Source organism: Mytilus edulis, chromosome 3, assembly GCF_963676685.1.
Source record: "Mytilus edulis chromosome 3, xbMytEdul2.2, whole genome shotgun sequence".
In the NCBI taxonomy this organism is placed as follows: domain Eukaryota; kingdom Metazoa; phylum Mollusca; class Bivalvia; order Mytilida; family Mytilidae; genus Mytilus; species Mytilus edulis.
This window is the reverse complement of record NC_092346.1, coordinates 72,675,888-72,820,066: the sequence shown is the minus strand read 5'-3', so window position 1 is coordinate 72,820,066 and position 144,179 is coordinate 72,675,888. Positions and strand designations below refer to the sequence as shown.

Here is a 144,179-nt window from a genome sequence, read left to right as displayed (position 1 = left end):
TTCAGTTATTGTAAGAAACGCGCATGATCTTGTTTTCTGATATTTATAAAAAGAGTTATATAATTCTATGCTCTTTATTATACTTCGGTAATATGATAAACAATTTTTTTGGGGAAAGTAATATATTGGAGACTATTAGAATATTCTTTTAGCATGTTCACCCTGTAAAGAGTAGAACTTGAAACCATGGCATTATATATCAAATAAACCTTCCCTTTTGAAACTAATCCATAAAACAAGACACTTAAAACGGTACTGGAAATATATGAGTTAGCAATACAGTCATTTGGTAAATTGTCAAAATTAAGTTACTGCTTTTTGCTGGAGTTGTCTGTAGCTGCGTGCAATGATTTTTGTAATTAAAGAAAGAAGAAAAAAATGCTAAACATTCATTAAAAATTCCAGAAACATTTTATTATTTTAACGATTGATTATGAATGGTTTATGACGATATTCGTCCTCAAATTATTTGCATCATTTTTCAACAATGACTGCAGTGATTAAAGTTGTAAAATGTGCAAGGAACAAATATTTTTTTATTAATATTCCCTCTTTACTATCTTTTATTCTTTATATGTTTTCCATAATTTATAATGAACAATTTACTATGAAATTACGTATATATTTTTGAAAACATATATGTCCGCATTGTGGTTTAAAATAGTGAACATCTTATGTTTCATGGGATTAATACATATGCATTAGTATGACATGATAAAACTTTGGTGAAAAAAGTCATCATTATATTTTTTACTTCTGTGTCTGAAATATTATATACCACAATGTTCTTTTTCCGAAAACGCAAGAAAGCGGTACAAATGAATTAAAATAAAAAGCAAATTATAAAACATGTTTTCCAATGTAAGAACTTATGCCATGGAGATTATTTAAAAGGCAGATAAAACAGGAAAATGTTCGCTATGGTCAACATGGTATCAACACGGACAAGTATGGAATGTAACACAAATATACATTTTTTTATTATTATAATTGTCAAGCTTCATAAAAAGTTACTGTAATTTCGCACACCTATGAAATATATACCCGACTTTATTAAAAAAAAAAATCAACATAATCAAAAAGTTTGCTGACATTTTTGAATAAACGTAGATATCAATGAAGAAAAAGAAAAAAATAATATTTGAAAAAACTTGCAGAATTTACATACTGGCTGAGATTACTATAAATTATATTTACAATATCTCAGACATTAAAAACGTTAAAAACGAACCAAATTTTCACATTACAAGATTTAAATTACGCTTAACAAATGATATGATATATAACTTTCTGTAATTTGGAAGCATGATAAATAATGCACACCAGCATAACCTTTTAAAATAATTATTTGTAAAAATATGATATTTCATTAAAATCAATAAATATTGTATGATTAAATAAGTGTGACAAATTTCCTGACAGTATTTGTATGAGGAGTTTTATTAGATTATATTCGTGGCTGTGAGGTAGAGAATTATCAGGGTTATTTATTGACACAGTTTATAATGTAATTGATGGTTCTATTGTTGAACTAACGAACAAAATTGCTACCTATTAAGGCGATAATAACAGGGGAATATAACAGTATTTAAACCGTTAGTGGAATGCAATACCTAATTAGTAGTTGCTGAATCAGTTGCTCTATTTATTGTCGGTTTTAACATCAATTTAAATTCTCATGGGTTCATTTCGATTAATTAATCGGATTACAGACAAAAGTGTTTTGTCGAATCAGCGCAGACTCTAATTGACAATATATTGTCTTCATAAAAAAACGTGCCAGAATGCTGTTTAAGATCAAATTACAGATGTCATTGTACAACTTGTAAATAAAAAAATATACTAGGAAATTTATTGATATATTTGACACATTTTTAAAGGACAATTAACAAAGTGTAAATGTAATTAAAATTATTCGACAAATATTTATGAAAGGGGAAAATGATTCAAATAGCATGGCTACCTTTTATTCACTTGTGGAATAAATATGCGTGTTATAGTTTGAAAACACTTATTGAGGAACTTTTTATTCTAGTTCTAAAATAGATTTATCTAGTGTCATATTTCAGATTGCCCCAAATACATAAGGTTATCTTGTTTGACTACTAAACAAATACCCTTGAAGAATACTGCGTTGTCCTCTAAAAGATATAAACGTAATCTGCCGGACGCTGCATCATATTTAAAAGTTTTCAAGGCAAAAATGTAACCGAACCTTCCTAATTTTGACATCATGATGATGTATATGTAGCTAAATTAACCATTCTTTATTGTTAGTCTTGTTTTATACTTAAACTTTTTATGTTTGTATTTTTTAGTTTCAAGACTAATGGGAGGACCAAGTTCATGTGCTATGTCACCAATGTCTTCAGGAATGAATCATATGAATATGTCAGCTTTAGGCGGATATGATCACACAAAAGCTGGAATGCAGTTTCCCATTACACAGAGGAGGAAGCGTAGAGTTCTATTTTCTCAAGCGCAGGTTTATGAACTAGAAAGGCGTTTTAAACAACAAAAATACCTGTCCGCACCTGAAAGGGAACATTTAGCTAGTATGATAAATCTTACGCCAACTCAAGTGAAGATATGGTTCCAGAATCATCGTTACAAGTACAAAAGAGCATCAAAAGACAAAATTAAAAGTGAACCCGGTTCTCCAGAAAGTTCTCAGGAAGATTCTGCGCCCTCGGAACATTCATCACCTAGTCAAAGTTCTCAACAAAGCCAACACTCTCCGAGGCGAGTTGCTGTACCTGTGCTTGTAAAAGATGGGAAACCATGTTCTAATTCTGGAGATACGCAAACTTCCCACGTGCAACACAATTCTCAATCAAGAATGAGTGCTGGTCACGCCGGTTCCTCGGGATCACACGTTTCACCACAGGTTCCAAATTCTAAAATATTGTCTCAACCGAACTCTTTAGGCTCTGGGACGATGCCTACGCACTGTGTTACAAACTCTTATTCTAGTAGCCATAGTGGACTTAGTCAGGGAATTCATTATCCATCTTCCATTAATGGGAACAGCATGACGTCATCACCGTATATGTTAAATGGCAGAACATGGTAATAAAATACCAAAATTACATTTAATTTGCATTTATTGTTCTGAAAAAGACATGATCAGAGTTAGTTCAGACATAAAATCCATAATCATACATAGTGCATACAGTATGGGACCTACATCTGGAAGTTTTGGAGTGCCGTCATCTGCAATAAAACTACAGTCATAAAACAATATAACGAACCTGTCTCTCTTAAAACAAATTTATCTTACCGCCATAAATTATAAAGGATTTTATAAACATTGTAAATACAGTTGTAAATATTGACCGATGGTTCGGTGAGAATGGGACATATTTCAACATTTCAAATTTTTACCGGAAGTGTGAAGTGACCCACTACATGCTGGCGCCGTCATCGCGCCCAAAATGTTTACTGTGACAGTTTTAACTGAGTATTAAAATATTCAATTTCAGTGCTATTATTTGTGTTGCATTATCTAACATATATAACGTTGTTTCGTTTGGGTAATATATATACTGGTCAAAATCATTTAAAATGTGGTTTCAACTGTAAACCCCCAAGAAGAATAGTACCCGTTTAGTAGTTGTATTTCCTCAATGACAGGCAATTTTTCAACGATAAAATTTTGTCAGTAGGAAATAGTATTACTTCTGGAGTTTTTTCGAATGAAAAGTGTTGTCATTCTGAAACTTTGCCATTTTTTCAGAAAATTGTTTCTTTCAATTCTAAAAGAAAACTTGACTACAACAAAATAAAAGTGGTTGATACCTCTCGTCAATACTAGGCTAAACTTGAGTGTTATAAGTTGATATCTATATTTTGTCTGTAAAGTCTTTACTTGCAGACTTGAAACAAAATTAAGATTTTACATCTGAAGAACATAGGATAAGCTTTAATATTTAAGCGTCTTTTATAATATTATATTGTGTATTTTATTAACAATAATTTGTTTTTATCCATTCGATTGATGTTTTTTGAGCTTTTTATTTTGCTATTTGATAAGGGACTTTCCGTTTTGAATTTTCCTCCGAGTTCAGTATTTTTGTAATTTAACTTTTTATATGATTTTTTTTTCATTCTATTTGCAAAAAATTGTAATATTTAAATGGCAAAATAATGAATTTAAAAAAGTTAAATAAAAGTCTCGTTAAACTCGTAGACTTAGTGTCTTTTAGAATTTCTGTGTTGTTTAACTGCTTATTCAGTTAACCTTTCAACGCATGTCCTTTTAATAATAATAATAATAATAATAATAATAATAATAATAATAATAATAATAATAATAATAATAATAATAAAGATTATTACGAGCAAAATTTGGCTTTAAATTTAAACTAATATGACAAAAAATATAACATTAGCACTAGCAATTTTATTATAATAATTTTTTAATATTATGGGTTTAATTATTACTTATATAATTATTTTCATAAATATAGATAAATAGTAATGATTATCAGCAGAGTAACGGGTTACCTAAACTTAATTTCATTTTATAAATAAAAAACAGTAAAATATTTCCGATTTTTAAAATAAACATTGTGTTGTGTGTACACGAGTCAATATAATAGTATACATTTATGAAAAAGGACTGACGCTTTAATACTATGAATGCTTAATTCATGGTCTTTATTGTTTTTATCCCTACAGAATTCTTTCTTTCAGATCAGAATTTTACCTCCTTTCTCTCCTCCGTTTACGATTTCATTTAACATTTTTTTTTTATATGCTTTATTTAAAAAAAAATCTTTATATATTTCACACCACAGTACAAATGAGTTTTTAACATGTAAATAGCAGTTCGTAATGTAGAAATAGACCGAAAGTCGAATATTTGAAGGGCAACTAAAAAAAACTAAAGCATTTTAGTGTTTAATGACGATGGCGGAAAATTTTGTGTAAAGCTCCTACCTTGTCAAATTTACATACACGACTTACCGGTAACAAAAAATAACCCATGCTTAAAAAGCAATGTATTGTTTTACTATCTCCTTTTAATGTTGTTGAATTTTCATCATCATAACAAAATTAGAAACTTACTTTTAAGTTATATAAATTTTACATTTTGATAAATTTTATTTAGTTGAAAAAATGAATTAAGTACTGGTTTTGATTGGCTAGCGTAGCTTATGAGAAGGAGACACATATACTAATATGAAATTAGAGAAATATAATAATGTCTCTGATAAAATTAAGAGGATGTTATTTGACAATGAGATATTTACCCACCAAAGACCATATTTCGAGAGTGCAAACGACTATAGGGTACTGTACGGCTCCGGTATTCCAAAATATAAAACAATTCTTTAAGTTTGAATTTTTCATGCATATTCCGAACGACTGATATTTGCATATTTGTTTACATCTCATGTCGTCTGTCGGGATTCTTCTTCAAGAACTTTATGTACGTGTAACACAAAATAATTATAATAATTTTAGCATTCCGAGATAAAAACACACTGATATAAACTGAGCAGTAAAGCGTTTATATATTTACGTGTTCTGAAGCATCTGCAACGGCATATTGTAGATTGTATCCAATTTTTGGGAATATGGTATTATTTATGTATATATTTCGGAATTTTCTTCTTTCTGATGATGAAATGCGAATGTTGAAGCAAGGAAGGGGTAGAATAGGAAGCGTGTCAAAAGTCTGAATCTAGACTTATAGGTATTCTGTTTCATTTTACTTCTATGATAATAGACAATGAGATTAGCGACTCTCAACCAAAAAAAAAAAAAAGCTCTAACCAAACAGAATAAGCAAAACTAAAAAATAGAAAGGAAACGAAAATAAAATGAGCAAAAAAAAAAGGTAAAAAAAGAACAGAAAAGACTCGAATAAAACAAGAAATGAAATAAAGACAAAATAAAGTAAAAATAATTAAAAATTTACTCCGAAAAGTCGAAAGGAAAAATAGCCTTCTATAGTAAAATAACTTCGTGCATTAACCGATCAATTGGCTCACTGATGGTTTCAGAGAAATGTAGAAAAATCACTGAACTTAACACCAAATGTTAAATAATGACAATTACATTTTGCCCTACCTAAACAAAACAAAACAAAAGCAAACAAAGTAGGCAGAAAATAATAACAAATAATACTACACATAAAGGACAACAGGAAAACCAAATTATTATAAGGTAAGCAGAAGTTATCAGCAATTAACTCCATTACAACAAAAATAGACGCAGAAAGAAAACAAAAGACGAACAAAAACTAAATCTGATTTTCACTTTTGAGAGAAATATTTAATCCGAAACTGTTTTCTAGAAATGATCATCCTCGGGTATAATATAAGTATTTTTTATTTATCTGAAGTTTAATTTGCTCAGATAAATAAAAAAATACTTATAGATTTCTCGAAAAAGAAATACACAAACACACGATGGGAGAACTCACTTAGACAAACACACTTTTAAGTGCAATTAAGAGAAGGAAAAGTGTGATTTGGGAGAAAGTCATCCTGTAGATAAAAAAAAGATAAGGATTTTAAAACAGAATGAGCTCGCAAAGAATTACTGCAAAAAAAAAAAAAAATTCTATGAAGTACAAATATGTATATATTTGTTTAATTCAATTACTATAGCTAAATTCTAGAACAGGACCACTAAAAGTGTCATGTTTGTACTTTTAATGTGTAATATGTTAATATAATAACGGACAGAGTGCAAACACACATTTAAAAAGTGTTGATGTATTCTATGTAAACAGAACCCTTAAAGGCAGGTTTGATGGTAATTGCACAGACACCTGACTTACTTGGCTAAAATGGCAATACACAGCTTATAACCGACCGCGCGAGGACTGAAAAGCCAGTCAAGGTCGTTAAACACTTCCATCATCACAGCTACAGATTATTAAATAATAACCCAATAATGAATTATTAAGGAGAAAACATACAGGGCAGGGAGGAAAATCCCTTTAGGTCCAAAAGTAGAGGCTTGAGTTGCAAAATGACTCTGATAGGGGAACAAATGAAATTTTAATTATAGCAAAGGAGTAGGTCCGGTAAGGACCGATTATGGCCTCAAATTTCAGGTTCATCTGACAAAAGATTTTGACCACTTTTTAAACACTTAGTGTCTATATCATTTAAATCAATCAGTTTATGTGAAAGATTTTAACTGATTTAGTCATTAAAAACGATCCGATTCAAGCTCAAATGTGAAAAATCTATCAAATACGCAGAAAAATGTCACTTTTAAGTTGGTTTTTGTCAAAAATGAACGTGGCCGCATTCGTGTTCATCCTCAACCTTTATATATGTTATGTATTATAATAAAATGCAACTTACATTTCAATATTAAGGATGAAAACGAACGCGGCCACTTTCGTTTTACACGAAAACCGTCTAGAATTTAACTAAAATGCTAGAATTGTGAAGATTTCAGTAATTTGGCATGACTTTATGGTGCTAGTACCCGATATATGTGCATTGTATTGTCAAAAACAGCCCATATTTATGTAGCAGTAGCATTCTACTGTCCAATAAGTAACTAAAAGTTTACATTTGAACATTTTTGTAAAACTGCTATATTTTGGGGCCAAAAAGGGGTCTTACTGGACCTACTCCTTTTAGACTACCATTGCGGTATTGTATATGATATAAATTTTAGTCATCATTTGACCATTGAAAATAATATATGTAAATTGTCAATAAAACATATTTCAATTCTAATATTTTCAAAAGTCAACAGTTTTAGGTTTCAACAGCATTACTTACTAAAACAAAACATGCATGAAAAACCATGTGTATACCGAACTCGACTGTGGCAAAACAAATAGCATTTTTCTATAACTTTCAGATGAATGCGTGCCTTAACAACGACTGTAAATAAAGAAGCTTTCATATCATAAATATAATTATGACACATTTGTATTTTTCAAGATCATATATATAGATACATTATGAACATTTATATATTTTAGGTCCGTTATCTATATTTTGATATTTTCGGAAATACGTTGAAATCAGAGGTTATATAACCCCCTTGGGCAAAATTTACTACATGCAATTTAAAAAAGATGTGGTTTGATTGCCAATGAGACAACTCTCAACAAGAAACCAAATGACTCGCACAGAAATTAAAAGCTATAGGTCAGCGTACGGCCTTCAACAACATGCAAAGCCTAAACCGTATAATCAGCTATAAAAGGCACCGAAATCACAAATGTAAAACAATTCAAACGATAAAAATAATGGTCTAATTAATGTACAAACAATAAGCGAAAAACAAATATGTAACACAACAAACGACAACCACAGAATTAAAGGCTCCTGACTTTGGACAGGCCCGTACATACAGACTGTGGCTGGGTTAGAAGTTAGCGGTATCCCAACCCTCCACATAACCTGGGACAATGGTGTAACACTTCATCAACAACACCAAAAGCCCGAAAATAAGTACACACAAACAAACAATAATGAATAATATTAGAAAACATAGAAAACCAAATATCAGAAAATTATACTAAATATGCAAATATAAGGCGATGAGACAGCTATCCACCAAAAATCAAATGTGGTTGCTGAAAGCAATTAAAGGCAACCGTGCGGTCTCCAACGATGATAAAAACCCATACCGTATAGTCGGCTATGAAAGGCCTCGATATTAAATTGAATATGGAAAAGCATGTATAGCTATCGTGAATTTTTTAATACTATCGTATTCTTGAATGATGCGTTTGAATATATAGAGATGAAATTGAAAAGAAAAAAAAAAGTATTTTTATTTGGAAAATTATCCGAATGCGGCACACGTATATAACGGACATTGTTTTTTTTGTTATCTAAAATTATTTAACAAGACATATATTTATTGTCAAATAGTTAGTAGTCATTATCATATACCTTTTCGATTGTAAAATACAAAAAGACCAGCTTTAAAAATAAGGAGAATCACATCAGAACCATAATCTATATTGTTAAGGGGAGGACCATCGTATGTATCATTCATGTTACTTTGTATGACAACACAAGTCTGTCACAGATACAGTTTTTATCGGAAGAAATGGACTGAACACATATGCATCATGGTCATTTGTTAACATTATTCTGTAAAGAAGATCACGTTTAACTCCAGATCGTCGCCACAGTCGCTTATTTTAAAATGAACAAACAGTATAATAATACTCCAGTCTGTATTCCCGGAAAAAGCTCACGATTTACTGCCAGAGACAAAACTATGTTCGCACTGGCGTCTCATATATATAATTTCAAATTAACATTGAACTGTTGAGATCACGTGTAATATGAATACAATTAGGGGAATGGTTTCCAATAAGAAGCAGTCTAAACTTTTTTAACCAAATGAACCTCTTTTTAATAGTGTTCCACTGTGGCTGCCATTTTGGATTTCAAAACCTCTGTGTTGGTAAACCCTGCCTCTGTGACACCGTTGAACCTTTGCATGCACTGTGTTCAGCGCCCCAAACAACTCGAGCAACTCGGCTATATTAACAAATAACATTCATATAGTCAAGTATTAAAGGAAGAACAACAATTGGCAAACGCAAATTTACAGATGTAACTTTGTTAGGCTAAATTCGAGATAAAGCATTTATAAATTATAGTGTCATCACTGTTTAACCATAGCTTATTCGATGGGAAACGTTTATCATAAAGTTGTCGCAAATTTATAATATATTGCACGAAGTATCAAAACAAAAGACAGGCAGCTTACGAATTTCTACATTTTGCAAACACTTCTGTACAGTGAGAGATAATTATACTTTTATTTCTGCGCTCTTGCTTTGTTACAATTAAAAGAAATTTCTTAGAAACCTCAAAGTTGGAATGTGGTAAAATATAACAGCAAGGTGTAATTGTTTGGTGTTTGTATTTTAGGGAGAATAAATAATATAGACCTTCTTGCCCTGTAGATACCTCTAATGATCTGACTCTGTTGTTTAATCACAGGTGTTCTTACTTCTAATGATGTTTAAGCAGTGACAATCTGAAATATCTTTAATTATAAGTAAGTTTGTCACCTGTAAATAAAATAATCATTTGATGACACCCAGGTAAATACACCTGCAATTACAATGAAACCCTGTACCCAATAGTTGAGTCTTTACCCACTTTTGTATGTATAATGTTTCTAATTTCTTTATATTCAAGGACTATTTAAATCTGTATAAAATATAACTGCTGGTTTTCAGTGGGTTTCTTTTTAATATAAAATCTCTTTGGTGCTATGTTAAAAGTAAATGATATAATGAAACCACGAAGACAATCTGGACGTGTAAATATTGAATTTTAATTGCTGGGGATTATTCGACTCCTCCTACCATATCGTCACATTATTAAGTCTTTTTTGATATATCTGACGAAAGGATGGACCCGTGAAGTAGCTATTTCAATAAAGTCACGAATACAGTTAATGGAATACTTTTTTCGAATAAGGCCAATATTTACTCAAAATTATAGTTGATACAAATAAATACAGCCAAAGTTTGTACTGAACAGCTTCAGTGGATTACAACAAAAATAATTCAATTTAAGAAACATATTCTGTTTTGAACGGTAAAAAAATAAAAATTAATTTACTATGAATCAAGAAAGTTTTTTTTTTTTATTTCTTTGCAAACAGAAGTTTTTACTTTAAACCACCCGAATTTTAAAAGTAAAAATAAACCGTTGGTATCAAAACAATAAAGTATATAAAACACGTATTCAGTGGCATATATAAAATTTGATTTTTTTTTTGCAGTAAATTAAGAAACGATTTCTTATGTTAACAACATATCAACACTCGGAAGTTTCTCTGTCTGGTCATTACCCTTTCACACAAAACTGTAATCTGGGGGATTCCATTCAGTTTCTATCCCTTTACACATCTCATATTAAAATTCTTTGTAATTTTTGAACAATAATAATCTATAATAATTTGGAATTGAGAAGCTGTTTTTTTTCCCCCGATACTAAAACCACATAATGTTTGTCATCGGAAAAAATGTTTTGTGCTTCAAATGCTTATTATTATATCAATTGTAAAAAAATATCATAAATAAAGCAATTTTCACATGTTGGAATAATAGATGAGTATATGCCAAAACACACACCCAAAAATAGAAAAGAATTTTGTTTAAAGATTGCACAATGTGCTCAAAGGTATCTTTATTCAGATTCGCGCACCTGCTAACAATATATAGCAGCAGGTAACCACCATCTTTGTATGGTCATACTGGTTTCTTTAACAAGGTGTGAAATGTACATACTGTTACCCTTGTTGTTAATACTCTCACTTATTTCTTTTCTCAATTAGCAAATAAAAGCTCTGTTCAATACCACTTAATGCTGTAAGTTGTGCTAAAGTTGGGTTTGAAGTTGCCGTGGAATAGTTCCAAGTAGAAGTGTATACAGTCATCCAAACTCTTGAAACAAGTGATTTCGTTTGAATAATTCTTGCTAAGAGGATATTTATTAAATTGTTGTCATATGAACTATAGTCCAATAGAATATACCGTCCTTAAAAGACTAACATTATATAACTTGAATTTTCATTGTGTACTCTATATTCATACACAATATTTCGTGAGATATATTTATTACTCAAGTTAAAACTGAGGGTCATCCTAAAATCAAATCGTGTGCATTCTAGTACATTTTCAACAATCAAGAAAAATGGTACAGCACATATCTTCTTACAAATATAAATGGCACCGATTTCAGTAAGAACAACAGGAATAAGTTTCAACAAGGACACTCGAGACCAAAAGTGTATGAAGTTAACTCATCATAAATACCAGCTAGGATTGAAATTTTGTATTATCGCCAGACGCACGTTTAGTTTACAAAAGACTTACCAGCGACGCTCGAATAAAAAAAGTTAAAGGAACAAATAAAGTATGATAAAACTTTTAAATAGCAAGAGCATAAAACAAAAAAGGACATAAATAACTGTCAAAATTGTACTATGGCAACATTTTACCAGATGCAGTTCCAACCTAAATCTAATACATTTATATTCTTTTAAACTGGTTTGAAATGTTCAATTATTTTGTCCTGGTATGACATTCTAGATCACTGTGTGAATGAGACCTGAAACAGTGAATTATCTTAATAAAAGATGGTAAGACTTATAGACCTTCTACCATGGTCGGATTAATAAAATAAATTTATGCTTCTTCCAATCAAAGCATTGTTTGAGGTTTCCATTGAAGGCTTACCAAATTGAAGAAAAAAATACACAAACAAACAAAAGGAACCGAATAGGAACGAGAAACAAAATCGTTAAATCAATTTTTGTATATTAGTAAACAATTCTTGAATTTTCTATAGAAATTTAAAATTTGATAAAATTTGATTTAAAGAAACATATACACACACCATCGGTTAAAGAAAAAAATATATCATTTGGTCGTTTGATAATTTTCGGGTCCTTTTTTCAGAAACGAAACATATTACAGTATACGGAAGACCTGTTATATGTATAACACACCAATCCAAACTTAAAATGAAGAAAATCGAATGTTTAATGATAAATCTAAAGAGAACAGAACAAAGAAAGGAATAATTAAAATAAAAAAAATACTGCGAGTTAAATATCGAAGACCCCGGTTGAAATTGAACTTATTCCCTTTCCCCGAATAAAAAAAACAACAAATGAAATATAAATTACAATTCATACATTCATAAATTTCAACAAACTTCCTATGTATACACAATTAATAGGAAGAAAAGATTAAACATTATTACTATATATACTACATTATTGCAGCATTGATTGTATCGAATTAACAAGCAAACTTTTTATATTAATACTTTTTTCTGTAACAAACAGATGGAATTTGTACAAAACGTATGAACGAATGTCCTATTGTGAACATAAAATGCAATTATTAAATAACTGTAAAGAGAATATTATGAAAATCTGTTTAATTTCAAGAGCCCCTATCTATGCCTTTGTCGTTTTCATATATTTATGAATGTATACAATTTCAAGGAGCGCAGAATCATCGATACCATGTTTACATTTCTCGCCATAGAATTTCGACAACAAAAGAGTTTTTGACATAAATTCAATTTATATGTACTGCAATCTGTAGGGAGATTGAAACAGGATAGAAAAAGTAAACAAAATTGGAAATATCCCCCGAACTCTGCACGTCCTTCGATCGATCTCAATATCGACACTTTAATTGTTCCTTGGGTTAGTTCAATGTTTCTTCATGTCTGTAACTCCCTTAATTTAAATGAAATATGTTTTATATATATTGGTAAAATCAATCAGATATTGTCAATTATATACTGTATTCAGTACAAAAATTCACACAATTACAAAGCATTTTGACAAAGACATACTTGTTCTAAAAAGCAATATTTAAGGATCTATTTTACGTCCATGGTATAAAAGTATAATTTTTCACACAATGTAGAATATGAACATACAATAACCATGAATAGGAAGAAAAAAAACAACCAAAAAACACGGCACGTCACGAAAAGTAACCGTTCTGAAAAAAACCAATATGCAACACAACATGTAAAAGTGCCTCCATCAAACTTTCTTGTAACTATCTACACGTAAAGAGCATCATGTACACACATATTTTATAAAAGGTTGAGTAAATAGATTGTTGCTTGAGGTATATTCGTCAAGTATATAATCATGCTCTCTTTCTGTGAGGACTGTGAATCGGCAGAAACGGTAAGCCGTATTAACAGAAAAATTAAATAAGTTTCATATAAAAGAAGACAACCACAATCAAACACAGAAACCGAAAGTTACAACAGATGATCATACAGTTACTAGTTCATATTTTCCTGGACAATTAGAACATTATAATTTCATATTTTCCGATTTTGTTGGGCACATATCATTGAACCTAATGTGTGAATATTTTGGAAATAAAATAAAATTTTTGTCCAATTGAATGGTTCCTTCGTGTATTGTTATCGCATTTGAACGAAGGAACTATTCCTTAGTTAAAGTATTATGAATATCCAATTGACACAAAAGAAACACAACCACTATAAGATATACACGAAAAGCAATTTCTTACTAAATATGAAGTACTAAGGATGGGATGATTGAAATGGTTGATCAGTGGATCCCATTTTAGGCAATTGAAGCCTTAATGAACATTCATCAAGACCAATTTAGGTTGCGGCATAGTCATGTAAACAGTTTATCAAGACCAATTTAGGTTGCGGCATAGTCATGTAAACAGTTCATCAAGACCAATTTAGGTTGCGGTATAGGAATGTAAACAGTTCATCAAGACCAATTTAGGTTGCGGTATAGGAATGTTAACAATATTGCTTCACCTCGATTTATTTTTTGATACCCTCCTAGTTTAGGTATCTCTATTAGATGTAAGGTTTAACAGACAAAAAATGGAATCTTTATTTGAATTTCAATATCTGGCTGCACCCAACCATGTAGTACTATACAGGAGCTTTACTACATTATTGCAGTTCTTCTAACTGAAATCAATATTAAAACTAAACACGCAGAACTATTTTTTTTTATGGTTTTGATCTCTTTGAATAAACATATATGTCTGACGTTTTGACACATGCGACAACAAATTTTGGTCAACAGAGAATATGTTTGATTTTCATGTACATGTAGGACTCACCTTATCATATTCGTATTTTAATTATTATTTAGTCGAAGTGGTGGTTACCAGATGCAGCATTTTGACTTTCATTATCCCCCATAAGGTATGAAAGAAGGTGTATGGTAATACTTGGAGTCTTAAAAATACTATGTATCCCAATTGTTATTATTTTTCTGTTGAAGAAATCACATTTCTCTGTTGCATTTATGAGTTCATGACTGATTTACTGGATTTTACTCGATATAACCTAGAACCAATAGATAATGTGTTACTCCCAGTTATATCAATCACACTCTTGCTCACAGAAGTAGCGAAATAAATGGTTTTACTTGATGTGTCTGTGTTGTTTGCATTCCAAGATCAACCTTTGTCAAATTTCCTTCCTTTCCAGTCTGAAAGTAAAATCCCAAAAGTACCGAACTCTGAGGAAAATTCAAAACGAAAAGTCAATAATCAAATGGCAAAATCAAAAGCTCAAACGCATCAAAGGGATGGTTAACAAATGTCATATTCCTGACTTTGTACAGACATTTTCGTTTGTAGAAAAAGAATGGATCAAACCTGGTTTTATAGCTAGCTGAACTCTTATAACTAATTATATTGACAACAATGTGTAAAAAACAAACAGACGTAAAAGGTAAAATGTCAAAAATAGGTGTACAACAGTCGACATTGTGTTTTAATCTTATTCACTACAAAAACAAACACATATGTCAAAATGATCAACAAAAAGGCATAAACACAAACCACATTAGCATAAACGAAAAACAAGAACACAGAAATTACCATAGCACAATAACACAATGACGGGATGTAAAAGTATCGAGCCACGTAAAATGGATATCAATAAAAATAGACTGAACATTAAAAGAAATAATTTACATAGACAAATAAAAAGTAATATAACAAAAATACCTTACTCCTAGAAAAATCCCAAACGAAAAGTCTGTTATCAAATGGCAAACACATCAAACGAATGGATAACAGCTGCCATATTCATGACTTGTTACAGAAATTTTCTTAAGTAGAAAATGGTAGGTTTAAGATCTAGCTAAACCTCTCAATTATATGACAGTTGCATAAAATTCCATTATATTGACATCGATGTGTGGACGAAACAAACAGACATAAAAGGTAAGAATGTCCATAATAGGGGTACATCAGTCAAGTTCGTTATTATCAAAAAAAATATGTAACAAAGAAACACAAAAAGGCATATATACAGAGCACATTAGCAAAGGTGAAATACAAGAATACAAAAAATTTACCATATCACAACTCAATGACCCGATGTATAGTACAATGCCACGTCCAATGGATATCACCAAAAAATACCAAACAGTCAAAGTAATAATCATAAAGACACATAAAAAAATATATTATAACGCGTTATTAAGATGATAGTTTACCGCAGCACAATACAGAATGACGGGATGTATAAGTACCGAGCCACATCAAATGGATATCAATAAAAAATAGACTGAACATTAAAAGAACTAATTTACATAGACAAATAAAAAGTAATATAACAAAAATGCCTTACTCCTAGAAAAATCCCAAACGGAAAGTCAGTTATCAAATGGCATACACATCAAACGAATAGATAACAGCTGCCATATTCCTGACTTGGTACAGGCATTTTCTTATGTAGAAAATGGTAGGTTAAATCTGGTTTAAAGTCTAGCTAAACCTCTCAATTATGTAACAGTTGCATAAAATTCCATTATCTTGACATCGATGTGGTGACTAAACAAAAAGACATAATAGGTAAAAATGTCCATAACAGGGATACAGCAGTCAACAGTGTGTTATTATCGTAATCACTATAAAACAAAAAAATATGTAACAAAGAAACAGAAAAAGGCATGTATACAGAGCACATGAGCAATAATGTATGGAAGACAAGAATACAAATAATTACCATAGCTCAATACAATGGCAGAATATATAAGAACAGTGCCATATCCAATCGATATTACCAAAAGAAAAAGACCAAACAGTTAAAGTAATAATCATAAAGACACATAAAAAATATATTATAACACGTTATTAAGATGATAGTTTACCACAGCACAATACACAATGACGGGATGCATACAGAGCCACGCCAAATGGATATCACCAATAATGGCAATATAGACTAAACAGTAAAAGTAATATTCATAAAGACAAACAAAAGAACACTATAGCACGTTATTAATATGATAAACAACGACAGTACCTACAATCTACATTTCAAGACCATCGTGTATTATTTGTGAAGTTGATACGTCGGAATATTTATTAACAAGATCATTCGATTAACTTTTTTTAGAAAGAGTTTGGAATAGATTTTCTCCTGAAATTTAAAAGCAAACACAAATATCCGTTAAAAGATAGATAACCAAATTTCATTCAGCAATTGAGGTAACGTTTTTCTGCATTACAGTAGTCATGCTGCAAGTTGTTCAGTGGCAATTCTCGTTGTTTGCTAATCCAAACTGCATCACGAAAAAAAGTAAAATGATGATTCTTCTTTTGCTACTTAATAGTTCTGTGAAGGTCGTTATGGGGGTACCATCATGACGAATAACGGTCAAATTCTTGCCAAATAACGTTAACGGTAATTTTTGGTTTTTGACGGTACCATTATGACGAATAACGGTAAAATTCTTGTAAAATAACATTAACGGTAATTTTTGGTGTATGGCGGTACCATCATGATGAATAACGGTAAAATTTTTGCCAAATAACGTTAACGGTAATTTTTGGTGTATGACGATAGAATGAAAACTTTCTCGATAAAAACATATACTGATTTTGACGAATCGCGTTAATTTTTTCCAAAAATGACGGTAACGATAATTATTTGAGTACTCTGACGAATCACGATAAGGATATTTTGACGAATCACGGTAAAATATTAGCCTATTTGATGCTAACGGTAGTCGAAAATGACTGTTTGACGCCTGACGTTGAAGGGCATTAATACCCTCTTCTGTGTGTGCCAAGGCTCAGCCGCCGTGTTGAAAGCATATATGCTTGCCTTATTATGTTAGTTCTTAATAAATTTTTTTATAAAGGCGAACTGATGGTTACCGGATGCAGCATTATAACTGGTTTCCTTTATCCTCCATAAGGTAAAGAAGGTGTATGGTAATACTTGGAGTCTTAACTACTATGACGTTGCGTACGGTGTTGGTGATAATGCGGGTTTTGCTTTCCAGTTCGCCTTTATTGCATTCGTTTGAAGTTTCGGAATTGATAACTATATAAATGTATATAAAACTATATATCAAAATGTGCGTAATTAAAAGTAGAAATGGAATATGCCTTAAAATCAATACTTTTATTCATTTTGTTACTCGAATGATCCCTCATAACACTGATTTTGAGCGTGTAGACAAGTAACACCGGGACATATGATCAGCGTTGCTTTGAAGTTATTCTTGTAATTTTTCACACTTATTAAAAAAAAGTTGTACTCCTAGCAAGAGTAGTTTTTGGTGTTAATGGTGTATGTTTTATTTATGACGTCATCGTTAACTGGACGCGTCTGACCAGTTCGAAAAGTTCACTTTGTTTTGTGGTCAAGCCGAAAATAGAAAAAAAAATATTGATAGGGGTGAAGTTAAGAGTGATTTTAAAAAGTAATTCAAATAGATTATTCCGAAAATGATATATCTTTTTATTCCGTATATAATGAGGAAAAAAAATTAAAAAAATTTTGTTACAACATTTCAAAAGATCGTGGCAGAATTTATGATTTTTTGAAATTTGTGTTTCTGTCACAAAACCCGAATCTCGCATTTTTTTTGGAGCTCTTCAAAATTCGAACGAATGCTGCAGATCCAAACCACAATTTACACATCCACCCTTCCTGTGTCAAAGTTATACAATAAATATACAACTTTCAATGTTTTCAATAAGTAAGTATTGTTTAAATTATGTCCTAAATAGTTCATTTTATTAAATCCGTTGAAATGTCACACTCGCCGTTTTCTGACGTTTTGGCGTATTTGTTAAGCGTCTTATGAAAAGTAATAGGCAGTTGCAGTCTTTTCTACGATATGAAATTTTGTTCAAACGTGAAAACATATTTTTTAAGTGTATGAAAAAAAAATTGTGTCGAAGTTTTGAGAAAAAATATTGAAAAAAAAATAAACGCGATCATTTTGTTTTTGTCTAGTCAAAATGTCACAAAACGCCGTTTTTTACATTTTTGTTACAAGTATGATAAGTCATATTATACAGTTTTGGAGGGGGGAAGATTTGAAATTATAATAGCACAAAAAAATACTATATAACCTTAAAATCTACTGTTCAAGGATTTTTTTAACCCATTTTCGATCACATGTCGGAAGTATTAACGACACAGTCAGCGACTACTTTTGTCTAGTCATAATGTCACACCATGCTTTTTTACTTGTTTTGACGTTACGTTCTGTAAAACTTGACATGTAGTGCCTAACGTCGCAAATTACGGAAGCCTTTACGTGCCATGCTAATTAACTTTTTCCAATTTGATATAACGGATTATGAATTTGATATAACAGATTATGAATTTGATATAACAAATTATCAATTTGGTATAACAAATTATGAATTCGATATAACAGATTATCAATTTGATATAACAAATTATCAATTTGATATAACAAATTATCAATTTGATATAACAAATTATCAATTAGAAATAACAAATTGTCAATTTGATATAACAAACTGTGAATTTCTCTACCAATAGTATGATTTAATCATAATAATGAGATTGATTGAAACCGATTGCGTAACCCAAATTGGCGCATTTATTTGTGTATTCATTCATTGTTTATCTGACGTCAAGCGACAAATATGTAATTGAATGCTTATTCAAAACTTTCTTAACATGTTTAATGTTTCTGAAACCCTCTCCCTCCCCTTTAATCTATTATTTGAGGCAGTTTGGGGGACTATTTTGAACGTTCTCTATTCAGTACATGGGACCTGGCGTCTTAGAAGGATACAAGGATACAAAATGCTTCCCCTTCCTCAAAATCCCAGCATGCTTCTTTATCAATTTCGATGGGCACATACAAGGATTTATGAAACATCCTTAAGTTCACCCTTGCATTTTTCTTTATATATTTGTTTCAACATTTATTTTGTTTGCACACTTTTTATTAAAAATAAAGACCCATGCGCGAGATCTAGAAGAGAAAACCAATGCACAATCAGTGCAAAAGGGATCTGATATATCAAATTTATAAATTTTTATTTCAAATTATCATAATTTGTTATATCAAATTGATAATCTGTTACATTACAATTTATTTGTTATATCAAACTGAAAAAAAGTAAATTTGCATGGCCCTCAAAGACTTCTGTAGCAAATATCTTGTCATGCAAAACCATAACTTTTTTTATAATTTTTTTTTTTGATACAATATCTTAACAGATTCTTATCGAATCTAATTAAAATTAATATCTATATCTGTTTCGGCGGAGGACATTTGTGCGCATTGGTAGGACATTTTAGAGAAAAAAATCTAACGTTTTATCGCCAAAGTAAAGCCCATTTTAGCCCAAGATTTTTTAACCCATTCGAGCGAAAATGGAAATTCTCAATGCCCATTTTAGAGTAATGCTTTAATCCATTTGATGATTAATGATTTATGATCAACATTTTTTTTAAATAGAAGCAAGACAGCACAATTTAAAAAATATCATGTCCATTAAAATATAACACTAAAATTTTAAAATCAAATTTTAAAACGGTCCGTTCTAGCCTGGAACCCCCTGTACAATACTGTTCATAAAGTTGCAGTAGGAACGGGTGTTTCTCTTTATCATGTCTAGATTGTGGTGCACATTCGTCTATACATTGTATTTTTTATATGCGTTGTTGTTTGCAATTTGATGATAGTATCAAGACAAACGTAAATAGCTGAGTGACAACTATAGAATTACTTTTATTTCCATGATGAACCAAAGTGAACATATATATATATATATATATATATATATACATACAACTTAAATATTAAGCCAGCATAAATTAATGCTCGTGGTTTTAGTATTATTCAACTAGGAAAGTTTTCGCTAAAATGGGCTATCGAAAATACAGCTGAACGGATTAATCCTGCGCTAAAATGGACTCTAATGTCTGCGCTAAAATGTCCCCTAGTAGTTTTTGTTTATGAAATTAGCAAATTTGATTAAATTAATTTTATTGTGGTTAATTTTGCATTTGCTTTCAACTGTTGATTCTTTTAACATTTATTAAATAGCGATGAAACAAACGATTCAACTAATAAAATTTTTATTCGGAAATTATCAAAAGCGGATAAAAGAATAAGCCCTTGACACCATTTGCGAGTATGATGGTCTTGTGAAACAATGATAGTCCTTCGGAAGGGGGTGATAAATGACTGACCCGTGTTAAGAGAGAGCAATATCTCTTGCACGTAAAAGTCACCCTTTTAGATTTTGAAAAGAGCAGGCTAAGGCTTCAAGGAAGCACTCGCACCCTAAAAGTGGAAACGGATTAATATAAGTTGTAATAACTTGTTTCCCAATCCACAATAAATAAATATGTTTAAACTAAAAGAAAAAGCAACAGAAAAGACAGTGGTTTAAACTTTTTTTTTAAATATCCTGTTTCAATCAAAAGATTGAGAAAATATCTTTGCTCCAAGGGGATACTAATTTAAATGAATATTATGTTTCTGTTTTAATTTAACTGTACTTAAAAAATATGTGCCGCTTTTGCAGTTCAGTTCTATACGTAGCAAGTCAAGCAAACCGCTTATATAAATTATGCTGTATGATTGAGCTGCACGAAATGAAAAAAGTACGACGTTATATATACAATGCATGAAAAATAACGTCAAACTAACGTTACCAAAACTAACACCAACACCGTACGCGACGTCTATGAATTCCAATCGTTCTTATTGTTCGGATGAAGAACTCAAATTTCTCGGTTGCTTGTATGGGTTCATGACTGACTTATTGGATGTTACTCGTTATAACCTAGAACTGATTGATAATGTGTAACTCCCAATTACAACAATCATATTCTTGTTCACAGAAGTAGCTAAAGTAATGGTTTTACTCGATGTGCCTGTGTTGTTGCATGCCAGGATTAATCTTCGTTGAATGTCTTCATTTTCTATCTAAGTTCAAAATCAATCTTCGTCTAATTTCCAACTTTCCAATCTAAAAGTAAAATGACAAAAATACTGAACTCCGAAGAAAATTCGAAACGCAAAATCCATAATTAAAAGGCAAAATCCAAGGCTCAAACACATCAAACGAATGGATAACAACTGTCATATTTCTGACTTTTAACTGGCATTTTCTTGTGTAGAAAATTGTGAATTAAATCTAATTTTATAACTAGCTAAACCTCTCACTTGTATGACAGTCGTATAAACTTCAACTATACTGACAACAATGTGTGAACAAAACAAACAGAGGTAATAGGTAAACATGTCAAAAAGGGTACAGCAGTCAACGTTTTGTTTTAATCTTATTCACTATAAAAACGAACAAATATGTAAAAAAAAGAAAAAAAACAAGGCATGTACACAAAGCACATTAGCAAAATCGAAAGACAAAACACCAAAATTTACCATAGCACAAAAGCACAATGACGGGATGTAAATTACCGAGCCACGTTAAATTGATATTACAAAAATAGAATAAACAGTAAAAGTTATAATTTACAAACACAAATAAAAAGTAAAATAACAAAAAATACCGAACTCCCAGGAAAATCCAAAACGGAAAGTCCGAAATAAAATGGCGAACACATCAAACGAATAGATAGCAACTGCCATATTCCTGACTTGGTACAGGCATTTCCTTTTGTCAAAAATAGGGGAAGAGCACTCAAAAAGGTATATACAATGCACGTTTGCAAAAATAAAAGACAAGAATACAAAAATTTACCATAGCACAACACAATGACGGGATGTATAAGTACAGAGCCACGTCAAATGGATATCACTAAAAATAGACCAAACAGTAAAAGTAATATTCATAAAGACACATTAAAGAATATTATAACACGTTTATAAGATGATAATTTACCATAGTACAATAACACAATAACGGGATGTATAAGTGCAGAGCCATGTCAAATGGATCTCACCAAAAATAGACTAAACAATAAAAGTACTATTCATAAAGACACATAATAGAACACCATAACACGTAATTAAGATTATAAACAACGTCAGTACCTATAATCTATACTTAAAGACAATCGAGTATTATTTTTGAAGTTGGTACGGATTATTTATCAACAAGGTCTTGGTATCATCCGATGAACTTTTTTTTAGAAAGAGTTTGGAATAGTTTTTTCTTAAATATCAAAACAAACACAAATATCCGTTAAAAGAAAGATAACCAAATTTCATTAATCAATTGAGGTAAAGTTTTTCTGTTTTAATGTGTTATATAAATTGTTCGATGACATTTCCCGTTAATTGCTGATTCAAACTGCAACTCGAAAAAGGTAAAATGATGATCCTTCATTTGCTACATATAAAAATCCTTACTTTGCAAATAATAAGGTCACGTTTTTAGGTTATTCTATGGTGTAGTTTATGCTTTATTGCAGAAAACTGGGTTTTCCATGCATAATCTATACAAAATCTGCCAATTTTGAACACTGTGTAGCGTGGAAATAAGCCCAGTGACCCTTTCTTTTTTTTTTATTTAAAAAGCATGATATAAACTACATTTTGGCAAATTATTAAAAAATTCTATGAATAATAATTTAGACCTATCTAAAATCTACCTTAACAAAACTTTTAGGAATGTTTGGTCTTCATTGCTCTTCAGCTACGTATTTTTTTTGGCTTTTTAAACTTTTTTTTTATTCAAGCGTCACTCATGAGTCTTTTGTAGACGAAACGCTCATAGGCCGCAAATACAACATTTCAATCCTGGTATCTATGATGAGTTTATTCACAAGACTCATCATTGACATTCGAATTAAAAAGGCCACATAAAGTTCAAAGTTGAAGAGGATTGAACATGTGTTGCCAAATACAGCCCAGGTAATGTATTCATAGGGTAGACAATTAATTTTACGAAGTTTCAGGACGATATTAATGGCTACATGACCAATGTTTCAAAGGTACTAATTCTATTAACACAGGTACCGACAAAGCGACCAAGCGGTAGTTATATAAATATATGGCACTGACTTACTTTGGCTGTGATAAAATGAAAACAAAAATAACAAATATCTATAATCAAAAATACCAAAATGGGTCTGGGAACAGCATTATATTAACGTTGTTTGAGCAAGTTCCTCAAACACTTCAACATTAGAGCACTTTATAAGCTCAAAACAGGAATGAATATGTTTGACAGACAACAATCAAGTGCTTACCGACAACTGGTATCCAGATAAAAAATGTCAATAAGGACCGATGCAGTTGTTACATGCCGATTAATCTTATTTTTCTTTTTGGTTAGACACCTTCAGTATAAAATTAAACTGCACAGTGCTGGAGTCTGTACACTTCATGAAAGTCTTGGTATTTTCGATCGGTTTCCTTTACACGTATCACCCTGTTCAGCAAACTCTTAAATCCTATATAATAACTTTATGATGTTATCTGTAGAATGATACTGACATCAGTTTGTTAGAACCCCATATTTTTCTCTCGAACCTATCATCAGATCTTTTATTGGTTAGTTAAAATAACTTTGAATAAGCAAACCTTGGTGGTTTGTTACTTCAGTATTATATGAGCACTAACATCCAAATTTGCCAATCTAGTCATTTTCAATTTTAGTTTCTTGTGAAGAATTAAGGGTTTAGTATGACCATGGAAGTAATATTCAAATTTCAATATTACTTCCATGGTATGACGTTCATTATCACTGAACTATTATATCTATTTGTTTAGAGGCCAGCTGAAGGACGCCTCCGGGTGCGGGAATTTCTCCCTGCATTGAAGACCTGCTGGTGACATTCGGCTGTTGTCTGCTCTATGATCGGGTTGTTGTCTCTTTAACACATTCCCCGTTTTCATTCTCAATTTTATTTGTTATATAACTAAAACACACAATAAATACGAATGCACACACTAATACGTACCACATGCTTTACTGATGATAATTTAGGTTTATGTTAAAAAAAAAAAAAAATGAAAACAACACGTTATAATTTCATCAGGAACGCTCAAAACCGAATATTTGATATTTGAAAGCCTATGATTTATAAGGATCGAAAACGTTGAAATGCTTTAAACCAAAAAGGACATATAAAATCATAGCCAAATCTACATAAGGCCAACTTTGCATTAGGGAGTTTCTGTATAATTTCAAAATTTATTAAAGGGCAATTTGGGATGTTTTGTTATGAATAAAGGCAACAGTAGTTTAGCGGTGTTGAAAGGCCATACATCGATTGAGAGAAGCTTTGGTTTTTGGTATAAAGACACGGATATTGTGCTATAAAAATTTGCCAAGCAATATATTTGTCACATGCAACAAGACAGTCAAGACATGTGTACGTATAGCCTAGTACTTTGTAAAGTAAATGAAACACGACCAATATTAAATGTATTAATCCTAGTTAAAAGATCTTAAAACGATAACATTATTGCCTGCAGAAGTATATAAATGTGTTGTTCATCGGTTCAATGTTTTATTTTAGCTGTTTCTGATCTCAAGCATGTCAAGATCCTTCTTTTTAAAAATGTCTCCCTATCCAGTCTTAGATTGAAGTGTTTTCCCCAATTTTACCAACAATAAAAAAAATAAAGACGCGAATACCCGTTGAAAGATAGATAACCATATTTCATTTCTGTAAAGTCATGGAAAAAATTATCTATTTTAAAATTGAATGCTTCTTCTTGTAAAATTATTTGGTTGTACAAACGTTGACCGAAGTACTTTTTGTATGAATCGCGGAAGTGCTTCGTTATAAAAATGTGCGCACGTTTAGCGCTTTTGCAACCTTAGAAAATTACTAAAAGAAGCATTCAATACTTCTAATTACATTTTTTTTGCTAAGGATCATGAATACACGATTTCTGTCAAGTTTTCTTTTATTATTCTGTGTACTTTATTGTGGAAGTTCGTGTGATCATGAATGTTACATTTCATTTTGAAATGAAGGTTAATTTCAGAATGACACCAGATTGCTGTTAGCCAATCAGAATAACGTATGATTACGAAGCATGCATGTAATGTAATGTAAGGAAATTAAAGTAAACTTGCTTTCTGTTCAGTTTACCAACAGAGGAATTGATTGTTTAGTTAAATAGTTTAAACATATTTATTTATAGTGGACTGGGAAACAAGTTTTGCAACTTATATTAATCCCTTTCCACTTTGCGGGTGCGAGTGTTGCCTATTAGCGGCATAAGCCTGCTCTTTTTCGAAATCTACAAGGGTGTCTTTAACGTGCAAGAGATATGGCTCTCTCTTAACATGGGTCAGCCATTTATCGTCCCCTTCCGACGGACTATCATAGTTTCCTCGAGCCCATACTCGCAAATGGTGTCAAGGGAGAGCCGAAAATTCAGTTCCTGAAATTTTCATCCCAGACGGGAATCGAACCAGAAACTTTTGTGTTAGTAGTTCGATGCACTAACCACTACACCAGAGGAATTGATGCAACCAACATCAGCAAAGTTCTACATCACAAGGAGGTAACATAAAAAAAAATCCACTTTATTTTCAAAATCAATCTGTACCTATTGTATCCTACAGCTACATCAAAACCATTGCACCTAACATACTTAACTATATACAAGCACTGCAGGACTTTGATTTAGATCAATGCCTAAAATAATTCGTAAGGGTTACGCGGAACCTAGCGTCTCGTCTATTTTTGCTGTTAATCGCAGCCTCAACAACTAGAGGCTCTTAAGAGCCCGTGTTGCTCATCTTGGTCTATGTGCATATCAAACAAAGGACTCATGACAAAATAGTGTTTTGGTGATGGTGATGTGTTTGTACATCTTATTTTATTGAACATTCTTGTGGTTTCAAATTATCTCTTTCTATAATGAACTTGGCTCAGTAGTTACAGAGGAAAATATTTTGTAAAAATGTACATAAATTTACAAAACTATGAAAATTGACTATAAAGGGCAATAACTCCTTAAGGGGTCAATTGACCATTTTGGTCATGTTGACTTTTTTGTAGGTCATACTTTGCTGTACATATTGCTGTTACAGTTTATCTCTATCTATAGCAATATTGGAGATAATAACCAAAAGCTGAACATTTTTCTTGAAATTACCAATTCAGGGGTAGCAACCCAACAACAGTTTGTTTGATTTATCTGTAGATTTCAGAGTAGATAGATCTTGACCTAATGAACAATTTTAACCATGTCGGCCATCTTTGTTGGTATACCGGGTCACCAGACACATTTTTTAAACAAGATACCCCAATGATGATTGTGGACAATTCTGGTTAAATTTGGCTCAGTAGTTTCAGAGGAGAAGATTTTTGTAAAAGATTACAAAAATTTACGAAAAATTGTTAAAAATTGACTATAAAGGGCAATAACTCCTTAAGGGGTCAACTGACCATTTTGGTCATTTGAATTATTAGTAAACCTTATTTTTCTGAACATTATTGCTGTTTACAGTTTATCTCTGTCTATTACAATATTCAAGATAATAACCCAAAACGGCAAAAATACCTTAAAAAAATTACCATTAAGGGGTAGCAACCCAACAGCCAGTTGTCCGATTTATCTGAAAATTTCAGGGCAGATAGATCTTGACTTGATAAACAATTTTAACCATGTCAGATTTGCTCTAAATGCTTTGATTTCAGAGTTATAAGCCAACATCTACATTTTACCCCTATGTTCTTTTTAAAGCCATGGCGGCCATGTTGGTTGGCTGGCAGGGTCACCGAACACATTTTTAAAACAAGATACCCAATGATGATTGTGGCCAAGTTTGATTTAATTTGGTCCAGTAGTTTCACAGGAGAAGATTTTTGTAAAAGATTACATAAATTAAAGAAAAACTGGTAAAATTGACTATAAGGGGCAATAACTCCTGAAGGGGTCAACTGACCATTTTGGTCATGTTGACTTATTTGTAGATCTTACTTTGCTGAACATTATTGCTGTTACAGTTTGTCTCTATCTATAATAATACTCAAGATAATAAACAAAAAATAAGGCCAAAATTTCATTAAAATTACCAATTTAGGGGTAGCAACCCAACAACCGGTTGTCCGATTCACAAAATTTCAGGGCGGATAGATCTTGAATAAATAAATAAATTTAAGACATATCAAATTTGCTCTAAATGCTTTGGTTGCAGAGTTATAAGCCAAAATCTACATTTTACCCCTATGTTCTATTTTTAGCCCTTCGGGCCAGGTGAGCTAAAATTGAGGAAAAAAGTAATAAAAATAATCCTCTCAATACTATCTTTTCATTGTAAAAAGCTTCTGTCCGAGTTTGGAAAAAATCCAAGATAGTTTATGAATCTAATAAATGTTTTAAAAACTGCAGACTGAATGTAAGGTTCAGTGGCGGATCCAGAACTTTTCCTAAGGGGGGCCCGCTGACTGACCTAAAGGGGGGGCCGCTCCAGTCATGCTTTAATGATTCCCTATATAATCAACCAAATTTTTCCCACGAAAGGGGGGCCCAGGCCCGCCAGGCCTTGGATCCGCCTATGAGGTTAATTGGAAGAAAAAATTAAGTCCATTTACAAGTAATATACGAAAAAACAGAAACAAAATTTTAATTAAATTTCCTTCTGGATACTATCTTATGATTACAAACAAGCTTCTGTCAAAGTTTTGTACAATTCCATGATAGTTTAAGAAAGTTATTAAAATTTAAAAACTTTAACCAGAGTGAATGTAATGTTTCCTGGCAGAAAAACTTAGTCCATTTATAAGTAAAATACGGAAAACCAGGAATTTGTTTTTACAAAATTTACATAAATGATTGTAAACAAGCTTCTGTCTAAGTTTTGTACAATTCCATGATAGTTTAAGAAAGTTATTAAAATAAAAAAAAAACTTTAACCACAGAGTAAATATTTGTGGACGCCGCCGACGACGATATGTAGGATCGCTATGTTTCGATTTTTCGACAAATATATCCCCAGAACTAGAAATTAAAGAAACAACAGACACTGCTTCCTCGGCCTCATTTTTAGACTTATACCTCAAATTTGACATACGCGGTCATCTCAGTAGCAGAGTCTATGACAAACGAGTCGATTTAAATTTTGAAATTATTATTTTCCCAAACATAAGTATCAACTTCACCTGCATATGGTATATACCTCTCCCAACATATGCTTTTCAATAGCTTGTAACTTCTTCTCATATTTTGTAAAACGTCACCAGTTTCTGATTAGAAAGTCGACGAGCCAGGGATGTCAAAGAACGTCTCGTTCTTTTTTCTAAATAAGTTTATCGGAAGGTACCAAGACCTACTGATAAATATTTCGTATCAACTTCACAAATAATACACGATGGTCTTGAAGTATAGATTCTGGGTAATGACGTTGTTTGTCATCTTAATAACGTGTTATAGTATTTTTTAATATGTCTTAATGCGTATTACTTTTACTTTTAAGTCTGATTTGGTGATATCCATTTGGCGTGGTTCTGAAATCATATACCCCGTCATTGTGGTATTGTGCTATGGTAAATTCCTGTATTCTTTGTATTCTTCAGTGTCTTTTAATTATACTAATGTACTTTTTCTATATGCCCTTTTGTGTTTCTCTGTTAAAATATTTATTTGTTGTAACAATGATTCAGATTATAATACAATGATAACTGCTGTACCAGTATTTTTGACATGTGTACCTACTAGTATGCCATCTGTTTGTTTTTTCACACATCTTTGTCAATATAACGGAATTTTATGTAACTGGCATACAAGTGAGAGGTTTAGCTAGCTATAAAACAAGGTTCAATCCACCATTTTCTACATAAGAAAATGCATGTAGCAAGTCGGGAATATGACAGCTATTATCCATTCTTTGGTGTGTTTGAGCTTTTGAATTTGTCATTTGATTAGGGACTTTCCGTTTGGAATTTTCCTCGGCGTTGGGTATTTTTGTGATTTTACTTTTTACTGCAAGTTATAATTGCATCTCTCCTTTAATTGTTATATAAGCTATAAAGGTAAAAGATCAAGTGATGATTCCTGGTTTTAATATCACAAATTTATTATTAAAAACTGACTTTAAGCAAGTTATACGCTATTACAAATTTATAGAATAACTTGCTGAAGGCATATTTAATGTGTAACTATATTTAAGTGTTGTCTTTACTTTATCACAATATTTTCCTCCGATCTTTTAAGCTTCAAAAAAAGTCTTGGTATTCATTAACCAGCCTTCTCTTCAAATTGATCATACTGCTCAGCCATTCCTATAATCCTATTATTGTATCATGAAATTGAACAATGAATCTCTCAAATGAGTTTATTGGGATGAAAAAATGACAGACTGACAAACATGTACATAGTAAAAGAAGAGGGACGAAAGATACCAGAGGGACAGTCTAACTCATAAATCGAAAATAAACTGACAACGCCAAGGCTAAAAATGAAAAGGACAAGCAAACAAACAATAGTACACATGACATAACAATAGTAAACTTTACAATCTTACAATTCATGAATGAACTTGACGTATTGCTTGTAGCATTTGCCAAAAAAGGACTAGGCAAAACAAGCTTGTAAATGACCCTATACAATGAAACAGACCAAAAATAAAAACCCACACCACATGTTAACTGATCAATAAACAAGAAGGTTTCCTTAGTACACGGATGCCCAATCCGTTTTATCATTTTCTATGTTCACTGGACGGTAAAAATGGGAGGAAATCTCTAATTTGGCAATAAAATTAGAAAGATCATATCATAGGTAGCATGTGTACTAAGTTTCAAGTTGATTGGATTGCAACTTCACCAAAAACTACATCGACCAAAAGCGACCTGAAGCGGGACAGACGGACGGACGTACATACCAGAAAGCATAATGCCCATAAATGGGCCATACAAATAAGGTAACAACTAAAGACATGTGTAAGTAGAAGCAAGTACGATATAAAGACAAATCAAATGCAACTCGTTAAGTGTTCGATAAAGGCAACAGTAGTATACCGCTGTTCGAAACTCATAAATCGATAGAAAAAACCAAATCCGGGATACAAACTAAAACTGAGGAAAACGCATTAAATATAAGAGGAGAAAAACGACACAACATTAAAATGTAACACACACAGAAACGAACTAAGCTTTAGACAAACTCCGATGAGAATAACAAATATAACATCAAAACTAAATACATGAATTTGGGATAGAAAAGTACCGTGACGCGTCTTATAGCAATGCAAATTCATACTCAAATATAAGAGGAAACAAATGACACAACAGAAACACAACGTTAAAATGTAACACACACAGAAACAAACTATATGACAATGGCCATATTCCTGACTTGGCACAGGACATATTTTAAAGAAAAAAATGGTGGGTTGAACCTGGTTTTGTGGCATGCAAAACCTCCCGCTTTAAAGGCAATGTTAAATATAACACCAAAATGACAACATAACATTCGAGACTACAATAAAAATAAATAGAACATATTGTACAAAGAAAAACACGAATAATAACTAACAAAAGGCACCAGGTTTAAAATTTAACACGCAAGAAGTGCGTTTCGTCCACACAAGACTAACGAGTGACGCCCACATACAAAAAGTTTGAAGCCAAAACAAGTACAAAGTTGAACAGCACTGAGAGACAATTATTTTGTACAGACAAATCATCAGCAACAAGACAAGTGTATGGAGAGACATTTACTTTGTAAATACAAATCATATATTACAGTACAAGTGTTCGAATCAATAGATAATGTATTAGACCCAGTTATAACGATCACATTCTTGTTGGTAGAAGAAACTAAATTGTTTTTTTCGTGATATTGTTTTAATGTTCTAATTGATGTGTATGTGGTATTTTGAATACCAAGATACTACTACGTTAAAGTCTTTCTCATCAAAGGTTGGTAAATCTCTATGCATTCACTTTGAAACCAATACACACATATCTGTTGAAAGAAAGATAACTATCTTTCATTTTGTACAGCCAATGATAGAAAACATTTGGTATAAAAGTATACTTGCTATCAAATTACATTTATTGTTTCTTGAATGGTCTACTTAAATTCTTATTAAAGGGGGAACCCAAAACTTTGGCCAAAAATAAACTTTGCTCGTTTAGTTTACATTAAAAATACTATCTTTGACCTGTGGACAAAATTACAAAAATTTCAAGAAATTTGAACCATTCAATTTACCAGAATCGATTCATTGGATACATATAGCAGTTTGACAAAGGTAAAAAAAATATAGAGCTACATAGAAGAACAAGTGATCAGTTTGCAGGAGTTTTTTTGAAATTGTAAACTTCCCCCATCTTAGTAGCAATACACCAACTTCACCTGCATAGGGATGTACATTTCCTAACTCATTCAGTGTTCAAGAGCTTGCAGTTTTATTAAAAGTCTACCGTGTCTAAGTAGAAAGTTGATAAGTCAGGGTTATATCAGAGAACATCTAGTCCTTTAAAAAAAACGCATAGGAAGATACCAAGACCTTGTTGATAAATACTCGATATCAACTTCAAAACTAATACATGATGGTCTTGAAATATAGATTCTAGGTACTGACTTTGTTTATCATCTTAATTATGTGTAATGATGTGGTTTTTTTTTTTGTCTTTGTAAATTATTAACCTTTGCTGTTTAGTCCAATTTTGGTTAAATCCTTTTGGCTTAGCTTGGCACTTGTGAATCCTGCAGCCCTGTGTTGATGTGCTGTTGTCTTTTTGTATAATAGTTTTTCATTCTTGCTTATGTGATTCGTCTGTATGCAATTTAATTTTTTCTTTGTTAGCATATTTGTTGGTCTTTATAATGACTAATATTATAGCACAATGCTGACTGCTGTACGCCTATTTTTGACATTTTTACCAATTATGTTTTTTTTTTTTTTACAAATTGTTGTCAATATAAGGGAATTTTATGCGTCTGTTATACAAGTGAGAGTGTTTGCTAGCTATAAAACCAGGTTTCATCCACCATTTTCTACTTAGGCAAAGTCTGTATCAAGTCAGAAATATGACAGTTGTTATCCATTCGTTTGATGTGTTTGAGTTTTTAAATTTGCCATTTGATAAGGCATTTGCCTGTTTGGAGTTCGGTATTTTTGCAATTTACTTATTCCCTTAGATGTTATGTACCCTCTTATCTTCCAGCAAAAAAATGAAATGATAATTCCTGCTTGCCTAACTCAAATATTCACTATGTTGTGTCTTTTGTACTATTATTTGTCTCTTTAAGCCATGGCATTGTCAGTTTATTTTCGATCTAGGAGTATGACTGTTCCGCTGGTATCTTTCGCCCCTCTTTTAATCGAATTTAAAGCTTTGCCAATTTTTAAAAATATCACCCTGAAGATGTTCACAGGGCATCCTGTATGAACCAGTCCTACAGGAATGTACACGGAATCTAGTAGGAATTTGTTAAGAATTCCTACCAGGAAAGTGCGCATATTCCTACTTGATTGTAGCAGGAATCTGCAAGGAAAAACAGCCGAAAAATTTAATTAGCAGAATTTTTTAGTAGGAGTAATGTGATTTCTACCAGGAATATTCAAATTAGCAGGAATAATTTGGTAGGGAAGTAAAATTCCTACCTGGATATTTGTCAATTTTCCTGCTAATTTGAATATTTCTGGTAGGATTTTTTTTCATAAATTCCTATTAGGAAAATATATATTCTAGCAGGAATTTAAATTTATACATTACAAACTGAGGTGTATACACATCTGGGTCTTTCATTTAGTTTGAATCTTAGCCACAAAGAACAAAGAAAACACATGTAAAACTTGTTGTAAAATTTGACTCTTTAATTCATGAAGTAGCTACCACATATGAAAGTTGTGTTATAGACCTCGTTTGTAATCTGTTTTTTAATTTGATTATGATCGACATATATGAAACAGCTTTTTGTTCACTCTCAAAAACATTTGTTTTATAAGTATTGGTATATAATTATGTATAAAATAAAATGTAGCTCAAACCCATAGCTTAAGAAAGCCCAAAATATAAAATAATCTAAAATCCAAAGTACCAAAAAGGCTATAAAACAGTCTTAAATCAAGTTTATTGGAGCAAGTTGCTTAAACTAAATATAAGAACATTTCCACTTACTAAATGAGCGATAAGATGTTTCACAACACTCAAAGCAAGCTATTAACAAAGCATTGCCAACAAGAATGTGTCAAAAGTACATGGATGCCCCACTCGCACTACCCTTTTCAATGTTCAATGGACCGTGATATTAGGTAATAATCTAATTTGGCATTAAAGTTAGCAATATTATACTATATGAATGAATGAATAAATAATTTATTAAAGTGCAACCTGAATTGCCATTATATAATACATATGATATGAACATTGTTATTTTCAGCCAGCCTTATAGGCTTACGAAGCACTGTCATTTTAAAACATTATTATACATGTATAGCTACATTTGATTTGATATAAAATATTAAGTTTTACAGTTTTTACGTCGTGTAGTTTTGTTAAAGTAAAAATGTTTATATAACATCTTGTCTTATCCTTAAACAGTCTATGATAAAGTTTGCCAACGTTTTCGGGTTGCTGATTAACAGTTCTTTTAGTGTTTCTTCTGGGGAGTCAAAGTCAACTGAGATGAGTTCTCGTCTGAGTTCGTTCCTTCTAACAGAGTAACGGTTACACAAAAACAAAAAGTGGATTTCATCTTCAGTCACATTGGAGTTGCACACTTTACAGATTCTCCGGACGGCTGGAATATTTCGATATCGACCTCGTTCGACTTCTAAAGGTAGTGTACCGCATCGAATTCTAGCTATACTCGATCGCTGTTTTCTGGACAAGAACTTTTTAACATACGGTTCAGTACAAAATTCGGTCTTAAGTAACTTGTATGTTCTTAGTTTTGGCATGTTCTGAACATTAATAATCCATTCACTTTTAAAAGTATCTACCAGTTTAGTTTTAACGGATTCAATTACGTATTTTGTTGAGATCGTATCGTGGTTGTTTGTACAGTTAATTAAGGCTGATAGACCACTATTGTTCAATATTGTTTTAGCACTGTTGAACCAGGTGTTCTTGTAGCGTGTGGAAAGGTCGATATCCCAAAGGAATACTTTACGACTGATCCTGAAATCAGGCAATTTCATAAGTCTACACCATAAACGAACTATATTACATTGATTGTTTACAAGTATAGAAGTCCATCCCATATCACCTGTTATTGCTGGAATCGGCGAGGTTTTTCCAACACCCAAGAAAGTTCGGATTGCTCTATACTGGAGTCTTTCAAGTACATCAAAACGCTTTGATCCCCACACCCCTGACGCATAGTCCATTACAGGGATAACCGTATTTTCATATATCTTTGTATATGTAGCAAAGTCCATATTACCCATATGAATGTATTTTGAGGTAAGTGATCCAAGCGCTCTACTAGCTGCTGTTGAGAGCTCTTTCACAGAAACAGCGTAGTCCATATCTTCGGATATCATTAAGCCTAGATAGCGGTATTTATTTGCGAAATCAATCCGAGTATTTCCAAGCATAAATTCTGAGTCACATCTAGTGGCGGAAGCTTTCCGAATATGCATGATCTTCGTTTTATCAATATTGACATGTAAACAGTTTAACTTTGTCCATTTATGTAGAGTTTCCAGCTGAGTTTGTAAACCATGAACACTTTCAGATATAAACACAATATCATCTGCATACAGTAAGCAACTGACCATATCATTTCCAATTGGAACTCCATAAGATAGACTGTTAATCTCTGGCACTGAGCTGTCTATGAATAAAGCGAAAAGTGTCGGAGCGAGGTTGTCACCTTGACGAACACCAGAATCTATTGAGAACCATTCCGTGAGTATACCAGGCGATAATCAGACAGCAACTTTTAATTTTGAATAAAGACATCTGATCGTTTTGAACATATTCCCAGATATTCCTGAACTTAAAAGGGAACATATGTACTAAGTGTCAAGTTGATTGCACTTCAATTTCATCAAAAGCTACCTTGACCAAAAACTTTAACCTGAAACTCCCACTTTCATTTTCTATGTTCAGTGGACCGTGAAATTGGGGTCAAGTCTAATTTGGCTTTAAAATTAGAACGATCATATCATAAGCAACAAGTGTACTAAATTTCAAGTTGATTGGACTTCAGCTACATCAAAAACTACCTTGACCAAAAACTTTAACCTGAACAGACCCACAGACCAGAAAACATAATGCCCCTCTACCATCCTAGGTGGGGCATAATTAAGTTTAATGTTGCCACAAGGACATATCCAATTGTACATTAGCAACATGACGGGTGCCACATGTGGAGCAGGATCTGCTTACCCTTCCAGAGCACCTGAGATCACCTCCAGTTTTTGGTGGGGTTCGTGTTGCTTAGTCTTCAGTTTTCTATGTTGGGTCTTCTGTATTATTATTTGTCTGTTTGTATTTTTATTTTTATCCATGGCGTTGTCAGTTTATTTCCAATCTGAGTTTGACCACCCCTCTGGCATCTTTCGTCCCTTTTATTGTTTTTAGAAAACCATAAGGAATCATCTGATTAAGCTATCCCTCAATAACAGCTGATTGAAGAACCTTCTGAAATATTTTGGTAAATTATCCATGGTTTGCTTAATATCCAGTATATATCAATGCATATTGTGTTTCAGATAAGGGTGAAAGTTGGTACCTATTAAAAGCTGCATTTGTTTGCACCTGTTCGAAGTCAGGAATCCGATGTTCAGTAGTTGTTGTTTGTTGATGTGTTTCTAGTTTTTTATATTGATTAGACCCTTGGTTTCCAAGTTTGAATTGTTTTACACTTGTCATTTTTAGGGCCCTTTATAGCTTGCTGTTCGGTGTGAGCTAAGGCTTTGTGTTGAAGACCGTACTTTGAACTATAATGGTTTACTTTTACAAATTGTGATTTGGATGGAGAGTTGTATCATTGGCACTCATACCAAATCTTCTTATATATATTAACAGGAAAAAGTCACTTTGGCATAGTTAAATATCAAAAAGGTTTGAGATATTTTATTAAAATGAAAAACACATCTAACAATAATAATTCTAACAATCATAACAAAATAAGTATACACACATGTCAAGATAAACAAACAAGAGGCTCTCAAGAGCCTGAATCGCTCACCTTAATTCTTTTGGTTAAATCTCTCATCAATGATTATTTTGGCTTTTCAATTTATTTAAATGTTTTTTGGATTGTCCTATTTTCTTCAAAAGCCCAAAAAAATAATCATTTTCTCCTATGTTCTATTTTAGCCATAGGAGCTATGTTTCTTGACATACAAGGAAATAAAATATAAAATTTATACTAGATACTCTGAAACTCATTTAGCCTAAGTTTGGCTGAAATTGATACAGCAGTTTCAAAGGAGAAGATTTTTTAAAGTAAGTCAACATGATGAACAAATTGTGAAAAAAGTCTTTAAAGGGCAATAACTCCTTAAGGGGTCAATTGACAATTTTGGTCAAATTGACTTAATTGAAGATCTTACTTTGCTGAACATTATTGCTGTAAACAGTTTATTTCTATCTATAATTATATTCAAGATAATAAACAAAAACAGCAAAATTTCCTTAAAATTATCAATTCAGGGGCAGCAACCCAACAACAGGTTGTCTGATTCATCTGAAAATTTCAGGGCAGATAGAAATTGACCTGATAAACAATATTACCCAACGTCAGATTTGCTCTAAATGCTTTGGTTTTTAAAAATTGACTATAAAGGGCAATAACTCCTAAGGGGGTCAACTGACCATTTCCGTCATGTTGACTTATTTGTAAATCTTACTTTGCTGAACATTATTCCTGTTTACAGTTTATCTCTATTTATAATAATATTCAAGATAATAACCAAAAACAGCAAAATTTCCTTAAAATTACCAATTCAGGGGCAGCAACCCAACAACAGGTTGTCTGATTCATCTGAAAATTTCAGGGCAGATAGATCTTGACCTGATAAACAATATTACCCCATGTCAGATTTGCTCTAAATGCTTTGGTTTTTGAGTTATAAGCCAAAAACTGCATTTGACCCCTATGTTCTATTTTTAGCAATGGCGACCATGTTTGTTGATAACTTCGGATACAATTTACAAACTAGATACCCTAAGGAACATTCAATTAAAGTTTGGAAGTATTTGGCCCAGTAGTTTCAGAGGAGAAGATTTTTGTAAAAGATTACTAAGATTTACGAAAAATGGTTAAAAATTGACTATAAAGGGCAATAACTCCTAAAGGGGTCAACTGACCATTTCCGTCATGTTGACTTATTTGTAAATCTTACTTTGCTGAACATTATTCCTGTTTACAGTTTATCTCTATTTATAATAATATTCAAGATAATAACCAAAAACAGCAAAATTTCCTTAAAATTACCAATTCAGGGGCAGCAACCCAACAACGGGTTGTCTGATTCATCTGAAAATTTCAGGGCAGATAGATCTTGACCTGATAAACAATATTACCCCATGTTAGATTTGCTCTAAATGCTTTGGTTTTTGAGTTATAAGCCAAAAACTGCATTTGACCCCTATGTTCTATTTTTAGCAATGGCGACCATGTTTGTTGATAGATCAAAACTTCGGATACAATTTATAAATTAGATACCCTAAGGAACATTCAGTTAAAGTTTGAAAGTATTTGGCCCAGTAGTTTCAGAGGAGAAGATTCTTGAAATAGTTTACGACGACGACGGACGCCAAGTGATGGCATAAGCTCACTTGTCCCTTCGGGACAGGTGAGCTAAAAAGCTATTGTATCATAGGACTATGTTGCTTAAGTTTCTACTTTAAGATAACATCAAGATAACTATGTTTTAGGTTAAATAACTTGTTATGTTTAAAGTTTCTATCTTGCTTTAAACATAATAGGCAAAAAAAAATAAATAGGTTTGTTTTTAAATAAATAGATTAAGCTGTATTTTAGGATATTTGATGAGTTTATATAAACTATTTAAACCACTTTAAACTGATTGCTAGGCAACATAATGTACAAGACAGACCACAAATGCCACTATTTTCAGTAGGTCTGTGGTAAAGAGTAACAAGCTGACAAATTAAATGAAATATTGGGAGTGGGGCCAAAAATAGCCCTTATCACTCCTTGTCCTTTGGCCCAGTAGTTTCAGAGACGTTCATTTTTGTAAAAGTTATCAGAGGACAACAATAATGAATGCCAAATGATGAGAAAAGCTCACTTGGTGCCTTTGGGCCATATGACCTAAAAACAATGATTCACACATTGAAATGCTTCCTCCTTGCACTTCTTCTTCTTCTTCTTCAAAAAAAAAAACATTTCAAGAACTTCCCTGTTCTTTTACGCGAGGGACACTGTCAGTTATACTAGTAATGAACTGACATGGTATTAGCTTAAATCTATCAGACATATTGGATGTAATTCACAAACTGCTACTAATGACACATTGCCATGCAGATACATCTCAACTGATGTAAACAATGCTTAAAGTTGTCACACAGATCACAACTACAAAATATCTATCATTATCAATATGTGACAATATATATTTACATGCATCGGAAAAATCTCAACTGATGTTAACTATGCTCAATGTTGTCACACAGATCACTACCACAAAATATCTACCATTATCAATATGTGACATTATATGATATTTACATGCACATATGTGTAGGTTTATTATAGAGATAACTATATCAATGAAGACTGTCTATCAATACATAATAGGCATATTTTGATCCCTGATATCATTTAATAATTTGATCACACCCTGCCCTGACAAGTTCTGTGACTCTAGCCAACTCATAGCTTTGCTCACAATAAACTTCAATTCATCAGCATGTTTCTCAAGGAATTTCTGCAGGAAAACTATAACATAGGCTGTGCACCAAACATCCAACTAAAACAGTAAAAGACATAAAATTATAGACAGCCTTTCCACCTGTGGGACAGCAATTCCTTGTACAAAAATTTATAATTGATAAGGATAAAAAATATAATAATAAATGGGGACTGTATCCATGGGACATATATGATGCCCCCCTTGCATATCATATAAAGTTATAAAGGGACAAAACTGAAGAACATTAAGCAAAGCACTTGCAAGCACCAAAGGGTAAAAAGATTGTTTTATTTTTTTCAGTGAACATTGCATGTATAAAGATTCAACTACAATTATGTACAAAGGAAGCTAACTCCAATTTAATAAAATTACTTTTAACAATTAAATCAATGATATTTTTAGAACAGATATAAGATTCCTATTTTTCCATTTGTAAAGGATTATAACTCTAGAATAGTTAAAGTGACACCACCAAAATTCTATCTGGATCTGTACTTTTTGATTATAAGCATTGTGTATGAGTTTAATAACATTTGGTTGAGGCAAACTAAAGTTAGAGAATGGCATGCACTGTTGGTAAAGGGTAAAACTTAATGCCTCCATCCGCTACTGCTGGGGGGTATAAAAAAATAAATGGGACACAGCTGATGTCCCCTCTTGCATATAAGTTATAATGGGGCAGAACTCCAGAACAGTAAAAGTTATGCCATCAATCAAAGAGCTGAAAGCTCTGAGGAAAAATGACGCCACTGTCTCTAATATTGGGATATTTTTTATGCGTCTTGATTTTCACCTACCGTAATTAGTTTAACAATGCAACATGCCTCGTAAGCATATAATTGATATTCGTATATATGTGTGTGTAAAGTGAAGATGACAACTGGCTGTTTTTTTTTAAGACAAATGAATAGGTCAAGACTACCTGAATTGTACAAATAAATACTGTAGAAAGGCTTGTATATTTCTCACTGGTACATAGTACGAACCCCCTTCTCCCAGAAAATTTTAGGTAATTTAAAAAAATCTTTTTGTTACTGTTAAATTATCTAAGGTCTAATGAAACTCGGGTAATTTCAAAGAATTCTAGTCAGACCGGCACCTGGTTAAATTGGCACCTGTTCAAATCGGCAACCGGTATATTCAAATCGGCATCTGGTTAAATCGACACCCGATATATTCAATTCGTCACCCATGTTAAATATATATTTTTAACAGTATTTTAAGCAAAAAAAGTAAAAATAAGAAAGGGGTTGCCAGATTTGTTTTCAGTATTTAAGCAAAAAGAGTTAAATACCTAAGGAGGGGATTGTCCAAAAATATTAACTTTCACATTTTTGGGGGTTCATGTACATTTTGTATATATTTATTTTTCTCAACTAAATGTGTAAGTTACGGACCGTATGAATATTTGGACCGTACATGTACGGTCTGGACCGTATGCGTACTTTTTCAAAATACTCATACGGTCAAACCGTACGCGTACGGTCTGATTAATATCGTTAAGAAGTTGCTTAAGTTTATAAGTTACAAATGCATGTAAAGTTCATGTACAGATCAACATAACTTAACTCTCAAATTAATATGGAAAAGTTCCAATTGTAATTGGAATAAAAACTTTATTGTTTAACGAATACAACAATTTACGCTTATTGAACAAGTTAAATCTGTTAATATCTTGTATTTAGCATGTCGATCAGTAATACATTAATTGAATTATAATCATAGAAATTAACGATATTGGAAATTAACATGATGTGGGATGACAATTTTATAATATTAGAAACTTTACAAAATAATTCAAATGCAAAGGAACATGAATGAACTGCAAACATGTAAATGTAAAAAATATATCATTAATTGTGGTAGTAAGTGTCACCTTGGGCGAGAGTACCATCATAGGATTCAGATATACAATTAAACAAATATTTAATTTCAATTGTTCAATCTATCCATCTAAAAGTAATTGTAATGAACACAATTTATAAAACTAAAAATAAAGATTGTGATAAATGGTTAGCTCATTCTGGACCATACGCGTATACTCATATGGTCCGACCGTACGCGTATGTTGGGACCGTACGAGTATACGTATACAGTCCGGATCGTACGCGTACGGTCCAAAACATGTATTTTTAATTATATATATGAGGTATATTTAGGAATTAAAGGTATTGGATATTTTTTATGCATTTTTTAACCAGTTGAGCATTTTACAGGAGTGTTGGCTTAATGCTGTCTAAACTTTCCTGAAAAAGAACACCTTAAATTTGCTGTTATTTGGCATGGGAGTTTGATTTATTGAAAGTGACTCGTAGTTTTCCACTTTATTTTTCTAATAGTCTCATTGTTAAAACAACAGCTTGGGTAAGGGCTTCATTGTTTACCTTTATACACAACAACATATTTACTATGTACTTGGTAAAAGTTATTAATTATTTGAATAGAAAATATTATAACAAATATTATTGGATGCCGAATTGACTTCAAATAGGTACCGATTTGACTAGATGCCGATTTAACCAGGTGCCGATTTGAGTTGTACATTTCAAATCCTCTGCGATCTTTTCTTGAGAAACCCTGTTTTCGATCATCACACAGAAGTAGAAACTGCTTTAAAATGATTCTAGAACGCTTCATGATTGTTAAAATAAGTTTAATTCACCTTAAAAAACAATTTTGAACTTTGCGATGTTTTGAAAGGAAGTTTAAAAAACATGTATAAAAGAAGAAATTAACCGGTGAGAGTCGAAATCCGTACATGACAGATATCACTATAATACGACTTTAAAAATAAAACAGTTCCATCCTTTTGTAAAACAGTCTTTAATATTCCTATCACATTAATGTTTGAAGGGTCTTAAGCTTATACAGACCATTTAAGTCGGTACGAAACACCAAAACGGAATGAACAATAACCGATTACGTTTTGTAGGTTACAAATTCTAAATGCATTGAACCGAAAAGAGAAATTTGTAATGAAAGGTTTAGTTATTATATTTATCACTTTTAATTTGATATTAAATAGAAATACTTTATTAATATGGATGAGTTAAAATTATAAGTTTGAAAAATCATGAGAGCGCCCTCTACAATATCAATAACAAAGATGGCGGAACGTAAACAAACCACCTCGCCGCGAATATTGAACTGGTTCTCTTATTTCTTGCTAATTGTACTTTATAGTCCGCATCCCCACTGGAAGGTCCAATTTTGGAGAATAAATGCGCAGACTATACAAGCCTTCCTATCATAGGTCAACATTTTTGTTGTAAATACAATAAAGTATGTAAACTGGTTCCCGTCCTACTACAACACTCTGTTCAAGTGTAGCGGAATACAAGCAGATACCAGTTAGTTTGTAAAATAGTAAATATGAAACCGAGTGCGGTAGGCGGAGGCAATAATCGACTTCCTGTTGTTCTGGTAAATGGTATTGGAACAATGCCGCTGACGCGTCATTTTCCAAAAATCAAACTTGATCTGAGTTTTATGGTAATAAGCATTGCGTTTAAGTTTCATAACATTTGGTTGAGACAAATCAAAGTTAGAGAACGAAAACTAACTTTGGCAAGCACTGACTTACAGTCAACGGACCAGGTTAAAACTTGCTACCACCTCAACTATAGCTGGGGAATAAATAGAGAAAGATTTTCACATTTGAACAACATCTATATTAATTCTTACAATTAATAAGTTTTAACATCCTATAGAAGGGATAATAAAATATAAATACCTTGTAACTTTTGAAACTATCAAATTTCTTTAAATTTTCTTCATTTGTTCCCAAGAACTTCACTAAATCTTCTGAATACTTCCATGGTCCATCAAACTGCTGCAGATCCACTAAATTCATCATAATATCACCTAAAGTAGAAAAACAAGAAGTTGAATTAAAGTTGTCTTCACTTGGTTCTCTACAAAAGAGGCATATACTTTAAACCAACTTATATTTGTTGATACTTTATTTTGCTTTAAGTCCATTAAAGCCCACTGCAAGATAAATTAATTTCATGATTTTTGATATAGTTGAATAAGAGAGGATCCTATTTTATAATTTTTTTTCAAAGAGCTGAAAAGCATATATGAGTTGAAGAAAATACTATAGTTCATGATTTGAATTTTTTTTTGGGAAAAAATTAGGCCTGGTGGGTGCGGGAAGGATTGAAAATTTACCAATTAATTTTAATTGTCCTAACCTTTGGATTTTTGTACAAAAAACATCTATTATAAGTTCCACACTATGTGTAGTATTACATGTATTAAAATAGAAACAAGAGGCTGTCACAACGACAGCAAACCGGATTTATTAACATTTATTTGTGTCCTGGCAATATCACAAGAACCATTACTGATGAATGTGAAAGTTAAAATCGTCAATATCAAATTTGACCTCCATTTTGTCATCAGTATCAACATATTAAAATTTGAAAAGCTTAGATTGAATGGTTCATAAGTAAATGCAACAACGTGAATGGAAACGCCATTTTACGATCTTTCAAGAACCATAACTCCTGAACGGTAAAAGTCAAAATTATCATTATTGAACTTGACCTCTATTTTGTCATCAGTAACAACATATGAAAATTTCAAAAGCTTTGGTTGAATGGTTCATGAGAAAATGCACGGACACGACTCGAAACACCATTTTTCAATCTTTCAAGAACCATAACTCCTGAACGGTAAAAATCAAAATCGCCATTATTGAACTTGACCTTCATTTAGTTGTCAGTAACAACATATTAAAATTTTAAAAGCTTTGGTTGAACGGTTCCTGAGTTAATGCACGGACACGACTGGAAACTCCATTTTTCAATCTTTCAAGAACTATAACTCCTGAACGGTAAAAGTCAAACTCGCCATTATTGAACTTGACCTTCATTTAGTTGTCAGTAACAACATATTAAAATTTTAAAAGCTTTGGTTGAACGGTTCATGAGTTAATGCACGGACACGACTGGAAACTCCATTTTTCAATCTTTCAAGAACCATAACTCCTGAACAGTAAAAGTCAAAATCGCCATTATTGAACTTGACCTTCATTTAGTTGTCAGTAACAACATATTAAAATTTTAAAAGCTTCGGTTGAACGGTTCATGAGTTAATGCACGGACAACATTTGATTCCCGCCCGACCGCCCGCCCGCCATCCCCAAATCAATAACCGACATTTTTGTCACAAAAATCCGGTTAAAAATTTGTAAGGGTTCCGCGGAACCCAGTGTCTCGCCTACTCTTTCTGTTAACCTCAAGCTCAACAAAAATGAGGAAATAAATCAATAAAATATTCCTGTTGATACTATCTTTTGATTGTAAGAACCTTCTGTCAAAGTTTGGTAAAAATCCAGGATAGTTTATGTAATAAATGTTTAAAAAATTTAACCGCACACTGAATGTTATGTTAACTAGAAGAAAACAAAATTTCCTTCTAGATACTAGCTTTTGATCATAAACAAGCTTCTGTCCAAGTTTGGTACAAATCCAAAATAGTATAAGAAAGTTATTAAAATTTAAAAAAGTTTAACCACAGAGTGAATGTATTGTTTCCTGGCAGAAAATCTAAGTCCATTTAAAAGTAAAATACAGAAAAATGGATTTATTTTTTACAAAATTTACTTCTGGATACTATCTTATGATCATAAACAATCTTCTGTCCAAGTTTGGTACCAACCGAGGATAGTTTAAGAAAGTTATCAAAATTTAAAAAAGTTTAACCACAGAGTGAATGTATTGTTTCCTGGCAGAAAATCTAAGTCCATTTAAAAGTAAAATACAGAAAAATGGATTTATTTTTTACAAAATTTACTTCTGGATACTATCTTATGATCATAAACAATCTTCTGTCCAAGTTTGGTACCAACCGAGGATAGTTTAAGAAAGTTATTAAAATTTTAAAAAGTTTAACCACAGAGTGAATGTATTGTTTACTGGCAGAAAATCTAAGTCCATTTAAAAGTAAAATACAGAAAAATGGATTTATTTTTTACAAAATTTACTTATGGATACTATCTTATGATCATAAACAATCTTCTGTCCAAGTTTGGTACCAACCGAGGATAGTTTAAGAAAGTTATCAAAATTTAAAAAAGTTTAACCACAGAGTGAATGTATTGTTTCCTGGCAGAAAATCTAAGTCCATTTACAAGTAAAATATGGAAAAAATGGAAATTTATTTTTACAAAATTTACATCTGGATACTATCTTTTGATCAAATACAAGCTTCTGTCCAAAAAAATTTGGTAGAAATCCATGATCGTTTGAGAAAGTTATTCAAATTTCAAAAACTTTAACCACTGAGTGAATATTTGTTGACGCTGCCGCCGCAGCCGCCGACACCAACGACAACAGAATGTAGGATTGCTTAGTCTCACTTTTTCGATTAAAGTAGAAGAATCGACAAAAAGTTTTAGACCACAGGAAACTTCTGCCAATCTGCAATTTCATGTCAACAGAGTTCAATAATGAAGAAAATACTGAAAAGAAATTTTTCCATACATAAAATGCTTAATAGATCTGAGAAACACGATAAACCACTTAATTTAACATAGACCAGTGAACCATAATAATAAGGTCAAGATCAGATGATACCTGCCAGACAGACACATACACCAAATATAGATGACCTATTGCTTAAGTATATGAGAAACAGACTAAACCACAAAACTTAACATCAACAAAATAAACCATGCAAATAAGTTTAAAGGTGAGAAAAAGGCTGCCAGACATGTACACTATTCAACCAACCCATACACCAAATATAATTGACCAACTGCTTATAGTATCTAAGAAAGGGAACTAATTTCATTAACATTAATCTTGATCGCAGTTCCAAGAAAAGAAGTTGAGGTCAAGTGAACGCTGCCTAATGGACACAAAAATGACCAAAGGACAACGAATATATGACAAATGGGCACTTAGTAAGTCATCTGCATACCAGGTATGAACTCCCTGGTCTTTTCCCTTCTGAAATATAAAACTTTATACCAATAAAATATATAGTCAGTTTAGCATCCCTATTTCTACGGACACCAAGTGATGACAAAAGCTCACATGGACTTTAAGGCCAGGTGAGCTAAAACGTCATACCATATTTTTCTGATCCTATCTCTATCCATTGTTCTGGATCACATCCCCCTCCTCGAAGTCTCAGTACTATGTGAAGTGTAGCACCAGCTGTAATACCTACAAAACATACATTCAATATTAATTGAAACAAATTCCTGTCTTTGTCAATCCTATTTTTTCAAGATGAAATATCCTACATATCTCAATTTAACCATTTAATAGATGAATCTCATTCATGAAGTTCATAAAGTTCTTGGCAAGATCAATTTTAAAGCATTTGGTGCATGAATACTGGTAACAAATTCCAACTCTATAAAGCGCTTTTATACCAAAATTGTTCAAGCCATAATTATCATTTTGTTTAAAATTTGAAAGCTTGAAAAATCTGGAAATGAGGAAAACTTATTTTGCTGAAAGATATTCATTGATTGTGCCATTTGCTGCATGCACACACTAACTTACCATATTCATTGAAAGTTCCATTTGCTGCACACACTAACTTACCATATTCATTGAAAGTGCCATTTGCTGCACACACTACTTTACCATATTCATTGAAAGTGCCATTTGCTGCACACACTACTTTACCATATTCATTGAAAGTGCCATTTGCTGCACACACTAATTTACCATATTCATTGAAAGTGCCATTTGCTGCACACACTACTTTACCAAATTCATTGAAAGTGCCATTTGCTGCACACACTTACTTACCATATTAATTGAAAGTGCCATTTGCTGCACACACTAACTTACCATATTCATTGAAAATGTCATTTGCTGCATGCACATACTAACTTACCATATTCATTGAAAGTGCCATCTGCTGCACACACTAACTAACCATATTTATTGAAAGTGTCATTTGCTGCATGCACATTCTAGCTTACCATATTCATTGAAAGTGCCATTTGCTGCACACACTAACTTACCATATTCATTGAAAGTGCCATTTGCTGCACACACTAACTTACCATATTCATTGAAAGTGCCATTTGCTGCACACACTAACTTACCATATTCATTGAAAGTGCCATTTGCTGCATGCACACACTAACTTACCATTTTCATTGAAAGTGCCATTTGCTGCACACACTTACTTACCATAATTATTTAAAGTGTCATTTTCTGCATGCACACACTAACTTACCATATTCATTGAAAGTGCCATTTGCTGCACGCACACACTAACTTACCATAATCATCTAAAGTGCAATCATCTGACAATTGTAGTCCAACGTATATAAGTCTTTGTTGATCAGTTGGAATACCTTCTATGTCCTGAATGGCATTCTTTAAATCAAAAATAGTACTACTACTGTCAATGTGTACAGGGATTGTCTTTCCTGTTAAGGTCTTAATGTATATTTCTTGAGGAACTATAAGAAAAAAACATGTACAATAAAATGGTATAACGCCTACATGTTACTGGAACTTGACATGTGTGATTTTACGTAATGGCGGACAAATTTGCACACAAGTGTAAATGCGTCTGTTGTAACTCTTTGACACATCACTTGCAGTTCATAAAAAACAAAATTCCATGAGAGTGTCTATAAAGGTTAAACTCAATAAAATTGATGTGTCGTGTCATAAAGTTACAATAGACGCATTTGCACTAGTGTGCAAATTTGTCTGTTATTACGTAAAAGCACACAAGGTCCAGTAAACTTTGACATCACAATTTTAAACTAGAGGCTCTAAAGAGCCTGTGTCGCTCACCTTGGTCTATGTGCATATTAAACAAAGGACACAAATGGATTCATGACAAAATTGTATTTTGGTGATGGTGATGTGTTTGAAGTTCTTACTTTACTGAACGATTTTGCTTCTTACAATTATATCTATAATGAACTTTGCCCATTAGTAACAGAGAACTATATTTGGTAAAAAGGAGTAGGGGCAATAAGGCCCTTATTTGGCCCAAAAATTACTGCAAATTTAAAAGTTTTCATACATATTTTAAAATTACTGAAAAGTATCTCAGGTAGAAGGTATTCAGAAAAACAAAATAATTTTGGACATTAAACAAGTTACCATGGCAACAAATCATGCCTTAATTTGCATATTTTGTAAAATTTTGTGATTTTCCTTGTTTTTCATCAAATTGTTAAGTATATTTTCGATTGGAAAAGTATGTGCGCACCCAAGAAACAACTTTATATTTGGTGAGATTTTGTCAATAATAATGATAAAGCTTCAGTTAAATTATTTTGTTGTTTCTTGGCTGCGCACGATGTTTCCACAACAGAAATAAAGATAGAAAACTGCATAAATTCTGAATTTTCATCGTTTTTGTGAAAACAGTATATATTATGACGTAATTGTGACGTCATCACATAAGAATCTTAATGTTTTTCATTTATATTTCCTGACCCTATGCATTTCTAAAGATTATGTTCCAATTTGAAAAAGTTATCAAACATTTTATTTTCTTGGGCCAAAACCAGGCCTTAATGCCCTTACTCCTTTACATAAATTTACCAAATTAATGAAAATTGTTAAAAATTGACTATAAAGGGCAATAACTCCTTAAGGGGTCAATTGACCATTTAGGTCATGTTGACTTATTTGTAGATCTTACTTTGCTGAACATTATTGCTGTTTACAGTTTATTGCTATCTATAATAGTATTCAAGATAACCAAAAACGGCAAAATTTCTTTAAAAATTACCAATTGGAGGGCAGCAACCCAACAACCAGTTGTCCAATTCATCTGAAAAATTCAGGGCAGATAGATATTGACTTGATTAGCAATTTAACTTCTTGTCAGATTTGCTCTAGATGCTTTGGTTTCATAGTTATAAGCCAAAAACTGCATTATACCCCTATGTTCTATTTTTAGCCGTGGCGGCCATTTTGGTTGAATGGCCAGGTCATCATACACATTTTTCAAACTAGATACCCCAAAGATGATTGTGGCCTAGTAGTTTCAGTGGAGATTTTGTAAAAGATTACTCAGATTTATGAAAAATGGTTAAAGATTGACTATAAAGGGCAATAACTCCTAAAGGGGTCAACTGACCATTTTGGTCATGTTGACTTATTTGTAGATCTTACTTTGCTGAATATTATTGCTGTTTACAATTTATCTCTATCTATAATAATATTCAAGATAATAACCAAAAACAGCAAAATTTCCTCAAAATTTCCAACTCAGGGGCAGCAACCAAACAACCAATTGACCGATTCATCTGAAAATTTCAGGGCAGATAGATCTTGACCTGATAAACATTTTTATCCCATGTCAGATTTCCTCAAAATGCTTTGGTTTTTGAGTTATAAGCCAAAAACTGCATTTTACTCCTATGTTTTATTTTTAGCGGTGGCGGCCATCTTGGTTGGTTGACCAGGTCACGCCACACATTTTTTTAAACTAGACACCCCAAAGATGATTGTGGCCAAGTTTGGATTAATTTGGCCCAGTAGTTTCAGAGAAGATTTTTGTAAAAGATTACTTTAATTTACGAAAAATGGTTAAAAATTGACTATAAAGGGCAATAACTCCTAAACGGGTCAACTGACCATTTTGGTCATGTTGACTTATTTGTAGATCTTACTTTGCTGAACATTATTGCTGTTTACAGTTTATCTCTATCTATAATAATATTCAAGATAATAACCAAAAACAGCAAAATTTCCTCAAAATTACCAATTCAGGGGCAGCAACCCAACAACCGATTGACCGATTCATCTGAAAATTTCAGGGCAGATAGATCTTGACCTGATAAACATTTTTATCCCCATGTCAGATTTCCTCAAAATGCTTTGGTTTTTGAGTTATAAGCCAAAAACTGCATTTTACCCCTATGTTCTATTTTTAGCCATGGCGGCCATCTTGGATGGTTGGCCGGGTCACCGGACACATTTTTAAAACTAGATACCCCAAAGATGATTATGGCCAAGTTTGGATTAATTTAGCCCAGTAGTTTCAGAGGAGAAGATTTTTGTAAAAGATTACTTTAATTAACGAAAAATGGTTAAAAATTGACTATAAAGGGCAATAACTCCTAAAGGGGTCAACTGACCATTTTGGTCATGTTGACTTATTTGTAATTCTTACTTTGCTGAACATTATTGCTGTTTAAAGTTTATCTCTATCTATAATAATATTCAAGATAATAACCAACCAGATGCTCCGCAGGGCGTAGCTTTATACGACCGCAGAGGTTGAACCCTGAATGGTTGGGGCAAGTATGGACACAACATTCAAGCTGGATTCAGCTCTAAATTTGGATTGTGATTAAATAGTTGACACAGCATAGGTTTCTGACACAGAATGAATGTGTTCTAATGAACTTAAAATTTTTGTTTTCTCTTAGAGCAATTCACTATGCTGTTGAATATTAATCCTCTCAAAACAAGAATGTGTCCTCAGTACACGAATGCCCCACTCGCACTATCATTTTCCATGTTCAGTGGACCGTGAAATTGGGGTAAAAACTCTAATTTGGCATTAAAATTAGAAAGATCATATCATAGGGGACATGTGTACTAAGTTTGAAGTCGATTGGACTTAAACTTCATCAAAAACTACCTTGACCAAAAACTTTAACCTGAAGCGGGACAGACGGACGGACAAACGGACGGACGAACGGACAGACGGACGAACGGACAGACGGACGGACGGACGGACCGACGCACAGACCAGAAAACATAATGCCCCTCTACTATCGTAGGTGGGGCATAAAAATGTTTGAAGAAATTTTCTTTTTTATTTATGAAATTTCAAATGAGAAAAATTGAACCCAGTTTTTAATCACATCCCCCTTTCCCTTATTCCACAAGAGTGCACACGCTGAAATGTCTCGCCTTCTATACTAATCATTGATATTATGTTGATAGTCCTAAGTATAAAGCTAAGCTTTAATACAACTGTCACATAAACTTAACATTAACCAAGATAACTAAACAAAGACCAATGAACCTTGAAAATGAGGTCAAGGTCAGATGAACCATGCCAGGCAGACAGGTACAGCTAACAATGCTTCTATACAACATATATAGTTGACCTATTACTTATAGTTTAAGAAAAATAGACCAAAACACAAAAACTTAACACTGTGCAATGAACCGTGAAAATGAGGTCACGGTCAAATAAAACCTGCGCGACTGACATAAAGATCATAAAATATTTCCATACACCAAATATAGATGACCTATGGCATATAGTATTAGATAAAAAGACCAAAACTCAAAAACTTAACTTTGACCACTGAACCATGAAAATGAGGTCAAGGTCACATGACATCTGCCCGCTAGATAGGTAAACCTTACAATCATTCCATACAACAAATATAGTAGACCTATTGCATATAGTATGAGAAAAACAGACCACAACACAAAAATTTAACTATAACCACTGAACCATGAAAATGAGGTCAAGGTCAGATGACACCTGCCAGTTGGACATGTACACCTTACAGTCCTTCCATACACCGAATATACTAGCCCTATTGCTTGTAGTATCTGAGATATGGACTTGACCACCAAAACTTAACCTTGTTCACTGATCCATGAAATGAGGTCGAGGTCAAGTGAAAACTGTCTGACAGACATGAGGACCTTTCAAGGTACGCACATATCAAATATTGTTATCCTATTATTTATAATAAGAGAGAATTCAACATTACAAAAAATCTGAACTTTTTTTTCAAGTGGTCACTGAACCATGAAAATGAGGTCAAGGACATTAGACATGTGACTGACGGAAACTTCGTAACATGAGGCATCTATATACAAAGTATGAAGCATCCAGGTCTTCCACCTTCTAAAATATAAAGCTTTTAAGAAGTTAGCTAACACCGCCACCGCCGCCGCCTCCGTAGCCGCCGCCGAATCACTATCCCTATGTCGAGCTTTCTGCAACAAAAGTTGCAGGCTCGACAAAAACTAATCTCAATTAAAATTTCTAATGGAGTTTGCAACAATAACTACTCATTTAAATACATCATAAAATATTAAGATGTAAAAAAATCTGCTTGTTATCACAGAATGTTATTTATTATAATTTATCAGTTGGTAGTAAAAAGTGAATATACATTGTATATTGTATATAACAAAGATTTAAGTTGATTCTGGACAAAGAAAGATAACTCCAATTAAAAAAAAATCTTGCTATTGCACAATATTTTGCAATTAGATATTTCTTGCTTACTATTCTGGACAAAGAAAGATAACTCTAATTAAAAAAAAATTTGCTATTTCACAATATTGTGCAATTAGATATTTCTTGCCATTGCGCAATACTGTGCAATTGAAAAGACTTGCTATTGCACAATACTTAATATAATAATTTTAGATCCTGATTTGGACCAACTTGAAAACTGGGCCCATAATAAAAAATCTAAGTACATTTTTGGATTCAGCATATCAAAGAACCCCAAGATTTCAATTTTTGTTGAAATCAGACTAAGTTTAATTTTGGACCCTTTGGACTTTAGTGTAGACCAATTTGAAAACAGGACCAAAAATGAAGAATCTACATACACAGTTAGATTTGGTATATCAAAGAACCCCATTTATTCAATTTTTGATGAAATCAAACAAAGTTTAATTTTGGACCCCGATTTGGACCAACTTGAAAACTGGGCCAATAATCAAGAATCTAAGTACATTTTTAGATTCAGCATATCAAAGAACCTAACTGATTCATTTTTTGTCAAAATCAAACTAAGTTTAATTTTGGACCCTTTGGACCTTAATGTAGACCAATTTGAAAACGGGACCAAAAGTTAAGAATCTACATACACAGTCATGACAGTTAGATTCGGCATATCAAAGAACCCCAATTATTCAATTTTGATGAAATCAAACAAAGTTTAATTTTGGACCCATTGGGCCCCTTATTCTGTTGGGACCAAAACTCCCAAAATCAATACCAACCTTCCTTTTATGGTCATAAACCTTGTGTTTAAATTTCATAGATTTCTATTTACTTATACTAACGTTATAGTGCGAAAACCAAGAAAAATGCTTATTTGGGTCCCTTTTTGGCCCCTAATACCTATACTGTTGGGACCTTAACTCCCAAAATCAATACCAACCTTCCTTTTGTAGTCATTAACATTGTGTTTAAATTTCATTGATTTCTATTTACTTAAACTAAAGTTATTGTGCGAAAACCAAGAATAATGCTTATTTGGGCCCTTTTTTGGCCCCTAATTCCTAAACTGTTGAAACCTAAACTCCCAAAATCAATCCCAACCGTTCTTTTGTGGTCATAAACCTTGTGTCAAAATTTCATAGATTTCTATTAACTTAAACTAAAGTTATAGTGCGAAAACCAAGAAAATGCTTATTTGGACCCTTTTTGTCCCCTAATTCCTAAAATGTTGGGACCAAAACTCCCAAAATCAATACCAACCTTCCTTTTGTGGTCATAAACCTTGTGTTAAAATTTCATAGATTTCCATTCACTTTTACTAAAGTTAGAGTGCGAAAACTAAAAGTATTCGGACGCCGGACGACGACGACGCCGACGCCAACGTGATAGCAATATACGACGAAAAATTTTTCAAATTTTGCGGTCGTATAAAAACAGCAAAATTTCCTCAAAATTACCAATTCAGGGGCAGCAACCCAACAACCGATTGACCGATTCATCTGAAAATTTCAGGGCAGATAGATCTTGACCTGATAAACATTTTTACCTCATGTCAGATTTGCTCTAAATGCTTTGGTTTTTGAGTTATAAGCCAAAAACTGCATTTTACCCCTATGTTCTATTTTTAGCCGTGGCGGCCATCTTGTTTGGTTGACCGGGTCACGCCACACATTTTTTAAACTAGATACCCCAATGATGATTGTGGCCAAGTTCAGTTTGATTTGGCCCAGTAGTTTCAGAGGAGAAGATTTTTGTAAAAGTTAACGACGACGGACGACGACGACGACGACGGACGACGGACGCCGGACGCCAAGTGATGAGAAAAGCTCACTTGCGAAGGGCCAGGTGAGCTAAAAATTGACAATGAAAAAGTGATTGTTGCTTGACAGTCAGAATGTTATTTGGAGTAGATCTGAGGTCATTCAGAGAAAAAATTCAGCTAAATACCAAAAGTGAAAATACGTTTAGAGAGACATGCATCATGTAAGTGACAATTGAAACTAGAGGCTCTAAAGAGCCTGTGTCGCTCACCTTGGTCTATGTGCATATTAAACAAAGGACACAAATGGATTCATGACAAAATTGTATTTTGGTGATGGTGATGTGTTTGAAGTTCTTACTTTACTGAACGATTTTGCTTCTTACAATTATATCTATAATGAACTTTGCCCATTAGTAACAGAGAACTATATTTGGTAAAAATTTACATAAATTTACCAAATTAATGAAAATTGTTAAAAATTGACTATAAAGGGCAATAACTCCTTAAGGGGTCAATTGACCATTTAGGTCATGTTGACTTATTTGTAGATCTTACTTTGCTGAACATTATTGCTGTTTACAGTTTATCTCTATCTATAATAATATTCAAGATAATAACCAAAAACAGCAAAATTTCCTCAAAATTACCAATTCAGGGGCAGCAACCCAACAACCGATTGACCGATTCATCTGAAAATTTCAGGGCAGATAGATCTTGACCTGATAAACATTTTTATCCAATGTCAGATTTCCTCAAAATGCTTTGGTTTTTGAGTTATAAGCCAAAAACTGCATTTTACCCCTATGTTCTATTTTTAGCGGTGGCGGCCATCTTGGTTGGTTGACCAGGTCACGCCACACATTTTTTAAACTAGATACCCCAAAGATGATTGTGGCCAAGTTTGGATTAATTTGGCCCAGTAGTTTCAGAGGAGAAGATTTTTGTAAAAGATTACTTTAATTTACGAAAAATGGTTAAAAATTGACTATAAAGGGCAATAACTCCTAAACGGGTCAACTGACCATTTTGGTCATGTTGACTTATTTGTAGATCTTACTTTGTTGAACATTATTGCTGTTTACAGTTTATCTCTATCTATAATAATATTCAAGATAATAACCAAAAACAGCAAAATTTCCTCAAAATTACCAATTCAGGGGCAGCAACCCAACAACCGATTGACTGATTCATCTGAAAATTTCAGGGCAGATAGATCTTGACCTGATAAACATTTTTATCCCATGTCAGATTTCCTCAAAATGCTTTGGTTTTTGAGTTATAAGCCAAAAACTGCATTTTACCCCTTTGTTCTATTTTTAGCCGTGGCGGCCATCTTGGTTGGTTGACCAGGTCACGCCACACATTTTTTAAACTAGATACCCCAAAGATGATTGTGGCCAAGTTTGGATTAATTTGGCCCAGTAGTTTCAGAGGAGAAGATTTTTGTAAAAGATTACTTTAATTAACGAAAAATGGTTAAAAATTGACTATAAAGGGCAATAACTCCTAAACGGGTCAACTGACCATTTTGGTCATGTTGACTTATTTGTAGATCTTACTTTGCTGAACATTATTGCTGTTTACAATTTATCTCTATCTATAATAATATTCAAGATAATAACCAAAAACAGCAAAATTTCCTCAAAATTACCAATTCAGGGGCAGCAACCCAACAACCGATTGACCGATTCATCTGAAAATTTCAGGGCAGATAGATCTTGACCTGATAAACATTTTTACCCCATGTCAGATTTGCTCTAAATGCTTTGGTTTTTGAGTTATAAGCCAAAAACTGCATTTTACCCCTATGTTCTATTTTTAGCCGTGGCGGCCATCTTGGTTGGTTGACCGGGTCACGCCACACATTTTTTAACTAGATACCCCAATGATGATTGTGGCCAAGTTTGGTTTGATTTGGCCCAGTAGTTTCAGAGGAGAAGATTTTTGTAAAAGTTAACGACGACGGACGACGACGACAACGCCGGACGCCGGACGCCAAGTGATGAGAAAAGCTCACTTGGCCCTTCGGGCCAGGTGAGCTAAAAAGCAGTTGTTTTGGACACAATTTGTAGCTTCTTTTTTTTTAAATGGATTCAGCAGATAAAAACGTGTAGATGGATACATATTAAGTCAACGGTTTACAATAATAGTACTAGAATTCACAAGTGCCAATTTTATAGAATGCAAACATCATTGCATTGGTGAGTAGGGTCATAAATGCACTGATTTAATTGACAGTGTAAATTGATAAACAAATTTCAGTTCTTTGTATGTATTGTGTGTTTTTGAATGATAATCAAACCATTAAAATGTGTATTTCAAACTACTAAATATTACTTTCTAAATACTGATGACTAAATGTTCTGTGGGTATACAAAACTTAAATGGATAACTAGAATTTAAAATAGATATATATCTAAAACAAACGCTTTTGACATCAAAATCTAAATTGATTTCTAAATCAAAGAGCAGATTGCTCTGCATGCATGAGGGATACGATTGCCAAATGTACGTTGATAGTGGGTCTTCCAATGGATAGAAACAAGTGCCTGTGAACTGGATAATATTATTTTCAAAACTTATTTAACTGCACATGTAAAATAGTTACAAAATAGCCAATCCCGGATAAAGTGTATGAACAATGTAATTAGGCCTATTGTGTTTTATTTTTTTACTATCAATTCCAATTTTAATTTCCACAGCAGTCACTGAGACTCAGAGTGAGAGAAGGTATTTCACTTCGCATCTTATCACCTATTTTCCTACATTAATTCTAGGAGGAACCCCATTCCTAACATTTAAATATTTAATTTCCTTTGGGTCAGTGATCATGACTCCTTTCCGTACACATTTATATATCTGTTTAAAATTGGGATCGTTTTTAATATAATACACTTTATTGACAGAACGAGCTAATACTCGACGTATTGTTTTAATTCAGAATTCACGGAAGTTACTTCCGGAAGGGAAACAACTCGAAACGATAATATGGAAGACTCCATTTCGCCTGAAGGGGTGTTCTACGATGTGGACTATATTCATTTTAATTTAAATGATGCATATGATTTATAATTATGCAACAACAATAACCTTCAATAGCAGACATACATAGAAAAGATCCCATGAGTTAATAAAGGGCTGCGCTTTAGCGCATGATACACCGTTGTTTGAAAGACGACGGGCGTATAAAAATGGCAAAAAAGACTACAATGACAATGAGGAGCAGCAAGAAGATAACAGGGAAAGTGAAGATGGTGAAAGTGACTCTACTGAAAGTTATGATCTAAATGAGGAAGTAGGCGATGAAAGTAAGGATTTCATTGACGACGGGCGTATAAAAATGGCAAAAAAGACTACAATGACAATGAGGAGCAGCAAGAAGATAACAGGGAAGGTGAAGATGGTGAAAGTGACTCTACTGAAAGTTATGATCTAAATGAGGAAGTAGGTGATGAAAGTAAGAATTTCATTGATGATGAAGATAAAGATTTCATTGATGATGAGGAGGCCTCTTCTGAGAATGAAAATGAGGATTTTTCTGATGATGAGGACAGTGATTACAGTGAAGAAGACACTGATGATTAAACCTAGTTCAGCTTTTCAATACTTAGCATAAAAAACAAATATCATTAACATTGGCATATAACATAGAAGTCTTCAATGCAATATAAGGAAATGTAATATATGATTATGGGTTTTAGTAATTCTATGGCTGATTTCCAAATTTTATAGTAGTTTGAAAGAAGGTAATTTTTTTGGTGTATATTGCTCATAGTTAGATTCTGTTGAACACAGTAAGGAATCCATACTAAATTATACAGAGATGTATGCAAAAGTTTTTCAAATGGTGCTTAATATGGTAGATAATGATTATTACCTTTTTATTGTTTAGAATATTCACAAGATGATCATATTGATAAATGTTTAGGAGACTTGATTTCCTTATTTTTTTCATAAAATGACACCCTTTAACATTTAAGGAATATTTAGTCACATGTTAGGATTTTCATGTTGTCACTTGTTCACTTATTATGTGCTATTGTAGAGTTATGTTTTATAACATTTTTTATTGCGCTCAACCCTTCCACCGAAACCGAACTCTATAAAAAAGCTGCAATGCTAAGGTATCATTTGTGATTTCAATTGCAACCAATTTTAACAAGAGTAAAACATCCTATATGCAAAAGCAGTATTTGATTTTTATCCATAGCTTAGATAGTAAAAATGTTATCATAAAATGATATATGCCTCAGGGAACAGTTAGTATCTAAGGGACTGCTAATGTGCTTTCATCCTTGCAACCATTCAATAATAGTACAAACGTATGACATTCATGGAACCTATTTTTTACAAGAATTTTAATGTTTTAAATTGAACTAAAGATTTTACAAATTTTATGTTTTCATCAGATTTTATTAAGTTTTATTTGTTACATCAATAGATATAAACAATTCACCAAAGTTTCATGGACATTGGTGAAAGCCTTTTTGAGTTATTGTCCGAAGTGTTAAAAATCCCCCTTTTTTTATGAATAAAGCCCAATAAATCCAAAACTTAAAATATGAAATTTATAAAAATTGAAAGGGAGCTTACATCAATAGATATAAACAATTCTCCAAAGTTTCATGGACATTGGTGAAAGCCTTTTTGAGTTATTGTCCGAAGTGTTAAAAATCCCCCTTTTTTTATGAATAAAGCCCCATTTATCCAAAACTTAAAATCTGAAATTTATAAAAATTGAAAGGTAGCTTACATCAGTAGATATAAACAATTCACCAAAGTTTCATGGACATTGGTGAAAGCCTTTTTGAGTTATTGTCGGAAGTGTTGAAAATCCCCCCTTTTTTATGAATAAAGCCCCATTAATCCAAAACTTAAAATCTGAAATTAAAAAAAAACGAAAGGGAGCTTAGGTCAATAGATATAAACAATTCACTTAAGTTTCATGGAAATTGGTGAAAGTGTTTTTGAGTTATTGTCCGAAGTGTGGACGACAGACGGACAACGGTATACCATAATACGTCCCGTCTAAAAGACGGGCGTATAAAAATTAATTAATTGAGTGGGGAAACAAGAGAAACCATTCAATCGAAAAACCCTTGAAGTCAAGAAAACTATACGCATGCGCATAATTTCCAAAACAAACCCTGGAGCAAGAACGTATATTAAATGTTTATCAAACGACCTAGATGTTTCTCTATTTCTTTTATATGGAAGTAAAATCTCAAATATCAGTTTCATAACGGTAAAATATAAGAAAAACTCCACTTCAGTTCTTATATGACAGACATAGATTTATCGGAATTCAGAGAACTCTCGCATTTTATCAAAACTGGGAATTCACTCTGACGTGTTTCTAAATTTATAAAAACACTAAATATAAATACTGCTTAATTCTGATTTTCCATGTTGTTAAAAACACACATATAAGTCAAGGGAATTATCAAACATGAAGATTATGAAAAGAACATTATAGGAAAGTTGTTAAAGTTCAATCCCTTTGTTTGTTTCTACCTTTTAAAGCAAGACAATTATAAGAATCTGATATGTTCCTTAATGTTTAGAATATAAGTTTTGAAAGCAATCGTATCCCAAAAACCCTGGTATTCTGTATTTTCAACAAACAACAATAAAACCAGGTGCTCCGCAGGGCGCAGCTTTATACGACTGCAGAGGTCGAAACCCTGAGGACAAAATATTCAAGCTTGATACAGCTCTGAATTTGGATTGTGATCAAATTTTTGACATTATATGGGTTTCTCACACAAAACAAATGTCAAGATCTTACAAATCTATTGCACAATCTTGTGCAATTAAAGATTTCTTCTTCAAACTTTTCAAAATTTGAAATTTGAGAAATTTAGATTTTTTTTTATTGAAAACTACTACCAACCTCCTTTTTTTGTAATTTGTCCAAAACCTGACATTTCTTTATACATAATTTACAAGTAGTGTAAGGGAGGTGAATCTGAACATGTCCAACATTGTATGTTAAATGTTTTTGAATTACCTCCATTACACTGCTTTTAAATTGTCTTAATTGTCCATTGACCAGAAAAACCTAATTTCCCCCCTAATTCCAAAACATTTTGAGCCATAACCCCCCTAGGTCAATACGAACTATCCCTTCATGGAATACACTTGTGGTATAATTTCAGAGAGATTTATACACTTAAACACAAGTTATTGTTTGAAAACTACAAAAATGCTTATTTTGGGCCCCCTTTTTGGCCCCAAATTCCTAAGTGATTGGGACCATAACCCCCAAAATCAATACTAACAATCCCTACATGGTATGGCAATTTGTGGTATAATTTCAGAGAGATTCATACACTTACAACACAAGTTATTGTTTGAAAACTACAAAAATGCTTATTTTGGGCCCCCTTTTTGGCCCCAAATTCCTAATGATTGGGATCATAACCCCCAAAATCAATACTAACAATCCCTACATGGTATGGCAATTTGTGGTATAATTTCAGAGAGATTTATACACTTAATCTCAAATTATTGTTTGAAAACTACAAAAATGCTAATTTAAGCAATAGTCATTTATGGTTTTTAAGATACGATGCAACATGTGAAAACCCCCCTCTTTTTTTACAAAAAACTCAATAACTCCAAAATAAAATTTTCAATCATCACCAAAAAGTATACAGATCTTTAGATATAACTAAGAAGTGTGTAAAGTTTTAAGCAATAATCATAAATCGTTTTTGAGATATGGTGTGACATGTGAAAACCCACCCCCTGTTATACAAAAAACTCAATAACTTTAAAATAAAATTTTGAATCATCACCAAAAAGTATACAGATCTTCTGATTAATATAATTAAGAAGTGTGTGAAGTTTAAAGCAATAATCAGAAATTGTATTTGAGATACAGCGCCACATGTGAAAAATACACACACCCCTGTTTTAGTTATAAAGTCCCGTAACTCAAACACTTAAATCCTATTTTCACCAAAAAGTATAATCAAAGAACTGTAAGCGCTGTACGCAGTTAACCAAAAACCAAGGCAAACATAATTATGAAAACTGTGGCAATGTTGCTTCAATTTTTTTTTAAAGATTTAAAAAAAAAGAACAAACATTAAACATTCATATATCATGTATATTGTACATTTATGTTCATTTAATGAATTAACCATTAAGGCAAAAAATTCATATTTTATCAAGGTTTTCAAAAGCAACACATATATCAAGTATATTTTTTTCATGGTCATGAGTCTGCAGTGGTACAAGTTCGCAATGATTGCAGTTGTTCTAGTTGATAGTTAACGTTGGTATTAGTTGACTGTTAGTAGTTCAAGTTAACTATAGTACAAGTTTGTTTAAGTATGAATGGACTTCCTTCCTTTGAAAGAAAACTGAGATTGTTTTCTACAGTACAAAAGTTATGAGACCCAAATCAGACAAATGTTTACTACTACAGGGATCAAAGGTGGGGTTTAACTGACCTGCCCATAGTAAATGTAAATGACCCCCACCTTCACCCTAAATCCATGATGTGTAAGTTTTGGAATAAAATGGCAGGTAATTATAAAACAGTTGGTCAAACATTCTTGGGCTTGAAAGATATGCTTTCTTAAAAATGAGCCATATCAAAATGAAAATTTTTATAGGACCAGATATAATTCCAAATATAATTAAGGTAAATTCTTTAAACCTACTCATTATTTTCCATCAATAAAATTTTATAATAAACAAGAAATAATTGTAATATAATGCTGTTACGTAGTCTCCCAAATAAAGCTCCCATAATTATTCATTCCCATGGTAGCCTGACATTGGGCAAAGTCTAGAACACATTGATTAAGTCTAGCAAAGTGATATGTTTATGTGACACCTATGAGATTGACCTTCAATCTTTTAGAAATGACAAACAGGAATGAATATGGTTTATGGGTTGGTATCTCAATCTCAAAACACACACAAGAGGGGTGGGGTGACCCTTGGGACTACCCCTATATTTCATTTGATTTTTTTTCATTGTTCCATACAAGAATATATATGATTTAGGGGTGGGGATCTCAACCGTTATCATGTTTTTAAACAGGAGGGGATGGGGTGACCCCAGTGGCTTCCCCTATATTTCATTTGATTTGTTATATTGTCAAATACAAGAATATATATGGTTGAGGGTGGGGATCTCATCTGTTTCCAATTTATTAAACAGGAGGGGTTAGGTTGACCCTAAGGACTCTCCCTATATTTCATTTGATTAGTTCTTTTGTCCTATACATGAATATATATGGTTTAATTAAAAGGTGGTAATCTCGACTGTTTACAAGTTCACAAACAGGAGGGGTGGGGTGACCGCAGCGACTCCCCTATATTTCATTTGATTTAGAGGTGGGATCTCAACTGTTTTCAAATTCTCAAACAGGAGAGTTGGGTGACCACAGGGACTCCCCCATATCTAATTTGATTTGTTATAGTCCCATACATACATGAGTATATATATATATATATGGTTAAAGGGTTAGGATCTAGACTGATTCCAAGTTCTCAAACAGGAGGGTGTACAGTGACCCTTGGGACTTCCTTTATAATTCATTTGATTTGTTATATTGTTTCATACATGAATATATATGGTTTATGGTTGGGGGTCTCGACCGTTTTCAAATTCTCAAACAGGAAGGGGTAGAGTAGCCCCACGAACTCGGAGTCTCCACCTATATTTCATATGAGAGGGGGTAGTAGGGGTCCTGATCCCGAAATCTCTGGCTTAAAAACACCAGATCCAGAAATCCCAGGCTTAAAAACATGAAATCCTGAGGTCCCGAAATTCGAAAAAAGAATTCCGATCCCAAAATCCTGAGCTTAAAAACACCTGATCCCGGAGTCCCGATAAAGGTCCTATCCCCCTCTCATATGATTTGTTATGTATTGTCCCATACAAGAATGTATATGGTTTAGGGGTGGGGTGACTGCGGGGACTTTATATTTATTTACCATGCATAAATGTATTTTGTCACCTGTATGGAATTTTTTTAGTTGATTGCCAAACCCAGAATTACTCTTATCCGCTTCGGGAATGGGATTCGATATTGTAATTGGCATCCATTTTGTTTTCAATTTTGTCAGTCTGATACCATTTTACTCGAATTTACACATTATTTGTCGGCGATTTTCTGTATAAAGCTAGCTAAAATAATAATGATGAAAATAAGTTTTGAGATCGTTTATTTGGAGACTTTGGTAAAAAGGTTTGCAAAGTTATTTTTTATTTTCTTTCAAGTGGCATGTCAGGCGTAGCTAGTAACCAAGTCGAAAATCCGACTGCAAAAGTGGAAGGTGGCGGACCTCGTATCACCGCTAATTTGAACCCCTGTCTACATATTGAAAAGATACGTATATTTTGTCTTCTAATTTAAAATTGCCCCCAACAGTATGAATTTTAATAGACTACTGACGTAGTTGACGTAAAGTATTGATGACAAATAATATTCCTACGACTATTGCCATTTGGGAAATCTAAACTACCTGCATTTAGAAATTTTCAGCGATTAAATATTTCATACATTTGTTCTTTGACATCTTAGCCAAAAGCTCAGGGGATAATAAACTACATAAGGATTCCTAATGTGCTCTACTTCCTACGTGCAACTTCAAAACTTTTGGCTAAATCGACGATCATTTAAGGTTTTTCTGGTCATATTTTTTGTAATCCAGAATTAAAAGTATGAAGAAACTGTTTAATTAGTTATAAATAACATACTACTCAGCTAGATAATAACAATGGCATGTATTTCAGAATTTATTGGGTAGAACACAAATCTAGGGTGCTCGCATAAGGTAGCTGAACTGCTTAAAAATCATGGTTACCCTTCTATCGATAAGTGTCATGCCAAAAAATGACTTACATGTCCTGGTCTTTCCACCAACAAACGGTAAGGTCCACGTTTAATGGTCGCACATTTTCTTTAAATTTTGAAACTGATATCACTTGAAAAACAAACAGTATTATTTATTTACTCACATGAAACAAACCGGGATGCGGTATTCAGTACGTGGGTGAAACTGGAAGATATTTATCTAAACGCACGCAAGAACACCTGTATCGTTTTAAAAGACCCTATAAATTCAAAAGTATCATTTATCAACATCTTAAGAAGCACAATCATCCTATTAAATATTTAACAGTTCAACCTTTAGAAGTAGTAAATAAGCAGTCTGGTGAAACTCATTCAAAGTTTGTACGATCACGGAAAATAATTGAATTTAATAGGATTAAAATATTACAGACAGTCTACCCTCTCGGTCTTAATGATAATATCATGGGAATTGGTAATATATCAAGAACCGATTCTGTTAACATTTTGGTTTATAAAACTGTTCGTAAAAATCGTTCTCATGGACGTAAGAAAAAAATCGCAATCAATTTAAAATTTCGGACCAACCATACAAATATTTCGAACCTAATTTCTATTTCAAAAAACAACGGCAGACATTATCTGTTAACCAAGCTCTGTTCTTTACCTTTAAATAAATTAAATAAAATTTTAGAGGATTGCAACACACTTTCATATTACAGTCCTAAGTATGAGATCGTTGAAATTATAAAGGCATATTGTTATTCTAAACTGTTTCCCAAAATTGATCGGCCTGAAGATCATAAATTTTTTTTTTATTAAATAAAGTATGTCAATAAAGGTTTTGATTTTGTAAATATTGCCGGTATATTTAACGACCATTCTGTTAAAGACCAAATTCCTGGATATTTTGATAATACTGAACTCCCTCTTATTTGTTATATTTAATGTGTTGAGTCCTCCATTCCTATCAGAAAGGGGTGTTAAACATGGTGACATATTGAGTCCCCTTTTTTTTTAAACTATTTTATAAATGAACTAGTAGGTAATCTTGATAACAAACATACGGATTCAGTTGCCATTGGGGATACCTCTTTGAACATTCTTTTATATGCAGATGATATTGTTTTACTATCTGAAAGCACAGAGGGTCTACAAAAATCTCTTGATATTTTACATGAATATTATTCATCATGGAAACTACAAGTTAATACTGATAAATCAAAAATTATGATATTTAATTCTAATGGCAAGACATTGTTAAACAATTTTACTTATGATAATGCATATCTTGAAACGGTAACAAATTATTGTTACTTGGGTATTGTTTTAAAGTATAATGGCAATTTTTGCCTTGCTGTGAATACTCTAATGGAAAAAGCCAGGAAGGCATATTATAAGATAAAGAAAACTATAGGTCTCAACAACCCATGTAGACTTCTTGAAAAATTGTTTGATTGTTTAGTTACTCCCATTCTAACATATTGTAGTGAAATTGGGGGGGGGGGGGATGGATTTACATTTTAAAGACTCTGATCCCTTTGAAAAACTTCATGTTAAATTTATCAAAGACATATTAGGGGTTCACTGTAAAGCATCTAATGATGGATGTTGAGCCGAACTTAATAGAATTCCCTTTAAAAATAGAATATTATATTCAATATTCAACTACCTGAACCATAAAGTTTCTTCGGAAAATTCTTTGGCATATGATATATTCACTAAATCTGTAGCTTCAATCCCTTGGGTCATAAAGGTCAAGAGTCTTTTGAATGGACTTGGAATGTCTTATATCATCAATAACTTTAATTATGTTAAAGGTAATTTAAATTCTATTAAACAAAGAATTAATGACCAATGTTTGCAAGTTTAAAATGCAAATACATTTGAATAAAAAAAGTTAGACTTTTTCAAGAGTGTCTACATAATGGGCAGAAGACCACCCTATGTTGATATATTGAAAAACAGAAGTGACAGAGCTGCAATATGTAAGATCTGTATAAGCGCTCATATACTGATGATTGAAAGAGGGAAACATCTAAATATTCCAAGAAATGAGAGATGTAATTCTGGTCAAATTGAAAAAGAAAAACATTTTCTTTTACATTGTGAAAAATAACTAAAAGGGCCATATTTTACCAAAAAGTTTCCAAATATCATCATTGATCCTACAAAATTTCAAAAACATGAAAATAATATAATCTTTTTAATAAATAATAATTCATATACAATCCTAAAATTGACTTCCTCTTTCATTTCAAACAGTTTGAACCTGCGTTAAGCAGAACAAAATCTATAAAATTGTCAATATGTCTAATTCATAATCATTGTTTATAATATTACATATTAATATAGTCATTATTTGCAATGTACTTATTATGTTTGACCAACTATGTTATTGATATACCATGAGTCTTAACCATTTATTGTTGATGAGTTTGTGCTAATAAAATATTTGTATTTATTTTTACAAGAAATCTACCTGGAAATATGTGTTTAATTATAGCCAATTGTGTAAAGATGTAAATATCATTGAAAATACACCTATGTCATGTAATTGCAGTAATTCCGAATACACTTATGGCCCCATTTCCCATGTCATAACAGGAGACCTTAACATTGTTTACGACCGAGCGTTGAAATCATTCCTCAGTAAAGGACCTAAATATCGTCCCCAATCAATTATTAATTGGAATGAGTGTCGTAATATCATCCACGACTCACTCCGTACCTACTGTTTTGAAATGGGTAAAACGGGAAAAAGCTGACAAAAAATCTTTGGACTCTTTTTTTTATTCCGTAATGAAGATAGTTGATATTCGAATACAATATTTTAAATAACATTTTACTCTTAACAAAAACCATAACCAGATGCTCCCAGCAAGGGCGCAGCTTTATATGACCGCAGAGGTTGAACCCTGAACGGTTGGGGCAAGTATGGACACAACATTCAAGCTGGATTCAGCTCTAAATTTGGATTGTGATTAAATAGTTGACACAGCATAGGTTTCTGACACAGAATGAATGTGGTCTAATGAACTTAAAATATTTTTTTTGCCTTTGAGCAATTCACTATGCTGTTGAATATTAATCCTCTCAAAAAAATGTTTGAAGAAATTTTCTTTTTATTTATCAAATCTGAAATGAGAAAAATTTAACCCCCCCCCCCCCCCCCTCCCTCTATTTTTTTTTCACATCCCCCTTTCCCATTTTACAAAACTGATCTCAATTCAAATTTCTACTGGAGTTTGCAACAATAACTACTCATTTAAATACATCATAAACAAGTGAAACTGCGAGCTACTGCTCACTGATGATACCCCCGCCGCAAGTGGATAATATTAATAGTGTAAAAATATGCAAGTGTTCGGTAAACAGGAAGTTGTCGAGTGATGAATCTGAAAACTCATCACACAGTATAGCTGACTTATAAAAATCCTGATGCCAAATTTCAGAAATCCTTGTATTGTAGTTCCTGAGAAAAATGTGACGAAAATTTTTAACTTGGTTATAATGTGTAAAATCATACAAGTGTTCGGTAAACAGGAAGTAGTCGAGTGATGAATCTGAAAACGCTTCACAGGGTATAGCTGACTTATATAAATCCTGAAACCAAATTTCAGAAATCCTTGTATTGTAGTTCCTGAGAAAAATGTGACGAAAATTTTCAACTTGGCTATCATGTGTAAAATCAGACAAGTGTTCGGTAAACAGGAAGTTGTCAAGTGCTGAATCTGAAAACGCATCACACGGTGTGGCTGACATATATAAATGTTGATACCAAATTACAGAAAGGGTGGATGTGTAGTTCCTGAGAAAAATGTGACGAAAGTTTCATGGGACAGACTGACTGACTGACGGACAGACTGATGGATGGACGGACTGACAGACAGAGGTAAAACAGTATACCCCCCTTTTTTAAAGCGGGCGTTTGAACAGATTCGGTGATAATTAAGTTTAAGACCAACCTTGTATTGTAAGTTTCCGAGATGGTAGGTACAATATTTCCTAAAGTAGCACGGAACTGGGAAAAAACGTCTGTTCAATCGAAGAGAAGAAGACCGTTTCTAACGTATCTAAGAAGAAGACCGTTACTAACGTATCTAAGTATTTAAAGCGGGGGTATAAATATTAAAATGTAAAATAAAGTGCTTGTTATCACTGAATGGTAAAGATTGTTTAAATTTATCAGTTGGTAGTAAAAGTGAATATACATTGTATATTGTATAAAACAATGATTTAAGTTGATTCAACTACTATTCTGGACAAAGAAAGATAACTCCAATTGAAAATGTCTTGCTATTGCACACTATTGTGCAATTAGATATTTCTTGCTGTTGCGCAATACTGAGCAATTGAAAATATGTGCTATTGCACAATACTGTGCAATTGAAGATTTCTTGCTATTGCGCAATCAATCAATCAAAAATCTGAGTACATGTTAAGATTCAGCATATCAAAAAAGCCCAAGAATTCAATTTTTGTTAAAATCAAACTTAGTTTAATTTTGGACCCTTTGGACAATTTGAAAACGGGACCAAAAATTAAGAACCTACATACACAGTTAGATTTGGCATATCAAAGAACCCCAATTATTCAATTTTTGATGAAATCAAACAAAGTTTAATTTTGGACCCGATTTGGACCAACTTGAAAACTGGGCCAATAATCAAAAATCTAAGTACATTTTTAAATTCAGCATATCAAAGAACCTCAATGATTCGATTTTTGTTAAAATCAAACTAAGTTTAATTTTGGACCCTTTGGACCTTAATGTAGACCAATTTGAAAACAGGACCAAAAATTAAGAATCTACATACACAGTTAGATTCTGCATATCAAAGAACCCCAATTATTCAATTTTGGACCCTTTGGGCTCCTTATTCCTAAACTGTTGGCACCAAAACTCCCAAAATCAAACCCAACCTTCCTTTTATGGTCATGAACCTTGTGTTTAAATTTCATAGATTTCTATTTACTTATACTAAAGTTATACTGCGAAAACCAAGAATAATGCTTATTTGGGCCCCTTTTTGGCCCCTAATTCCTAAACTGTTGGGACCTCAACTCCCAAAATCAATCCCACCCTTCCTTTTGTGGTCATAAACCTTGTGTTTAAATTTCATTGATTTCTATTAACGGTACTTATACTAAAGTTATTGTGCAAAAAAACAAGAATAATGCTTATTTGGGCCCTTTTTTTGCCCCTAATTCCTAAACTGTTGGAACCAAAACTCCCAAAATCAATCCCAACCTTCCTTTTGTGGTCATAAACCTTGTGTCAAAATTTCATAGATTTCTATTTACTTAAACTAAAGTTATAGTGCCAAAACCAAGAAAATGCTTATTTGGGCCCATTTTGGCCCCTAATTCCTAAAATGTTGAGACCAAAACTCCCAAAATAAATTCCAACCTTCCTTTTGTGGTCATAAACCTTGTGTTAAAATTTCATAGATTTCTATTCACTTTTACTATAGTTAGAGTGCAAAAACTAAAAGTATTCAGACGACGACGCCAACGTGATACCAATATACGACCAAACAATTTTCAATTTTTGCGGTCGTATAAAAACCCTATTTCCCTTATCAAACATAAACTAAAAGAACTAGCCAAGAAATTTGTTTTTGTCCCGGCTGATAAAGCTGCAAATAATATCATTATTATTTGACATAAATTTTATATTAAGGTTCTGCAAAAGGAAATCACGAATTCACCAACATTCCAACTGACTTCATTTTCAGAAAACCACATCTGTAACAAACACAAACTTTTAGCTACTTCTTTACAAGCAGAACCAAATACAATAAAAGTCTCAAATATGTACTGGCTTCCGAAGCTACACAAAAAACCTTACAAATATAGATTTATTTCATCTTCAAGCCATTGTTCCACTACTAAATTGTCTATTCTACTTACTAGTACACTTGGTACAATAAACTAGAGGCTCTAAAGAGCCTGTGTCGCTCACCTTGGTCTATGTGAATATTAAACAAAGGAAGCTTATGTAATGAACTTATAATGGCCCAGTAGTTTCAGTGGAAAATGTTAATAAAAATTTACAAATTTTATGAAAATTGTTAAAAATTGACTATAAAGGACAATAACTCCTTAGGGGGTCAATTGACCATTTTGGTCATGTTGAATTATTTGTAAATCTTACTTTGCTGAACATTATTGCTGTTTACAGTTTATCTCTATCTATGATAATATTCAAGATAATAACCAAAAACAGAAGATTTTTGTAAAAGTTAACGACGACTGACGCCGACGCAAAGTGATGGGACCAGGTGAGCTAAAAACCTGATAATAAATTGTTCAAATAAGGCCTTTGAAAATAGTGGAATCATTTACTTTTGGAGTGTCAAAAACTCGTTGGAAGTATTAGATAAATTGCATGCATATATTGGTGATTTTGAATCTGTTAAAAGTTTTGATTTTTCTACCCTATATATCACTTTGCCTCATATTCTTATTAAGAAAAAATTCACATCCCTAATTAACTGGGCATTTAAAAAGTCAGAATGCGAGTACATATGTTCAAACTCTTTTAGGTCATTTTTTAGTAGCAATAAACAAAAGAACTATGTCAATTGGGCATGCTTTGATACTATATATGCGCTTGAATTTTTACTTGATAACATCTTTGTTCCCTTTGGAGATCCCGTATATCGTCAAGTTATTGGAATTCTAATGGGGACTAACTGTGCACCACTTATTGCGGACCTGTTATTGTATTGTTATGAGTTACAATTTATGACTAAAATTAGCAAAGACCCATCGAAACAACATTTGATACAAAAATTTAACAATACTTTTAGATATTTGGATGATACAAAAATTTATGATAAAACAGATGATTTTTCATTTCCTATCGTTAATTATCCATTTTTAGATGGTGATGCCTTGTCACCATCTTATGGTGTTTATATATCTCAACCTGTACGATACGCTCGTGTATGTAACAACGTATTAGATTTTAGCGAGAGAAATTTATGTATTACTGAAAAATTATTACACCAGGGTTTTCGATATCACAAACTAGTCAAAACATTTACTAAATGTTATCATCGGTATAAGGAAATAATTCGTAAATATAACTCAACATGCAGATATCTTATAGGTTCAGGTATTTCACATCCAATCTTTTATGGTAATATTCTTTACAAAGCACAAAAATGTCAGTATTCACCTCAAAAGCTTACAAAACCTTTAAACAGACTTATTAAGAAGGGATACAGTTACGATACTGTTGTCAGGTCATTAAAGATTGCATATTTTGGCTTTAATATTGATTCACTTATAGGGTCTTTGCATCGGCACTAAACACATTTATTTAAAAAAACAGTTGTTGGCATGACACAGGTTATGTTCTTCTCATATATTTTATGATAGTATGATACTAAACCCCTAACAGGAAGGATTGTGCCTGATGTTCATATGATGAAGACATAATCTTTCAATCAGTTTAATTGAGGTCTGGAGCTGGCATGTCAGTTAACTGCTAGTAGTCTTGTTATTAATGTATTATTGTCATTTTATTTATTTTCTTTGGTTACATCTTCTGACATCGGACTCGGACTTCTCTTGAACTGAATTTTAATGTGTGTATTGTTATGCTTTTACTTTTCTACATTGGCTAGAGGTATAGGGGGAGGATTGAGATCTCATAAACATGTTCAACCCCACCGCAATTGTGTGCCTGTCCCAAGTCAGGAGCCTCTGGCCTTTGTTTGTCTTGTATGATTTTTAATTTTAGTTTCTTGTGTATAATTCCGAGTTTAGTATGACGTTCATTATCACGTACACATATTTTTAAGGGGCCAGCTGAAGGACACCTACGGGTGCGGGAGTTTCTCGCTACATAGGAGACCTATTGTTGTCGCTTTGACACATTCCCTATTTCCTTTCTCAATTTTAGATTGTTTGACCATCATAAGAAACAACTACTGTGAAAGTACTTTTATTCGTGGAGTACCAATTTTCATGGTTTTCGAGGATGACTTTATCCACGAATTTAAGTGTCCAACGAAATAAAACAACCATTGTCCAAATCAAGACATTGAAAGATCCCCATGTAGGTTTGACTACTGATATGATTTAGAGAATATAGTGGACAACGCCAAATCCGAGAATACTATAATAGTAGTAACAGGGAAAACGCACTATGAACTACAAATGCATACAGGCATGCAGGAATACCCATCTAATCTTTAATAACCTAAACGGCACAACTTTTGATCTTTCGATTTCTCATAAAAAATATTTTTGATGGATGAAAGTCAATTTCCCGGTGTTGATATACTAGTATGATAAAGTGTTCATTGTATATCCTCATAGTTCTCGTACATATGGAAAATAATAATTTCATGCTGGGCTTGATTTTGATACAAATTATTTGACAATTAAAGATACGTTAATAGCATTTGTTTACGTTACTGTTTTCTTTAGGTGACATGTTTATGACGTAATTAACACCTCTGTTGGTCTTTAATCTGTTGATAACTTTATCTTGGGTAAATTAGTGTTTACACAACGATTAACTTGGGTCAATGTTTACTTTGCAATTTCCTTCAATCCAGACCCTTACTTTCTAACGGCTTCAATTTTTCATTTTTTTTTTAGAAAACTAAATAAAATCCACGAATTTAAAAACCCACGAACATGTAAATATTGCCTAAACCATGAAAATTGATACCCACGAATTAAAGTACTTTCACAGTATATTAAGTTTCATGAAATTTGGATAAGCAGTTCTCAAGTTACGGTGCCACATGTGGACGCGGGACAGACAGACAGCCAGACAGACATTTGTAATTTTGACGGGCGTATAAAAATATATACAATGAAAAACTTACCTATTTGACCCTTTTTCTAAAATAAAAAATAAAAACAATAAATCAGATTTATATTTTATACTAAACCATGTATATATGAAACTATAGACATAATTTTGTTTTGCTCATCAATTAGGAAAGAAAGATTAGTTTCTACACTGACAAATCTTGCACAGATGATTCAACATATGATTTTTAAAACATAAAATGAGCTGTTTCATCTTTTATTTTTTTTTAACAAATCATGACCATCTGCAAGTCATCATTATACACTGGCATACCAAAATCAGTTCTCCTGAGTTGATTTACGGTTACAGAAGATCAGTTTTAAAGATGATAACAGATATGTTCATAATGATTTTGAATTATTTAACATTTTTGCAACAATCAGATTTTTGCTTTCTAGAATAGTATTTTAGATTTAACACAACTCGTATTTCACCCCTGTGCTAACTTTTTAAGCCATGATAGTTGTCCCAGTAGTTTCAGAGGCGGAAACGTTTAGTAAAAGCTAAAAGGTGAAGACAACTATTTGCTTTCAGCAGGACTGAATGTAGGTAGGAGCATAAAATCAGAAAATAAAGGAAATGTGATATTGAGATAACACAATATTTTGTTTATTGTAATCAAATAATGTTTGGAATTTACTTACATTAGTAACTGGGAGTTTGGTTTGCACATCAACTCCTACAAAGGCTGTAAATCTAGATATGATTTTGGCTGCTGTACTTATCATGATGATCTTCTTTTTAGTGTCATCTATAAAAATAGTGAAATCTTATAATAACACACATTTTCCCCCCAAATGATCAAGGACACATATCTGATCAAATTGTTGTCTAAATGTCACCTCCAAAACCTTATAAATTCAGACAGCAACTCTTGAGCATTAAATGTGAAAAGTGACTAAAAATAATCTGAAGTCTGTGGTAAGTGGTAATCATTAGATTTTAATTTCATGAAACATTATCTTTAATTTATGATGCAGAATACACACAAATTTGAACTCTGCAAAGGAACAATGATATGTGTCGAGCTAAAAATATTGAAATATTTCTGAAAATTATTACCTGATAATGGACCATTTTCTAGCTCTTTCATTTGGTGTTTTGCAGCCACACGATGAATAGGCAAATCTGGATGTAAATAAGATGACGCTTTGATATCCATAGTATGAGCAAGTTGTTTTCCCGAAATAAAACCTTTCAGAGTTACTGACCCTTCAACAGATTTCTGAAAAGAAATGCAATCAAGTTGAATCAAACAAACCAGAGGCTCTAAAGAGCCTGTGTCGCTCACCTTGGTATATGTGAATATTAAACAAAAGAAACAGATGGATTCATGACAAAATTGTGTTTTGGTGATGGTGATGTGTTTGTACATCTTACTTTACTGAACATTCTTGCTGCTTACAATTATCTCTATCTATAATGAACTTGGCCCAATGAAAATTGTTAAAAATTGACTATAAAGGACATTAACTCCTTAGGGGGTCAATTGACCATTTCAGTCATGTTGACTTATTTGTAAATCTTACTTTGCTGAACATTATTGCTTTTTACAGGTTATCTCTATCTATAATTTGACAATTTACGGCCAGATAGATCTTGACCAAATAAACAATTTTACCCTTCTTCAGATTTGTTCTAAATGCTTTGGTTTTTGAGTTATAAGCCAAAAACTGCATTTTACCCCTATGTTCTATTTTTAGCTGTGGTGGCCATCTTGGTTAAATGGCCGGGTCATTGGACACATTTTTCAAACTAGATACACCAATGATGATTGTGGACAAGTTTGGATTAATTTGGCCCAGTAGTTTCAGAGAAGATTTTTGTAAAAGATTACTAAGATTTAAGAAAAATGGTTAAAATTGACTATAAAGGGCAATAACTCCTAAAGGGTTCAACTGACCATTTCGGTCTCGTGACTTATTTGTAAATCTTACTTTGCTGACCATTTTGCTGTTTACAGTTTATCTCTATCTATAACCAGATGCTCCGCAGGGCGTAGCTTTATACGACTGCAGAGGTTGAACCCTGAACGGTTGGGGCAAGTATGGACACAACATTCAAGCTGGATTCAGCTCTAAATTTGGATTGTGATTAAATAGTTGACACAGCATTGGTTTCTGACACAGAATGAATGTGTTCTAATGAACTTAAAATTTTTGTTTTCTCTTAGAGCAATTCACTATGCTGTTGAATATTAATCCTCTCAAAAAAATGTTTGAAGAAATTTTCTTTTTTATTTATGAAATTTCAAATGAGAAAAATTGAACCCAATTTTTTTAATCACATCCCCCTTTCCCTTATTCCAAAACTAATCTCAATTAAAATTTCTAATGGAGTTTGCAACAATAACTACTCATTTAAATACATCATAAAATATTAAGATGTAAAAAAACTGCTTGTTATCACTGAATGGTAAAGATTATTTTAATTTATCAGTTGGCAGTAAAAAGTGAATATACATTGTATATGGTATATAACAAAGATTTAAGTTGATTCTGGACAAAGAAAGATAACTCCAATTAAAAAAAAATCTTGCTATAGCACAATATTTTGCAATTAGATATTTCTTGCTTACTATTCTGGACAAAGAAAGATAACTCTAATTAAAAAAAAATTTGTTATTTCACAATATTGTGCAATTAGATATTTCTTGCCATTGCGCAATACTGTGCAATTGAAAAGACTTGCTATTGCACAATACTTAATATAATAATTTTAGATCCTGATTTGGACCAACTTGAAAACTGGGCCCATAATAAAAAATCTAAGTACATTTTTGGATTCAGCATATCAAAGAACCCCAAGATTTCAATTTTTTTTTAAATCAGACTAAGTTTAATTTTGGACCCTTTGGACTTTAGTGTAGACCAATTTGAAGACAGGACCAAAAATGAAGAATCTACATACACAGTTAGATTTGGTATAACAAAGAACCCCATTTATTCAATTTTTGATGAAATCAAACAAAGTTTAATTTTGGACCCCGATTTGGACCAACTTGAAAACTGGGCCAATAATCAAGAATCTAAGTACATTTTTAGATTCAGCATATCAAAGAACCTAACTGATTCATTTTTTGTCAAAATCAAACTAAGTTTAATTTTGGACCCTTTGGACCTTAATGTAGACCAATTTGAAAACGGGACCAAAAGTTAAGAATCTACATACACAGTCATGACAGTTAGATTCGGCATATCAAAGAACCCCAATTATTCAATTTTGATGAAATCAAACAAAGTTTAATTTTGGACCCTTTGGGCCCCTTATTATGTTGGGACCAAAACTCCCAAAATCAATACCAACCTTCCTTTTATGGTCATAAACCTTGTGTTTAAATTTCATAGATTTCTATTTACTTATACTAACGTTATGGTGTGAAAACCAAGAAAAATGCTTATTTGGGTCCCTTTTTGGCCCCTAATTCCTAAACTGTTGTGACCTAAACTCCCAAAATCAATACCAACCTTCCTTTTGTAGTCATTAACATTGTGTTTAAATTTCATTGATTTCTATTTACTTAAACTAAAGTTATTGTGCGAAAACCAAGAATAATGCTTATTTGGGCCCTTTTTTGGCCCCCAATTCCTAAACTGTTGAAACCAAAACTCCCAAAATCAATCCCAACCGTTCTTTTGTGGTCATAAACCTTGTGTCAAAATTTCATAGATTTCTATTTACTTAAACTAAAGTTATAGTGCGAAAACCAAGAAAATGCTTATTTGGGCCCTTTTTGGCCCCTAATTCCTAAAATGTTTGGACCAAAACTCCCAAAATCAATACCAACCTTCCTTTTGTGGTCATAAACCTTGTGTTAAAATTTCATAGATTTCCATTCACTTTTACTAAAGTTAGAGTGCGAAAACTAAAAGTATTCGGACGACGACGACGACGACAACGTGATAGCAATATACGACGAAAATTTTTTCAAATTTTGCGGTCGTATAATAATATTCAAGATAATAACCAAAAACAGTAAAATTTCCATAAAATTACCAATTCAGGGGCAGCAACCCAACAACAGGTTGTCTGATTCATCTGAAAATTTCAGGGCAGATAGATTTTGACCTGATGAACGATTTAACCTCGTTAGATTTGCTCTAAATGCTTTGGTTTTTGAGTTATAAACCAAAAACTGCATTTTACCCCTATGTTCTATTTTTAGCCATGGCGGCCATCTTGGTTGGTTAGCCAGGTCATCGGACACATTTTTTAAAATAGATACCCCAATGATGATTGTGGACAAGTTTGGATTAATTTGGCCCAGTATTTTCAGAGAAGAAGATTTTTGTAAAAGATAACTAAGATTTACGAAAAATGGTTCAAAATTGACTATAAAGGGCAATAACTCCTAAAGGGGTCAACTGACCATTTCAGTCATGTTGACTTATTTGTAGATCTTACTTTGCTGAACATTATTGCTGTTTACAATTTATCTCTATCTATAATAATATTCAAGATAATAACCAAAAACAGCAAAATTTCCTCAAAATTACCAATTCAGGGGCAGCAACCCAACAACTGATTGACCTATTCATCTGAAAATTTCAGGGCAGATAGATCTTGACCTGATAAACATTTTTACTGCTGTCAGATTGCTCTAAATGCTTTGGTTTTTGAGTTATAAGCCAAAAACTGCATTTTACCCCTATGTTCTATTTTTAGCCATGGTGGCCATCTTGGTTGGTTGACCTGGTCACGCCACACATTTTTTTAACTAGATACCCCAATGATGATTATGGTCAAGTTTGGTTCAATTTGGCCCAGTAGTTTCAGAGGAGAAGATTTTTGTAAAAGTTAACGACGAGGGACGACGGACGCAAAGTGATGGGAAAAGCTCACTTGGCCCTTTGAGCCAGGTGAGCTAAAAAGTATATATGAAATATTAGACAGGTACTGATAAATAAAGTAAACTAAATTACAAAATTAGGACAATAATGTTTTGTATGAATATGGATATTGAAGATAAGATTTATATAAGTCTTCCAATTACATTATGAAGGCAGCCAAGCAGACATTCCAATATAAGAAGTTGATTTCTATACATGTTCAAACAAAAATCATATATTTAGAAGGAATTGTAAATATCTGTTTTAAAATGAAAAATACAAAAATGTATGGCTCTTTTCACATGCAATCTATTTATCTATAGTTAACTTTAGAAATATTGAATTAGTTGTATTATTAGAATTATAAATGTGAAATATATAATACTCTTGATATTCAATTTCTATTTGAAAAGTTCTAAATGGACTCACATTTTCATAAAAAAGAATTATGACATAAATTACACTAACAAATCAAAGTGCTTGAAAGCACTGAACGGTAAAGATTGCTTCAATTTATCAGTGGGAAGTAAAATTAAATATTGCATTGGTTGTTGTTAATTTAACAGCTATTCTGCTAATCAACCTCATGTACAAGCTCATTCAAAAAAGATTTAAACCAGATGCTCCGCAGGGCGCAGCTTTATACGACCGCAGAGGTTGAACCCTGAACGGTTGGGGCAAGTATGGACACAACATTCAAGCTGGATTCAGCTCTAAATTTGGATTGTGATTAAATAGTTGACACAGCATAGGTTTCTGACACAGAATGAATGTGGTCTAATGAACTTAAAAAAAATGTTTGCCTTTGAGCAATTCACTATGCTGTTGAATATTAATCCTCTCAAAAAAATGTTTGAAGAAATTTTCTTTTTATTTATGAAATCTGAAATGAAAAAAATTGACCCTCCAATTTTTTTTTCACATCCCCCTTTCCCTTATTTCAAAACTGATCTCAATTCAAATTTCTAATGAAGTTTGCAACAATAACTACTCATTTAAATACATCATAAAATATTAAAATGTAAAAAAAGTGCTTGTTATCACTGAATGGTAAAGATTGTTTTAATCTATCAGTTGGTAGTAAAAGTGAATATACATTGTATATTGTATAAAACAATGATTTAAGTTGATTCAACTACCATTCTGGACAAAGAAAGATAACTCCAATTGAAATCCAATTGGAATTTCTTGCTATTGCACAATATTGTGCAATTAGATATTTCTTGCTATTGTGCAATACTGTGCAATTGAAAATATTTGCTATTGCACAATACTGTGCAATTGAAGATTTCTTGCTATTGCACAATACTGTGCAATTGAAGATTTCTTGCTATTGCTGAATACTGTGCAATTGAAAATTTCTTGCTATTGCACAATACTTAATATAATAATTTTAGATCCTGATTTGGACCAACTTGAAAACTGGGCCCATAATCAAAAATCTAAGTACATGTTTAGATTCAGCATATCAAAGAGGCCCAAGAATTCAATTTTTGTTAAAATCAAACTTAGTTTAATTTTGGACCCTTTGGACGTTAATGTAAACCAATTTTAAAACGGGACCAAAAATTAAGAATCTACATATACAGTTAGATTTGGCATATCAAAGAACCCCAATTATTCAATTTTTGATGAAATCAAACAAAGTTTAATTTTGGACCCCGATTTGGACCAACTTGAAAACTGGGCCAATAATAAAAAATCTAAGTACATTTTTAGATTCAGCATATCAAAGAACCCCCAAGGATTCAATTTTTGTTAAAATCAAACTAAGTTTAATTTTGGACCCTTTGGACCTTAATGTAGACCAATTTGAAAACGGGACCAAAAATTAAGAATCTACATACACAGAACTGTTAGATTCGGCATATCAAAGAACCCCAATTATTCAATCAAACCTTATGTCAAAATTTCATAGATTTCTATTTACTTAAACTAAAGTTATAGTGCGAAAACCAAGAAAATGCTTATTTGGACCCTTTTTGGCCCCTAATTCCTAAAATGTTGGGACTAAAACTCCCAAAATCAATCCCAACCTTTCTTTTGTGGTCATAAACCTTGTGTTAAAATTTCATAGATTTCTATTCACTTTTACTAAATTTAGAGTGGGAAAAAAAAAAGTTATCGGACGACGACGACGACGCAGACGACGCAGACGACGACGCCAACGTGATAGCAATATACGACGAAAAAATTTTCAAATTTTGCGGTCGTATAAAAATTACTTGATGGAACATTAAAGGGGCACTAGCTACAAAATATATAAAAAATCTAAAGTTTGATTTTTTTCTGTTCAATCAATAATGAAAGTGAAATAGTGAAATAACAATTCGCTTTTTGCAGCCAAAAAGGTTCAATTTTGTCAAATTACGATAAGAAACATTGATAATAAGTTATTTTAAATTCTCCCTCACCCTGCTCGTCCGAATTTAAAGCATTTAATCTCTAAATTCAATAGGCTATAAACAAGACAAACACAGATATAGGATTAGTTGCTCGCAGTAAGATATAATTTTCTCTTGCGATACAATATTTTATTTTACTTTATTGTACATATTTCTTCGATTGAAACAATATATAAACACATGACATATAACATTGTTCCTCTTTCGCATCGTTTCTTTTCCCCCGGCTAATACCTCCAACACCTGTACGTACAATAAACATAGCAGCAACTGCACATATACCTATGTGACCAACTTCAATTCGACGTAACTGCGAGCACCTTTGATACTAATAAATTTAAATCCCAAACTTTATATAGAACCTTTAAACCCCATCCATAAAAACCGCCAAAACTTTCCTCGTGCCTCCTGCACCTAACATCAAACTTATAAATAGTACATACTGTTACAAAACCAGTATCCGAACTAGTTATACTAGTTCCCAACTATAAATAATACTACAAATAGCAAACGGGAAAAACCCTATTTCAAACGAAATAAAATACATCACTTGTAAGTGAATGAGTCGACCTCTTTAAATCCGTATTCATGTAAACTTCAATTTAACCCCTAGCTACAGATTGACAATGCATGCATTGTACGTGTACTGGTTATTTAAAGAAAAAGAATGTCAACAACGAAAGTGAAACTACGGTAAATCATTTGATTACTAATGCGATGCACATAAAATCATACTTATACGGTTAAAAGCAATGAGAAAAATCTATTTTTAATCTATAAAATAAAATCAAACAGACCTACAAAAATCCAATTGCACGTGTTGGTTTGATCTATTTATATCTTTATTTATGTTTACATCACTTATATGGTCATCTGAGGTCAAATCGATAGTTAATTAGATGGCATCTGGACTAAAATACACATGAAACGAACCTATATATTATCTACCCCATGCTTTGTAAACTGTTTATTTTAGACTTTTGATAGTTTGGATAAATGTTTTTCATTGTTATGAATCAAATATGAGAATTTGAGTCAAATCGGTGACCATGAATTTGACAGCTAGTGCCCCTTTAAGAAGTTGTGCGTTTTTTATATGCATAATAATTTTCACACACTTACTCAAACTTATGATATTGTTGATGCCAATACTATACATGTCATAAATGAATTTGTAACTTTTACCTGTTTTGAAAATTGTATATATATTTCATAACAATGTATGTTTGTCGGTTTGATATTTTGTAATTGTTTGTTATATTCAGTGGTTTATCTGGGTATTTTGGGAAAAAGGACACTGCATGGCCACTTTTGGGATTTTTTTTACGCGATTTATATAGAAATTGGGAAAACTACAAATAAACCAGAAGTCATTTTTAGTATGTATCATACTATAATTCATTAGAAATTATCTTTTTTTGTGAAAATAAAGAAAAACTACAATACATGATTCGTTGTCATTTATAATTTTATTTTTCTGTTCTTTTTGTTTTTAAATGTCTCAAGAAGGCGATCAAGCTTATCCTCTGACAACTCTAAAATTTCCCCCTTACTACTAAAGTCAGTACTACCAAACGGAAATAACTCACAATATTTGCAGACGTATCCCTCTAAGGATTCATTATAGTATAACCATTTATATGTCATTTCATACCTCCTTGCATCAAAAAGTCTTCTGTCTGATACATCATATACTTTTTATCATTAAGAGCCGTTTTACTGTCAGTACTACCCAACACAGTCATGACTTTACTACTACTAGGTTTCATTGTTGGTATTTCATTATTTAGTTTACAGATTTCAGTTTGAGTTTGGAATTTACAAGCTTGGTCCTCAGGTTGTATCAGTAGCGAATCGGTATTGGTAATTGACTTTGATCATCATTTGAAATTAAATAGTCATTGGAAGAAACATCAACAACATTGGTAATATTTTCAATTGATTCAGTCTCAGATAACGCTGCCTCTGACTCATTACATGCAGTTGCGGCATCGTCAATTACAGCTCTTGGTTTGAAAAAAGATAAGATTTTATGGGATTTGTTGCCGTCGGCGTTTTTCAATTTCTTCAAATAGTATTTACTATTGCGAGACGACATGTTTACAAAAGGAAAGAAGTTAAAAAATATTTTATTTTATTATTAAAATTAGGAGCTTCTTAAAGCGCACATGTGATAAGGATTTCCCGCTTTTTTTACCTTTTGAAGTGAAGAATGTAGTTTTGGAAAGGCTAAATTGCGGATTTCAATCCGGACTTTTCAAATATGAAATTTTGACTACGTTTTGGAATTTTTACACATGAAATTGGGAAAAATAATGGGGTTTTGCTATTGGGAATGGGTCCGAATACTGGACTCAGTGGAATGCTAGAAAAATCCATGATATTTCATTGTATTTCATGAGGGCCTCAAGGAAGATTAGCTTTATAGCTAACTGTGTAACCCTCTTTAAATAAAGAATTATTATTATTATATTATTATTATCATTATTATTATTCTAGCAAAGGAAGATAACTCAAATTTTTAAAGATGAGGTTAACAATGACATAATTTATATTTATAGTACAGATATTAGATTCCTGCACCTTGCAAAAGTTGTGTAATTTTCTTGACAAATGAAATATCATTTTGTGCCTTGAATATCTGAGCATATATTACCTCGATAAATTTCTGAAATATTCATGGATAGTAATACCAATGTGTTTTCAACTGATCGGGCGGAGCTTAGGTTTCAATTTGCATAAGGACAGTCTATTTGAAGAGGTGTGTGATAAGGACCTATCACCTATCAGTGTCACCAAAATATTATAGAATAACGTCATATGTAGATTTTGCAACTGCTGTCGTTATAGTTTACTTTCATACCCATAAATTCCAAAATGTGACAATTTATACATGTTTTTAAACAACATTTTTTCAAGAAAATTAAAGGATGCGTCTCATTCATTTTGCAAATACACATATAGTGTTTACATATTTTAACTAGATCAATGACAATAACTGGACACTACATTGATGATTTTATTCTAAAACACCTGTCTAAAGATGGAATAATGAGTGGTCTATAGTGAGCGAACTGGTTAAACTCTGCCCAGTCAAATGAAAAAAATCAAGTTATATGTATAGAATGTTATGATCAATGCACAATATTTTGTGTATCAAAAAAGGTAGTGATCAGCCTTGGAACATTTAGATATCAAGTCAGTCCCATAAGGTTTTGATTGTATTTTATGCAATCTTTACCTAAAAACCACCACTGATGAAGCTGAGATCATTGGACAAAATCACAAATGAAGAATGATTGATCAAGGCAAAAGTTCACAATATCCAGTGGTTCAATACAAAAAAAAAAACCAATTTGAAATCAAAATAGCACTGAGTCAATAATCATGCATATTTGATAGAATATTGCAGAAGTGGTGTAGTTTTCTTGGTTTTTCTAGTCTGGTCTGGTTAAATCCTTCAAAAAAATACCAGCTGTTAAAAAAATATATGCTTTACTAATTAGTCAATGATAATTACCGCTTTATTTGTATTCTGTAGAAGAGCAAAAATGGAAAGTCTATCTCCATTAAATACATTAGGTTGTTGTGAAGGGATGTTTGTAGCTGTGCATCCTTTAGGAAGATTCCATTCCAAAACAATATCTGCCAAACTGTCTTCCATTGAAAACTCTAAAGCTCTAATCACCTATAAAATAAAAGCAGCACTTTAAATTCTTTTGGGTCAGAAGTGCTTTTCTGGATTCACCCTCATCATTGATAATATACAATGCTGCAAATTCAGAAATTATTGTGTTCCTTTATTATTGATTTTTTTGAAGAAAGAACAAAAATGTAAGATTAATTATTGTTATTTCATGAAAATCTGCATACAGTTGTATGTATTTGACAGCAGAATGTGTAATTTTGTAATTAGGATGCTCATCACGTTGGATTATTCCCAATCATAATTTCTAAATTTACAGCATTCATATAGAAAGTAGCATGGTCAACTGAATTGATAATCATTGGCTTTTCAGTTCAAACAGTAACCAGATGCTCCTCAAAACGCAGCTTGATACGACCACATAGCATAGGTCAAATCCTGAAAAGTTGGGGCCAGTATGGACACAACATTCAAGCTTGATACAACTCTGAATTTAGATTGTGATTAAATAGTTGACTCAGAATAGGTTTCTGACACAGAATAAATGTGGTCTAAGAACTTAAAAAAAATAAAATTGAATTGGACATTTACCTATTATGGTCCAATATCCAAAATCTATATACATGGTTAGATTCAGCATATCAAAGAACCCCAAGAATTCAATTTTTGATTAAATCAAATAAAGTTCAATTTTGGACCCTTAAGAACTCAATGTGGACCAATTTGATAAAGGGGCCCAAATATCAAAAATCTAAATACATGGTTAGATTCAGCATATCAAAGAATCCCATATATTCAATGTTTGTTGAAATCAAACAAAGTTTAATTTTGGACCCTGATTTGGACCAACTTGAAAACTGGACCCATAATCCAAAATCTTAGTACATGTTTAAATTCAGCATATCAAAGAACCCCAAGAACTCAATTTTTGTTAAAATCAAATTTTAATTTTGGACCTTTTGGACCTTAATGTAGCTCAATTTGAAAACAGGTCCAAAAATTAGGAATCTGAATACACGGTTAGATTCGCCATATCAAAAAAAAAAACAATAATTCATTTTTTGATGAAATCAAACAAAGTTAAATTTTGGACCCTTTTGGCCCCTAATTCCTAAACTGTTAGAAAGGTTGGGATTAATTTTTATTTTTGGAATTTTGGTCCTAACAGTTTAGGAATTAGGGGCCAAAAGGGTCCAAAATTTAACTTTATTTGAATTCATCAAAAAATCAATACTCCAAAAATCAATCCCAACCTTCCATTTATGGTCATAAACCTTGTGTTAAAATTTCATATATTTCTATTTACGTATACTAAAGTTATTGTGCAAAAATCAAGAAAATTGCTTATTTGGACCCTTTTTTTGGCCCCTAATTCCTAAACTGTTGGAACCAAAACTCCTAAAATCAATCCCAACCTTCCATTTGTGGTCATAAACCTAGTGTTTAAATTTCATAGATTTCTATTTACTTATACTAAAGCTATTGTGCGAAAACCAAGAAAAATGCTTATTTGGGCACCATAATAGGTTTCCGACACAGAAAAACTGGTCTAAGAAATTGAATTGGTTATGTGATTTGAATTGATATTCATTTTTTTGCTTTTGTGCAATACACTATGGTGTTGCATATTGATCCCCCTTTATCTGCCCCAAAAAAAAAATATTTAAAGAAATTTTCTTTTAAATTTCTGAAACTTGAGAACAAATTGTCCTCCACCCCTCACCCCCCTTTTTCCATAATAAATTCTTTCCCTCAAGATATGGTCATGATCTCAATTCAAATTTACAATGGTTTTTGCAACCATAATAATTTAACCCATTTAAATACATCAAAAAACAAAATGACCTACATAATCACAGCTAAAATTAAATTACCTTGATTAGCGTTTTTAAAATAGTTACTCCTAAAAATGAATTGACAGCTAATCACCACAAAACAATATAACATTTCTTTATTATACATAATTTAAAAGCAGTGTAAAGAAGGTAATTCAAAATGTTGTGTTTGAATTACTTCCCTTACACTGCTTTTAAATTATGTTTAGTACTTAAGTCATTGTTCATTAACCTGGACACCCTTGTTTTCCCCCTTTTTTGCCCCTAATTCCTTAACGGTTTGAGCCATAACCCCCCCTCCCAGCCAATTTTTACCATCCCTTTGTAGTATGAAAATTTGTGGTCATAAACCTTGTGTTTAAATTTCATAGTTTTCTATTTAAGAAATGACTGTAATATTTTTTCTGTCTACGAAGAAATGACATAAAAATTTGGTGCAGTGAATTACGCGCGTAGCGGGTTATTTAACAGTGCGCACCACATTTTTTATGTTATTTCGAATAGACAGAAAAAATATTACAGTCATTTCTTATAATTTAATTCTAAATTCCATTTTAAGCCGTAGAAAACCATGAAAAAACGTTTATGACGTCACGGTCACATGACTAAATTATGTATATGGGCGGATAACAAAATAACGTCAGCCAATCAGAGGATGCGTTACATCCAAAATTAAATTATTTACTGATATTAAAGTTAATGTGCAAAAACCAAATGTCTTCGGGCGATGCGGACAACGACGACGTGATACAAATGTATGACCGCAAATTTTTTTGTTATGCAGTCGTATGAAACAATCGAAAAAAATGTATGCAAACTAATATTTTATGATCAGTTAAGTAAACAAAGCATAGGCAGTGGAACAAAACATTCATTTCGCTTGGCACTCCAACTTAAAATTAGTGTTTTTAAATGAAGCTATGAAATTTGAAAAGGGGGGATGGGGTTTGATTGATTTTCAATAATGAAATAACTTCTTGTTAAAACTGTTTTTAAACACCCTTTTTTTTTTTTATATAAGTGAGCACTATATGAATTAAAAGGAACCAATTATAAAAGTCCTCTACTCTTTCTGATTTTTGTTTCAGTACAGACTAATGACAAGTTATTGACGACATTCAAACCTTGGCTTTCATGTTGTCTTTTTCATCTTTGATAAATGTTGCTCTTCCTGCACCTGCTTTAGCTACATTTTTGATCAGACTTGTAGAAGCTCCATGACCAACACCAAATGTAAATACCCTGTAATAAATGGAATAAACTAATCTATTAATACAAGTCAATATCTTGTTCATGATTATAATTTTTTTTAAAGTAGAATTCCCATTAAAAGCAATGGCAGAAATTTACAATACCCTGCACAATACAATGAACAAAGCCTGAACCCTCACAAAAACCAAAGTGCATGTGAGCACTGTCAGTAAAGATTAAAACCTTTGACATGAATATATACAATAATTTTCATTTTACAAAGATTCAAAGACATCAGTTTTCCAATTTCCTGCTATGCTTTAATAGTGGCAGGAGCTAATAATGCCATAAAAACTGAATTAAATATATAGTTTATGAAATTATTCAAAATCATTTCAAAAGTTTATTTTAGAGAATTGACAAGTCTAAAGACTTTGATTTTTGAAATCATTATTTACCATATACATATGTAGCAAAATGAGTCACACCAATATATATTAAATGTTTTATTAACTTGTTTTGACAATACCCCACCTTGAATTATGAGAATTTTGTCCAACTAAATTTACAACAGCTTCAGTATTGCCAACTTCACCATCTGTCAACAGGAAAATCTGAAACAGAAATTATTTACTTTGAAATAGAAAATTACTAGATCTTGGAGAAATTTTATAACGAGGGGGGGGGCAGAGGGGTCTTGATCTTGAAATCCCGGGCTTAAAAACATGAAATCCTGAGGTCCTGAATTTAAAGAAATTTAAATCCTGACATCCTGAAATTCGAAAAAAAGAATTCCCAGGCTTAAGAACATGAAATCCTGAGGTCCTGAATTTAAAGAAATTTAAATCCTGACATCCTGAAATTCGAAAAAAAGAATACCCGGATCCCAAAGTCCAGAGCTTATAAACACTTGATCCCAATGTTACACAATAGAGCTAAGGGACGACATCAAAAGTTCAATGAAGGATAAAAAACTTAATTCACACAGTTTTTTCAATGACCTAACTTAATTTGGGAAAAATTGATTGACCAATATGGATGTATGTAAAAATCAATGTCAGATAAACAAAACTTGCAGCAGTTTAACTCCCCCCAACCCCCAAACTATTTGATTTAAGTTTTTATCATACATTGATCTTTTAATGTCGTCCCTAAGGGCAACTAAAGCTTATTAGTAGATAAGTTTGCTGAAAAAAATAGGGAGGGTGGGAGGATTTTATTTTTTTTAAATCTTTATTTCCTCCAATACACTTTGGTAATGTGTTATTAATATGCAAGGGTATTAATAAATATCATATAACGTAAATATAATGAATTCAGTATACTTTAAATCTAAAATGAATATTTCCTATTGGCAACCACTGTTCTTATTGCCTTAGAAACCTTTTTTTTTTTAATAAATAGCCAAAATGAGAAGAAATGCTTTTTTTTAGGACTTCATACATTTTTGTAGACAAGTGTTTCTTCTGCTTTCTAATCCATGGTTTATAATGCCCGTAATATGATGCATGTGCATTTGTATTATAAGTACAGGGTAAAATGAAAACTCAAACTGTGTTGAAAATACTAGGGTTGATGTTTGTATTCTTCTGTGTGGTGCAAATATAAGTTTATAATCGATCAGTAATTATAAACATGCATTACTTAAAAGAAGTTTTTTAATGACTTTTCTGGTTAGCTGGGGAGAGAGGATGTTTGATCTTTGTCAAACAAAAATGCCAGTTTTGTTGTATATCTTGTTATAAGTTGGTCGATTTTTTGTAATCAATGTATGGTCTTTTGTAACAGACTGAAACCTTGCAACATAAGGTACCTGCATGCAAGGTAACTTCTGATAACAATCCCTTTCTAAAAAACTGCTACTTTTGTGGAAGGCTAGACAAAAAATGAATTTTGAAACAGGATGTTTTGAATCAAATGAAATTATCTGTTTGGTTAAAGGAAACAGAAATGAACAAAATCCAGAAATCCTAAATTTTTCTGGCAGGAAGATTTCAGAGGGGTGCTTGGATGAAAATCAATTACTGTGGATTCACAATTATTCGTTGGATACTAACTTTCTTGAGTACAGTTGAACCAAGAAGTCAAATGTTCAATGAATTACAAATTTCATATAGTCTTTGTATACAGAGATTGCTTAACCATGAAATTAAATATTCAAGAAGATGCAAGTTTTCCTCAATCCACAAAAGTTGATACCAACAAAAATAAATAAATCCACAGTAATTAATTTATATTTACTTATGAAGATAACATGTGTATTTTTGGAAGAATTATATAGATGGTATATCAATAGCTAGCAATCTAAAAGAACTGTAGAAAATTCAGGCATTTTGTATTTTTTTTTAATTGTTCCTATTTCTTTCTAAATACCTGTCTTGGATAGTGTTTATTATTCTCCATGCTATAGATTGCTGATAATGGAGATAGAATATCTGTTCCACCCATGTTGGCCATCATTTCATTTTGATGATGTTTTGCAGCAGCAAGACTTTCCTCATTATATTGCTGACTTCTGAAAAACATATAATGAACATTTTGGTGACTTTATAACAAAATTGCCATGGATTGGATGCATGCTGATTTTCAAATTGGTTTTTAAGTATTGCTAGAAAGAATCTCAATAGATATAAGGAGAAATTTTGATGTCAATAGCTTACAATGATGATCATACTGCCATTCCAACTAATGACATATTTACTGCTGAAAATTGGTATCCAACAAATATTAATGAATCCATAGCATTTTTCATTTCAAAAATGCATAATTTTTGCTAAACTACCCAAGAAAATATTGAATGTAAAATTGAGAATGGAAATGGGGAATGTGCCAAAGAGACAACAACCCCACCATAGAAAAAAACAACAGCAGAAGGTCACCAACAGGTCTTCAATGTAGCGAGAAATTCCCGCACCCGGAGGCGTCCTTCAACTGGCCCCTAAACAAATATATACTAGTTCAGTGATAATGAACGCCATACTAATTTCCAAATTGTACACAAGAAACTAAAATTAGAATAATACAAGACTAACAAAGGCCAGAGGCTCCTGACTTGGGACAGACGCAAAAATGTGCACATATTTTACAACTTATCATTTATTGCTGATACAAACCTTTGAAACAGGTTTCACTCTTATAGGTATTTAGTAGGGGAAGGCAATACCCTATCTCAAATTAATTTGTAATGTTCTATGAACAATTTAACATCAAACATTAAAGGTAGTTCAATACCTACCTGTCAAATAAAAAACTGTAATTATTTCCAAATGACACAATATTGAAAAGACATCCAACAGGTAAACTCTTCAAGAAAAGGAGTAGAGCTGCTTTAGATTTCTCCATTCTATCTCCATTCATACTACCTGTATAGGTAAATGTAGAAATTATAACAATATCAACAATGATGAAATCAAACAAAAGTTTAATTGTGGACTTTTAGACTTCAATGTTGACCATTTTATAAATGTAGACCAAATCCAAAATCTGAATACATGTTTAGATTCAGCATACTAAAGAATTCAAAAGTATTCAAGACTTTGAATTAAACAAAATTGAAATATGTCAATAGACAATCTATAGAAAGTATTTGTAAACTACCGGTACTGTTTTAGCACCTTTTTCCTAAATGGTTGGGGCCACTACCCCCAAAATCAATCCCAACCTTCCATTCATGGTAATGGAACCTTGTGGTACAATATCATACAGATCAACAGACTTATACTCAAGTTATAATTCAGAAATATAAAAATCCAAGTTTTTTTGCCTATAATACTGAAATGAATTAGGCTATAACATCCAAAATCAATCCCAAACCTTCCTTTTGAGGTATGTAATATTGTGATCTCTACACTTATAGACAAGTTATTGTCCCTGAAACAAGAAAAATGCTTGCTGTTGAAACATGAAAATCAGAGTTTCTTCGCCTCTGATTCCTAAACAGTTAGGACTATAACCCCAAAAACCAAACCCAAACTTTCTTTTGTTGTATTCAATCTTATAGTAAAATTTGATAGCAATTCATACTCTTATACTCAGGTTATTGTCTGGAAACCAATGTCTTAGGATGACAACAGCATTGACAATGTTATAACATTATACGACATAAATATTGGTTGCAACAGTATTACCTGATCTGTCCATAACAAAGATAAATTCTCTTTTAACATTTCCACAATGATTCTTCAAATCTGGTATAAAATTCAACATCAAAACGTCTTCTTTTAATAATCCATCTGAAAAACAGTGGCATAACCAGAAAACAATCCATAAAGTTATTATAATTATTATTCTGCCTCAATTCGATCAATGTGTGTATGTGTGTTTACAGTGCAATGAGGGTTTAACTCTAGGATTATGTTTCATAGTACAAAATAATAGAATCCTTCATCTGAGACACCTTTGTACTTGTTTTTGTAATTTCCATAGAAACAAGACTACAAAAGTCAGTGCAAGAGTTGTCAATCAAATATTCTTTTTGAATCAAAGGCTTAATTGATAGTTGTTATTATATCACATTGTTATTGTCTCTTGTATTTTTGACCTTGATGCTACAGCACTTTTTTGTATTGTTTTTCTAGGCCTCAGTGACAAAGTGGTCTAAGTAGTTCTACTACTGTAATCACTAGCCAGTCAACACTGAGGCTGTGAGTTCAACCCTGCTCATGCAGGTGCACTTAAGGTTCATCATAACCTTTTGGCTAAAATGGCCGTATTTACACCCCAAATTTACTCTGAGTACAGACTAACCTATACACCTGCAACAGATTTAAGGGATGGCAGGAACTAGATATCTAAATTTTAAATGCATTTTATGTTTCAGAAAATTATAAACTTTTCTAGATTTTGCTATCCATTTTTTTCGTTCCTGCAGAAGGTGCAAAAATTAACTAAGTAGTGAAAACGATTGAGAAGCTCCCCTCATATAATCAATGCTGTGAGTAGTATTGATTTAAATGGACAATAGATGGACAATAGACACCTGTAAACAATAGGTGATTTAACAGGTTTAAACTGTGTAACTGAGTGGACCATATCAAATGAAACTCGGGTGTTTGTTTATTTTGCTATCTTCTGCAGACTGGAAAAAAATGAACATCAAAATCCAGGTAAGTTTTTAATTTTTTGAAACGTAGACTTCATATAACTTTTATATATCTAGTTCCTGCCATGCCTTAAAACTTTCCTGGATGTACAAGGTTGTCTTTACACATAGTAATTTTGGAGGTGTAAACACGGCCATATTTTTCAATTCCTTATGATGAACCTTAACTCTAATCTTACTTGACTATAGGATTGTCAGTTTTCCTATTGAAGGTATATGTAATACTTTTGGATTTTCCCATGGCCTAAAATGACCTAACATACCTTCTCTTTAAGTAAAATATTGTGGAGATGATGGTTAGAAGGCCTTTAATCTCTTTTTTACTCAGCACAATTTAAAACTTCAGCTTCACTGGACATTAGATACAGCAACAGGTATTTTACACAATGTATTTTGCTTGATGCAGTAAAAAGCTTGAATATTGATATCAATCTAAGAGTTAAATTGAGGTGGGTTTTTTCAGTTTCATGCAGCTTTAAACTTTACATTTGTGCATAACATACACATTCTATAATAGACTCAACATAAAATGGGTTGTCAGATAAAATTGTTTCATTGGTACCAAGTGTTTACCTTCCTTGGACTTCAGTGATATTCACAATTCCAGAAATATCTGTATATAACAATAACTCAAGAAATATCTGTATAACAATAACTTATGACTTTTAATGTGTTTTATGTCTTAGTCTTAAGTTATGAGAATCAAATTTAGAGCCTTTGAATAAAGATCATGATTAAACTCATTTCATTAACAATTTAATTATTTTTTCCATAAAATAACATAAATTCCAAGGTTAAAATTATTTTCTTACCTTTATTACGATCACCAACTTCCAATATTGCTTCTGGCTTAGAAACATCATCATACGACACAAAAAATTCCAAATCTCTGTTTTGATGACCTATGTCCTTTAACTTTATCTGAAATATTTAATACATGCATTTTAACCAAGTTGTTTATCAATTAAGCATCTTTAAGATTATAACATCATGAGTCAATGATTGCTGTGTTACATATTTGTTTTCTGTATTTTTTTGTACATTAATTAGGCCATTAGTTTCTTTGTTAGAATTGTTTTCTGTTTGTCATTTTGGGGCCTTTTATAGCTGACTATGCAGTATGGACTTCACTCATTGTTAAGGGCCATAAGGTGACCTATAGGTGTCTATTTCTGTGTCAATTGGTCTCTTGTGTAGAGTTGCCTCATTTGCAATCATATCACATCTTCTCTTTATGCTCAAGCAACTAAATATGGGGGGATATTGTTTTACCCTTGTCCATCCATTCCTGTCCCTCCTTCCTATTATGGGTATATAGTTATTCTGCATAACTCCTCCTACATTTAAGTCCTAGGAAGTTTTCACTTTACTGTCTGTTTGTACATATATTGAAGATATGCATGTGGTCAGGGTTTTGATATTTATCAATATTTGCTCTTTTGGGAGATAGTTGAACTTTGTCTTTTAATGGAGTATTTACTTGCATAAGAGGAGCGTGCTGCCATGCTCAACTTATGCATTTTAAAATAACACTTTGCATCTGAGGGGGCATCAATTGTGTCTCCCAGACACAATAATATCTCAAAGAAAGTCCTACATTGACTTTGTTACAATACAGTTACTTCAGAGTGGAGTCAGGAGCATCACTGAAGAAAAGAAAAATCCAGCATTTTTTTTCATTTTTAAAGGGGCATAACTCTAGAATGGTAAAATTGATTTGCCACCAAAATTCGAAATGATCTGTGTTTTGTGGTAACAACTTCACTCAAAGCTAAACAAAAAGCAACGTCATTTAAATCTATGCCTACCTCTGCTGAATGTTTATCATCAGATACTTGTAACTGTAAATCATCTCTATAAGTGCTAACAGATTTGATTTTGTGATGACCCTTTACTGATGCAGTGAATCCTAACTTTACAGGTTTTATTGAGTTCCGTGTATCTCCTGCATCTCCAGCTAAAAGAAAATAATAAATGCTATTTGTTAAATGCATTATTTAAAAGTTGTTGGAGTAAATTCAAACTTAAATAATACAGAAGCAAAATGGTGGTACATGATATTTTGCAATCTTTATGGATGTGTAGCCTAAGAAACACGATTTATGTGTCAAGTAAAAACAAGACTTTATAGTCTACTGACAATCTACAAGTATATCAAATGGTGGGGGTGAATAACCAAGTCTGTCTAAGCTTCAGTCTTTCAATTGTCGCTTAAGTTTGACATATGACCTAGCGCCCTATATGGGTGATTTTATTTATTTCATGGTGAATTAGCTTATCAATTTCAGCAGAAGTACAAGAGGCTGTCACAACGACAGCAAACCGGATTTATTAACATTTATTTGTGTCCTGGCAATATCACAAGAACCATTACTGATGAATGGTGAAAGTGAAAATCGTCAATATCAAATTTGACCTCCATTTTGTCATCAGTATCAACATATTAAAATTTGAAAAGCTTAGATTGAATGGTTCATGAGTAAATGCAACAATGTGAATGGAAACGCCATTTTATGATCTTTCAAGAACCATAACTCCTGAACGGTAAAAGTCAAAATCGTCATTATTGAACTTGACCTCTATTTTGTCATCAGTAACAACATATTAAAATTTCCAAAGCTTTGGTTGAATGGTTGATGAGAAAATGCACGGACACGACGGGAAACGCCATTTTTCAATCTTTCAAGAACCATAACTCCTGAACGGTAAAAGTCAAAATCGTCATTATTGAACTTGACCTCCATTTTGTCATCAGTAACAGTATATTAAAATTTGGGAAGCTTTGGTAGAACAGTTCATGCATAAATGCACTGACACGACTGGAAACTCCATTTTTCAATCTTTCAAGAACCATAACTCCTGAACGGTAAAAGTCAAAATCGTCATTATTGAACTTGACCTCCATTCTGTCATTAGTAACAACATATTAAAATTTGGGAAGCTTTGGTAGAACAGTTCATGCGTAAATGCACGGACACGACTGGAAACTTCATTTTTTAATCTTTCAAGAACCATAACTCCTCAACAGTAAAAGTCAAAATCGCCATTATTTAACTTGACCTTCGTATAGTTGTCAGTAATAACATATTAAAATTTTAAAAGCTTTGGTTGAACGGTTCATAAGTTAATGCACGGACAACATTTGATTTCGCCCGCCCGACGTACATCCCCAAATCAATAACCGACATTTTTGTCACAAAAATCCGGTTATAAATGATTGGTTCATAAAAAAACATCCAGAAAACAAAAGTTTTGGAAAGATTAGTCTTATAATAGCTGCCTTGATCTTGAACTTGACTTGCTGACCAAAAACTTTTGAACCCAGTTTGGCAAAAATTGGACAAGAGAGACATTATCTAGAGATCAAATTATTTTTTGATTACAGTACTATTAATAGCTGCTGAGAAATTGACCTTAGACCTATTGATCCCAAAATCAATATGGGTGTTTTTCTGGTTTCTATTGGGCATTATCAATTCAATGAGGTTGTTACTGTTGTATTAACTATTGTGGTTTCATTTTTTTCTGTAAGTACCAAATTTTGTGGATTAAAGAAGACTTGCATGTTTATGGAAATTTAGTTTCGTGGTTGTGCTGAATTCTGCATACAAGGCTATGGAAAATTTGTTATTCATTGAACATTTAATTTCATGGATCACCTGTTAACAACGAAATCCACGAAAAATATAGTATCCAACAAATAATAATGATTCCACAGTATGATGTCATTGCAGTAAGTCCAGAAAAAACAGTCCATTCTTACTTCATATGATGTCAGACTGGACTGATTTTAGAAACAAATAACGATTTGAAAGCAGAAGTTTATTTGAGTTCAACACATGTTATAACAATCATTCATAAATAAACATCATTTATATCTATTAAATACTAGGTTATTAAAACAGGTTGATACCAATCTGTTCAGACAAATACTCAGTACCATTTCTATGGGTCTTTAAACTAATTATTTTTGTTAATGTTAAGAATATTGTTAAATGTACACCTAAATTGCAAACCTGTGAATTTTCCTTTTTTTTCCCTACAAGATAAATGATATCGTTTTTTTATAAATTATTTGAGCTTGTATAGACTGACCTGATGAATATCTAGTATTCAAAACATATGGCAATTCAAAAATCAGATCCCCATCTGGTTGAACAGTTAACTCTACAACATATGCCATGGTCAATACAGCTGTTTCCCCAGCATCCAAGTTACCAAGCCTACACACAAAAATATCTCCAGCATATTTACTCTCCGATAGAAAGAACGCAGCCTGACCAGTAGATGTAGCTTCTTCAAAGGTTATCTTAGCCTAAAATAAACAAATACTGTATGTAATGCCTAAATTATCCATAACTTTATTATTTGACAAGGTGATAACAATTATAATTATACAATGACTGTCGTCTGATTTTTCAGCTGCAGTTTTTTGTTACATTTAAATACTATTGAAATAGTTTTTTTTTGTATTTTCAGCAGCATAATAGTATAAAATATCAAAGTCATAACATGAACAATACTCACTTGATCTGAATGTATGCACCGCTTGCTTATATAGATATTATAAAAGGACATCACTCCAGAACAGTAAAACTTTAAGTGAGGCCACCCAAATTCAAACTTGATCTCTGTTTTGTGGTAATAAGCATTGCGTATAAGTTTCTACACAGAGTGGTAAAGGCACACTAAAGTTAGAGAACAGAAACAAAGAACCCTTCCATTTATAAATGGGCATAACTCTAGAATGGTAAAAATTACACCATCCAAATTCAAACTTTATCTGTGGTTTTTGGTTATAACATTATGTGTAAGTTTGCAGAGGTAAAATAGCAACGAGTAGAAATCTATATATCAATTTGGTTTAAATATTAATCTTCTGTTAAGATGTTTGTAAAACTGTGCTATGATATTTTTGTTTATCAATAATAGGAATAATCCCATGTCATAGAATGTATTTCTGAAAGCTGGGAAAATATTTCAATTTTTATTAAATAAACTCATCATAGATACCAGGACTGAAATTTCATATTTACACCAGACGTGCTTTTCGTCTAGAAAAGACTCATCAATGACATCGAATAAAAAAATGTTGAATAGGCCAAATAAAGTACGAAGTTGAAGAGCATAGAGGACCAAAAATTCCTAGAAGTTTTGCCAAATACAGCTAAGGTAATCTATTCCTGAAGTAGAAAAGCCTTAGTATTTCAAAAATTCTAAATTTTGTTAACAGTTAATGTATAATTATGAACATATCAATGATAACTCAAGTCAACACAGAAGTGCTGACTACTGGGCTGGTGATACCCTCGGGGAAATAAATCTTCACCAGCAGTGGCATCGACCCAGTGGTTGTAAATAAACTCATCATAGATACCAGGACTGATATTTTTCCTATGAACAGATGAAATATTTATGAATGGTAGGGATTTTGAACCAAAAAAATACATGAATAGGGGGTGTCTTTAAAAAGCCAAAAGTCTGTACCCAAATAAATATGTTGACACCCCAACTGTGGTTTGTCTGTGTTCTTTTTTTTTTCTTTGGCCATGATGTTTTATGTCTTTCCCCTTTAAAACCTAATGTCATTAGTAGATTGAATTTAATTGTGGTCATGAAATATTATGACACTGTCACACATACTTTTATAGAAGACTTCTTTGAACCCTTTTGACGTCATCCGGTTCAATACAAACTTGGCTCTTTTTATTTGATTACCAGACCAAATTATTCATGATTATTTGATTATCTAGGACTGTATTTTTGATTATTTGATTATCTTCTTTAAAGAAAATAATTAATAATTATTATTTATGTGATTATATTGGCAAAACAAATTGTTATTATACGAATCTTTTACACTCCCCTGAATGGCCTGAATTAACTTTCACAATTATGGGAGAAACTTTAGATTTTTAAAATCTTACCTGTTGCTTTTCTTGACATTCTGCTACAATATGTCTGCCATTAATATCTGCTTCAAACTTATACACAGCTGACATGTCGTCAATAGGGAAGACATAACGTGTCTCGATAGATTCTGTGCTGTTGTTAACATAGGTCAATTTAGATTCAACATTGGCAATGAATCCTTGGATTGTCACATGTGTCTTTGATTCTGTTAACGACACTGGAAAGACAAAATGAATCTACAATCTAATGAATCAATTTGTCAGTACTTTACCCATATAATTCAAGATTCAATATCAGTAGAGGGGAGGGGTACAGTTAACAAGTGACTATACAAATTTGAACAGAAAATGCATTAACTTAAAATAAATTAAGTGGAACAGACGAATATATTGAAATTATAAAGAAACTTAAGGTTCAAAATTTAAACAAATAATAGTTAGAATGTGTCTAGAAACACAAATGTCCTTGATCAAGCTTTGCAATTTTCCAAGTTTAAAAGGGGCATAACTCTAGAAAGGTAAATAACTCACAACCAAATTATTACTGTCTGCATAATGTGGCTCTTGGCATTTTGTATGAGTTTCATAAAATTTGGATGAGGAAAACTTAAGCTCAAGTTGGTGAAACAAAAAAAATACAATTTTCCAAGTTATAATTATATAAAAGAGCACAACTCTAGCAAGGCATGTGACTTACTACCCAAATTTCTAACTCTGTCTGCTAGTTTTCGTTCTTAGCATTGTGCAGGAGTTGCATAACTTACCGTAAGGTTTCTACTCCCTCAGTCAAAATTGACCGTAGATTGAATTGGCAATTATGTATACATGTATGGTCATATAGCTCTTCAAATGTTTCAATTCTACATCGTTGGCTTTCAAATAAAGCATTCCTGATGAAAGTTATTCAGAAAAGCGTGTCAGACACATGAAATTAATGAAACAATAACTTACAAATTAGAGTAAATTACTCATTCAATAGTCGTTAGCAGGGTGGAGAACACATAATTTTTTGAATGTTCAAAAGGACAAATGAATTAAGACTTTTGATTGTTTTCATTGTGTTGTGAGGATTGGGGTTAAGACAATTGGATATATCCATCATCATCTGTAAGACAGAACTTCCCGTCAACAAACTTGTGTCATTTAATCTTTCACAAGAATAACTTCAACTTTACCCCTAAGAACTCTTGGTTTACCGTTAATAGCTTTCTTGTATTTAAACATCAACCATAGATGTATGACAGAGTTAAAATGACTTTCAGATGTGTTTAGGTTTTTAATGCTAATGTTTGCGACTCAAAGAATTTATTATAAATTATGTTTTATATTATATATTCTACTTGGACAATAAGTTAATATATATCTAATTGATAATGGACATTTTATAGTCAAAGTGACAATAATGCCTCAGGGCTTAATCATTTATCCTTCTTAAATTAGAGACATTGCTAAAAGAGTTGTATTAATTATTTATCTTTCTTTATCTGGATAATAACTTGTTTATATTTGTCAACACATTATGTAATAATTGATCTTAGCTTATTGTTTAATTCTCATATAAATATATTGTACTATTTTGTGAAAGACAGAAGTTTGGAAGTCACAGGCTTGGTGACAAGTGACAAGTTCCAGTCTTGGAAATAAATTATATACTAAGTGGAATTAATCTTCTGTGTATTACTGCTAGTTTATGGTGCATGGTTATTTAGGTTTAACATTTAGTTGTGACCGAATCCTCATATCAGTCTCCTAGTTTTAGACTGTGGATTTCTTGGATACAGATTATGCCTCTGCAATATGAACTTCATATTTTTAGTCAAAGTTTGGATGAAATACAAACCAGGTTTTTGTCCTGACACCAGACCATACTTCTTTCCAGTGTCTGTTTTGATGCGACTGGCCATATCTAATTCTTATATACTGATGAACTGTATGCAAGGTCAGGAAAAGAGTTGTATCCTGAAAAAAAATATTTAAAATAGCCATTTTACTCAATACATGCAATTAAGGAAAGATGAAAAAGCTTATGAACATGTCCAAAAGATCAATAGCACATGTTTCAGGGAAAATGAAATAGGAAAAAGACTTGTCTTCTGAAGTTGTAGAAGAATCATATAATGGCAGTTCACAATATAATGCTTAAATGATTTAAATTACACTTACAGAAGGAAATGAACAGTTGTATTTATACAATCTTCTCTCTGCACATGTTTAATAGGGATTGTCTCATTTTAAAAACAGTTTCTGCAAGGAACTATACAAGGAACTGCACATGCAGAGTTTCAAAATTTGAACAAATAATAGGCAGAATGTGTCTAGGAACATAAATGTCCTTGATCAATCTTTGCAATTTTCCAAGTTTAAAAGGGGCATAATTCTAGAAAGGTAAATAACTCACAACCAAATTCTTACTGTCTGCTTTATGTGGCTCTTGGCATTTTCTATGAGTTTATAAAATTTGGATGAGGATAACTTAAGCTTAAGTTGATGAAACAAAAAAAATGCAATTTTCCCAGTTACAAAAGGGCACAACTCTAGCAAGGCATGTGACTAACTACCCAAAGGAGTAGGTCCGGTAAGGACTCATTTTGGCCTCAAATTTCAGTTTCATCTGACGAAAGATTTTGACCACTTTTTAAAGACTCAAGTGTCTATTTCACTTGATTTAATTAGTATAAGTGAAAGATTTTAACTGATTTAGTCATTAAAAACGATCCGATTCGAGCTCAAATATGAAAAATCTCTCAAATATGCCAAAAAACGTCACTTTTCAGATGGTTTTTGTCAAAAATGAAAGTGGCCGCATCCGTGTTCATCCACAACCTTTATATATGTTATGTATTATCATAAAATACAACTTACATTTCAATATTAAGGATGAACACGAATGCGGCCACTTTCGTTTTACAAGGAAACCGTCTAAAATTTAACTAAAATGATAGAATTTTGAAGATTTCAGTAATTTAGCATGACTTAATGGTGCTACAACCCGATATATGTGCATTGTATTGTCAAAAACAGCCCATATTTATGTAGCAGAATCATTCAACTGTCCAATAAATAACTAAAAGTTTACATTTTAACAATTTTGTAAAACTGTTATATTTTGGGGCCAAAAAGGGGTCTTACCGGACCTACTCCTTTCTAACTCTGTCTGCTAGTTTTTGTTCTTAGCATTGTGCAGGAGTTGCATAACATTTTGATAAAATAAATGGGGAATTGGTCAATGGGACATAGATAATACCACTGCTTGCATATCATATAAAGTTATAAAGGGACATAACTGAAGAATGGTTAAAGTGATCCTATCCAAATTTGTACTGATCTGAGTTTTGTGGTTATACATATTGTGTATCAGTTTCATAAAATTTGTTTGAGGCAAGCTAAAGTTAGAGAACCGAAACAAAAAAATTAAGTAATCTTATCATTTATAAAGTAAAAGTGACACGACCATAATTAAAACTTGATATGTATTTTTGGTAATAGCATTGTGTTTCATAACATTTGGTTGAGGCAAACTAAAGAACAGAAAAGAAAAAAGCTGAATTTTTCCATTTGTAAAGGGACATAAATCTAGAATGATAAGTGACGCCACCAAAATTGATGCTTGATCTGTGTTTTGTGGTTATAAGCATTGTGTATAAGATTCATAATATTTATGACCCAACATAAGTGACTTCCATTTATATTAATCATTATTTAGATTAAGAGATTGTCAGTTGCTCGATCGTAATACTAAATTTTCAGGTAAGTGAATAGACAGTACTGCGGAAATATCTCGATAATTACAAGAAATTATATTTGGTGACACATCTCCATTTAAAGGGAGTGTACCAAAAATTAACATTTAGGTAATTTGTCAAGATTTTTCACCTTTATTTGTCTTGCAGATGACTCTTCATAGGCTATTTAAAAAAAAAAATCTGACACATTCCTACAACATAGAAGGCATCACAGAAAAAATAAGATAAATAGCCTTTCAAGACGTCATAATTATTTGGACTAATCTTGCAGGTACCCCAATTATCGTTGTGTCATATGTTTTCGTATCATCCATATTTCATCGGTTTCGATTGCACACGCATATATTGTGACATGTTTCTATATTTGGAACAACAACCACACTACAACTTGACATTTTTAAAACATATTCAAAATGGCTTTAAAAGACGTTAGAACAAATTTAATAAAACTGACCTGTTTCAGCCATTTTTTTTTTATGTCAAAAATATGCATCACTAGAATAGTCGTTGAGAAAAATTCTGAAGGGTTAAATGAAGTATAGCTTTGTCGTTTGTCTGTCAGACACCGGATCTTCAAGACATGTTACTGACATGTGGTTTTTTTTGGTAGTTTTTATTACAAACCAGTGAGTTAAAATTAACTGAGTTCTTATCAAAAATGGTTGTTCAAACTCCGTTTATCATTCAATATTCAATTGACAATTTTTTTTATACAACCTTTAAACATATAGATGAAAACAGTCTTATATCTTTTAACATTTAATCAAAATATTTGAAAACTGCATTTAAATTAAAAAAATAAGGTCTTTAGTAGAAACCCAGTGCCAATCGAAAAATAATCAAAATGTTAAAATTTCAACACATGAAACAACAACCAAAAACTATTTACTAGTTAGTTTTAATACTGAAAAGAATTAAATAACTTTTTTGATGATTCAAGCAATTACCAGAACCACTACTCTATAAAATACTCATTTCCGGATTTTATAGTCATTTCCTGTCTGTGTATTGATTCAGTTTTTACTTCATACGAAAACATGAAAAACTCGAGGCTCTAAAGAGCCTGTGTCGCTCACCTTGGTCTATGTGAATATTAAACAAAGGACACAGATGGATTCATGACAAAATTGTGTTTTGGTGATGGTGATGTGTTTGTAGATCTTACTTTACTAAACATTCTTGCTGCTTACAATTATCTCTATCATTATGAACTTGGCCCAGTAGTTTCAGTGGAAAATGTTAGTGAAAATCTACAAATTTATGAAAATTGTTAAAAATTGACTATGAAGGGCAATAACTCCTTAGGGGGTCGATTGACCATTTTGGTCATGTTGACTTATTTTTAGGTCTTACTTTGCTGTACATTATTGCTGTTTACAGTTTATCTCTATCTATAATAATATTCAAGATAATAACAAAAAACAGCAAAATTTCCTTAAAATTACCAATTCAGGGGCAGCAAACTAACAACCAGTTATCCAATTCATCTGAAAATTCTAGGGCAAATAGATCTTGACTTTATCAACAATTTTACTTCCTGTCAGATTTGCTCTCAATGCTTTGGTTTTTGAGTTATAAGCCAAAAACAGCATTTTGCCCCATGTTCTTATTTTAGCCATGGCAGTCATCTTGGTTGGTTGGCCGAGTTACCGGACACATTCTTCAAACAAGATACCCAAATGATGATTGTGGCCAAGTTTGGTTTAATTTGGCCCAGTAGTTTCAGAGGAGAAGATTTTTCTAAAAGATTACTAAGATTTACGAAAAATGGTTAAAAATTGACTATAAAGGGCAATAACTCCTAAAGGGGTCAAATGACCATTTTGGTCATGTTGACTTATTTGTAAATCTTACTTTGCTGAACTTTATTGCTGTTTACAGTTTATCTCTATCTATAATAATATTCAGGATAATAACCAAAAACAGCAAAATTTCCTTAAAATTATCAATTCAGGGGCAGCAACCTTATAACGGGTTGTCCGATTCATCTGAAAATTTCAGGGCAGATAGATCTTGACCTGATAAACAATTTTACCCATGTCAGATTTGCTCTAAATGCTTTGGTTTTTGAGTTATAAGCCAAAAACTGCATTTTACCCCTATGTTCTATTTTTAGCCATGGCGGCCATCTTGGTTGGTTGGCTGGGTCACCGGACACATTTTTCTAACAAGATACCCCAATGATGATTGTGGCCAAGTTTGGTTAAATTTGGCCAAGTAGTTTCAGAGGAGAAGATTTTTGTAAAAGTTAACGACGAAGGACGTCGACGGATGCCAAGTGATGAGAAAAGCTCACTTAGCCCTTTGGGCCAGGTGAGCTAAAAATATGATGTGTTTTTTTGACATACAAAAATCTCAAAATAATCAGAAACGGTAAAAAAAATCGTAGTAAGCCTTGACAAAAAAATCAAGATACAAAAAAACATTCGACAGAACATGCTTTTAAAATTGGCAGTGTCTGTGCGTACCAGCATGCAGGTACGAATATTTGAAATTGCTATTCGTAGGCTACGCATACCCATATCCTGTTTTATAATAATGTGCCATTGGATCGGGAATGACACGTGAAATATAAACGGAGATTATCGATAATATGGGGATTTCGTGAAGAACGAGTGAAGAGTATGAAAAATAATATTTTCAAATTGTATTTATTAGATAGTAATACATGATAAACATTGCAAATTAATTGCACACTGATGGCAAATGAAACTGTACAGTCCCTGTAAAAGAAAAACATGATAAAATTTAATACTGTTATAATTCTTTAAAATACATTTACGTTTTTTTTAGGATTTATAATAGTATTAATTTTACTGAATTTGAAAAATACCCATATGAGATTTAAAAATAATCTTTTAGTAAAATGTAAAACAGAAACTGAAATTTAGGCTTCAAGTTTAAAGTAGAAAGGACATTCCATTTGGAAACTACTGAAAGTAGACATGTCCTTTAAATCATGAACGGTTTACAACAGAAAAACTAGAAGTATTCTATAGAAATAAACTTGACTAATGAATGAAACACGTCAAATTCGATTTGAAAATACAATTTAAAACAATTTATTACCTTGTATTAGACAATTTCCTGTTGAATTATTTTGGAATGTTTTGCCTACGTGAATACAGGAATACATGAATACATGAATACAGTTAAACTTTAATTTTTGTGTTTCCGGTTCTTCTATTCTCTGCAGCTGCAATTGACTCCTGAGTTCATTTATACAATTGTATTAAATAAATCGACTGATAGTTTTGAACAAATCAAGTTGTTCCAATTCATGATAACTTTGAAATGTCTTCCCCACATATATCACTCTCTTCCATTTTAAGAATAATTATTAATTAATTAACCAATTTATTCACTAATTGCGACAAATTCCCTATATACATGTACTTCACGTTTCATTCCTGATCCGATGCCATTTTATTATAAAACTCGATGTGGGTACGTGTTGCCTACAAACGGCAATTTGACTATTTGTACCCGCATGCAGGTACACTCACGTCCCCGCATGCAGGTACGCGCAGACACTGCCTTTAAAATTTGAGTACACACGTGAATAAAAACTTAACAGTGAAAACCGTAAGAAGTGAAACTTGTTATTAGTACGAAAACACACGAAAACACATCACACGACATAGGCACTTGTTTTCTATCCATGGCTAGATATACCATCCCTATATCTATCCATGGCAAGATCTTACCATGGATAGAAAACAAGTGCCTGTGTCACATGATGATACGCCCCCAGTGGCGGATCCAGCCATTTGAAGGGGGGGGGGGGGGGGGGGGGGGGGGGGGGGGGTTCCCAACCCAGGACAAAGGGGGAGTTACAACTATATGTCCCCTTTCAAATGCATTGATCGTCCAAAAAAAAGGGGGGGTTCCAACCCCCGGACCCCCCCCCCCCCCTGGATCCGCCACTGGACCCTCATATATAATGTGCACCTTTAGCAGTTTAGTGGTTTACGATTTATCAGGTCAGGAATAACCACCAATTGGTGGATTATACCTCAATTGACGTATAATCCACCAATTGACGTATAATGGTATAGACCAATTGGTGTATAATTCTTTGTTTTTCAAAAGAAATTATTCTATCAAAATGGAGCATTGTTTTCTTAAAACCATATTATGGTATGAAAACTTGTCAAACATTCCTAGTTTAGTATAGTGACATAACATATTGCATTTAATCAATAATTGTATTTGCAGTTTCTTCTATTGTTATCTTGTCAATTCTTGATTGGCAAATTTACCTGTAATCACCTGTCAATGGACATCATTACTGTCTGCAGTCATGCGATCATGAGTACAACTCCACAGGTGAATGGAGCTCTTTGTTAATACTTGACTTTCATTATCAAAAGTCAATCATGGTCAATAGTACAAATGTTTCAACAAAAGAATTGTTGTACACATGCATTCTCAAGAGATGCAGCAGGCTTTGACAAAACTGAAACTTTCAGAGGACTCAATAAGGGTCATAAAATAGGTTGCAAGTTGCAAAATCATGCTCCTATCTCACACTAGCATTCTATTACAAAAAAATTGCAATATACGTCAATTGGTCTGTACCAATATACTTCAATTGGTGGATTATACGTCAATTGAGGTATAATCCACCAATTGGTGGTTATTCCTGACCCGTTTATTACTGACATACTGTTGGGCGTGTTATTTCTCGTCCTCGACCTTTATTACCCATGAGGGTCTCGCACGATCGGCTAATCGTGAGTGGAACATACAACTCATACAGGCAATATGTCAAAAAATGAGTATATATACATAATGATTACCTGATCACATACGTTATTTTTCTAGAGTGACATTTTGGCGGGAATTCTGAAAGTCAATGGTCTCGGGAAGCACTAATGACAGGACGATTGCCCGGATAGTGACAGGACGGTTGACCGGACGAGATATAAATAGTCATAATTTTTTTGTTATTCGGTAGATTTGTTTAATATTTGTAGACCTTAAAGATATTGAAATATATTTTATGAATCAAATAAAATAAGTGAAAACAAATATTTTTGAGCAAAATAAAGTTGACCGGACGGTATTAACACTCGCCGTTAATAAATACCAGAGACATGTATATATGTCTCTGTAAATACGCTATACATAATATATTCAACTGGTCGGCAACAATTGTTAATATCTCTTTTGTTTAACAATATTTGTCCCAAAAAATCCGGAATCTGTGAGAATAATAAATATTGAATACGAAAATATAACCTTTACAGTAAAAAAAAATGTTTTTCTCCATAAAAAGTTGACCTGACGCAGAGACATATGTGTATATATGTCTCTGCCTGACGGTATTCACATATGCCGATGTACGCGTTAATTATATTGAACTGATAAAAAAAGTGTTACTATCTTATTTGTTTTACAATATTTTTTCACGAAACTAAGAAATCTACGAGATCAATAAATACTTGATATAAAAATATAAACTTTATAGTACATAAAAATGTATTTTTTCAAAAAAGTTGACCTACAAGCTAAACGCGGGCATGAACAAACCAGAAAATTTAATAACATTTGATTTTTTTCGGTAATTTTCTTTGATTTTTTATAAAAAAAAAAAATGAGAGAAGAAACACATTATTTATTCAGAGACATATTATATGTATTATATATCTCTGATCTATTCAACTTAAGCAAAGAAATGTCTACCGTTACTGGCGTATCAAATAACATGATGTCCTTTTCATGACAGTTAAATTGTTTCTATGCAGAATACAGACGTGTAATTGAGAAACGCTTTTTATCAGTTTCTGTAACAAATTGAAAATAATGCTTCGCTGAGCGCAGCTTGATAAGACCGCAGAGGTCGAATCCTGAACAGTTGGGGGAAATTTGGACACACTATTCAAGCTTGATACTGTCTGAATTTGGATTGTGATAAAATTTTTGACATACTATAGGTTTCTGACACAAAATAAATGTGGTCAATTATCTTAAAAATCTATTGCGCAATACTGTGGAATTGAAGATTTCTTCTTGAAACTTTTCAAAAATTCGAAATTTAAAAAATCCTCCCCAAATTCAATCCCAACCTTCCGTTTGTGGTATTGAACCTCCTAAAAAGTTTTCATAGAGATCCGTTCACTTTACTCTTAAACTAAAGTTATTGTCCGGAAACCAATGTGTTTTCGGACGACGCCGCAGACCACGCAGAAGACGACGACAACATTATACGATCCCAAATTTTTTTTTTGCGGTTGTGTAATAGTGCCTAGCCGTTTTATATGGAATGATTGTAACGTTGATATTTGACCGTGAGACTACAATAAAGTCTCAGACATGAGTTATATACAACGAAGCTGATCTCGTTTCACATTAACCAAAAATGTTTAAATTGTTCAGACAAACATCGCTGCGGGTCGACAGTGAAACTAGCACTGCGCTTGACAGTTTATCTATCTTTACAACTACGACAACAAACAACCGAGGTCAATCCTGGTGCGCACAGAACAGCTCTCAAGATATAGGGGTCAGTAGTGTTATATGCGTACTACGAGCCCTAAACCTCGGACGCCGGACGCCAACACCATATTTGGACCTGGGCGCGGACACCGACGCCATATTTGGACCTTAACGTTGACGCCATAGTCGACCCTGAAATCGGGTTGCGAACTTGGGGTTGGACCATGTGACTCGGACGACGACGCCATATTTGGGCTTAAACCCTGGACCAGGCTACCCCCCAAGGCGGACACTATTAGTGACGTCACACCCTTGAAAGTGGACGCGAATTCTTCTTAGCTAAACGCCTACCCTTCAAGCCCAAACCCAAACACATACATCTGTGGTAATTTAAAAAAAAAAATTAGTTACTACTTTAGACATGCTTATAACAACTGTAAGAATTCTCCAAGATACATTATTTATATTTAAGCAGTTAATCAGATTAACTGTCACTCAATCTAGTAGGCGGCACTATAAATAGATGCACGTGTAAAGATAATTGGATTAAAATGTTTGATATCAATACATAAAATATTTATCTTTTTTTTTTAGTTTTTGGATCGCTTATCGGAGAAACATGACAATCGTTAAACATTCAGTACAATTGCTTTTCAATTTCTTTGAACCATTTAATTAATATCATATGGAGCTGATTAGAATAACACCTCAAATAATTAGATTAAGAGATAAAGCACATCTGGTGATTAAACATAATTATCTTTATACACTTTCTTTCAATAACGGTCCGTGTATATGTAGGTATAGTCTTACGCTCTCTGTGCGGAACATGTATGTATAGTCTTGCACTCTCTGTGTGGTACATGTAGGAAAAGTCTTGCGCTCTTTTTACGGTCCGTGAATGTAGAGTCTTTTGGCTCTGTGTACGGTCCGTGTAGGTAGAGCATCGCGCTCTCTATTTGGTCCGAGTTGGAAGAGTCTCACACTCTCTGTGCGAACTATTGCAACAACTTTCTGCAAAGTCCTTGTGTGTACATCGATAATGACATAGCCATTCACGTCATTGGCGACATAAAATACGCGAATTTTAATGAAATCCGGCTATGTTTGAATATATAATGTTGCAAGGTATATTTCTTTCTCTTTCTAACACACCCTCATTTTTCAGTGGCATTTCAAATTTCAAACCCTTCACCCAGGCCGACTTATGTTTTAAAGCCTTAATGTTGTATTATTATTTAATTTGTTTTCGTTCTGAATATGCAGGATATAGATGCCACTGGACATTAAGCAAGCGCCAGTCAATATACTTATCAATCAATTTACCACACTTTGATCTACATGTTCATCGTGAATTTTGTCTAATTGCTGTTAGATTAATATATTTTATAAATACTGACCGACCGGACCCATCTTCACTAGCCAAGGGAAAAATTACGATTCATTCCCCTCCTCGTAAAAGAGGGAAGAAAGATACCAGAGGTAGAGTCAAACTCATAGATAGAAAAATAACTGACAAAGCCATGGCTAAAATAAAAAGACAAACAGACAAATAATAGTACAGAAGACACAACATAGAAAACTAAAGACTAAGCAACTAAGCAACACGAACCCCACCAAAAACTGGGGGTCATATCAGGTGCTCCGGAAGGGTAAGCAGATCCTGCTCCACATGTGGCACCCGTCGTGTTGCTTATGTTATTACAAATCCGGTAAATAGCATAATTTGGTAGGTCACAATCGTAAAAAGGGAAAGGGTACTGTAGTTACGACATAAGTCACATAAGGAACATATCCGATATCATCTGTGAAACGGTTATTCCATAACGGTCAACCAAATCGTGATGGCGTCCGTAAAATTTACGAAGGGATGATTTTAACTTCACCATTTGGAACTCTTGGTTTGATAGCTTCCTTGTGAGTAGCAATACTCAATCAAGGAAATCATGATAGGAAATACAAGCACGTATCAATTGGGAGATATATATATGTTGTGTACAAGTTGTAATGTTGTACAAATTATAATTTGTACAGATTTTTTTGTACAAGTTATTAGTGTTGTATGGCCTGCTGAACACAAATGGATGATGCAAGCACACAGTCTTTTATTTCACATATTTCTGTCTTATTTTCACAACTTTATGATAAAGTTTAATACTGAGAATTGATACAAAAACATTATAAGACAACAAAAAGACTTTGTATGGATAGGAATATGGTAAAGGAAAAAAATAAAATTAGAATTTAAACCATTCAGGTATCCTTATTTCCAGTTTGAAGACAAAGAGAATAGCACTAAATGTTAGGTTGAAGTATATAAAGTTGAATTTAAAACATTACACTGGTACAGTTTAGAAGATAAACTTGTATCACCTGTTGCAAGAAGGTATGTGTTCAAAAACTTATAACTTGTACAAAAACCCTGTACAAATTATAGTTTGTACAAACTTACATCTTGTACACAACATATATACTCCATATGAAGGACTAGCGTAACCCTAGGCTAGCGAAGATGAACTGGACCATGCACAACTCTTTTAGTTTGTTGAGTTGTTGTCTCATTGTAATTCTACAGCAGCTCCACTTCTCCCTTTATAGTTGCTGAAAACTAATGAGCTTTCTTACCTGTGACATACACTGCACTGTTTCTGTGCTCTGATATCATTATAATCGTTATTATTTACAAATATAGATGTTTGTTGCTCATAACAAATAAATTATATTCAAAAATCGATATTATAGGGTCGTTTGAAGGGGACTTGTCATTTTGTGCAAAGAAATTAACAACATTAAATTAACGATATAGTTACCTTCCTCTGTGTTCTTTCTTATTCTGTCTTTAAGTTAGTCGTTAATATACCTTACCTGTGTTATTTTGAAACTGTACACATTTCACAATCTAAATTTATTTTTATTTAAAAATAGATATTACCTTTATTATTACCGTGAGCCTAAAAATAAATTATATCGGAAACAAACTTAACGTTGATTGACCATGCTGAGGGTTTAAATATTAGTTTTCTCTAAAAAAAAAAGATTAAAAAAATCATTTTGTAATTCTTCTGTTATAATAGTTGAAATTTCGAAAAAGAAACTATACTATTTATCTTTGTTTCAAATAAAGAAATACTTGGCATGAGTAAAGTTTTATCCTGTCCAGTACCATAGAAAAATATTCATATAACATTTCATTGCATATAAGAAAATAACAATCACTGGAAGTTAGCCAATCAAACTTCTCCCCTTATTTAACCTGTGTACAAGATTTAGTAACACTGTAACCCCAAGTTTACAAAATATTCTATAGAAACCCCAAATAAAAAATGATGGTGCTTTGAAATACCCAAGACATATGTTTATGACACAGAAATGTTTTACCGCAATAAAATGTAGGATTAATTGCCTACAACTGTCAAATTCAAGGGAATATTTTTTTCGACCTCTATATAGTCTGGTGTGCCAGTCTACAATATTCCTTTAATATATAGCTTATAAAAAGGAATATGTGGTATGATTGCCAATGAGACAACTTCCAGGACCACTACTTGAGACAGGCATATACATAAAGAATGTGGCGGGGTTAAACATGTTAGTGGGATCCCAACCCTCCTCAAACCTGGGACAGTGGTGTAACTATGAAAATCAGTTGAAAAAGGATTAACCCATTAGATGAATACGCATACAAATACTACACAGAGTGAACGTGGTCGGGTACTTGTATATTCCAACAAGTATATAGGTTTCAATGTATTACTACACAGAGTGAACGTGATCGGGTACTTGTATATCCTAACAAGTATAGGTTTCAATGTATTATTTTTGTTGTATCGGAAATGGATTTTTCAAGATAAAGGTTTTAAGACAAAGTAACTTAAGATTGGATTGCAACTTCTCCCTTTTTTGTTATCGCTTCCTAAAAATGTTTCGTAAAGGAAAGTAGTTATAGAATATAATATAAATTTAAGATAATTCCAACACTGCAAATTAAGAAGTTTTCCTGTGTTAGTTCCTCTTCCGTTGTGCAGGGAGGAAGCCTATGTAAATGAAATAAATAGTTCAGATAACTCGTTTTTGAAAGAAAGAGAGGAACAGTTTTAAATTTTGTTCATCATATATTGCTACAAAATGTAAGTACATTAAGACAATTTATGGAAATTATGATTCGTTTTCATTTTTTTGTTATAAACTGTAAATTGTAATTTGCGGTGGTAGTTTTGACTTTTTTCATAAGAGTTATATATAGAGATGGAATCTCTATAAGCAATAACCTTATTCGGTGTTGATTGTTGAAATAAAATGTGAAATGCAATAGAAACTAGTATCTCAATTGTTTGTAAAACAATTGAAAGGTCTTTCCTGTAAAAGTGATGTTTTCGTATTGTACTTTGTACGACCTTTCGTTTGATATACGACAAGCATACCTTCTGAAACTTTTCGCTTTTTACACTTAATTACCTCATCCGCCCACATTTTTGAGATCGGAATTATGATATATGGAATAGAGTAGATGAGCTTTCATTTGATATGAGACAACACCATGTTCTTGAAAATTTGATTTTTGCACTTAATAACCCTATCCAACTAATTTTTGGAGGTCGAGAATTTGATATTTCAAATGTACACATCATGACCTTTCATTTGATATACAACAACCCTACCTTAAAAGAACATTTATTTTTTGCACTCAATGACCCCTTCCAACCCATTTTTGAGAGACGTCAATTTGAAATTTGAAATGTACGCTTTATGTTCTTTCATTTGATATGCGACAACCTTTACCATCTGAGAAATTTGAATGTTTGCACTAAATGACCCAACCCTTCCCTCTGGGATGAAAAGGGGGTTTAAAATTTCCATTTTTAAGTAGAGTTTATTAAGACCTTCAATTTGATATATCAGATGACCCCATTTGACAAAGTGGAAATAATGATGCAATATCAACTATATAAATAGAAGTTATGAAACTTACAAAGTCAATTCAAAACTTGAAAATTTCAAATTGATTTTTTGGTGTTTTTTCCATTGAATGTTTTTAATATTTGGTCAAACATATAACTATGTCAACCTCTTCAATTTCTAAAACATTTTAAGTGGTAAGCTCTTGATGATTCAGAAATACATGCCTCCGCTCGCAAAACTTCAAACTGCATTATCTCTAAAACGACAACAGATATCTCAAATCTGTTAAATGATAAATGATCTACAGTTGAAGGACAACATTATAGTAAAAGAATTGGGACAATTTCAAAGTTCACCAAGGTCACAATTAATCATCAAATATATGATGCAATACAAAACTTGAGAACCGGAAGTCGTAGGGACATGGGACTATCCCCATTCAACTCAGGACCACTTGACCTTTCAAATATCACAAGGTCAAGGTCATAGTATAATGTGAAGGACAAGGTGAAATTTCATCATGACCTTACATTGACCTCAAATTGAAGGTCTTGAACTACTGATCATCTTTGCAGTTTTTAGTAGGTTGATACATGTTACCTTTAAAAAGATATACACAAAATACTATACTTTTAAGAATCATCCCGTTGTAACTTTTGAACAGACGGTCGGACATTTTTGGGCTTATTATATAAAATATAGAGCTCGTCAAGAGGAACATTTTATACGCTGTATGTATGCAGCAAAGTCTTATCGTTTTCCTAATATGTAAGCTTGAAATTGCGGCGTAATTTTATTTTGCCCTCTGTGACCTTTGACCTTGGATGCATATTAAAGGTCAATTGAAATAAAGATTATTGGTGAAGGTCCCAAGTCTCTATCACTTCCGGTTCTTGAAATACAATTTTTCTAAAATTGAACACAATTCTTCAAGGGGAATAACTCCTTATAAGGCTTAGTAACAAATTAATTGTTTATGTTGATAAACATTGCCATCTGTTCTTGTACATGCTGCCATTTTCAAATCGATTCTATCTGAAATGATTTTTAAGAAAAATGCAAAAGAAAGAAATTGCTTCAAGGGGACATAACTCTCATAGGGAATAATGAAATCCTTAGCAGCCTCATATGGTAATACATCATGATGAGATCAATAGAAACAATGAAACATTGAGCCACAAGTTTTGGTATAGGTTGAGTCCAGTTATCAAATCAAGTTACAGGTAAAATTATCTTGACATATACAAAAAAGTAAATGCCATATATTAAGGAAACATTACATATAGACTTTTAAAGTTTACTATACTACGAAAAACACGAACTTTGATGTTTCTTCATATGGACAAGAGCAGACTGTAATCTTTTTTTTTTTAATTCGTACCAACTTATTAAGTTGGGGATTTGCTTCCGATTTTTACAGTTTGATCTTATGGCGTGTTGTTACAACACTGTCCTATGTTAGCCACACAATTGTTGTGCCTGTCCGAAATCAGCAGTCTGCAGGTCAATAGTTGTTGTTGGTTCATGTCTTTTGTAAATTGTATTGTTATAAATTAGTTTGTTTACTCGTTTGAATTGTTTCATATTTTATCATGTCTGAGCCTTTTACAACATACAAGACAATACAATAAGTTTTTTTTTCGCATTTTCGAAGGTCGTACGGTAACCTTCAATTTCGTAAATCCTCGTCATTTGAACTCAGGTGGATAACTGTCTCATTGGCAATCATTCGACACATCTCCTTTTTTTATATTGTGATTTTATTATTACATTACAAAATTATTATATACTTTCAGTCAGAGTTCCTCTACTTAATTCCGTCTCCAAAAATGACTTTGAAGGAAGATTTTGCATCGTCTTCTATATGGGCCAAACTTGCATTTTGCTGTTTTGTGACTGCCTTAATTACAGGCGGAATATCATTTACCACAACAGGATGGGCAAGTGAGAACACCAAGGAGACTAAGGGTGGGGTGTACTTAGGGTTGTGGCGAATATGTAAAGTTGAAAGATATCATAGTGATAGAGTACACCCATGCAACAGTCTCGATGGAACAGCCAATGGTTAGTATTGTAGATTGCTCTCAATAAGGTGAAGCAATATATTTTACAGTGCTAATGTTTAATGAGATTTGTATTCTCTAATAGTTATGACCTGTTTATATCTATTTCTTGCATGAAGAGATATTTTTCGTTACACACTGTTTTAATTGTAGAAAGAATGATTTGAATATAATTGAAGATGAAAAACATGTTTTATTAGAATGCCCAGAATATGCAGATTTGCGAACGATATTTTTAACAGTGTATGTAATATAGAAAGTAGTTTTAGTAATTTAAGTAATGAAGAAAAGTTTTTATTTATGTTTCATGATGATAGAGTTTGTTATTTTACAGCCAAAATCTGCCATGAAGTACTTTTTAAGAGAAAGTGTATTTTATACTCGTAATAAGTGTTTATAATGTTGTTTGTTTTCTTTTGTATAATTGTTTTTAATAGTATGGTGTTTTATGCTAAGATATATTAATATATGTAATAGATGTAATATCAATGTATTTTAATCTGTGTTTTTACAGTCTCTCATAACTCTTTTTAGAGTGGCTCTTTTATAAACTGTTAATATTATATTGTGTTGTATATCAAATGTTTTAAAGAGGTGAGACTCTAATAAATTATTTGTTTGTTTGTTTGTTGTTTGTTTGTGATAAAAGAAATGTGTTTTTAAATGTTCCGTTGCCACAGTTATGGGTCTCTTTGGGTTTCGGCTCAAAATTGCTCATTTTGACGCAGAAAAAATACTATTTCCAACCAGTAATTAGAAACTCATTTCAATTTTGATGAATATTGTAACATTGGTTGATTATAATACAATATCTAATCACTAAGATAAAGGATAACATTTATGCTATTAAAAGGGGGGACGTTGGCAACACTGATTAACATAAGGAAGTTTTTATTGTATTCAAAAAGGCAAATTATAGGCATTTTGCATAAAGTTTCCGAGTTATTGGATTTTGTTCATTATCAAAGGGAAATTTTCCAGTTTTCAGACAATAACTCAAAAATCCCTGATCAGTTTTCATGAAACTTTTGTGAATTGTTTATATCTATAAAAATAACCTTTCTCCAGTTTTAATAACTTCTGATTTGAAATTGAGAAGTTATTGAACTTTATTCTTTGAAAAAGCGAAGGGCGTATCGTGCGCTTTTGGCGCAGCTGTTTATTGTCATTGGTTTATTGTTTAATTTACGTATACACCAACACCTCTTTGTATTTATAAATAACCTGGTTCTCTTCACATGAATATCGTAAAATATTAGCTGCCCGCCATAATTTGAAGCTATTTTGGGAATGAGCGCAGCGAACGAACAATGCTTCACATTGTGTCGAGTGGCTGATGTTTCATTTTATCTACAAGTAGAAACCCGATATGTTTATCGTTTAATTAATGGTCCCTTCCCCCTCATTTAGACAGTTTTATGTTTTTTAAGACTCCTCATATACATTTTGACGTCACTGACGATGTCTGCTCACGTTTCAAGCCGTGATACGAGAATTACGGAGCGACAGGGTCGGGTAAGAAGAAGAGAATGATAAGCATATTCATATAGTAAATACAATGGATATTTTTTAATACAAACAAAGGAGTTGGTCCGGTTTTGGCCTCAAATTTCAGATTCATCTGACGAAAGATTTGGACACTTTTTAAACACTTACGTGTCTATTTCATTTGATTCAATTAGTTTATGTAAAAGCTTTTAAGTGATTTAGTCATTAAAAACGCTCCGATTCAAGCTTAAATATGAAAAATCTATCAAATATGCCAAAAAATGTCCCTTTTTGGTTTATGTCAAAAATAAAAGTGGCCGCATCCGTGTTCATCCGCAACCTTTAAATATGTTATGTATTATCATCAAATACAACTTAAATTTCAATATCAAGAATGAACACAACTGCGGCCACTTTCATTATAGACGGAAACCGTCTAAAATTTAACTAAAATACTAAAATTGTGAAGATTTCAGTAATTTAGCATGACTAAATAATGCTAGTACCCGATATATGTGCATTGTATTGTCAAAAATAGCCCATATTTATGCAGCAAAAGCATTCTACTTTCCAATGAATAACAAAAGTTTAGATTTTAACAGTTTTGTAAAACTGCTATATTTTGGGGCCAAAAAGGGGTCTTTCTGGACCTACTCCTTTGAATTGTTTCTGCTTTATTAGATTTTGTTTTCACAATATATTTACAGAATGGTTTGCTGTTGTTCAGGCAATGGCGGTATTTGGATTTTCTGGTATACTAGTTTCCATGTTCCTGTGTATACTGTACTTGTTCTTCGAAAAATATAAGAAGAATTCCGAAATTGGAGCTATAGCCGGAATCATTTGTATTATTACTGGTACGTATAGAGAAAACAAGGCATAACATATTGAAAATTTGATTATTTGTATCTACTCTATTACAACATATGTCTAATCAAAAAAGACTAACCTCTTGTTTCTGAATCAATTATCGCTCAACTTAATTTTAAGCTTAAATTTTCTTTAAGATTATTTCTAATGACGGAAGTACGCACTACACGCAAGTTTAACTGATTACAGCGTATGGTCAAAGTGCAATGCACAAACTCGTAAAGCTTGATGAGTTCGGTCATTTTGCTTTTTGAAAAAATAAAAAACGAAAATTGAAAACACTTTCCTTTTTTTTGTTTTTTTTGTTTTGATATTTCAAAACGAATAAACAGCTGCGCCATGAGCGAATGATACGCCCGACGTCTTGTGTGGAAGTTTTATGCAATAATCATAAATAGTTTCTGAGAAAGTTTTAAGCAATAACCATTTATTGTTTTTGAGACACGGCGGGACATGTGAAACAACCCCCACCCTGTTTTTTTTTTACAAACTAAATATCACTAAAATAAAATATTGAATCAAACCAAAAAGTATACAGATCTTTAGATAATCATAAATAGTTTCTGAGAAAGTTTTAAGCAATAACCATTTATTGTTTTTGAGACACGGCGGGACATGTGAAACAACCCCCCACCCTGTTTTTTTTTTTACAAACTAAATATCACTAAAATAAAATTTTGAATCAAACCAAAAAGTATACAGATCTTTAGATTAATATAACAAAGAAGTGTGTAAAGTTTTAAGCAACAATCATAAATCGTTTTTGAGATACGGCACGACATGTAAAAACCTCCTCCCCATTTTTTTTTACAAAATACTCAATAACTCAAAAATGTAATTTTGAATCATCACCAAAAAGTATACAAATCTTTAGATTAATATAACAAAGAAGTGTGTAAAGTTTTAAGCAATAATCATCAATCGTTTTTGAGATACGGCGCGACATGTAAAAAAAACCTCCCCCTTTTTAACAAAATACTCAATAACTCAAAAATGAAATTTTGAATCTTCACCAAAAGGTATATACAGATACATGTATTAAGATTAATATAACTAAGAAGCGTGTAAAGTTTTAAGCAATAATCAAGAATCGTTTTTGAGATACGGTGCGACATGTGAAAAAAACCACCCCTGTTTTAGTTACAGAGTGCCGTAACTCAAAAAGTTTAAATCTTATTTTCACCATAAAGTATACAGATCATTTGACCATCATAAGAAACAACTATATTAAGTTTCATGAATTTAGATAAGATAAAAGTAAACCATACTTTTATAGACTGTGACTTGGATGAAGAGTTGTATCATGGGCACTCATAACACATCTTCTTATATCTATTTACGAGCAAATAAAGGATTTTTGTTTTTATTTCAGGGATAATGTATCTCATTGGATGCATAGTATTTGCCACTAAAAAGAACAAGTACTATGAAGACACAGATCGGACGAAATATCCTTTAGAATATGGATTTTATCTCGCAATCCTTGCGATACTTTCCGAAATAGCAGGTGGGGTGCTTCTACTCGTGGAAATAAAGACAACAAACACATCTCAACATCGTTATGATAGCAGCAGCAGAACTGATGAGCAGATATAGGAAATACTTTTCTTGGTGTTTGACCTTTTAATGGCAATATGCATCTGTCTTCATCGATACACTGTGAGACGGGGGTTCGGCAAGGGGAAAACCTTTCACCTGCTTTGTTTTCTATATTTTTAAATGATCTTCAAACTTTTTTGAAAAGAAAAATATAACAGGCTTAAAATCTATATCACAAGAAATCGAAAATGAGCTGACAGTATTCTTGAAATTATTTTTACTTTTATATGCAGATGATAGTACTGTTTTATTAGCAGAAAATAGCACTGATCTACAATACATGTTAAATACATTTTACGAATATTATGAAGAATGAAAAAATGAAAATAAATACAAATAAAACTAAATTTGATCTTTTCGAGTGGCAGAATGCCAGCAAATCTCAAGTTCACAGTTAATTGTAACGACATTGAAATTGTAAAAGAATATACATATTTAGGTATTTTATTTTCTAAAAAAAAAAATTATTACAGAAATCGCTAAACTTTTACAATAATTTAGTTTAAGTACAGCTTATATGGAAATTATATTAAAAAAGATACGTCACCGATGAGTTGAAAAAGATAATTCAATTTTAAAGCCAAAAAAATGGCATTTTTCCACCAAAGGGAGATAATTTGGAAGTTTTTCAATGATGTATACATTTTGAAAGTCATCTGGGGCCAACACGAATAGATTGTTTTGAATGATTTTTTTACCATATGATAAAGTAACAACTACAAAAGGAAATAAATAAAAATTTTAATGAAAAACAAATGTTTGATTTTTTTCTGAAATTTTTATACCCTCGAGCCTCCTTAAATAAAGGTAGACGAAACAATTTGTCAATAGAATGTCAACTTGATTTATTTGACAAAATGGTTTTACCAATATTGTTATATGGATCAGAAATATGGGTTTTGAAAATATAGATATTCTTGAACGTGTACATTTACAATTTTGTAAAATGATTTTACATTTAAAACAGTCTACTCCAAATTTCATAGTGTATGCAGAACTTGGCAGATACCCTATTACTGTGTCTGTAAAACTGTGAATGATTAATTTCTGGAGTATACTTCTTAATGGGAAAGAAAGTAAAATTTGTGCTGTATTATATAAATTTGTATTTTTATATTATAATGATTACGGAATAGACACTAAGTGGATATCATATATTAAAAATATTTTTGATAATTGTGGTATGTCCAATATATGGAATGCACAGTTTGCTGATAAATGGGTGTCAAAATGTATTGAGCAAAAACTAAAAGATCAGTTTCAACAAGAATGCTTTGCATTTGTTGCAGAATCACCTAAAACTTTATGCTATCGTATTTTTAAAAAAAAATTCAATTGGAAAGATATTTTTCTGTTTTACCTTACAAATTCATTTATACATTATGCAAATATAGATGTGGTAGTCACCACTTGCCGATTGAGTCTGGAAGGTGGCAGGATTTACCGAGAGAAGACAGAATCTGCCGTCATAGGCGGATCAAGGGGGCCCTGGGGGGGCCCGGCCCCCCCCTTTTCATGGGAAAAATCTGGTTGGCTTATATAGGGAATCACTGAAGCATGACTGGAGTGGGCCCCCCTTAGGTCAATCAGCGCCCCCCCCCCCCCCCCTTATGAAAAGTTCTGGATCCGCCACTGGCCGTCTCTGTAACTCAAACGACATTGGTGACGAGTACCATTACATTATGAATTGTGGATCTTTTATGTTTGAAAGAAAGAATTTTATACCTACATACTGCTGGTCAAACCCTAATATCTATAAATTTGATCAACTGTTTAATTCAGGTAATATTGTAATATTAGAAAAACTATGTAAATTTATCAAAGTTATAAATGTGAAAGTCAGTCCTCCAAGTTAATTTCATTGTATTGTTCACACATGCTTGTAAAAATTGTACCTTATAGTTATATTTATGATTATTTAACTATGTAATTGTAGTTTTATAAGAAATAAAGTATTCGTATTCGTCATTAGGTGATTTTATTTTTAACCTTATAAGTAATTGACGTGAGATTTAACCAACGCAATATACGCATAACTTTTTTTTATATTTATTAAATTTATTGAAAATTATTTACGTTATTCTGTTTATTATTTGCAAAATACTTATTAATTATGGACTTTTGACGAAGTCAATACGTTATATAAGGACCTATTCAGATTATATTGACTGAGGACTACATATTCAATACGTTATATATGGACCTGTTCAGATTATATTGACCGAGAACTATGAACCTGTTTAGCTTAGTACTCGGTGAATATAATCTGACAGGCAAATTTGGAAATAAATGAACCGAAATACCTCACGACTATTTTTTGTCTTATTTTATAGATAAATATAATATCTTTTGATGGTCGAGGAATAATCCACAATTTGATCCCTTAAATTGTAAGAAAAAAATATTTATCATTTTTTAGTTGACACATTTCAGTTAAATATAATTTTGGGGTAACGAATATGAGTCTCACCTGACATAGGCGGATCCAGAGGGGGGCGTAGAGGGCGTACGCCCCCCCCCCCTTTTGCTTGGACTCTTTTTTTTTTTTTTGTAAAAGATTAATCAGACAAGACTTCGTGAACTTTGCTATTTCCCGTGTATTTAGTTTTTATGTGGCAATTCTTTACTTATAAAGATATTTTTCGCTCGTATTTACATATATTATTGTCCTGTGATTCGCTACGGTGGAGTAAACTAGTGCATCGAAAAAACGTCACTCAGTCATTCCCAAAAAATGGGTACAATTACAAAATTTCAGTGTCGTCGGCAAATAACCACAAAATGCAAGCTTAACATATGTCACAGATAATCTTTTTCGTGTTCTAAGTGATAAATATGTATACTAAAATAAAATTATATTCTTTTGTGATGTATATCGTAACTATATTTGTGTGATTTTCTATTCAATATACGGAAATCACACGAATTCCGAATGTCGCCAAGAAAAACTCCAAATATGGATGTGAATTAAAATACTTTATTTCATCTAAATCATGATTAGATTTGCTTTTTTTATTTGACACTATATTGATTTTTATCCACAAAAATATTTTAGAATCAAAAGTTATAATATACACTTTGATTTACCCATTAAACCAATGTCGCCGATAAACGTATAACCTACCGTATAAACGTATCTTTAGGTACAGTCAAACCCTATTTATATGATTGGAAATCAGGCCCAAAGTGACTTTAAGCAAAATTGATACATCAAATTTTAAAATCCTGCCTTTAACTTTTATTGCAATGAAACGAAAAATAAAAAAAAAATCTTCTCTTTCTCTTTTTTTCGATTGTCGCATATAAGAATCCAACCTACGTAACGCGTATTTTGGAACGCACTAACCAAGAACAAATCAAAATGATGATTATTTCATTGAAAACACCCATAAAGCTTCTCAATAATCATTTTTGAGAAAGCAACTCAACAATATTGTTACATATTTCCATGTTTCATGTAAATAAAACTAACCTCCGTTTAAATAACCTCCGTGACGCAGTTATTTACAGTTAAGTTGTCAGACTTTTTTATCAGTATCAGCGGCTGCCGACACTGCCGAAAGTCATTTTTGTAGCAGACATCATTTGTTATAAAGAAAACAGACAAACAAAATACAGATTTTGAGAAAAAAAATGTTGTTTTGAGATAGGTAGGTTAACTTGTTTTTTCCCTATTATGTGAGCAACATTATAACGTTTAATAAACGTTATATCAGCCATTTTCTTAGATTTAAAATAGTCTACAACACAACTTGTGTAATTACGACGACAATCATAACTTTAACAGCGGTTTATGGCAAACATTTTCAAGATTATTTAGGACTCATCAATGTAACGGAGGTTATGCAAATAAAAAAAATCTAAAGATGCATGTAAACACGATCATACCAATTGAAATTCTTGTACATTGTTATAGATACCAAATCAGTTCATCAATTATCACTAATAAAAATCAAAAGGTGATGTCAATCATAGACGACATCATTGATTTACGTTACGGAGGATAGAAATTTAAGGAAAAAAAGTTTTTTTTTCTCTAACAGGACTTTACTCTTTTTAGATAACGATTTACTAAGAAAAATGTTTAATTCTGTCGTCTTGTTTGTCATTTAATTCCAATATTTACATTCATTTATATGTTTGCTGTTGGTAAGAACTGGAATTGTCCGTTATGGAGGTTTTAAATGTCGTTACGGAGGATAGAAATGTTCGAAATGAAACTATTTTGACTCTATAACTTCATAGTTGAGTATAATACATACATTATGGTGTGAAGGAAGATTAGAGCTAATAGAATTAAGTTGAACAGTATTCGGTTAAGGTAAAACATATTTTTGAGTGAAAGTTCATGAATCGTTACGGAGATTTTGACAAGAACAAGTCCATTTGACTAAAAGAAACATATAACTTGATAGAAAACAGTTTTTTAGTTTGTAATGTCAATAAATTGTTTAGAAAAGCTAGCATTAAAGAGTTAAGTGTTACTATGTATCAGCATTCAGATACTAGTTTGATATCAACCTCCGTAACAAAGATGGGGGCGTGGATTAATACAAGCATAAAAAATACATACAAGTGATTCAAAACATAAATAATAGGGTTTTTCCTGGAAAGCTGTATTATGAAACTAAAATATTATACAGCATAACATTTCATTAGTTTAAATTTATTACTAAATAAGTTGTGAAAACTACTTATTTGAATTATTTTTTAAACACTATATTAATTCAGACCTTAAAATTGGTATTTGCTTTCAATATATACAGAATAATACGTATAAATCAGTTTGCTATGGTGGTAAATGTAACCCATTTCACATGAGCCTGGATTTAAATCTTGTGTTTTTCTCTAATGCAATTTTTAAGAAGACTTCATACAACACTAACCTCCGATACGTTCATACTAACCTTGTCTTACAAAAAATGCTAAAACTAGAAAACAACTAAAATGGTGTAAGTAAAAATTAAAAAAATGACAGACTAGATATAGACACAGAAGAAAACAACACTCTCTCTCTGCTCAGTTGAAATTTATTTTTTAACAGTGTCTACTTTCGAATTGTACCCATTTTTTGGGAATGACTGCACTATGTCAATTTGAAAATCAAATTACAGTAACAAATTGCTTATGACGCAGTGAGAGTGACAAGAAGTGACAAGGACTGAGCAAGAACGTATTGACTTCTATTTCACAATTCCACCAAACAGAAAGTAAAACTCCATTATAATGTCAGGAACAAAAAAGTTCCACAGCAATATTATTTACACGGCCAAGCCTATTAATAACATACTAGCTGAATAATGATCCTCTGTCAGTAAGCTTAAGATCTAAGGAACGGACCATTTGATTTGAGGGGGCAGTCTGAGATGTATGAGAGAAAAAGTTCTCACACTCTTTTTGCCTTAAACAAAAAATCTTATCGTATCAAAATTGAAAACATTAATCTTGTCCACTTTTTTGCCATTTGAAACCAAAATTTCCAACAGATTATTTTTAAAATTAAATGAACATGATGATTAATAAACGGGCGTAATTTTTTGGTGACCGGGGTTTTGCATGTAAATCCCATATCTGACCAGAATGTCTGTTTCGCTGAACTGATTTATTGAATAATTTGTTCAAGGCCCGACTGCAACCTGCCTGTTGGGTGTTGCCTTAATGTCTCCATTTTTCGACCGTCCGATTCATAAATTCGTTGTCATTTCAGACTCATTCGTAGCCTTTCGTTGATTTGGAACCCCTCTCTTCCCTTGTTGGCGGAAACATTTCTACCAAACATTTGGATAAAAATTGTCTGTTTGTTTCTTAACTCGTGTCGGTCGTATTGTAAATTTCATCGAATAGCCCGTCGTATATCTTGATACTAACTAAACATACAACAAACGATAATTGTCCATGTCCATTTTAAACTGGCAAGTCCCACATCAAATATATTAGTACATATAGCTTTGGATCACCCCATCATTTTATAATAGACAATTAATGTGGAGAATACGGCATAAAAATGTCCAACCCTTACACTTTACAGCAACTATAAAATATACACGCCCAAAGTCAAGAACCGTTTAAAAAGTGCATTTTACACTTATTTTATGTTTTTAGTCTAAAAAAGGTCCCAAAATTTTTTTGCCTCGCTCCGATCGCCGATTTTTAGTTTCTTCGCCCCCCCCCCCCTTTTCCAAAATCCTGGATCCGCCCCTGACCTGAAACATAGTTGACACACATTAAAATATGTTAACAAGACACATCGTACGTGGCAAAGTATTTTAGGATAAAGTTAGTATATTACGTTTGAGGGTCTAAGTAATATGCAAACCTTTACGAAATTCTTCCTTAGATACAAAGATTTGCTTTGGAAGTTTGGCAGTACATGTAGAAAAAAACTTATTTCAAACGGGACAGCATATCCTATTTTTACGGAGATGTTGTTTACCGAGCACAGAAATTTAGATACATCAGAGTAAACTGATCGATCCTTTGAATAAACTTATTCTAAAATGCTAACAATTCAACAGTGTAATTAGATCTTTGAATATTGTTTAAATTGGTATAAATATTGATTTTGTTATCACTCAGTAAATTAAAATCAAACTAAATATTTCGTTTATATCCATATGCACTTATACTAAATTTAGTCCTGGTATCTATGATGAGTTTATTTTATGGCTCAACAATTTGTTTACATCTGTATCTTGCCATTGTACAAGGTCATGTTTTTCTCTGACTGTTAATGACGTCTTTACACTAAATCCATTGGATGTTGGATGTGTACTGATTGATAATTTTAGTCTTACATGTATAATTTTTTTATTAGTTGTTATTGGCTTTGAACTAGCTGCCAGCAACTACGAATACTCTCACATATGTAACGAATGTCTGTAATGTTCGGTGGGGATGTATTAATACCCTGCCACGTCCGATCTGTGTTTTGTTAGATGTTTTTCTGCTTTGTATCGATCTGATGAGTTAGGAACTTGTCAACTGATTTTGATCGTGTTCCTATGTTGTACTGTTACACCGCTATCCCAGGTTAAGGAAAGGTTTAAAGCCAACAAACTAGTTTAACCCCGCAACACTTTGAATGTGCCTATCCCAAGTCTTTTGAGTCCTGAAAATGAGTGCCGATAGATTGCAAAGAAGATTTCAGGTTGATGCAAGTCTTCGGTTTTTTTGGCATGACCTTTTTGGCTCGTATTTCTTATTGTTCGCTAGCTTGTTACACCCTATTGTTCGCTTTCTTATTGTTCGCTAGCTTGAGTCTGTTTTTTTCTCGTCAGAGATTCAAATATGTCAATGAATGACGGTAAATGCAACTTTTCGAGAACATATTAAATACTAGTACATCATACTAATCCATACTCCACACACTTCGTGTATTTATATAATCCTTCTAGTCTGTACCCAATCTGTGGTTTAATTATTGATGCCATGCAAGACCAAAAACGATCTGAACGTTAGGATAGCACGACTAATACATTTATACTGAAGTATTACATTTTCATTAGTTTTATATATTTGACAAGTATTACAGTTAACAAGTACGTGAAGAAAATGCCCATGGACTAAAATTGAACCGTAAACATGCTTAAAATCGACTGCACGCAAGTTTCGTTTTCATATTTTTATTTGTTCAATTTGTTTTTCGTTGCAAGAGGTAGGTATAGACAATAATTCCTAAATCTTCACTATACACGATAGGTTTATCTCTGCATATCAGTAGCATGGCAAATTTGAATACTGGGTTTCCTTTCTCATTTTAATAAATTTAATTTTTATAAGGATTTAAAAAGAGCACGTTGCGCCCTTTGAAAAAGATCCTGTCGTTTATAATAGATAAACTGTATCTTAAAGATTATTTACATTTACTTATATATAACCAATAAAGACATAACTTGTTTACTCAGATATTTACCATTATGGTTTAGGAGAATTAAAATATTGTATGTAGTAAATGTTATCAGTTTCTTTTACATACTCCTTGTCATTTTATGATGTTTCTTAACAGTTTGTTGTGGTAACCGTTCTTAAATACTGTTGGCCTTACAAACTCCGAATAAGTAACAAAAGTCTGTAAGAAATGACAGTTATTGAGGATTTTAAATCGGCATCATTATGGATGAAGATGGCTTTGTGTTTTCTTGCCGTTGCTTTAGTTTTTGCCTGCATCTCCTTTACAACAACAGGATGGGGTAGCGCTACCAACATTGCAACTTCCTCTACGCAATTCTATGGATTATGGCGGATATGTAGCGATACTGATCAAATTACAGCATGTCAACAGCTTGATGGAACAGCAACAGGTAAAACCAATAACGAGTTTAAGTCAGTAATATAGAAAAATGTAAAAACTGAAATCTTGTTGGTGAAAATGGTAGTTGATATACTATATATAAATACTAGTAGACATTTTTTTCAAAATATTTACTGATTTTCGTAAGTGTGATCATCCTGATGACTAGAATACAAAGAGTACAAAACATGAAAGCAGACCTATAATATTTATGGAACATTATGAATCCTCTATGGATCTTTAGTGTAGAAATATTTCACACTCAAGATGCATACATGATATATATTTACGCTGAAAAAAAAAAGTGAAAAATAAATTATCGAATAAAAGCATTTGTTTTGTGGTCGGCATTTAGCAAACTAGAATCTGTTAAGGGCGATCATGAACCAAAAAAAGATGTAAGAAGCGGTCATGAACTTAAATTACAGTGAGGTGTAATCGAGCAAAAAAAAAAAAAAACAAAAAAAAACAAACAAAAAAACAGCGTGTTCGGGGCGGCCATGAACTTGTAGAGAGCTGTAACCTTGCAAAACATAATTATTAATCAAAATAAAAAGAATGATTACTTTTTCGTATAATAAAATTCTTGATATTAAATATATTTTTGTTTACAGACTGGTATGCAGCTACTCAAGCAATGGTTACATTCGGATTTTCTGGTATACTGATATCATTTTTCCTCTTGATTCTTTTCTTGTTTATAAATAGTTGCAAAACTAATGGACAAATAGGACTAGCAGCTGGAATCGTCAGTGTTGTTACTGGTATGTATATTGAACTAAGCACACACAAAAAACAAAAAAAAACACACCGTAACACACTTGAACACAAAAAACAAAAACGCTAAAAGATACTCTAAACATAAAGTTGATTATTATTTTTAATATCTGAATGCAAATAACAGAAAAACGGCTGCATAAAATAATAATTTCACTCACCGGGTCAAAATATAAAACTTGCCATACCTTACTTAAAAAAGAATAGTAGATAGTTTATTTCAAACTTTAAAAGAGAATTGACTAGTTACATAAAAGAACGATCCAAAAAAATAGATCAGCACCAGAAACATACTTAACTTTATAATACATACATATATAATATAGATGACAAAAGTATTACCTTTAACTTAATATCGAACTGATAGCTTCTTCCAAAATACAAGACGCTGTTATAAGGACGAACAAACATAGTCTTATAGCCTTTCAAATAAGACAAAGATAAAGCTATAATGAAATCTCATTCTGTACAATTATTTTTTTGAGTAATGATACTGTGTCGTAATAACAGGCTTGTTTTACACTATAGTCATTATGGGATCCTTTATATATTGCTTGATCGGTGTGAGTCAATGCTTCGTGTTGAGGCCGTTTTTACCTATAATTGATAATTTTCATACTTTGTGATTTGGATGGAGATTTGTCTCGTTGGACACTCATGAATACCACTGTTTTTATCTTCTTATTTAGAATCATTTTCATGACAGCGTAGACAAGACCATTTCTTGGCGCGCTCATGTTATCAATTGACTGAGCCAGAGTAGGTGAATGTTTTTCTGTAACGCTCACTTGTCACAGCACACGTGTTATAAATATTTACTGCGGGGTCGCCAAAGCCTCTAAACGCCTAAATCAAATAAAACGAACATCTAGCAGAGGACTTGATTTAAATGTTGAATACTCAAACCTTCTTTTTTTTTTATCCTCGTGCACCTACATGTTCTTTTCTCGTTTTATTCCATTAAAAATCAGAGTTCGATATTTTAATTATATTGGTTTTATATAAATATGTTCATAATTTTTCTTTTCTATTTTAGGTATTTTATATCTCATAGGATGCATAGTATTTGGTACACAGTGGGACAAATATTATAAAGATACACCAGTCACTGACTATGCGTTAGAATACGGGTTTGCTTTATCGATTGTTGCCCTTGTTTTAGAAATAACAGCTGGCGTGTTTCTGATAATAGAAACAAAAAGAGCGGTTACAAAATCTTAAGACTTTTATACAACTTTACGGAGGAGTGTTTTGCTTTTTTAAATTTCAGTGTACATTTTCGTTGCAATTAAAGTAAACATTATTCCTTAATTTGTTAACACGCGGTTACCAAATGCCATTTCTTGTATTCATAGGAATTTTAGGAAACATGAGGAAAAGTAGGAGCTTAATAAAAACCTTCTCGTCTCATACCTCATTAGTAAAGATAATACTAGACATCAAATATTACAAATGTTATGATCATTAAAACTAATGTAACCAATGCTATGTTTATATTCTATTAAGGATTTAGATGCTTAATTTTATGGTGTTTTTTTTTTTTATCAAACTTGAAGCGTTGACTGGACAGGCACATTTTGTACGAGATCGCGCTTAATGCTAAAATGTGCTCACGATCCAACCATATAAATTACAACATTAAGAATTTATTTAATGTAATGGTGAAATTATGTTTTCCTATATATGCGGCTTGTCGTAACATTGTCATGACGTTATTGGGATTTGAAAATGTAACTTTGGAGAGTCTCAATATTGCTTCTAGCCTATCTATCAAAATGGCTGCATCTTATTTAAAATCAAGATGAAACTGTCATCAGTGATTGGATCTGTGCTTGTTTCCCGTTCATATATAAACCGACTGGTGACGTCGTTACTTGTAATCAGAATATGGTTAAATTCTCCAAAAAAAAAGTAAAATAAAAAAATTACCGAAAACCAAAGTAAATTCAAATCGGAATTCCGTTATCAAATGGCAAAAATCAATAGCTCAAACTCATCCAACGAATGAAAAACAACTGTCTTATTCGTGACTTCGTACAGGCATTTTCCTTATATAGAAAATGGTGGACTGAACCTTGTTGTCTAGCTTAACCTCTCACTTGTATGACATTCAAAATTCTATTATACTGAAACATGTGTGAACAGAACAAGCATTCATAATGGGAAATGTCAAAAATATGAGAACAGCAGTCAACATTGTGTTATAATCACTATAAAAACAAACTTGTGACAAATGTCAATAAAGAAAAACAAAATGGTATATAGACAAAGCACAGAAGCAAAATTGATAGACAACATACAAAAATGACCACAGCACAACACATCATTGGCGTGATGTATAAGTACCATACTCCACCTTAAAGATATTACCAAACATAGACTTAACAGAAAAGGTTAATAATTTACACAATAAAAATGAAAAAAAGCACTACTTCAAGACCATCAGCTATTATTTGTGAAGTTGATACGGACTATCTATCAACAAGGTCCGGGTATCTTCAGATGATCTTTTTTGTTAAAAGGTCGAGACGTTCTTTGACATAATCTTTCTACCCAGACACTTGTGTGACGATTTACAAAGTCTAAGTAGCAGCAAGTAAAATAACAAAAATACCGGAAATTCAAAGCAAATTCTAAACGGAAAGTCCATAATCAAATGGCGAAATCAAAAGCACAAACATATCAAATGAATGGAAAACAACTGTCTTATTCCTGACTTGATACTTTTCTTATGTAGAAAATGGGGGGTAAAACCTGGTTTTATAGTTAGCTAAACCCTCTCATTTGTTTGGCAGTCGGTTTAAATTTCATTATACTCACTGGGGTAAAGCTGATGACCGTAACTGCATTCACGGTCATCCCAAGATGTGGGATGAAAAAATAGGTCAGCATCTGTATTGTCTGTTACAGTGTTTCTATATCATTTTCTTTACAAAGGAGACATTGATACGATGTAAATTTCTAAAAGATTCACACGGAAATCACAAATTACTTCCGAGAAATGTGCATGAAACAGGAAATTCGATTTAAAAAAATCGCTAAGATGACCGTAAATCACAATCCAGATGACCGTAACAGAATCAGCAATTCATAACAAGGGTGACCGTAATTTGTAAAGGATGACCGTAATTTCTAAATGATGACCGTAACTTTTAAAGGATGATCGTCAATTCTAAGAAATATCCGTATTTGTATAACTATTTTTTTTGTATCAAATGATTAATGGTGTTGATATAAAACGTATTTATATGAGAGTATTATCCTATAGGTAGGAGAAAATAAGACGTGCTTTAAATACAAAGTTCACCATATATATCTTTTTTTACGGTAGAGGGTATAATTTTTAAAATGAACATACAACAAGACATGCACATGAAAAAGATTTTTTTTTATTTCTGGAATTTCTTGTAATGACATATAATATATGCACTTTTTTAAAAATGCCAATGGATGTACACCCATTGATATTATATCGTCTTTGATTTGTCTTCTATTTTGTCTTGCAAGTAAAATAACACAACCGGTTTTTAAAATACTACGACCAAACTAGTGAAGGCGAGCTCCAGCAAAATAGATCCTTAAAATAGTCTTTAGCGTATAGCGTATCACAAGGGGCAGGGGCGGATTAAACCATTTAAAAAAAAGGGGGGGTCCAACCAAGGGTAAAGGGGGTTCAAACTATTGGTCCCCATTCAAATGCACTGATCGGCAAATAAAAAGGGGGTTCCAACCCCCGGACCCCCCCTTGGATCCACCACTGAGGGGAACCTTGTCAATTTGTATATACAGCAATGTTATTCATATATAAAGACAAACTAAGATTTTAATCTGCTTCCTCTGGAACCACACACACAGGCTCAATTACCGGGTATTCATATGTTTGTTTAGTGTTTTTATGCTCCATTCATGGGCATTATGTTTTATGGTCTTTGCGTCCGTTCGTTTGTTCGTCCGTTCGTTTATTCCACCGTTCGTCTGCTCGTTCGTCCGTCTGTCCCATCTCAGGTTAAAGTTTTTGGTCGAGGAGGTTTTTGATGACATTGAAGTCCAATCAACTTGAAACTTAGTACACATGTTTTCTATGATATGATCTTTCTAATCATAATGCCAAATTACAGTTTTTTCCCATTTTAACGGTTCACTGAACATAGAAAATTATAGTGTAGATGAGGCATGTACTAGAGACACCTCAGAGGGACACATTCTTGTTTCTTCAACTTTTCGTCGTATCTCTGTCAATTTGTATTAAAATTTGAAAGTCGTTATCAATAAATATTTCATTGTTTACAATAAATTTGCAATTTACTATCATTGTCATGAACTAAAAATACGGCAAATACTTAAAAATAAATTGAAGAAACATGTTTATATCCGCTAACTAAGCCCCTATTGAGACAAACACAACAAAAAGCTATGAATATAAATACGGATATTCTTAGAATTGAGGGTCATCATTTAAAAGTTACGATCATCCTTTATAAATTACAGTCATTCTTTACAAAGTACGGTCATCTTTTACAAGTTACGGTCATCTGTTTACCAATCACGGTCATCCTTGGTTACGGTCATTTTGAAAATATTTTGATAATGATTTACGGACATCTTAGCGATTGAATTTCGCGTTTCCGGCTGAACATTTTTCGGTAGTAATTTGATTTCTGTGTGAATCTTTTATAAATTTACATCGTATCAATGTATGACACTTTGTAAAGAAAATGATATAGAAACACTGTAACAGACAATACAGATACTGACCTAATTTTTCATCCGACATCTTGGGATGACCGTGAATGCAGTTACGGTCATCAGGTTTACCCCAGTGAATTTAGACATAAACTATCTAAGAGGTAGTGTTTTGTGACATATTTGAGCGATTCTTCATATCTAAGCTTGAATTTGAGCGTCTGTAATGACCAAACCAGTTCAAATTTGTTTCATATCTAATTGAATTGACTGAAGACGACACTAAAGTGTTTAAAAAATGTCAAAAATATTTAATCAAATATACTTCAAATTTTAGGCCAAATTAGACCTTACCGGACCTTCTCCTTTTCCTTTCTAATTTTCTTGTCCAACTGGAACGAATATTACATTTTTGTTTTAATGAAACGTTTGTTCTACTTATAATAGATAATTCGTGAATCCAATGTCTAGGAACGCACTTTTCTTTCTTTTTTTAATGACTGACTCATAAATTCCAATCTTCAATAGCCCTTTTAGTTAAGCGTTTAATAGCTATTGATCTCTTGTGATAATTGTCAACTTCCTGATAAAAATTAACCGACGTGCATCTTCCTGGGAATTTATGATAACGAATTATACAAAGTTCTTTAAATCTAATTACATGTTTTGGCCTTCGACATATTATCTAGAAAATAAAGTATTTTCTGTTAACCCATTTTACGAAAATCATCCTTACTGGGTACAAAATTATCGTTAAATCAGGTTGCTGATAAAACATCGAATCCATAAGTTGAAAAACTGTTTCAATTGTCTACCAAAGTCGGTATTCAGAGAAAAAGAAGTTGTGAAAAATCGACCATCTCTTCACGATGAATATTTTGTTGTTCTTGCGGACAAGGCTTCATATCATGATGTTTGTGTATGTAAATTTGTAAATTGTACTTCAGAGTGTCTTGTAAAAGAATTAGGAATACATGAGCACTAAGGTAATACCACATACGAAACATATCATTTGGCAAGAATGAAATTATGGATAATCATATTTCCCCATGCAGTCGCTTCAATGAACATTAAACTTAACAGCTAATTTGAGGACTTCCCTTTTTGTATCGGATATCTAACCTGAAAAAAAAATCCGTACAAACAATAGCACGTTGTCATCTTGTTTGTATTATCTACAAAGAAAGTGTTCATTAGAATAAAAATAAACTGTCCTCAGTGAAAGAAGGTCTTTATCATATACTGTGAAACTGTTTACTCGCAGTATAATTAGAAAACTAATAACTGGGAAACAACACGAACCCCATACAAAACTGGGGTTGATCTCAGGTGCTCCGGAAGGGTCAGCAGATCCTGCTTCAGATGTGGCACATGTCGTGTTGCTCATTTAAGTACAGATCCGGTGATAAGTCTCAATCGGTAGGTGGTTGACCGTTATTGAATATCTTTATCACAGCTGACGACGGATATGTTTAAAATGTCGAAACTACAATCCCGTCTCCTTTCTCCAAATGTTTCCTACCGATTGAGACTTATCACCGGATCTGTACTTAAATGAGCAAAGGAGACGGGATTGTAGTTTCGACATTTTAAACATATACTTCGTCAGCTGTGATAAAGATATTCAATAACGGTCAACCAACTCGTGATAGCGTCAGGGAGGTATAAGAACCTGAAGGGATGATTTCAATTTCACCAAATTCTTAATATAGTAGCTTCCCTGTGAGAAGCAAACCTCTTTCAACGAAATAATGATAGGAAAGACCTGGAATATCGTATACACATTCCGTATACTGGTGCTGTTTGAATGTTGTTACATAGAAATGGAAAGTTAACAATTGGGAAGCTGAACTCATCTCTTTTGTCTTAAAGTTTTGTTTTCAACCGACCTTGATTATCGCTTTCTAAATGTTAGTAAAAATATGAAGCAGACTTAGCTGTATATGTTGTATCTTTTGCCTCAAGATGGGATAGATGCGTTATCATAGTCACCAAATTTTGATTTCTAATTGAGGGAACTTCATCTATATAGCGGAAAGTAAAGTTAAAGAATAATGTAAACTTCTTTTCTTTCTTCCTAAGAAGTTCCTGTATGAAATCAACCTCCATTGAACCAAGGAACAAGTCGGCATGAAGAGAAATATATAGTAGTTGGTTCCGATGGGAATGCCGATTATTTAAAAAAAAAAATTTGAGGGGGGGACCTCAAAATGAAACAAATCTGTTGTCAAACGAGACGATTTTAATTTTAAAATTATAAATTTCCACCATGTAAACAGCAATATACCAACTTTTGTCCCAAATCACTCTGTGTTCAAGAAGTTGCAGCTGCTACTCGGACTTTATAGAACGTCACTTTTATTTGAGCAGAAGGATGACGAATAAAGGCAATAGTAGTATACCGCTGTTCAAAAGTCATAGATTTAACTAAAACAAATCAAGGTCACAAACCAGTCCCGCCTTTATGTTGTTGTGCTTATGTCTTTTTTTTTTGTTAATTGTCATTCATTTTTGCTCATAAGCTTTTTGTTTTTCTTTGTTGTTTATTTTCATAGTGATTAAGATTATAACACAGAGTTGACTACTATACCCAAACTTTTGAAATTTTTTCTTTTGTGTTTGTTTGTTTTGCTTACATATTGTTGGTAATGCAACTATTATACAAGCGAGAGGTTTAGCTAGCTATAAAACCAGGTTTTATCGACAATTTTCTTCACAAGGAAATATCTGTACCAAGTCAAGAGCAAGACAGTTGATTTCCATTCGTTTCATTTGTTTATGCCCGCGTCACACTGTCCCGATTTTTATATACGATGGACACCCGAATGCGAAAATTGTAAGTTCGTACGAAGTTGGTCCCGATCTCGTTAAAATACCAAAAAGTGACCGAAGCAAATACGATGAATAACGAAGTCTATACGATGGTGCCGAAATTATATACGATAGCAAAAGATGGACATACGAAGGTTAACCGAAGACGGGTATTTAAGCTTCATATCTCAGCCGAATCATACACGATGGATCACGAAGGCTACACGATGGATAACGACGATGGCGCGATGGCCATACGATGTCTAAAAGACGTCGTGTACAGCTTACGATGCATTTAAATTATATGCCGAAGGCATCACGCGTTTTAAATTGTTTGATCAATATTGAATATATATTATATTGTACATTTAATTTCTGGTTTAATCATAAGACGGAAGACCTTGGGCTTGAAGGGTAAAACTTGACTCTGAGTCTGCAAATAATGCCACCAAAATCAGGGAGAGAAAGATGAAGAGGACATTTTTACGTTCAAGGCCAAAGGTCAGGGTCATGCAGATGGACTTGTTTTTTCTCCTTGAAATAGCATAATACACAGGAAATTGGTTGCTCATTTTTTTACCTGCTGGTTCTAAAGACAATATTAAAGGTATTTCCAGTTACTGAATGTTTTGGTTGATTTCTAACAAAATAGTTTATGTATCAAATGCAAATTCAATTTACCGTTTTCTGCATGTGTCATGTACAAATAAAGTGTCCATATTTGTCTACAATATGTTACATACGAGGGGATGCCACGCTCGGCATTGCCTTGTTTGAACTGTAAAATGTGTGCAATAGTCTGAATAATCACCCATAATTATGCCCAGGTTTACTGATCTATCTTAAATTAAGGTAAGGTAATGGGTTCGTTGATCCTTTTTTTCTTCAAAAAGAGCTCTTTCCAGGAGAATATCAAAATAATATAGACAAAAGGAAGGATGTGGGGAAAGCAACAAATGCGGCAAAATATGACATATAGAAACAAAATGGTTATGGAGTAAACATTCGTGTGACAACAACTCAGACGATACATAAAAAATCAGAACAATGAAGAAAAAGTTGGTTTCCCTATATACGTGTACCTGCAGTGTTGGTGTACGAGGCGCGTTTATGATTTTCATTATGTTACTTGATATGAAAAATTGACAAAAAAAAATATTTACTTGTAAAAGTAAATCCTGGGCCTGTAATAGCTGCTCTTTTTGTTCCATTTGGATTAATAGAAACAACGCTGTTGCCTTTCTTGTTCTCATAGAATCATATGATATGAGCTCCATGTTTTGTGAACGTCTTTCTTAATAAAATTAACGGTACCAATTTTTCTTGCACCAGATGCGCATTTCGACAATACATGTCTCTTCAGTGATGCTCGTGGCCAAAATATTTGCAATCCAAAGTATATATAAAAGATGAAGAGCTATAATCCAAAAGATCCAAAAAGTATAGCCAGATCCGTGAAAGGAATCAGAGCTTTGCATGAGGGAGATACATTCCTTAATTTATAATAATTTCTTATATTTTGTAACAGCAAATTTTAATAACACAATAAATCCGTATTTTCATTACTGTCGTATTAGACTGACTAGTGCATATCGCGCAGCATGGCACCTTAAATGTATTTTAGCGCGAAAATTAACTTACATTTAGCTGGATTTATTGCCGTCGTAGTTCCATCTTGTCGCCTTCGTACTTTTATTCGATGGAAACACGACGGGATTACGAGGTCTTCACGAAGTCGTGTTGCCATCGTAAGACCTTCGGGTAGCTTCGTAATTCATTCGTGCAGACATCGTAATGTCAAAACTGCCCGATGGAAACGATGGAAACACGAATGCAATACGATGTTCAAAGATGCATTCCCGGTGACATTACGATGGTGAGGATGGTGATACGAACTCAATACGAACCCTCAACATCGGACGCACCTTCGGGGATTTTTTAACATGTTTAAAAATTTAGAACCCTTCCCGAAGTTGTCCCCGAAGGCTAGAAATAGTGGCCGATGGTTCTACGATGGTTAAAGATGGCACTACGAATAGCCCGATCTGGATACGATCAGTCCCGATTTTGAAAATTTCCATAATCGTGTCGCCATCGGCGTAAAAATCGGGACAGTGTGACACGGGCATTAAGCTTATGATTTTGCCATTGGAAAACTTTCCGTTTTGAATTTTCATTGGAGTTCCTAGGTTTTGTTATTTTACTTGTTTCATTTTTTATTCTACTATATATATTTAGCCAAATTGTGCTCAAAAGTATCAAGTCTTTCTAGTAGTGAACTAATTAGCAGGAGTTTTATAATCTCAGAGATCCTATAGCATCACGTAATTCACTGGTGAAGTATGCAGTACTGCCCTTCATAAAGTTGACTAGTGAAACTCATATATAACTCTCCGTGTGTTCAGGTACATAAACATGTACATCCTTAGCTATGATTTTTGTTTGTTTAAGGGCACCTCAGCTTAAAACTGAATTAGTCACGATTCGGTCGACAAACCAGGTTTGCACCTGTCCTAAGTCAGGAATCTGATGTACAGTAGTTGTCGTTTGTTTATGTAATATATACGTGTTTCTCGTTTCTCGTTTTGTTTATATAGATTAGACCGTTGGTTTTCCCGTTTGAATGGTTTTACACTAGTTATTTTGGGGCCCTTTATAGCTTGTTGTTCGGTGTGAGCCAAGGCTCCGTGTTGAAGGCCGTACTTTAACCTATAATGGTTTAATTTTTGAATTGTTGTTTGGATGGAGAGTTGTCTCATTGGCACTCACACCACATCTTCCTATATCTATATACTCTTAAAGCAGTAACTTAAGTAATGCCATATGTCCTTAAACAATATTATCTTCACGGATTGTCTCATCCATAAAGACGAAATTTGTGAAAAGGTAGTAAAATTAACCCCAAATTCATAAAAAAACCCGTTTGTAGTCTAACAGCCAGACTTTCTTCATTATTATAATAAAATATGGGAGGATAACAGAAATCATTAAAGTCATCTGTCTTTACATCGAAGGCCTTTGCATTCCTTCCATGTTAAGCCGTTTTCCAAACACCTACCATCTGTTACCTCATGTCAATGATTGTACTTTTTAAGGGGTAAATGAATGTCATTTTATTCTTGTTTTTCATTTTAGTTCATTTGATTTGTCTATGTCATTTTTTACCTCATGTCAATGATTGTACTTTTTAAGGGGTAAATGAATGAGGGGGGCAAGGGGGTCCCAATAACAGCAAAACAGCAAATTGATTTGGCTCCTAACAGATAACAAGGAATTAAAATGGACAAAAACAGATAACAGTAAATGAAATATTAAAATAATTCGGTCTTTGACAAATCAGTATTTCTTATTATGAATATAATCCTTTGTAATGCATTCCATTTTCTATGACTTTGTTTTTTAGTATTAATTTATGTATCTAGAATGTGTTTAAATTACTACTCAATATATTGTAATATTTTTTATACGCTCGTTTACGGAACGTATTATGGTATACTGTTGTCCGTCTGTTGTCAACATGTCGGACATTAACTCAAAAACTTTTTAACCAATTTGCATTAAACTTTGGGAAATTGTTTATATCTATTGACGTGAGCTCCCTTTTTTTTTTTTTTTTTTTTTTAATTTTAGATTTTAAGTTTCTGGGTAATGGGTTTTTATTCAATAAATTGGTGTGTTGTTTTTTTCAGTTTTCTGATAATATCTCAAAAATGCTTTCACAAAATTTATAAGCGACATGTACATTTCTAGAAATGCTTTATTAAGCACTAAATAACTTTGTGGTACCACCTCCTCATATAATGTTTATGAAATTGCTATGATATATATATGTTTGTATTTTTGTGTATAACAAATTTGTATTGTCTTGGTATCAATCCTGTAATTTTGGATTTAAACCAATAAAAATTACTTACTTACTTACAAAGCAAGGAATTTTGGTGAATTGTTTATATCTATTAACATTAGGTCAATTTCAATTTTTATAAATTTTAGACTTTACGTTTCCGAGTTAACGGGTTTTATTAATTAAAAAGGGGGGATTTTCCAGTTTTCAGACATTAACACAAAAAATGTTTTCAGCAGTTCTCGTGAAACTTTGCTGAAATGTTTATATCTATTGTTGTAAACTCCCTTCCGATTTTTATTAATTTTAGATTTTATGTTATTGAGTTAAGGGATTTTATTCATTAGAAAGAGGTGGTATTTTCTTGTCTTCAAAAATAACTCAAAAATGCTTTCAGCAGTTCTCATGAAACGTTGGTGTATTGTTTATATATATTGACTGAAGCTCCCTTCGTTGCTAATAAAAAAAATGACCTAAAAGAGTTTGAATATTCTGACTTTTTCTAAATGACCATTTAATGAGGTGTGTGCAGCCTCGGACCCAAGTACATGGTTGGAACTTTCATTGTACAATGCATTTGGTTCTGCTTTGAAAAGAATCACAGAGCTGAGTATATGTACCATGTTATATAAAAGGTTAAATGGTTGTTAGGACCTAGTCCTTAATTGAGATCATTGTCAGATATTCCTGACCATATGTTTTCCTGTTTGTCATATTAAGAATTGTTTTAATTTAATATCTTCGTACGGGAAACAAGGAACATTATTCTCATACAAAAAATTAAGATAATTCTAAATACACATTTATAAAAAAAAATGAATTTATTACAAAGGATAATCATAAGATATCAGTGGCGGATCCAGAACTTTTCCGAAGGGGGGCTCGCTGACTGACCTAAGGGGGGGGACTCCAGTCATGCTTCAATGATTCCCTATATAATCAACCAAATTTTTCCCACGAAAGGGGGGGCCCGGGCCCCCAGGCCCCCCTTGATCCGCCTATGGATATACTTGAATTGTCATGGACCTCACTTCTGAGATGGGTATATGTTAATGGTATCCTTCTCTGAATACGGGACAGACATATTAGTAGTGGTAGACCCCAATGTTCAATGATCTTCAATTTATACCGAATATTGACTGTCAAAAAAAATGTTAACATTCCAATTTTCAATAACAGTTAACAGCAAATACATTATCACAATAACAGATAACAAAAAAACTAAAAGCCCAATAACAGCTAACAAAGAATAAGACAATAACAGCTAACAGAAAATATATTTTCAAAATAACAGATAACAAAGAATTAAATTGCCCCATAACAGCATAACAGTTAAACCCCTTGCCCCCCCTCATGAATGTCATTTTATTCTTGTTTTTCATTTTAGTTCATTTGATTGGTCTATGTCATTTTTTTGTTGTTGACAATGTTTATATAGTGATGGATAATAACACAATGTTGACTGCTGTAGCCCTGTTTTTAACATTTTTACCTATTATGTCTGTTTTGTTTACAATATAATGGAATTTTGTGTGACTGTCATACAAGTGTGAGGTTTGGCAAGTTATAAAAACAGGATTTAATCCATCATTTTCTACATACGGAAACGTCTGTACTACTTCAGGAATATGACAGTTGTTTCGATTTGTTTTTAGCACTTTTGATTTTGTCATTGTAAAAGGAACTTTTCGATTTGAATTTGGTATTTTTTGTTATTTTACTTGTTAAAGTTAACGGTAGATATGTATAAAAAGATTTTGCTTCCATTTTTAAAGAGTCGAATATAATCCTTTTTAAAGATAGAACTTGTTCATCAGTCTTGTCAGCTTTTGGCCTCTGAAAGACTGAAATGTGCAATTGTCTGGAGGATGTACAGATTCAGACAACTGTTGATAAATAATCATAGTAAGATTAAATTTTGTAAATATATGACCTACTTGTTAAGAATTTTCTGTACATATTGAAAGAGGCTTTGCTGGTGGGTCTAAGATTGCAAAAATCATTATTACTTCCATAAAATTATGTCTTGTGCTTGTTCTATATGATCGATCAGCAAAGTATCAATGATAAAGGGACTTTTAGTGGGCCAAGGTTGCCTAAACTTCATGAATGTACACTGCTGCTTTCTGATTGTGGCAGATGTTTATTCATTGTCAAAGGTATTTTTAAACATTCTTCCTGAACTATTGAATATTTTTCATCAAGATACTAAACAACAAACAAAATATTAAAAATATAACCCAAAACAACTTAAATCATAATGAAAGTGTTTATTCATATCATTAACAATAATACACATAACATTCAAAGCATTCTACCATATTGTTTCATTAGCTGTTGTTATGAATTTCCTCTAATATTGAAACATACTTTTTCAACTAAATTTTCTAAATACATTCTTGTCAAAAGCAGACAAATTCCAATGTAGGAGATGAAAGACACAAACTGCTATGTATCCCCTAACACTACCCCTACATGACATTGATGATAGTAAACCTTCTTTGGAATTTGAAGATTACTAGGCAATAACTAAAGGCATTACTTAATCATGGGGGTTTGTAGAACTTTTCTCCCCAACATACAGTATTATTTCTAATTTCGTATTGGTTTCATATGTATTGAAGAAATGTTACAGCAGTTTGAAAAAAAAAGTTTTAAAAACTTATTTTCTTTCTTATTCTCTTAGTTGATTATCCTATTTTCTCCTTGATATCTATTGTCTGAATGTGATTGTATTCATATGGATACTAATAAAAATAAAATATGTGTTCTAATACTTTGAAGTTGAACCCTGTGTTTTACTACAATGGACGTTTAACTTATATTATCTCTCCAGACTTTAAAAGTTGATATATTTTTCAATAATAAAAAAATAAACAGAATTATGTCAAATATTCCTGGGTAAACTTTTAGAATGAATTGGAATAACACAATCTTTTCTTTTTTGGCTGCTCAAATTTCACTTGATTTAACTTTTTAAAATGCATTCAAATAATAAATGCAAAATAAAAAAAAAAGACAGAAGACACAGAAATCTCACTATATCCTTACAGATGACTTAAATAAAAGTAATTTTGGAATATTAGATGTTGACAACATCCTCACTAAAAAAGTAAAGCCTAAAATGTCTTCATCACATTCATACAGGTAAGGCAAAAAACAAACTTTACAAATACATATGCATTCAAATCTAGCAAATAAATCATAAATAATGAAAAAATCGATTACATTTACAATTCATCTTCTTAAATCAAAGACACTTTGTATTTATGGATTTGATCATTAAAGCAATTGAGTATTATATTACAATCAGATGTTCCAGGTTACAATAAAAGACTAGGTCGACTGTAGTATGATACAGCAATGGTCAAGATAAAACATCAATCTAACATACAAAATGGTATATAGATGTCATTATTAACTAAAATGTATATATTAAATAATGAGATGTGGTATTATAGCCAATGAGACAACTATCTTCCAAATACCCAATGATGCAGATGTTATGAACTATGTTACCTTCAACAATAAGCAAAACTGAGTATTTGATTAAAAATGTCAGGCTATGCAAATATCCAGATTTTCATTTTTACATTAGATGATAGGAAATAGTTCCATGCAAATGAAAGTTATGCAAATAACAAAATTATGCAATTAAGTGGAGTGTATAAACTTATATTTCAGGGCACAAGGCATATCTATTAGTGAGCTCACAAGAAAATATTGCTTTTTAGAAAGAATTTTTTTTCAATAATAAAAAAAAAAAAAACATTAAACAAATGCAACAAATTTAATGAAAAAAGGCAAGCTGTACATCAAACCAAAGAAAATAGGCAAGCTGTACATCAAACCAAAGAAAATAGGCAAGCTGTACATCAAACCAAAGAAAACACTGTGTTTGATCATTCTAAAAGATTTTTGAAGGAACTGGATGGGGCCACAATTCCTCAAATTAATCTAAGATCTTTCTTTTCTGCAAGTGATTCTCTGTTTACAATTTCAAAAGAATCAGTCAACTGTTAAGTTTTTTTTGTGAGAAACCATTACTCCTGCAGACATTCAATGATGACAAATGTACACCATTAAAGAAAGCAAAAATGTCCATCAAATTACATGGCATTCAGTTAATCACTATTAGTTTTATTATTTCCTGGAACACCCATCAATTTTAAATAATTAAAATTCAATCAATCAACATTTTCAGGCAATACAAGAAAAAAGCAATGTATAATTATAAATGAATGATACATCTTTCATAATAAATTATACTAAAAGTGTAACAAGTCAACATATTGACATGAACAGTAAATACATTTTTCAGCAGAGAAAATGTGGCATAATATGTGAATAGTTTCAATGGTGAAATATTATGTACTGAATGACATTTTTTCTATGTTTCACAGAGACAATAAATAATTTGTAGATTTATTAAAAATTCCTTCAGATAAATTTAACACTTCTGAATTGGTTTTTCTTTTTGTAAATCTATCTTAACTCAGATCCATTTGAAATCAATATATGCATTATGCATATGATATCAATTCATCAAAATCTACAATGACCAAAAATTTTCACTGTAAGAGGGGCATATTGAATTAGAACTACACTAACAAAGTAACTATCAC

General features: G+C 32.4%; 3 protein-coding genes across 6 annotated transcripts in view; 2 read left to right on the top strand and 1 right to left on the bottom strand.

Annotated features, from left to right (window-relative positions):
• LOC139517379 (homeobox protein Nkx-2.1-like) overlaps window positions 1–3,481 on the top strand; it is a 4,912-nt gene extending 1,431 nt beyond the window's left edge. Inside the window, exon 2 of the mRNA XM_071308363.1 lies at window positions 2,319–3,481. Within this exon, the coding sequence (XP_071164464.1) occupies window positions 2,319–3,073 (755 nt within the window). The 3' untranslated portion in view covers window positions 3,074–3,481. The remainder of the gene's footprint in view (window positions 1–2,318) is intronic.
• A 35,876-nt stretch (window positions 3,482–39,357) lies between these two features.
• LOC139517344 (von Willebrand factor A domain-containing protein 5A-like) lies at window positions 39,358–111,114 on the bottom strand. Of its 3 annotated transcripts, none has more exons than XM_071308283.1 (19): window positions 111,041–111,114; window positions 99,887–100,005; window positions 98,062–98,264; window positions 96,230–96,449; window positions 93,943–94,091; window positions 92,947–93,055; window positions 91,161–91,265; window positions 90,269–90,395; window positions 89,407–89,548; window positions 87,568–87,647; window positions 86,967–87,084; window positions 83,882–84,049; window positions 74,190–74,352; window positions 73,772–73,878; window positions 73,141–73,156; window positions 47,796–47,978; window positions 46,621–46,716; window positions 43,272–43,402; window positions 39,358–39,595 (listed from the first exon to the last, which is right to left on the bottom strand). In XM_071308283.1, the coding sequence occupies exons 2-19, from the start codon at window positions 99,948–99,950 to the stop codon at window positions 39,410–39,412; spliced, it is 2,367 nt and encodes a 788-aa protein (XP_071164384.1). In that variant the 5' UTR covers window positions 99,951–100,005; window positions 111,041–111,114; the 3' UTR covers window positions 39,358–39,409. The 3 variants fall into 3 exon arrangements, with proteins under 3 accessions (XP_071164384.1, XP_071164382.1, XP_071164383.1); XM_071308281.1 differs by lacking the exon at window positions 111,041–111,114 and adding an exon at window positions 106,592–106,701; XM_071308282.1 differs by lacking the exon at window positions 111,041–111,114 and adding an exon at window positions 106,604–106,701.
• Window positions 111,115–112,198: 1,084 nt separating this feature from the next.
• Window positions 112,199–129,527, top strand: LOC139517385 (claudin-10-like). Of its 2 annotated transcripts, none has more exons than XM_071308369.1 (4): window positions 112,199–112,357; window positions 114,926–115,193; window positions 117,388–117,537; window positions 118,923–120,368. In XM_071308369.1, exons 2-4 carry the CDS (start codon window positions 114,959–114,961, stop codon window positions 119,144–119,146), a joined length of 609 nt encoding a protein of 202 aa, XP_071164470.1. In that variant the 5' UTR covers window positions 112,199–112,357; window positions 114,926–114,958; the 3' UTR covers window positions 119,147–120,368. The 2 variants fall into 2 exon arrangements, with proteins under 2 accessions (XP_071164470.1, XP_071164471.1); XM_071308370.1 differs by lacking the exons at window positions 114,926–115,193; window positions 117,388–117,537; window positions 118,923–120,368 and adding exons at window positions 127,155–127,449; window positions 128,054–128,203; window positions 129,253–129,527 and having other exon boundaries at window positions 112,259–112,357.
• The last annotated feature ends 14,652 nt before the right edge of the window (window positions 129,528–144,179 follow it).

Bases quoted from the DNA above. Each gene is read 5' to 3' on its own strand.
- LOC139517344 (XM_071308283.1), bottom strand. From the start codon at position 99,950: ATGGCCAGTCGCATCAAAACAGACACTGGAAAGAAGTATGGTCTGGTG. The intron at 98,265-99,886 runs GTTTGTATTTCA...TTGTCTTTCCAG, and splicing joins GGTGTCAGGACAAAAACCTG to TGTCGTTAACAGAATCAAAG. The intron at 43,403-46,620 runs GTATGACGTTTT...TTTCTACTTTAG, and splicing joins GATAGGATCAGAAAAATATG to GTGATATTATGATGAATTTA.
- LOC139517385 (XM_071308369.1), top strand. From the start codon at position 114,959: ATGACTTTGAAGGAAGATTTTGCATCGTCTTCTATATGGGCCAAACTT. The intron at 115,194-117,387 runs GTTAGTATTGTA...ATATATTTACAG, and splicing joins TCTCGATGGAACAGCCAATG to AATGGTTTGCTGTTGTTCAG. The intron at 117,538-118,922 runs GTACGTATAGAG...TTTTTATTTCAG, and splicing joins AATCATTTGTATTATTACTG to GGATAATGTATCTCATTGGA.